Consider the following 144179-nt stretch of genomic DNA (forward strand, 5'->3'; position numbering starts at 1 on the left):
TGGTGATCCTAAATAAATAAATTACATTACACAATTACGTATTCTTAATAAAAATTTGACATAGCCGGTTGGCGTGGTTGGTAGATACCTGCCTTTCATACCGAAGGTTGTGGGTTCGATTCCCACCCAGGACAGACATTTGTGTGCATGAACATGTCTGTTTGTCCTGAGTCTGAGTGTAATTATCTATATAAGTATGCATTTACAAAAGAAATATAGTATATGTAGTATATACTTGTCTGGTTTCCATAGCACAAGCTCTGCTTAGTTTGGGATTAGATGGCCGTGTGTGAATAATGTCCCAAGATATTATTACTATTATTAAACTTATTCTGGTTCGTTGATTTCCAGCAACTGTATGTCATCTTCAACAGGCTTTTACAACGAAGTGAAGAGACTTTACTGTATCGAAATAACCTTTCATTTTTCGTCCTTGTAGTAATTATTTCAAATGCAAAATCATTCATCACTCATCGGATCATCGAGCCATAATCGCTGAGCTAGTGATTAACAAATAATACTATCAGATAACAGAATAATAGACGAGGACGAAGTACAAACAATATAACATTGCATATAAATTTTAGCTATTTTACTACCGAAAAATTGAAGACAAGCAAAATTTGAATTCATAGTCAAATATTTCGACTTAAAAACGGTATTGTATTAACAGACATCGGCTCAAATAGTTCTGTTCAATATATTTAAACAAAGCGAACAATATTTCCATTGAACCTTATCATTAAAAGTCAGGCCCCATAGCCGTCTTTGTAAACTGCTATGTAACAAATACAATTTAGTCGCAATCTTGTCAAAATCGTTTTCTAAACGCATTACGTAGGCAAAGGCAATAGGGTTCCGATTCAATCGCGCCCGTTTCTGAACGTGCGTTGAATGTCAAACGCGCGCTTTGAGCAAAACGTAATGTATTGTATACTCTGTGCTTGAATTATTTTTCTAAATATTTTAGTATGTCGGAATAAAGTGGGTCTACACTCTGGTTCGCTTGAATGGCGCAATAGAATTACGCTAAATTACCAATTTCAAGACGTGTATATTTGATCTTTGGAGCAAAAATAGGGTTTTGGAAAGCAAACAAATTTAGAAAGTACTTATCCTTTACAAATAACGTATTATACTAAGATATATGTATGTTTATTGAATCAAGCGTCACTATATTTAATTATAAATATTGTATACTTTTTTATAAGGACCAACGGATTTTATTTATTTATTTATTTGTTAATACTGTATTTTATTATACCTTTATATTAATGATTACATTATAACAATTAAAAAGTTGAGAGAAATTCATAAATATATCTTCATTTTAACATGTTCAAATATATTTATTTAGAAATAATCTGCTAAAATCATATACCACTTTCACCTTTGCCGTAGTCGGAAAATTATTGTTAAGTATTCTGATAGCGCTCGGACTGTAATAAGAAACATTTCCTCAAGAATCAATAAAAACTCTATAGTTTTAAGTCAATCAAATGAATAGTACAAAATCAAGTAAGAACAAAATAACATTATTTTTTATATTTATATATGTATATATAGATGTAATTTAGTCATTATTTTAATTGAGAATTTAATAAATAAAATTTAAACTGTTTTTGCTGTCCATACGATCTGTCATTTAAAAATATTTTATCTGTTGACGCGTCATAATGAAATATTATTAAAACAATGTATATGGTATTTTAATAATAATTAAAATAATTACAATCGATCCATTTGCAATAAGAACCAGCCAAGGTAACAAGCCAATAACTCATGAAAGGACTTTAATAATTATTATATTATGTAAATGATATTAATTATATTGTGAACCAGTCTTTGCCCGCAAGTTAGCCTGCCTATGAGAGGATTGTGGTAAAATTATCGGTTTAGTTGTTGAGCCGTGAAATTTGTATTTTTCATTAATTTTTTAATGATTTTCTTCTTGTATTGTTTACAAAAATAATTAAAATATCGCCTTAGTTACAGAGTGCAACAAATAACGCACTATACGTAACTATGTATACTTTTTGAATAGAAACTTCTTTGGGTGTAATGTAAGAAAAATGGTAAGGTTGAATGTAATGTTTTTAATTTAATACAAAGAATTACATGGGTTTTATTAATAACAAAAATATATGTTTGTTATTGTTTTAAGCCTTTTAAAAATAATACACGTTTAAAAAAATCAGATTAGTTTTTATTCGAGAAAATTACAATAAAAAATACAAAATATAAATATTAGTTACTGTGGAAAAATAATTACAAAAGACTTAACTTAATGGCACTAATAATTAAAACACAACAAAAGAAATACATTCAAGACATATTTTTCTAAAATGATTCATTATTTTTTTTAATCGAATTCATTTTTTTTTTAATCTAATACAATAAAAAAAGACCCAACGCTTTAAAGTAAAATTAAAATTATTTAGTAGATTTTCAAAGTTCATTATAAATGATTTAAATAAACAATTATCTGATTCAGGTTAATACTACAAGACATTCGTTACGAGCCACGTTTTAATCAACTCCATAAAAATAACGTTTTACATAAATGTATTTAACTTTTTATATATTTACCGCTAAAGTTCAGCCTTATCACTTAACTAAGACTTAGCAACTATAAATAAAACATTCTACAGCCCATTCCAACCACAAGAAAAGTAAAGACAAATAAACGACTTTGACATTTAATTGACGCGACATTGGTCGAGATCTTGAATAGTCTATGATATTGACTATGGATTCGCGGGAAAATGGCGTTTCTAATATCCGCGAAGTTGTTATCTTTGGAAGTTAAATAAAAGTGGTTATAACTAGTTAAGTGGAATGATATTGTATAAATATATGTAAATTAATCAAGAACTGTTCGTAGTGCATAACACAGCAGAACAATTAGCAAATCGCATTGTATTGTAAATCTAATTTGTTTATCTTTACTCCTTCGATTGGAATAGGGTTACAGTTCTCAACTACAATTTTCCCACGTAATGGACGGACATTTGAGTTCATTTTATTTGAGCATTTATTTATCACTTAATTTTTGAATAAATGTGAGCAATAAAGTTATTATAAATACATTTATAAATGGAAGTCAGTTTGTAAACTTTAAACGGTACGCGTACTATCTACAATACACAATTATCGTCATACCTTTTTTTGTGACACCTTTAACATGTGTGTTTGTGTTGGTAACATAGTGTGTTCGCAGTATTATAGTAGAAATTAGCAATAAAAATGGAGAATCAGAATGTATGTAAAGAAACACACGTACACGTAAAAAAGTGCAGTTGATTATGAAGCGCAGGCGCAGATAACTCGACATTGCACAACACGTTACACAGAGTTGCAATGTCGTGGTCATATCAGTGGTCACGGCCTTCATTAAATAAATGTAGATATTTGTTATCAGTAGCTTTATTCTTTAAGAACAAACTCGAAACTCGCCGCAGAAATGTCAGAAGGTGATATGCGACATTGACCATAATTATTATATGATTTCAAGTATACACGCATCAAAATAGTATATCACGATAAGTCGGTTGCGACCATTTTGCGGGTGAACAATAAAGTGAGTTCTTACAGGATATCACTGCTGTGCTCGGCTGTCATAAATCATTTATGCCATGACAGCTATAATATTCCACATGAACACCTAAAGACAAAATATGTTAGGACGTATTGTCTGTTGTTTTATTCAACGTTATTTATAATTTTGCAAATATAAATAGTATTTGGAATAAGTTTGTCTTCGGACGGTACGAGGAAAATTTCCAGATCAAATTAGATTGCAACGTGCTATCCATTTTATACATAATAGGTTACACATCGGTCACTTATACTCATCAAATTAAAGTACATTGTGTTAATAAGTATTTTTAAACATTGTGCTCATTTAATTTATAATTTACTAAATTGTAAAATTTGTTTTTTAATACTTGTATAATACTATTTTTCAACATAACTCTTACTGAACAATATTAACAACAAAATGTACTAATATGACATGACTTGCCAACCTTTAGTTTCGCGCGTACATTACTTGGTCGGACTCGGTCGGTTGTTATTGGTTTGTTAAAATTTGTAAATACAACTAACCAAAAAAAATATTTAGAAAAATTTCGAAGCTTCTAGATATTTTTAAGGGTTTTGATCTTCCCAAACTTTAATTGCATAACTCGACATGGTAAACGGAAAAAATTAAGAAGTTATGTATGTCTAAATAACAATTATTAAACAAAGTATTAATTAATTTTGATTGGTTAACGCGCAGTACGCAAACGTCACTAATAATGGCGTAACAAAATAAGCGAAGACTGATAAGGAGATCGACAATGTCAGTTGTGCTGCAGAAAATTGCAGATTGTTAAATATTTCTTATACATCATTATATTTAGATAAATCACTTTGTGATTAAGCTATTTGTATGAGTTGTTATATTATCTTAAAAGTCATTTTTCACAGCGCTGACGTTCGACAGTAAAAAGGCGCGAAAAGAAAATTGGCGGTTTTTTTTCAGTCCAAGGTTATTTGAAGATAAGAATATTTTTAATTCAACCATAATTTAGTTTAGAGATTGCTTACAATACATTCCGAACTAACATCGAGTGCAGTTAAATGCATTATATTTTGTAAATTACTCATAAGTACGTTCAGAACTAACTCACTTTTTAATTAACCGTCGTATTTTTCCATTGAATTATTCCCGTTTATTCGTATTACGAACTATAAAAACATCTAGTGTTTAGTTTATACTTCCAGGTCCAAAATACTGCATAGATTACAATAATTCATACTTATCGAGTTAAAAATGTACACTATTTTTAATTATTTGTGTTCAAACGATTCTCATTTTCAACAATCGATTTGTCGATAGTTAAACTACATCACTAGTTAACGTTTGATGACGTAAGTGGACGGTGTCATTAAAAAAAATATGATTAAAAAATGACATTCTTTTATACGATTATAGCTCTTAAAGCTTAAATATGTAAGCTGAAGCGTGTACTATACACATCATGGCAGCTTCAGCTTCAGACTTGAAATTGTCATTTATTGCCACAAATTCATAGTTTAGAAACGCGACACAACACCTTTATCCACTTAGGTTTCCACTTCATCCACTTACTCTATTAATACAACATGATCGCCCCATTCACCTTCTCTTCTAAGGCTGGCGCGATGGTATCTACGTCTCGTCCATCTGAAGCAGCTATGAGGATACATACATTATTTATAAATGCTGTTATTGTCGCCGCTACTATGAGCCTGAAATAAAAAGAAAGTATTTCGTTTCAATTATCCAAGTAGTTCAAACAACAACAGTAAGAAACAGTATGCATTCTCAGGGTGCGTGATATTAGGGAAGGATGCCGACCGATGCACCGAGGGGAGCGATACTTCCTCTTTCACTTTGCATTTTGGTATGACATATTGAAGTGGCTTCGAATCTCAATACCAACACAGACTGACACGCATCTTCGACAGAGTCTCGGTACGAAAGGCTGTCAATGAGAATAGCCGTGACAGATACGAGTCAAGAGAACACCATTACATATATACCTTTAATTGTTTGTTTTATGAAATACAATTCTAGAATATTGTACATTTAAAATAACTAGTGTTCGCTCAGCGGTCGATATTTGACCAAAATCATTATTGAAAATATTAGAAAAACATATTATGTTATTTCCAATAATCCATCCCTAATTCCAATTTTTGCCCATTGATAAAACTAAAGCTAGTCAATGATTATCAAACATATCAAATCGATTAACAAACAGAGAATAAAATTGCGTACTTTATGAATGTGACATTTTAATAATATTACCAAAAAGAGAGTCCCAAGTCAGCTGTCATGTCCGACGTCCACGTGTTCGCTAGATCTTCATCTGACATGACATTGTGCTGCAATCTGAGGAAGAACTCCGTTAACCATACTGCTATTGCGCCCAACGTGAAAAGAACTGAAAAAACAACGTCATTTTTCATTATAAATATTAGATTATCGATACGGAGCTCTATGTATTTCGAGTATTTTTGGCTACATCACTGATCATCACCATCGAATTTTTGCACAGTGAATGCTATATAAGGATTTTTACGGGCAGCCTAGTGACGTCACATCTTTTCAACCAAAAATATTCTTATAGGAATGGTCAATTTCCTAACTCATAATCAGAGACAACATTAAGAAAAGATATGTCAGAAACAAGATGAATTTTATTCAAAGATACTTCAAAAACTACAGAATATAATTGCTATTGCTATTATTTGCAGACGAGTATACGAGCCAAGTGGGCACTTCCACCCTTAGATATTGACACTGTTAGTAGTAAAACCCCTTCCGTTATCAATGCTCCACTATGGAAGCTATTACATGTCATGTCCTTTACGCCTGTAATGACGCTCACAAGTACACGTGCAACCAGAACATCTAGAAGAAAAAGAAAAGCAAGAAGGGTGAGTGAGCCAGTGTAATTACAGGCACAAGGGACATAAAATCTTAGTTCCCAAGGTTGGTGGCGCATTGGCTATAAGCGAAGGTTGACATTTCTTAGAATGCCAATGTCTAAGGGCGTTTGGTGACCACTTACCATCAGGTGGCCCATATGCTCGTCCACCTTCATCAAATAAAAAAAAATCTATCTATTCTAATAAATGAGGAGACGTTTGTTAGTAACTGAAAAAACTTACTAAACCAATTTACACAAAACCAGGCTATTAAATTATACAACAATATGCATCGCGATTGTGAGAAGATTTTAGAATATAATATTAAATATTATATATAGAATCCGGTGAGGAGGCCTATGTCCAGCAGTGGAACAATATGGGCTGCATATGATGATGATGATGATGATTAAGTAGCTGCGCTATTAACTATTCACACTACACCAGATGGGCTTACACATATTAAAGAAAATCAAATGCTACATATATTTAATATATAATAAATTAGAAAGAGGTTTAATATGATTTCATCTAATTTTATTTTTCAAGTCATAAATAAAAAAAAATAAAAAAAAAAACGTTTAGAAACTCACCAATAGCACTATTACATAAAAGCAAAGGTCGTGGCGAGCAACGACTCCTTGCTGCGGATCCCAATGCAGCCAAGATACAGGCTCCAGCGGAGGCAGCCAATGCTACCGCCAACTGTGCCGCGGTCCCGCACCACGCCCAACGTCGAGCTGGATGATTACCAGCTTTTACTGAAACGATAAAACATAATTAATAGTAATAATTTATTTATTTAAAAAAATATTTATTTATTTGTAAAGAAAAACAGCAATGCCCGTTTTAAGGTATTACTAATCTATTTACACCTCCAATTAAGTGTTATGCTTGGGTTAGGAGTGATGACGTGACTATAGCCGAAGGGTCAGGATCTCACCTGCGACTTTTACATCTCTCAATGGCCCATAATCATGTAAAATTTTGCGTGAGACTGCAAACACATATGCACTCCCTAATCCCTTACTTCCATAAACCTTTGGGCCAGCAATCCGACGGAAAAAACTTGTTTTTCGAGACATCGAATTTTAAACAATGGCAATTCCCTGAACCGTAGTATGGCTGCTAGTGAGAATTTCTTGACAGAAAAACCCTTGGCACTACCCGGGTTTAAAATTAGGACCACATGGTCTACTGTCTTTTTGACGAGCCGGTTGGCGCGGTTAGTAGATACTTGCCTTTCACGCCGAAGGTTGTGGGTTCGATTCTCACCAAGGACAGACATTTGTTTGCATGAACATGTCTGTTTGTCCTTAGTCTGGGTGTAATTATCTATATGAGTATGTATTTATAAAAGAAAAGTAGTATATCAGTTGTCTGGTTTCCATAGCACAAGCTTTGTACAAGCTTAATTTGGGATGAGATGCCCGTGTGTGAAAAATGTCCCAGGATATTATTATTATTATTATTGTCTTATAAGCTAGCCACTAGTCAGGTCAGTCAGTTCGTATGAATGGGTGAGTCAGTGATGTAATGGTTGCAGTCCTATGTGTTTTGTTTGTTATAACTCATAAGAATCGCCTAACCAACAAGTCTATTTCGCTCATCATTTGAAACGAACGATAAAAAAATAATAAATATGTTAAAATACTTACAGCTAAAATCATGATTCCTCCAGCCATAGCCGAAATTCAATGCCTTGTGACCTTCAAACAGTCCAAAACTGATTCTTCCCTCGGATTCCGTTGGATTCGACAATCTTCTAGCTCTCGCGTCCACCCAATGTATCGTCCCCAAAGACGCCACAATCAGCGCTATACACAGGCACGACCCGAAGAAAGTCGCGAAAATCATCGACCGCTTAAATAAATTTAGCTTCATCGTTATCGTTTCGAGCCACTTTCTTTCTAATACAAGCGGTTACCCCTAGATGGCGTTATGTCACATTTCTTCAAACGCAGTTTTTGTCTCGTTTTCTCGTTATCGTATTTACGAGACAGCGATTAACATTGTTGCTTTTCATAATAGTGTTTTCATTCCCATGGTGAAAAAGAAAATCTGAAACAATCAAAGAAAATTATTTGTACTATTACGTTATTGCTATTCTGAGTCAAGGTATTGTTTTCGTACGATTAGACTTGAAAGAAAGACATATATTAATATTCAATAAAATATTTATTATATTTTATTGCGAGTATTTGAAAATTAATACGATTTTTGCAATTGTTTTTTTACCGAACCGAATTGGTTGACTGATGATTGTAAACTTCTTTAAAATTTATATTATGCTCATCGTCAGCAAAGAAAGGTTGGAGCTTATACCAACCACGCTGCTTCATTGCAGGTTGGTGAAATACACGTGGCAAAATTTCAGTGGAATTAGACAAACGCTGGTTTCTTTACGATGTTCTCTTTTAATGTTAACCGGTGGTACGGCTTTGTGCAAACTCGTCTATGTAACCATCTATAATCAGATATTCTACCGCAAAACAGCAGTACTTCGTATTGTTGTGTTCCCTCAAGGATTTGTGACTCAGTGTACAGGCACAAGGGACATAACATCTTAGTTCCCAAGGTTAGTTGCGCATAGGGGATGAGAGAAAAAAAAAGAAAAAAAAAAAATGTCGAACCAAAACGAATAATAAAATCTAATAAAGCACGTGATAAATCAGTGGTGTTTGTTCAGGTTTGAACCCGCAATTTTCGTGTAAGTCACGTGCTCAAATTACTGGTCGATTTAAGAATTAATATAAATGAAATATAAAACTGTATAGGATATATAACTATGAACAATTTTGTACACTTTTTTTTTATAAATTCCTTCAAGGCGTGTCTTCGTCACTGACAAATCACGTACTGTAGAAATTGTTAATTTTATGATTAATTATAATATAAAATGTTGATAAAGAAGATTTCGCAAGACAAGATAAGTAAATCGAAGACATGTCGCTTTTTAAAATGTTTTCGTTATAAAATTATTATTACTAAACGTATTAAGTTAAGTACTATTCAACTGAAAATACATTCCAAGATCATTCAATACAAAGTATTCCAACACATACACACACATTTATATTTATTAATTAAACACAAATATAATTCCATCTATATAGTAATACTAAAATTTGGAGACGTGTTACTTTTTAAAATGGTTTCGTAATACAACATTTTTTGAACGTATTCCAATTTGACTGAAGATATAATACAACATTCAAAGGGTTCTGTAAACACAGTACTTTAGTCCAAAGCTATCCAACACACACATTCATATTTAATAAATAAATACAAACGTAATTCTCTGTACACATATGTAGATGTACATAAACATAAATAAAAACATTAGGTAACAGATGTGTTTAAGAGAAAGCAAAAGTATTATTTAAAGATTAACTTACAAATAAACAAAACTGTAGCGAAAAAAAAACTTAGAACACAAAATGTTACCGAGTGTAACGATATTTTAATTATGTAACATATATAAGAATTCGTGGATAAATAAATCTATATTAATACGATAAAGCTGTAAAATTATAGAGTTTGTTAATTTGTAAACGCTTACTTCAATCTGCCAGTCTGATTTAAAAACAAAATGCTTACCCATACATTGAGAATATTTATAGACTGCTAATAATAATAATGTCCTCCGGACCGATTTCGGCCATGGTGGCTAATCTCAGGAGAGATTAGACAACTGCGCAGGAGATATTATCAGACCTCCGTGTACGCGACCTTACATCAAGCCACTAGATCAACGAGGCAGTTATAGACTACTAGTTTATGTGCGAAGAGTTGGTCCTTTATAGTACCACTGACAAATTTTATGCAAAAAAAATTCTTAATGTTGGGATCTGAGTAATTTAGATATGAAAGCGTAAAAACAAACTCACTTACGCATTTATTATATTAGTTACAGTAATAGCCTGTGAATGTCCTACTGTGGGGCTAAGGTCTCTTCTTCCTTTTTGAGAGAAGGTTTTGGAGCTTATTTCACCACGCTGCTCCAATGTGGGTTGGTGGAAAACACGTGGCAGAATTTCAGTGAAATTGACACATGCAGGATTCCTCACGATGTTTTCCTTCACCGTCAAGCACGAGAACAATTATAATCACAAATTAAGCACATGAATATTCAGTGGTGCTTGCCCGGGTTTGAACCCACGATCATCGGTTAAGATTCACGCACTCTTACCATATATATATTAGTTACGATATTATTTATTAAAAAAAACCCTTAGCTTTCCATATTCCATAAGATTTACTCTGCCATAGTATGCACTACAAATACTTGATTAATTATCTATTTGTATAATACAGCACTATACCACTTAACTACTTAATCCTCCTTACAGTAACAGCCTGTTAATGTCCCACTGCTGGGCTAAGGCCTCCTCTCCCTTTTGAGGAGAAGGTTTGGAGCTTATTCCACCACGCTGCTCCAATGCGGGTTGGTAGAATACACATGTGGCAGAATTTCAATGAAATTAGACACATGCAGGTTTCCTCACGATGTTTTCCTTCACCGTTAAGCACGAGATGAATTATAAACACAAATTAAGCACATGAAAATTCAGTGGTGCTTGCCCGGGTTTGAACCCACGATCATCGGTTAAGATTCACGCGTTCTTACCACTAGGCCATCTCGTCAATCCTCCTTAATCGTTCCAAACTTCCGACAACAATCCGACATACAAAATATCTTCAAGAATCCATAATGAATACCGTAGATTGATACCTTCATTTATAATACAACACTATTCCAGTTAACTAGTTATTACCACTTTAATTTAACTTCCCAAGATTACTCGGACATTAAAACGCCATTTTTTCGCGAATCCATAGTCAATATCATAGATTATTCAAGATCTCGACCAATGTCGCGTCAATTTGATGTCAACGTTGTTTATTCCTCTTTACTCCCCGTGTGATTGGAATTTGTAAAACATCACGTTAAAACCAACGGGGAAGAAGCAGTAACGCTCAGTAGTGAAATCGCACTAAAGTGCTATTAAAAAACTATTTTTTTTAATAATACATGTTGAAGAATAGTAGTAATAATCATTTTTACTTAATTACAAACATTTTCATCTCATCATCATCAGCTCTCGTCCCATCCCATCAGTTATTATAATAATATGAGCTGTAACTAACAATCATGTATACTATTATTATAAATACGAAAGTAACTATGTTTGTCTTTCTGTGTGTAAGGCTTTCAAAGAAAAATATTGTATGACAGAAAATTGAAGCTCAAGTTCAACTCAACATCTGCAGCTCACACCTAACACACAGGGAAGCCACGAGCGAAGAATAGTACAATAAATTTGATCACCTTCAACTAAATATACTGAATCTCCTACACCAGTTTGAATTATTGAACTCGGAGAAGTTCTTTCCATTCATGCCTAGATTCAAAAAATAAATTATAATGTACTGATATATTAATGACAATAAAAAATAATATAATAATAGAAAATAATATAATAATAAAAAATAAATAGTGGATAAATAATTTCATCAGCATTTAACGAGCCGGTTGACGTGGTTGGTGGATGCTTGCCTATGGATAAAAATATCGTTACACTCGGTAACATTTTGTGTTATAAGTTTTTTGTTCGCTACAGTTTTGTTTATTTGTAAGATAATCTTTCAATAACACTTTTGCTTTCTCTTAAACACATCCGTTACCTAATGTTTTTATTTATTTTTATGTACATCTACATATGAGTACAGATAATTACGTTTGTGTTTATTTATTAAATATGAATGTGTGTGTTGGATTGCTTGTGTGAAAAAAAAATGTCACAGGATGTTCCAGAATTATTTATACAACATATGTTGTACATATACATATATACAACAATTGTACAACAGTAGTTGATACAATGAGCATGTGTGCGTGAGCGTGTAGATACTTGTGTGCCCGCATTTAATTTACATTATTATCTGTGAACTAAATTGATCTGAAAAAAAAATTGTTTTCACAGCGACGAAAACATTGAAGTCTTTTTCTGTTTTTAAGTAACTTATTAAAGCTTATTATATAATACAGTATTTGACTCTATAAGAGTCGAAATTCATAGTCTCTATGTTCTAAATTACTTAAAGAAAAGTTCCGAAGAGTTCAGTGGGGCTATTCTGTAAGATCAAACTCGAAACTCACCGCAGAAAAAGGTCGTGAAATGTCAGAAAGTGATATGCGACATTGGCCTTAATAATTATTTGTACGGTAACATTTCAAGAATACACACATCAAAATAGTATATCACTATAAGAAGGTTGTCAACATTTCACGGGTGAGTAATGAAATGAATTCCTACAGAATAGCACTAACTAACAAAGATATCATAGACCTAAAGCCTGTTCCAATCGAAGAGCGAGTTAAAATAAACAAACCATAGATTTACGTATTTCATGTGATTTGCCAACAGTTCCGCTATATTATGCACTATAAACAGTTCTTGATTTATAATACTAAACTAATAATACAAAACTATTCCACTTAACGACTTATAAACACTTCAATTTCACTTCCAAATATCCAACAACAACTTCGCTGACATTCAAATAGTATTTCTTTCGCGAAACCATAATGCATATCACATTAATTCTTGTTTATTTGTCTTAACTCCTTCCGTTGGAAAAGGCTATATATACTATTTGTTTTTTGTTGTCTATAAATAAGGCAAGAGTATAATAATACATAACGTGATCTGTTGAAGCACGTATGTACATTACGTAGGAAGCACGTTTTTGATCACATTAAGATAAAGTTGTTCATTTGATAGAGATTGTAATAAATTAATTCTTATTTGGAAAACAGTTTATAATTTTTATTTTATCATTAATACTGTCTAGTAAAAAAAAACATCTTAACCGATGATCGTGGGTTCAAACCCGGGCGAGCACCACTGAATTTTCATGTGCTTAATTTGTGATTATAATGCATCTCGTGCTTGACGGTGAAGGAAAACATCGTGAGGAAACCTGCATGTGTTCAATATCATTGAAATAATGTCACATGTCTATTCTACCAACCCGCATTGGAGCAGCGTAGTGGAAAAAGCTCTAAACCTTCTCCTCAAAAAGGGAGAGGAGGCTTTAGCCCAGCAGTGGGACATTAACAGACTGTTACTGTACTGTCTAGTTAATTTGTTCAAAAGTTTAGTTTCGGCTGACTGACCGGGTTTATTTACCAAGAATTTTCATCAGTTCCACCCACTATAAATGAGAGAATTGTTCAACAGGCTTAATTTAGTAAAAACATTGAAACATATTTCAATTCCTAAACAATTATGTTACAATGTAAACTGATAAGAAGGTCTTACAATGTTTTATGTAGTAACTTTCCATAATAACATAATATGTGTTGATTACATATATACAATATATTATGAGGTTGTTTTCTGTATCCGCCTGTTAATGTGCCACTGCTGAACTAAGGAATCCTATCTCTTCGAGGAGCTGCTTCCACCAAGCTGCTCCAACGTACGATGGAGGATACACGTGAGGTAAAATTTCAGTGAAATTAAACAAGTGAAGGATTCCTCACGCTGTTTTCGACGAGATCAATTATAAGCACATGAAAATTCAGTGGTGCAGTGAAACTTACCTGGGTTTGCACTATACGATTAAGATTCACGAGTTCTAACCATTGGGTCATCGCGGCTCTATTTTCTGATTCTGCTATCAGTTATTTACTGCATTTGCATTGATTTAGTAACAAAAAAAACTTAGCAACGATGAAATTTGGAAAATTTCGTAGTTATTTACAATTTTCAATAAGAAGTAGTTCGGGGTGTATCATTTTAATCTGAAGGCGTTCTATCTATAAACGTACTGACTGTATAATAAAATTGACTACACAAACGTCCTTGGTTACATTTTTTAAATCCATTAACAAAGTCAAAGTCCATCAATCCACTGCGTATGTGATTCATGAGGAAAATAAACACAATTATAAGACTAGAAAGAATAGATCACTTCTAACTCTATTTATTTAATTATAATGACGATAATAATAATTCTGGTATTATTATTCACAAAACAAAAATATAAATTGCTTTAAATGAGTCATTATGATGATTATGTCCTCCTGACAAAGTTCGGCCACGATGGCCAAGAAGATCACAACTTCGCAGGATATATTAAAGTGCACAAGACTGTGCGCGAACACACGTGCACTCTCTATGCCCATGGGACAGCAAATCTGATATGACCGGAAAGAGTTCAGGCGCAGTACGAAGGGCTTTACGTGCTTTCCGAGGCATGGGAGTGCACACACTTATAACTTTCAGACACCGTACTTTAGAGAAAGAGAATCGGCCCGACTTGGGGTTTGAACTCAGGACCTTGGGGTCTGCGGTCTTATATCAATTTTTTTTTTATAGAATAGGAAGTCGGGCGAGCATATGGGCCACCTGATGGTAAGTGGTCACCAACGCCCATAGACATTGGCATTGTAAGAAATGTTAACCAACGCTTACATCACCAATGCGCCACCAACCTTGGGAACTAAGATGTTATGTCCCTTGTGCCTGTAATTACCGGAACACAACAATACTAGGTCCTGCTGTTTTGCGGTAGAATATCTGATAAGTGGGTGGTACCTACCCAGACGACCTTACATAAAGATCTACCACCAGCAAACCGCATGGAACCTTTACTGGTGGTATTATTAACAATAGACAACGAGACAGTCAAAAAAGGACATGAGTAATTACACTGCATGTACACGATATATTTTTAATGTTTCTGAATAAGGTTTAATATAATTGACTAATTATTATTATAATGGACAGAGAAACCGTATGAAAGAGTTCTTATTACGATTCACTAATCGAAGGTCAAAAATATTCATGTTCGAATTTTAAATATTGAATTTAACGCCACTACGGTCGTGACATTAGTAAAATTTAAAATAAGATCTTTCGTATCGTCTGTGCATCCTACGTGACATTCGGTACATAATCTGTTGCCATTTTAGCCACAACTGAAAGTCTTTGTGACATTAAAAAAATATGATAAGCATTTGACAATCACCAATCGAAATATTTAAGGTTATGTCATTGTATTGTCATTATATGTCGGAGTTATTGTGAAGTAGTTATTTAAAAGTACCTTTAATTTTTTTTTACTCCATTATCATTTATATATAGAAGATAATAAAGACAAATAAACAACTGTGACTAGATGTGTCGAAAACTTGCATTTTGAATGTCGGCAGTTGTTACCGAGATTTCGGAAGTAGAATTAATGGGTAATATTTTTAGTAGAATTAAAATATAATAAGTAGTTAAGTGGAATATTGTTGTATTATAATAATAATAATATCCTAGGACATTATTCACACATGGCCATCTGATCCCAAACTAAGCAAAGCTGGTACTATGGAAACCAGACAACTGATATACTTTTATCTCTGGTTTATTTGTCTTTATTATCTTCTATATATAAATGATAATGGAGTAACATATACTACTTTTCTTTTGTAAATACATACTTATATAGATAATTACACCCAGACTCAGGACACACAGACATGTTCATGTAAACAAATGTCTCTCCTGGGTGGGAATCGAACCCACAGCCCTCGGCGTGAAAGGCAAGTGTCTACCAACCGCGCCAACCGGCTCGTCAAATTATTTATCCACTTATAATCATTAATATATTAGTAAATTATAATTCATTTTTTGGAATCTAGGAATGAATGGAAAGAACTTCTCTGAGTTTAATAATTCAAATTTAATACTTCAGGAAGTATAGTATATGAACTTTATAGGCACACGAAACAGAAGAACACATGCAACTCACCCGTGACAAAACTCTTCGTCGAATCAGAAATGTCTCACTCAAACGTTACATTAAAATTCAACCGCGTCATTACGATTTTAAATATGACGTTTAATCTTTCATGGACTGTTACAGAAGCGAATTAAGTAAACCAATTGACTAAGTCTAGATAAAATGTAGGCTCTAGGAAAAGGAAAAGGCAACACCAGATATAGACGTAAAACTTATGCAAGTTTTTTTCTGACGTAAGTGGTACAAGTGCCGTGTTAAATTACGAATACATAGTTGAATTATAAATTACTCCGTTATATTAAAAAAAAAACTTTACGTTAACATACTTTTTTTTTATGCGCCGGGATGGCAAATGACTCTACTCCACCTGATGGTAAGTGGTAGTAGAGTCCAAACGCGACGACGGCCAGTACAGTCGGGAAGAATGTTCTGTACTAGCCGTCCCCGCCTTGCCGGCCCGCAAGATGCCTCTTCACGCCTCTTTTGAAGGAACCCGGGTTGTAAGAGGAGGGGAACACGTGAGCTGGTAAGGAATTACATTTTTTGGAAGTCCGAAAAAGAAAGGACTTGCCAAATTTCTTTGTGCGCGATGGAATTGATGTCACAGTTAGGCGGTGACATCGAGAACCAGCTCGCGTGGACTTAAGAAGGAAGGGGGAAGCAGGATACTCTAAACTACATCTTAAGTGTAGTTATATTTTTTATTATTTTTAAATGAGATATTAACCTATTCAATGCGGTAGACAATTAAACGAAACTTAAATGCGGCCCGTATTTCATACATACGTCCATTAAAGTTTTCTGCACTTGAATTAGAATTAGCGTAATTTCTAAAAGGCACATTTCACGAAACGATGAACACTGCAATGGTCGATTCCAATATATATTTGCAAGTTTTAAACAATAGCTTACATTTCGCGAAGGTGTAAACAATTTTACGCCAGACGGCGTAGTCCGTATTTGGATTTGAATAAAAAATACGTCGATCGGCGTGCAAAAGAAATGCGTTCTTTTAAAATAGATAGGCGGAAGGGCAATTGGTCACGTGATGGTAAACGATCACCACATTACATTAACTATTCCTTACGACGTTAATGCGACATCAACCTTGGGATATTTCCCAATATTTATTCAGAGATGTTATGACCTTTGTGACAGGCTCGCAACAATACTAAATATAGGTTTTTGGCGATAAAATACGTGAGGAGTGACAACAGAACAGACGGGCCCGCACAAAGCCCTACCAAAGTTAATTAATGATAACATTTAATTTAAATCAGTGTATCGAAATAGCATATCACCTATTAGTTTCCAAAATTTCACGAGTGATACGAATTGATTTCTTAATACTCGCAGAACACAAAAGCAAAATATTTCGTGCAGATATTAATAATATTAATTCATATGTAAATTTATATGCACTCATAAATTATATATATGAGTAAGCTGTTTTGAATTGCTAATGACTGTTTTATTAAATATCGCTCTAATGACACGGTGACTTTGAATACGATCGCGTTTTTTTGTTCATGACGATTAATTTAACTTAAATCCGTAACCGTAACAGCATGTGAATGTCCCACTGCTGGGCTAAAGGCCGCCTCTCCTCTTATCGAGGAGAAGGTTTGGAGCTTATTCCACCACGCTGCTCCAATGCGGGTTGGTGGAACCGCAAATACCGATGGTTAACATTTCTTACAATGCCAATGTCTAAGGGCGTTTGGTGCCCACTTAGCATCAGGTGGCCCATATGCTCGTCCACCTTCCTATTCTATATATAAAAAAAAAGTAGTGTAAGCGTCAACCAAACAAATCCAAGATACGTAATTAAAATGAAAACTTGCTTAATTATAGTGACCGGGTTTAAAACATTAATATCAAGTTCATTGTATTTGAAATTGAAGTCTTTGCCCAGTGGTCTTGAGCTTTTCTATTCGCTTTTTTTCGCACATGTCATGTAGGATAAAGAAATAATTTTATTGATTGATAAAATACATAAAATGATGTTATGCTGATCGATTTCGCCAACTACGTAGGCCATGTTTAGCGCACAAGTGTGTGCGCCCACAATATATAAAATACCGTACATACACTGATCATTATTACATTTATATCTACCCTTAAAGATATTCCTATCGAAATTCCAGAGGAATTGTATACGCGTACACCCAAACTTTTAGGGACGTAACCTTAACAAATGGTGAGTACATTATACGCATATACCCTCGAATGAGTTCATATATAAATCCCCTCGTAACGGCCAAGTCACGGCACGATGAGCACCGCTGGCCACCTGGCTTGTACTACGTTCACACTACATAAGGCAGCTGTGAAGGTCATTACTAACTAATTATGTATCCAAAAATTTTAAGCTGACTATTTGACAAAAACAAATTTCCTTCCTTCATTTTTAAATGGGACATAATATCCTCGTTCGTAAAGTTGGTGGCGTATTGGCGATGTAAGGAATGGTTAATATTTCTTTCCGCCACCACTTACCATCAGGTAGCTCATTTGCCTGTCCAAACGATAAAATAAAAATTAATTACTGAAAGAAAAATATATACAAAAAAAAAGGTTTGTTGTTTAATATAGTAACTGGGCATTTGGCGTAACCCTTCATATTTACATAGAAGCTATCTTTACTTCAATTAACCCAAATATTTTTTACCATTTAAGAGTCCAACTTTTTATTATAGGCAATTTAGTATCAATCGGTAATTAACAAACAACCATGATTATTTACAGTTAAGGGCAATACGATAAAGAGACTTCAACACGAAGTTTAAACTAATAAACATTAATCGCATCGTAAAATATTACAACCTCGAGCTTTTGTAAGATGATTGCGTAAAAGAAAACCACTAGCGAATTCATTCTAAACTATTATGGGACGAGTTTTTGTGTATATATATATATATATATATATATATATATATATATTTCATTACATGTATCAAATTTATAACAAATTAAACCGAGGGCGCCGAGTGAAACTCGGTAGCCTAGGTATTAAAATTTGACATAATTATGTCAAAATCATTAAAAAAAGAAATCAATTAAGACTATTGGATACAATTCAATCTTAGCATAAACATTCAAGCATTCAGTTCAAGGTGTTAATAGATTTTAGTATGCTCACGTTTTATATGTTTTGCATAACCTTCCACTTTAATTGAGTTAAAATGTTGGGGTTTTCTGTTAAGAAATTTTCAATCACAACTTGTAGTTGGCAGTGTTTTTCTCCTTCGTCTCAAATAATAAATCTATTTTTATTTATTTATTCACCAACGCGTTGGAAGACGTTTTCAAAACGCTGGATTGGACTAGGTATGGAGTCAATGTAAACGGCGAGTACATCTCACACCTTCGATTTGCCGACGATATCGTCATCATAGCAGAGTCGCTGGAACAACTCACCGAAATGCTGCGTAGCCTAGGCGAGTCTTCCCGGTGTGTCGGTCTCGGTATGAACTTGGACAAGACCAAGGTCATGTTCAATAGGCATGTCGTGCCGGGACCGATATACGTCGAGGGGAAACCTCTCGAAGTTGTTAGTGAATATACCTACCTAGGACAGATAATACAAGTCGGTAGGAACAACTTCGAGAAGGAAGCCGATCGAAGAATTCGCTTAGGATGGGCAGCATTTGGCAACCTTCGTCAAGTCCTCAAGTCGTCTATACCGCAATGTTTGAAGACGAAAGTCTTCAACCAATGCGTCTTACCTGCCATGACATACGGTGCCGAAACGTGGACACTAACTGCGGGACTAGTCCACAAATTCAAAGTCGCTCAGCGTGCTATGGAGCGAGCTATGCTTGGAGTATTTTTGAAGGATAAGATCAGAAATGAGATTATCCGGAAAAGAACCGGAGTCACCGACATAGCTTGCAAAATTAGCAGGCTGAAGTGGCAGTGGGCTGGTCACGTATGTCGTAGGACCGATGGCCGTTGGAGCAGACGAGTCCTAGAGTGGAGACCGCGAATCGGCAAGCGCAGCGTAGGGCGCCCTCCAGCCAGGTGGACCGACAACCTTAAGAAGGTGGCGGGCACCAACTGGATGCGGAAGGCGGAGGACAGGGAGCTTTGGCGCACCTTGGGAGAGGCCTATGTTCAGCAGTGGACAACGATTGGCTGTTGATGATGATGATGATTTATTTATTCGGACATATATAGTTAACATTTACAAATATGATTGTTAACAGCTACAGAGGTTAAAGACTGTGTCACAAATCAAATCACTTGTTCTATGACCGACCCCTCCGGTCGTGAAGTATGCCGTCCCGTAGAACTTTGATAGTGAGGCATAGGAGTACCCACGAAAACTTACGTACATTGTTAAGGCCGCGCGTTGCAGCATTCAATATATATAAGAAAGACTTATGCAACTTGGCAGTTTTTATAAATAGAGGACGAATTGCTAAGTGACATTGACAATGTCAACAACAGTGTAATTACAGGCACAAGGGATATAAAATCTTAGTTCCCAAGGTTAGTGGCGCATTGGCAATGTAAGCGATGGTTAACATTTCTTACAATGCCAATGTCTAAAGGCGTTTGGTGACCACTTACCATCAGGTGGCCTAATTGCTCGTCCGCCTTCCTATTCTATATATATATATTAAAAAAATAAAAAAATAACTGACAACTTTTCAAGAAACCAAGAAAGGCAGAATGAAAAAATGTGTTCCATTCCATTCTGACACCACAAAAGCTCAAACTTAATGGGGATAATGTTGAAACGTATGAACTTAAAAAAGTAAACGAAATTAATAAAATAAAGGTCCAAATAAATACTCATCTAGTTAAGGAAAACGTCTGCGTTTATTCCAATACATAACTCCACTATTGCTATCTCAGATCTCTTCCGACATGTGCAGGTTTATAGCTAAATAGCACGAATTTATTTCCATTTTAGAAATAGAGTAATCGACAGGCATTTTATAGATTTAGACGCTGATTAACAACGGTTATAACTAAATCATATAATTCGTTAACTGTTATGTTAACCATAAAATATTACCAAGCGTATGTAATCGGTCATGCGTGAGCGTCTTAGTAGTCAAGTTAAAACTTTTTTTTTTAATTTTATAATTCGAAGTCTGTGTGTTTTTTTAGTGAATTAGACAGGCAATTTTTAATTTACCAAAAAATAATATTAAGGGTCATTTTAAACAGTATTAATAATTAAGACATATTATACAAGATTAAATAGACGATAAATGAGCTTGTAGTAAGTATCCGTAATTTCCGTTGATTGCTGAATAAGTATTGAGCTTCTTGTCATTTCTTCTCGGTAAAATCAATATTCCGAACCGGTGGTGCCTAACATTAAAATAATCCATAAAGTTTATTTTGATTTGTTTGTTTTTATGTTTGTGTGTGTTTAGGTGTGTGTGTGCACTTTCTTTCGCTTCGCATATCTTCAGAACACATCATAATCAACTCGTGACAAATATTATTCGAAGCATAAACACAATTTTGCATAATATATCAGATTAAATATTCGTTGCATTGATTTCTAATACAAATTGCTATTTTATTAAAAAATACCTTCATAAAAAGTAGATATTAATCACAATAAATTGAATGTTAGTAAAGGTGTCGAATTGGAAGTTATAATTGCGCCAAGACTGATTTTTTAATTGATATTCGTAATTGCATACAAGTTAATTGGTCGTGTATAAATAACCAGCTCTACGTAATTACAGTGTAAAAAATCATTTGTATGAGCAGAATCGCGTGGAAATCAGTTGATTGATATTAATTGAGATCTAAAATTTAATATTTTACTTTTGAATGAATTAAATAAATTGTCATAACTTTCTTTTCGCGGTAAAAATTACATTTCAATTGAACTAAGGTTTTGTTTTCATTTTACACTAGTCACCTCAGAAACTTGGTTATTTACTGTCAAATATATATTTCGTATAATATATTACGTAATAGAGTACAAATATATAATTAAAGTAAACAAGACCAATGTCATATATATTAACATATTTAACACATTACTTAAGACATCGAATGTTCTTATGTAAAATAATACCAGTTATAGAGATTATATATTAAGATTATGATAAATTTCAATTTCTTTTGGATCTACGAGTATATCTAAATATCGCTGTCGGGTTTCGGATCCGCCAAATCGGTAACTTCAAAGGCGCGGTGCGAGCTCGTGCGTTGCGCTCCGAGGTCGTCCTTAATATCTTAATATTACGACAGAATATCATCAATTGGAATCCAACACCGCTATTACATGAGACAACAGCTTCAGAAATCTCTTACATCATAGTGTTGGTTGCAATCTTCATTTATAGATCATAAAAGTTAAGATTATTTTTATCGGTACAATTGATTGAAATAGGTACTTATCGTATAAACGAAGGATGATTTTGATGTTTCAAATATTTCTTTATATTTCTTGGTTATATTTATATATTTTATAGATGCTATCACGTTATTAGAAAGAAAATTGTTGTTTCGAACCATTTCGTGATAAACAGTAACAATATGTATAATGGATAGCCCAAAAACTTGAGGATTATTTTTTTTATCCATAATAAGACGGGCTGGTAAATAAGCGGTCACCACATAGACGCTGGCACTTTCAGAAATGTTAACCATTAATTACCTTGACGTTGAGAACTAAGAAGATACGTTCCTTGTGCTCACTCACCCTTCAAACCGAAACACACCAATGCAGGAGCGCTGTTTAGCGATAGCATAAGTGATGAGTGGGTTCTACCGAGCCGAGGTGGCCCAGTGGTTAGAACGCGTGAATCTTAACCGATGATCGTGGGTTCAAGCCCCGGCAAGCACCACAACCACCATGGTGAAGGAAGACATCGCGAGAAAACCTGCATGTGCCTAATTTCACCGAAATTCTGCCACATTTGCCACAACCAACCCGCATTGGAACGGCGTGGTGGAATAAGCTCCAAGCCTTCCCTAGCCCAGCAGTGGGACATTCACAAACTGTTACTGGTACTAGGTTATCACCGAAGGAAGCAGAAGACAATATATATAATATTGATGTTGAAGCGTCTAACTAAAATGTTTTAAAAAATAATACTTCTTAATTAAAAATGTTTTCAAAACATATTCTATTTTAAACAATAAACATTTTTTTTTATCTTAATAAAAAGTTTGAATTCATAGTTACGTATCTCATTATTTTAATAAAATTATAATTAACAAGGGTGGGAAATAGGTTTTAAATAATCTAATAAAACATAATATCTTTAAAAAAACACACAAAGAAAGAAAGCATGTCGTTAAGGAATATAAAAATTATCTAACGCAGTTTTCGTAACGTATATATAATACCAGCGATTCGTTTTAACTTCACACGGGTAAGAATTAGCAATTAAAATTTCACCTTGAGTTATATAAATTGAATGAAATAAAATATTTATTAAGCCTAATCGTTTACTATCACTGGCTTATTAAAACCTTTTTATGCAAAACAATACTGCTATTTCTTAACAGAAATACAGACCTAATATCTATCGTCTGTCTTATTAAAACCTTTTTAAGAAAAACTATATTGAGGTTTTTTAACAGAAATACAGACCCAATAACGTTTATTGTTGATCCGTCATCTGATCTCTCTCCGGGCATATCGAATTGTTTTCGCGTCGAACAATGAAATTATCTAAATGAAATTCGTGCACAAGTGAATTATTTCTCTTGCTCAGATGGCTTATGATTGGTCAGAATTCGATATGTAATAAGTTTTTGGGCTTTTTTTGTTAGATACCGCACTCAATAGCAGACCGACGTTTGGAATTTCGTTTGTCAACACTCCCGTGCCCCGGAAAACGCGTAGAGCTATTAGTCCTGCGCTAAACTTTGTTCGGTCGTGTTGGATTGCCATCCCATTGAATTACGAGTGACGAATAGAGTGTACTCGTATTCGTCCGCACAATCGAGTTTCATAATGTTGTTTGTTTAGTTTTATTTTTATTTTATAAAGTAGGTAGACGGGCAAATCGCGTCGAGTGGTCGCCCATAGACATAAACGCTGTAAGAAATAATAACCGTTCCTTACATCGCCCATGCGCCACAAACCTAAACCTTGGGAACTAAGATGTTATATCCCTTGGGCCTGTAGTAACACTGGCTCACACTTCAAACCAGAACACAATAATACCGATTGCTGATTGGCGGTAGATTATAGGTATATTATATGAGTGGATTGAACCTATGCAGACGGGCTTGCAAGCTTGTTTATGTATAAAGGCCTACCACCAGTAAATGGTAGTTAATTATAATCCGTTGATAATGACCACTATGCCCGAAATCTACCAGGAAAACATGAATCAACAATATTGTTCATTAAATAGCGTCATTACTCATCATCTCTATATTTACTACGTCATACCGATATTTCGACAGCGACTAACATTACGAAAAGAATTGCCTTACTAACGGTTAAGTTATTTGATAACTTCGCAGTGATTTGACTTATGTTAAACGACACGGTTTGATTTTAGTTATTTGATTGTGACTTATATATCTAATGCAATCACAATCATGTCGTTTTACGAAATTAAAATTACTTTTTAAATATTTAAACTACTGTTTTTGGAACGCTCCGGATTGTAGATTCGGCTGAAGCAACTTAGCATTTTTTGGTATTATATTCAACTGAGTATGCTATATACCTTTGAGCTCAAGTAGGTACCTTTTAAGCGTTGATCCTTTCAGATATCTTCATGTATTTTCCTGATTTTAGCTCAAAACTATTTAGTTTCCATTTAAGCAATTCCTTAACAAATTGCTGGAGATTATTATTATTAATGATCAATAGTCAATATTGTATGGAAAAAAGCCAATACTGGGATACTAATATGTAGAGCCTAATAACTTTAATTTCCATTTTTAATCAACTACAAAAAGGTTAAAGGAGGTTCTTTATATATTTTTTGATTGATTTTTATTGAATTGCTTGCGACTACGTTTTATATATAAACAATTTTTATATCGAACATGGTAGTGTACAATCTCCTGACCCATTTGTTACAGTTTTACCAACATTCTCTATTTATGCGGTCCAATGATTTTCTCTCCACCTACGTTGACATCATTAGCCATATACAGATAGGTACATTGCTAATGTATCTAATTAAATATACCTAAAAAAAGAAATATGTATGTTAACCTACTCATCTTAAAACTAACAACGATAAAGTTCAATTTCATTTTGCACTTTAATATGCAGGTTAAGAAAAAAAAAAAACGCTTTCATATTAGCACGATTAAATTTTAATCTAGTTAAGTTATTTATATATGATTTTAAATGATAATATTAATAAAACCTTTAAATATTAAGCACTAACATTGTAGGAAGTAATTAGTATGATATCCGATAGTAATAATATATATTTTGGCTGCGTTGTTCAAAATTATTATGTTACTATGATAAGGTTGACTTAGTAGAAATGTTTGTTAGGCTCTTAGGCTGAAAAATTTAAAGAAACTAGGGTCCCTTTTACAGGATTAAAGTTTTATTTCGGTTGAAATAATTCACAAGATAAATTCAATTAGACACTCTAAAACATACACGCGAAAATGAAACGAAAATGCAAATGAAAATAGAAATTATTATAACAATAAAGATTTAAATAAATATTCATAAATCGTAGTCCAGCGTTCGTCACGAAATGAAATTAAATCAATTGTGGTCGGCGAAATTTTACCGCTTTCATACTTAATAGAAGCGTAGTGGTCGTTATAAATCGTTCGAAACGTTATGATTACGATTTTCACTTTTAATTTTCGTGTCAGTGATTACGTAGAGGTCAAAGCGAATAATGAGATAATGTCTACCTTAGGAAGTGTTTACGAGAATTACTTTGTAACGGTTCTTTAAGTGATTCGAATCAGAACGAAATATTCTTATTTACATAGCGTATTTGAATTACGTCTATGGTCATTGAGAACCGAAATGACTCGACGACCGGTTTTTTTTTGTACCGCATTGGTGGTATTTTCATCTTTTTGTCAATTGATGCGCGGAAGTGAAGGTAACAGTGATGATAACAGTTTATGCTCAAATCGGTAGTTAAGTTAATAAGCTCCAAACCCCTCTACAAAAAGGCTCTATTTAGAGGCTGGTATGTTTGTGAAAGCTCCATATTCTTTTTTTTTATAGAATAGGTAGGCGGACGAGCATATGGGCCACCTGATGGTAAGTGGTCACCATCGTCCATAGACATTGGCATTGTAAGAAATGATAACTATCGCTTACATCGCCAATACGGCACCAACCTCAGAAACTAAAATGTTAAGTCCCTTGTGCCCGTAATTACACTGGGTCACTCACCCTTCAAACCGGAATACAACAATATCAAGTACATCTGTTTTGCGGTAGAATATCTAATGAGTGGGTGGTACGTACCCAGACGCTTGCACAAAGCCCTACCACTAGTCTCATCGTTAATAGGTGAATCCTGTGTCCAGAAGTGGGACATAAACAAACATGAACTAAAACTATCATATAACACATAGTTGTCCTTTATATATATATATATATATATATATATATATATATATATATATATATATATATATAAGTTAACAAAATCAGTCTCATTATATTTAGTTTAAGTTATATATTATATCGAAGACATAGTATTTATATTTGAAAGCCTTTACCTTTCTATATAATTAAAAAAAAAATAACACATTCAGTTTTACTTTTTAATTCCTATAGATATATAATATTGCTTCTAACCAGTTATACACTCGAAAGTAACCTACTTAAAGTATTTTCCAATGAAATTTCATAATATCAACATTTAAAAGGATGTAGGAAACTTAAATGCATCTAATTTACATAAGGTATTAAATAACAAGTATATTCTCAATGCTTTCGACGTTTCGCGTTTATAAACGCGTTATAAACGTTATAGTAAGGCAAGTGTGTCAGACTCCAGTCACGGCGCTTTTGTGCCAGTTATTATCAACCAATTGACTGTTCGCAGCTAGAACCGACATCAATCATAATATAATGTTTATCGCTTTACCGGAACGTACTATTATTATTTATTGCAGGCTACATACATATTAAGATGCAACAACATCAATACTAATAATAAAAATGCGAAAGTAACTTTGTCTATTCCGCGTTCATTGCTAAACCACTCAACCGATTTTGATGAAATTTACTATGAAGCTTGAACCCCAAGGAAGGACATAGATTTATACCAAACATAAACTAAGCAAAAGTCTTATTGATTACAGCGATCGATATTAGAAAACCTCGGTTGTCTAGCAAAGGGAGAATGAAAAGGCGCAAATAATTTAACTTAAATAATTTAGATAATTATATAATCATATAAATCATCAGTTGTGTGCTGCTGAAGATAGGCGTCTCCCAAAGTGCATTAATGCTCTCGGTTCTCGGTCTTTTCGACATATGAGACCAGCCCTATGTCACTCTAGTATGCCAATATTGCAATTTATATCGAACATGCAGTTCCTTCTTTGGATAATCTCATTTTAATTGAACATAACTAGCTTCATAGCTTTGTCCCCTTCGTGGACTAATCTAGTAGTTAACGTCCACGTTTCGACACCGTATGACATGGCAGCAGTGAAGTGTTGACAACCGACTTGTGGCAATATACTATTTTGATGCGTAATGTTATAATTATTATGATCAATATCGCATAGCACTTCCTGACATTTCACCGATTCTGCGGCAAGACTTGAGTTTGTTCTTACAGAATAGCCCTACAGGTGAGACGCATTTGTTCAATAGTTTCGTCTTCAAACATTGCGATATAGGCAACGTAAACTTGAAGGAGGTCGACTTATTATAACTTACCTTACTCTCTCTTTGCGATATCATAAATCCGCTAATCGTTTATCCATGTTCTATGCGTTTTCAATGGTACAGTATTTTCTTTTTTGATTTCGGTTAAGCTAACTAAAATGACGAGATAATTTCGTTTTATTTTGATTACCGTTATACTAAACTAGTTGGCACCCGATACGTAAAAGAGGGGGAGGAGTTGGGGTACCTAATTCTTACGTGTATGCGAAATTTCGTTATGATCAATGATGATGTACAAACGAACTCGCATATAATATTAGTAAGCATTATGCGTAATTCCAAAATGTACAATACGACAATGATTAAATAGTTTGAAGTATTTACTGTTGTTTTGTTTCAATTGTTATTTCATATGTTAGGCCTCTGCCTCGAATCTCGCGGGCAGCGGGGCGGCGGCGGCGGCGGCGCGGGAGCGGCAGGATCTTACGCGTATAATCAAATGGACCGACCCTCGAATACAGCGGTGCAGGAGCGGCGCGGGGGCGGGCAACGAGCGGTGCACTCCAGTCAAGCGGTGACCGCCCGCGTTGCGCGTCTGCATTGTAGGTATAGTGTTGTACATTTTTTTTGTGACGTATCAAAATGTCTTCGGACGTGCAAGAGCTAATTATTTCGGCAATCTTTGAGAGGACACCCATATGGAACAGCAAAGATGTGAACCATAAAAATAGAAGAATAATTAACCAATTATTAGTCGTAGAATTTGTCGGGATTTTGTCTCTGTTCTTCATAATTTCGATAAAACTCGCCATTTATTTTCCTTGCCCTATAGTAGGGATCCACTTCTTCTTTTGCCCACAATAAATCGAGCGTTAGGAATAAATTTGAATCAAAAAGATGTCGCCGTTTTTCAGACATTTCGTTCGCGAATAAAAACAAATATCTCGACAACACAACCACGAACACAACACTACACCGCTATAGTGCCGCGCGATCTGCCCGCTAGTTTGGAGAACAGGTATGCGTTGCCCGCTCCGCTGCCGCGCCGCCGCCGCCGCCGCCCCGCTGCCCGCAAAATTCGAGGCAGAGGCCTTATAGGTAGGCGCCAGGCGGACGGGCAAATGGACCACCTGATGTTAAATGGTCACCATCACCCATAGACATTGACGATATAAGAAATATTAACATTCCTTACATCGCCAATGCACTACCAACCTTAAAAACGAAGATGTTATATCCCTTGAGTCGATAGTTACACTGGCTCACACACCCTTCAAATCGGAACGCAACAATATTAAATAATGCTGTTTAGCGGTAGAATATCTCATAAGTGGATGGTACCTACCCAAACGCTCTACCATCTAGAAAATACTTTTTTATATATAGAATAGGACGAGCATATGGCCACCTGATGGTAAGTGGTCACCAACGCCCATAGACATTGGCATTGTAAGAAATGTTAACCATCGCAAGATGTTATGTCCCTTGTGTGGTACCTACCCAGACGAGCTTGCACAAAGCCCTACCACCAGTAATATACCTAGCGTTATAGAATGAATATTAATAAAATATTCGATATACTAGAAGTAGTATTTTAATTCAGTAGAAGCTTCCAAATGATAATAGGTGATTTCTTAGTCTTCTATATTCTCTTTCAATTACTTTACAATATTGTACATAATTATTTTGTTATATACAAAAAGGGAACCGGACTGATACTCCTCGATACAGATTATTTTATAGCCTAGCGAGGAGTATAGTACTACAGCCACCAGATTGGAATTAAATTCATTATTATATCCAATCTCTATTATGAATAAATATTTTATGTTATATAACATCCCATCAAAAACATAAATGCGAGTGCCAAGTTCAATATTATGATATATGCCTTGGTTGTTTTTTTTTTTACAATTAACTTGTCGTTGCCTTCAACGACAAAAGAAGTGTAATAAATGTAAAGAATAATAAAATGATAAAAATTTACTAGTTTCAGTATTGTATTCAACCAACTATCTATCTGGATGCCAAATTTGAACTTTCTAGGTCATCTGGAACTGGGTTAGAGTTTTGATCTATAGGTCAGTCAGATATAAAAATGACGATTTTTGAACGTTAATATCTAAATAACCGTTTAACGTGTGTTAATGAAATTTAGATTTAAGATCTAAATTCAGGTCTTAATATATGAGCTAAATTTGACATTTTTATGTGAAATAGTTTTTGAGTTACGAGGGGGTCAAGTGTCTTCAAATGGTTCGTGTAATATAACACAAGATTCTGCTCGCCAGTTCTGTTAGCTTGGCTCGCTACCTACGTATCTAGATATTACTTTATATTTAAAAGCAGTGTTATTCTGACAAATTACGTCGTTAATCGTGAAATGTTGACAGCCGATTTACGGTGTTACGCTATTTTGATCCGTGTAACCTTTAAACATTATAATTATTATAGTCAATGTCGCATATCACTCTCAGACATTCCGCAATCGTGTCCATAAATAATAAATCTATTGAATGCGGTCTCTTATCATTAATTTCAGTTTTTTGATGATTTGAGAATAGTAAATAATTCATATATTTATATTTATATTTACATTTACATACAAAAAATAAAATATTATAAGCTACTTAAGTAAACAACACGAAATATTATTGTAAATGTACAAAACTATGTTAGGAATGAGAAAAGTACTACATTATTTTACAAGAAGTTTACTCTTGCGATACGCGCCTTGATAATTTCGTATTCATTTTATCCCTCTTTGTGATTTGACGCCCCAAATACGTTCTGTCACTTGTAATAATATTAGAACGATTATTAATATATTATTTTATGCTAAAATGAGAGCAGTATTTTCACGTAGACTAACAAGTAATCTACCGAAAGTCGATCTTATGATTGCGGATTCTTTCACAAATTTGCGAAATATATTAGTGAGCTTATTACGATGGAAAGTGATTGCCACTGTCCAAGGACAGAAAGGTGGCGGGCACCAACTGGATGCGGAAGGCGGAGGACAGGGAGCTTTGGCGCACCTTGGGAGAGGCCTATTTTCAGCAGTGGACAACGGAGTGCTTGCAGGTGCGATGTCGGCCTTAAAGGAATGAGTAGGCTTAGGCTTTTCTTGAAGGTTTTGATGTCATAACGGTTCGGAAAAGTCGCCGGGTAATATGGTTCCGCAGAAATGGCAGGAAATGCTTTAAAAATAGACATCGAGATGAAATTTAGAATATAGACGCGATGTACGGTGGTGAAATTCAGCGCATGGGATTAATCTAAACAGTTCCTCAAAGCATTGCAGATTTACCTTGTTGAGCACACAAAGCTTTTAGGCTAATTTGGCTTCACCTTCCAATAGACCGCGGAACCTAACGCCCTGATACTGGATTTGGTAGCGAGGCGGTATTCTCAAAACGAGGGGATGGTCATTTTAGAAGTCATCGCGGTCAAAAGGTGACATTTTAGAAATCATCGCGCTGACTTGTGTCGTATTGGGGTCGAGTTGTACTAAGTTTGGTTGGCCCGAAACTCAGGATTTGTTTAATAATTTTTTTTTATTTCAGACACAAGTTTATACTCATCGACGTGTTCCCGACAAATATTAGCGCGGTCAGTATATAAGGCGTCTACAGTGCTGTCGTCTGCCAAAATTGAATGATGCTAATTTGCACATGTCATTAAAATACAGAAGAAGCAGAGTAGGTGGCAGCTTTACGTTTAATTATGTACTGTAACATGGCGATTCAAAAGTCCCCTTATAAGCCTATTTAAATGTCTTTTGTATCATGTTTACTTTCAAAGAAACATAATTTGGTAAACATCAATTTCAATGGGTCACAGTCAATAATGATTTTTTCTACTTATATCATTGCCGGCATAACGGCGTTGTTCACAAATCTTTTTCAAGATTAACAATAAACCTAAGATTAACATTGAAATGCATTTTTCATCGATACTCTTATGGCAACACTATCGGTACTCAACGTATCGAGGCCGTTATTACGAACATTCGGAAATTCTGAATTATGTTTACATTAAACGAACACCTATACGTAGCCTGTAAAAATCAAATGTTTAATCCGAAAACCAAAAACTTATAAATACGACAAATTTCACTACTAATGTACATTAAAAATGTATATTAAAATCCTCATCACGAAAATATCTACTTGTTCTTGTTGATAATATATATATATGGAAAAATATTTTTCCCGAGTTCTATTTGTTAAATTATTATGCTACCGTAACAGCCTGTGAATGTCCCACTGGAGCTTATTCCACCACGCTGCTCCAATGCGGTTTGGTAGAATTCACATGTGGCAGAACTTCAGTGAAATTAGACACATGCAGGTTTCCTCACGATGTTTTCCTTCACCGTAAAGCACGAGATGAATTATAATCACAAATTAAGCACATGAAAATTCAGTGGTGCTTGCCCGGGTTTGAACCCACGATCATCGGTTAAGATTCACGCGTTCTTACCACAGGGCCATCTCGGCTATATGCTATGGTACTGTATAATAAATATATGGAAATTTTTTTATACTACCCGCAATATAAATAAAATCAAGAATAACGCGAAAATTTAGGCGAAATTGTATGGGCGAGCGAGCGACGTTGGGCGATGTGACGTCACGCGTCGATCGGTCGCTCCAGAAAAGAATTAAAGAACTTGTAACTTTAAAAATTTGTAAAAAAATCATTTACGTAAATATCGTAAACACTTTTAGCCAGTGTTTTTTTTATATTTTAAATATGATTTTTGAGATCATAAAAAAATAAGCTCATCTTCCTAATTATTATTAATAATTGTTAATCATTAAAGGCTTAATTACGATAAAGAAATCATGAATTATTAATTCATCTAAATTATACGTTAATAACCACAATTATACCATTATGTTAATTACATAACTTGTACATACGACCTTTTGTCCTAACAATATCGATATATATTTTTAGCTATACTATTAGTATATGAGAATTACTTAACCAATATATATTATGTAAATCATATAAGTGTATTTCCGTAACAAATACGAGAGAATTGTAAGTTTAACCACTGGTTTTACTGAACAATAGTGACGACGAACAAAGGCGACGATGTAATGTAACCGCTGTTATGAAATCAAATGCGGAAAGGCTACTGGAGGAGACATTTTGCAAAACAATAATGTATCGATATTTACGAAATAATGATAGTTCTCTTGTTACCTATCAAATTCAAAAAATAGAATACTACTTTTTTTTTTTGTTTTTGACTGTTACAACTTAGCCGCTTTTCAAATGTTATAATATTAATGAACCAAAGAGTTTTCAAGTAGTTAGTTTATTTTTGTAAATTGTTCAAGAAATAAGACGCGAGGAAACTTGCTTATTGGGTCTGATGAAATTCAGCCATATCTTCACCAACTGGGAAAAGAGAAGCGTGGTTGAATAAGTTTCAAATTATCTTTGCCCACTATTTTTAAAATAATCATTGTGTTATAAAAAAAAAAAAAAACGTTAATTTATAATATTTATATTTTGACTATTGTGATAAATGATAATAAAAATAGTACCACACATTAAATTAGTAACAGTCACGTTTACGTAAGACAAAAATTAAATAACCAAATGCTTCAAGAACTTTACAAAATATTATTATGATCATATTATGATACAGTTCTTTGCTATGGGAAAAAAAGTACCGTACACATACTCCCATAACGAGTACAATCGAGCAATTAACTCGAGATGTTAATTTCTTAACGTGTTTTCATTTAATATTGCATTCCGTGAACAATTTCTCTCTTCACTTTCTAACACCCAAGTCCGTGACTCGATTATAATTTACTGGTAATACTCGGTATTCGTCCTCGCTTGATAGCCTACTTGTCCAACAATGGGGTATATCGTGATTCAAATTTTAATTAAACATCATAAATTAATATCAGCTAAACCATATCAGTGAGCTAAGAATTTTAGAAAGATCTCGAAATATGTTTAGATTATTTTGAATTTCAAACATGCGATAAGCCGATTTAATGTATTGTCTATTTGGAATATTTTTTTTTTAATTTGTCTATATCAAGACCACGCATAGACTGCCACTGTAATAAATATTAACAATTCATTAGGTTTCTAAATAAGTATTTACATATCTTTCGAACTTACACTATAAACTCGCTTAGTTTTTTCGGACGCTTTTCACAGGTCTAAGGTATTTTTTTTTCGAAACGGTTGTAGATTCTTCTATATTTAATGAAGATTTTTACTATAATTGTGACCCGTAACCCTGTTTGATCATGACACCCCACGAAAAATACCACCACTAGTGAAATAAATATTAGTGTGACGTCTTATTTATAATATTAGAGCTTAAGCCACAGTTGTTTCGCGATATATTAATAACCGCTTTACGTACGATTATTATTTATTAACAGTTTACAATACACGATAAATTTCGCCAACTTTGATAACTCCAGACATTCAAAGTTCCTGAGACAGATGATTGGACTTTTATAAAATCTTTAAGCGCAAATTCCACCCTTACGATAAATCTTTAGTAGCAACAACAGCAAACATATGTATATATAACAAATGGTTGTATCTTGTAAATTCACCTTTTTAGAAACTATTCAATTATAAAAAAAAAAAAACAAGAAATGAAGAATTCATTTTAATAACAAGCTTGGTAACAAGAGGTATACAATGTGAGAACAATAGTATTTTTTTTTAATTATAAAGTTTCCTATAGAAGCACAAAACAAAAACTATGAATATTAAATAAATGACATCATGACGTCTTATTTATATAGTTTTGTATATATATATATATATATATATATATATACAATTATATGTATATACAAATATATATATATATATATATATATATATATATATATATATATATATATATATATACTTTTTGTATTCGGTTTTAGCCTTTAAATTTAAACAACATTGCCATAGACAATCTTAATAAATAGCAGGTACAAAATTACACATTTACTAATTAGCCTCAACTCTAGCGGCCTTTGAACTTACTGACTTTTGTTTCTAAATTTAAACAATAGTCCTACCGTTACATTTCAAAAACCTATGTATGATACTCATAATGAAAATATGTTGTTTAAATTTGATTTTGTACTATTAACTTTAATAAAATCTTTATGAATGATCATATATTAATGTTCTTTTATTATTTACTTTATAGATATAATCACGATTTTATTGTTTTCTAAATTATTTAGTCCATTTGTTCTTTTTTTTATTATTCTAGTTTTTGGTAATTTTAATCTGACTAAGACTGAATAAGTCAAAAGTAATAAGATAATGTCAATCACATTATATACATAGCTTTTGCAAGTGTTTCTATAATATCCTATTCAAATCAAATAAGGAGCAAAGATAAACATTCAAGATGCCCAGGTTTATATGCCCAGGTTATACTTTTTTTTCAGAAATTAATTTGATTTGAATTCAGGAATCAAATATTTGAATATATTATAGTAATAACAGAAAGTAAAGTTACTAGTTATTCTTCAGAAATCAAATTAATATATATAACATAAAATTTTAAAAAAGCAGTATTGTTACAAATGATGTTTTATGATTGATCATATATTATATTAAATATAAATCATATTGGTTTAAATAATAATTTAATAAATAAAAATATATTAATATGATGATGATGATGATGAAATAAATATAAATTGAAATTGCAGGTATTTTTCATCTCATTACTAGCTCATGAGGGATAATTATTTAAAATACAATTCAATATTTAGCTTTATTTATTTGAAATTAAAATATATGTTATTTACTGTATATATCTTAACTGTAAGAAACTGTTTCAAATTTTATCTTGATAATAGATGATTGCACCTTAGCTACTGTGGGATACTGTGCAATGATGGAGCAATGAAGACATTGTTTTTGTTCAAGATGTATTTACAACACCAATCATTTTATTATTTTGTAACTTTAGTTGATAAAAACTTAAATTACAAGTTAACATTTACAATAAATTATTGTTGTGTAACTAAGTAGGGAATTTAATTAAATATTAAAGATAGATAGGCTATTTCTCTGAGACCCTATTTTCGTTAGATAAATTTGGTTATTTTTAAAAGGAAACAGTTGCTAGCATTTTGGGATCTGGATGAGGCTTTATAAATGCTTACATTTTTTATAATCATAGTTAAAGATAACAGTTTCTATGTACTTTAACATTATTGTCGTTTTTTTTTTACGCATTTTAATTTTAAATTTTTAATTGAGTTTAAAAATTTTAATTATTTATTAGTTTTTTTTTTTCAAATCAGCACAATAACTAGATGTAAATTTAAATAGCATTAATTAGTTATAGGACTACAAAAACTGCTTATTGATGTGTGAAAAATGATAATAATTATTATTGTTATGTAGCCTTGTTTGCGATAAAGAAAAAGAATGGGTGACATTCAAATAAAAACAAATAAAAGAAGTGGTTATCCTTCCCACTTACCTGTTAAATTAAGCGCTAATGATTCACGGCCTTGTTTCAAACTTCGAACAGGATATAAAACTTTTTAATTTTTAATCACAGGAACACAACTTAACTTGAATGTCAAAGCACCACTAAATATATTTAAGTCAAAATAATATATTTTTTAATTTAAAATTCAATGTTTAGCTCGTAATAAACGATTTGCAAAAGTAATTTCACTTATCCAGAAAACACCTTGCGTTTACAATATATACAACCGACACGAACTTTCGTGGCGCATGCCATCACAGAATACAAATGTTGAAATGACACACAGCTGTCAAATTGACATCGTCAGAGTGACCTTCCTTTTTCATCTGTTTGTCACAGATTATAATTGCCATAAAACAGATATTTGAAATGAATGTTCTTTTCATAGTGCTAAAGGTTATGAAAACAAATAAAGGTTATGGAAACAAATAAAATAACTTAATATGATTATTTATTAATCATAATAACTTAAAGTAACATGAGATAATTATATTTTTCGCCGACTTCCAAAACTTTAAGAGCCCCATTGAAAATATTGATCAGATTACTTATTTTTAGGTGGTCTTACACCAAATATATTTGTACCAACTCGAACAGTTGTAGCTCCTAATTCTATCTGAAATTTTAACAAATAACAACATTAATTATGTTATTACGTAAAAATGGAGGAACAAAATTAATTAATATAAATAAATAAAAAATGTTTTGGTAGGTATAGTTTAGATATTTCGCATTAGTATTACCTAACTCCTGACACCTTAAAACATATGTACAAACTACTCTGTAACAGCCTGTGAATGTTCCACTGCTGGGCTAAAAGCCTCCTCTCCCTTTTTTGAGAAGGTTTGGAGCTTATTCTACCATGCTGCACCAGTGCGGGTTGGTGGAATACACATGTGGCAGAATTTCAGTAAAATAAGACACATGCAGGTTTCCTCACCATGTTTTCCTTCACCGTAAAGCACGAGATGAATTATAATCACAAATTATGCATACAAAAATTCAGTGGTGCTTGCCCGGGTTTGAACCCACGATCATCGGTTAAGATTCACGAGTGTTTACCACTGGGCCATCTCGGCTTATGTACAAACTAGTATTTAATATAATATTTCCTATCCAATACCTGACCCCATGTGATACTTACAGCATGTTCAAAATCTGATGACATTCCCATAGATAATTCAACATTATTAATATCCAATCCCAATTTCTCGCACACTTCCTGCCTACATTTGACAAGAGTCAGGAAATCTGGGTTAGGGCCCTGAGACATGTCATAATCGTACTGACCAATTGTCATAAGGCCTTTGAAGTCTAAATCAGGACAATTATTACGAACATGCTCAACAAGTTTGGTTACTTGTGATGGTTCCACTCCATTTTTAGCTGAAAATAGACAACAGATAAATAAAAAACAAATTAGTTCATAAGGAAAGTTTTTCGATATTATTTTAATACATAGGAATTTTCTTAGGCCAAGATTTTTTTTTAAAAAGTCATAAATATAAAATACCTAAATAGCACTAGCAGAAATAATACAAAAATAGATTTGTGACATAAAGCTCAATTCGTTACCTTCTTCTCCACTAGTATTAACTTGTACCATAACATTCAACTTGCTCTCATCTTTTCTAATCTTCACCCATTGTTTATTAATATTATCAGCCAATTTCTCTGAATCAACAGTCTCCACTATATATAATCTAGGTGAGTTAAGTAATTTATTTATTTTATTTGTTTGTAAGTGGCCTATGAAATGCCACTTGATTTCTTTGCACTTTTCAAGTATCTGTGGATCACTAGCTTTTTCAGCTAGTTCATTGACATAATTTTCACCAAAATGACGCTGGCCAGCTTCATATGCTTGTATGATTAGTGGGACTGGTTTTATTTTTGAAACTGCAACTAATTTTGGCGGGATTTGAGGTATATCCTGAAATGTAAATAAAGGTATGTAAATTAAAAAAAAAAAAAAAAACAAAATAATAAAAATAATGAAAAATAAATACTCAATATATCCCTTGGTTCTATGTTTAGTATACCGAATTTATTACATATTTATTTGTAAAGATTTTTGTACAGTAAGTGTAAATAATATAACGAAATAGCTTCGTCAACATTTATTCAGACCGTAGTAAACTTAAAACTTACTTTACTCCTTCTAATCACCGCAGCCTCTATTTGAGCTAAAACTGTTTTCAGACCGTACATAATGTCAACTTCGTCAGATTTTTCATCACTCATTATTTTTAACTTTTAGCTATTCTTAAATGAAACGATGACGATTTGTTATCAATTCGTATTTTCTTATCACAATCTAGTCAAAATCATAATTCATATTTATTGTCATTTGTCAACCTATTTTGACAATTGACATTAAATAATTTTCTCTAATTTTATGAAACATGTTTCAAGTTCCCTTTACATGAATTAATCTTATAATCAATAGATATTTATTAAGGTTTCATATTTATACAGGATGTAACATAATTAATATTTTAATTTCTAAAATTTTATAATGTTGCAATAATTTTATCTGTTTCTGAACATAAGAATACATAACTCTTTGTTAATTAATTACGTAGACAGAGAAATTATTTCTCAAAAAATCTAAATTTATTTGGAAATTTGTTAGAATAGTATTTTATTTGATAAGTAAGTATAAAAATATTGGGAAAAATAGCCTTTCCCATTAACATACAACAAATGAAAAGAAAAGAAGCTAGCTTCATTTTTTATATTTTTTTAAATATAACTCTAATAAGTTTAATAAACCGCAAATTATCTTCAATGTGAATTGAAAACTAAAAATTTAATTTTTATTATTCTGCAATAATTTCATACTTTTTTTAAGGAAATTGTGATTTTTAGTAGATATCACTATTTGTAAACGTCAAGTTGATTGATTTTCCCGTTTGTTTTGTTGCGTTTTTCTATCACGGAAATTCTAATTTTTAGCTTACCAAGTTATACCTTCAATTATGACTAATTCGCCTTTCTCCTCTATTTAGTGACGAAAAAGCAGTCATGAACGTATTAGAAAAGGCGGAGAAGGCGTTGGAATATTTAAAAAACACTGAAGGGCTTGTAAGGTAAGTAAGGCTTAATGGGGCAGTATTTTTATAATTGCAAAAAATAAACCGACGACCTTAAGAAGGTGGCGAGCACCAACTGGATGCGGAAGGCGGAGGACAGGGAGCTTTGGCGCACCTTGGGAGAGGCCTATGTTCAGCAGTGGACAACGATTGGCTGTTGATTGATTGATTAATTGATTTGATTTGCAAAAAATAATTAAGAACGATAGATTATCAATTGCTTGCGTAATATTTTTTGGAGCAGTGTCTTCACGGATTTATATAGAGGAATTTTAAGTCCTTTTAATATATTTTGATATATTTTTTTTGTCATGTTAGTTCAACTTGGAATACACTTGTTGTTTTGAGGTATAAATATTACATTTTTTCACAGAGGTCATGAGCTACAGGCCGCAGCCGGAACATTGGGGCGATGCTTAGGGGCACTAGGAAGCCGGCAAAACTGTGCTCGGCATTATGCTAATTTGCTGCATACAGCAATACCCACATTACTAACTTTAGCTAGTAATGAGAGTGTATGTATATAATAATATATAGTACACATATATTTTTTTTAATATTTACCATAGACAACAGTTTCTTAATATTTTCAAAATAGGCTGTGGAAAATCTAAATAAACTTATACATATATTATTTCAGCAAGAGAAATATATATTAAATATATTGGGACACAAAAAACTTACCAGAAGACCAAATGATCTCAACAATTTTATTTAAATATTTCCATTATTAAAATATGATAAAACTAATGTTCTTGTTAAATACTTAGCTAATTTTTCACACTAAATTGTAGATATGAAATATCTAATATTTATTTATATAATATTTGTGGCTAATGTATTAGTACTTTTTCTATTGTAAATTGCAACTTGCCCACTTGATGGTAAGTGGATGCCACCACGTATAGACTTTGGCACCGTAAGAAATTTTGACCATTCTATACATCGCTAATATGCCACCAACCTTGGGAACTAAGATTTTATGTCCCTTGTGTTACACTGGCTCACTCACCATTCTAATTGGAACATAACAAAACTAAGTGAATCATATTTGAGTATTAACTACACTCATATCATTATTGTATTTGACATTTAGAAATAAGATAGAATTAAAATAATTTAGAAGGTTGGTGGAATACTTATCATTTCTTAAATCACCAATTTAAGGGCGCTGGTGACCACTTACCATCAGGTGTCCTATTTGCTCGTCCGACTGCCCATAACATAAATAAAAAGTAGCTGCCATGATAGAATTAACATAATGTTAGATTTCGACAAATTTATTTTGCAAAGATAGGTATGTCTCTGATTTTTTTTCGCACATTAAAATCTTTGTGTTGCAAGTTTCATTGAATATTTAAATATGTAAATGCATTTGTATGTAAGCTTGAATATTTGAGTTGTAAGGCTTAAAGAATAATTATTAATAAAATTATATCTTTTGAATACAGGCTGAATTGCGATTGCTTGGAGATGAGGCATTAAACAGGGCAGTAGCAGGTGGATTTGCATTTCATTCATACAAAACGAACATTGTTTTGCAAAACCAAATAGATACTAATAAAAATGCAAGGTAAGTGTTTTTGTATTTGCCAATAAATTTAAAAAAAATTTACTATAGAGAGAGGAGGAAAAATATTATAATATTTTTGTTAGTAGACTTGCGCAAAAAAGTAAAAAAACAGCCTATTTCCTCATAATATTTTCCTTCACCGTCGAGCACTAGTCATTTATTAATAAAAATTAAGCACATGAGAATTGAGTGGTGCATGTCTAATTTGAAGGTTCAATGTCCATTCAGCATTACTGACATAGCAGATTCTTTATAATGTATATATAATTTATTTTAAGCTTGGACCCATGATATTTCCTTGACGATTCTGTACCTTTATACTTATAAATAAAAAACATGCACACACTGCGAATAGATTATTATCACGCATGACATTGTTGAGTTGTTTTTCTAGATGGATAAGAGCAGCCCTATCACGAATATGTCTCGGCGAATGCTGGCTTCGACCAGGCGTTGGCAAGATTCGTTCACAAGCTCAGACACTGTTCCCTAAACTCAGCCAAATTGTGAGACAGACGACGGAAATACAACTCATTGTGGAGGCATTAGAGAATAATTTACCTCGAATACTGAATGGCTTGGCTGAATATACTACAGATGAGGAAATATCAGGTGGGTTTATTTTTTATTTCATATATTTACTAAAACCCATACTTTTGTTTCTTTGAAGGAATTTTATTTTAATACTAAGAAGTTTATTGTTTGATTAAATACTATATAACAAGTTCATTTTGTATATATATTTGTTTTATTTATAAAAGAGATGCTAAACTTAGAACAATTTTTTTTTTTAAATAATTATTCAATTTATTTAGATTTATTATATAATTACAGTAACAGCCTGTATATGTCCCACTGCTGGGCTAAGGCCTCTTCTCTCTCTTTGAGGAGAAGGTTTGGAGCTTATTCCACCACGCTGCTCTAATGCGGGTTGGTGGAATACACATGTGGCAGAATTTCGATGAAATTAGACACATGCAGGTTTCCTCACGATGTTTTCCTTTACCGAAAAGCACGAGATGAATTATAACAGAAATGAAGCACATGAAAATTCAGAGGTGCTTGCCCGGGTTTGAACCCACTTTCATCGGTTAAGATTCACGCGTTCTTACCATTGGGCCATCTCGACTTTTTTATTGGACTGCATTATATATTATTAAATTATATTATGCATATAATGAATAATGATTTTTAATCAATATATATGAATGTATTGAGATGATTAAAAATCATTTTTCATCATTATTAAAATACCAGTCAACTTTGTTTTAAAAAAAAACATACATACACAAACACCAGTGGATAACTTTCATACTCAACCTAAACTTAATTTTTTATTAAAATTTTATTAACAAACCTATTTTTATATTTAAGAAAATATTTGAAGATTATTTTTTGTCATTACTCGAATATGTATCCTCTATGAGATATTAATGATAATAACAGATTTTCTGTTTGTTATTACAAGATTATAATTTACCTTAGCGCGAAATGCAAGATGATTTATAAGAAACAAAGATATAGTTCAATTTTAATTACAAATAAAAAAAATAATATTTTAATTAAAAATTTATATTTCTTTGCAGAATTGTCTAAGGCCCTGCTGACGCACGTGGAGAGCTCAGAGCCAGCTGTGCGTCGTGGTATCGCAAACTGTATCGCACAGTTGTGTTCGCACAGAGAGCCTTTACTCACTAACATACTGTCTAAAACTTTTGGTAAGTTTCTTATATTAACATTTTGGGAAAATATATAAAGCCATATTTAGCTATCACCTTATCAGATATTGCCAGCAAACAGCAATAAGTATGCGTTCCTTGCTTGGTTGCTTGAAGGGTGAGTGAGCCAGTGTAATTACTGCCAATAGGGACACAACATCTTAGTCCCCTTAGACGGAGGGATTGAAAATGGGGGAAATAACAATAGAAGTCACACTATACTTAAAACATAAGTTACAAAGACTTAAAAAGTAGTTAGTTTGATTTGAGAACAATAAATTAAAATAAGTGTAAATATACTCTATCTGATATGTGATAAGGTTCAAATTTGCTTAACAGAAACGCTGTGGCCGTTGGCGCAAGATGACTCAGTGGTTATCGGATGGTTTTGCGTCATCAAAGCTATATTTCAGATAAACGATATAACGAAGTTTCGAGAAAATGATCTTTTCAGTGTTCAGGATTTTTTGGAGGTATAAACAATATTTTATGTATTTTTATTTGATATTTCAATAGTACTACTTCATTAATATTCTTTCATTTCTTCATTTTGTGCTCATGATTAAAACAAAACACATGCTTCTAAACTATAAAATGTTGCAATTTGGGGATCAATAGGATTTTTTAAAAATAATTACATAATTTTGTGGTTCGGAAAATCCCACGTCAATCAGGCCCCGCTATAAATGTTTCATCGTTGGGGAAATGCACCCTCTCCTCTTAAGAAAATTTGGAGCTTATTTTAATACAGGGCTCAGTGTGGTAGAACATTATTCGATATATGGAAATTTTACTGGTGGTAGAGCTTTGTGCAAGCTCGTCCAGAAGAGGTGGTACCTACCCAGGTAAGTACCACCCACTCATCAGATATTCTACCGCAAAACAGCAGTACTTGGTATTGTTGTGTTCCTGTTTGAAGGGTGAGTGAGCCGGTGTAATTACAGGCACAAGGGACATAACATCTTAGTTTCCAACGTTGGTGGCGCATTGGTGATGTAAGCGATGGTTAATATGTCTTACAATGCCAATGTCTATGGGCATTGGTGACCATATGCTATGAGGACATTTGAAAATAGAACAGAAATCCAATTCTTTGTTATTTATATATATATATATATATATATATAAAAATTATTAACAACCTTGAGTTATATTATATATTATTATCACACTCACAAAATTTCATTTTTTCAGCTCTATCAGCTCTGCATCCACTACATCGAGCAGTCGACAACTGAACACAACATACAAAACACAGTGATAGAGTGTCTCTCTGTGTTGCTGTCGCAGGCCAGGGATGAATACAGACGGGCCTTGTTGGAAAGACATCCCAGGCCAGTGTGTCTCGATGATAGACAGACAGAGAAAGGGCACCGAAGGAATATTAGTCAGTATAATTGAATATTTGCACGTTTCAATTTGTTTAGATGTCGTCTATTGTCTATTGTACGTGATATTTATGGTGCTAGATACCATAAATATCATAAATTGACTCTTTGATCTCGTACGTAATAGAAGATTACTTCTTAAGTTGAAATCCCAATGGAAAAGATACGTGCTTTTGTTCAGAAATTCTAAACATATCCCCCCCCCCGCAGGCTACAGCAGCGCGCGCTCGGCCCGCTCGGCGGCGCCACTGGACTGCAAGGACACGGAGCTGTGCTTCAGCGGCGCGCTGCAGCTGGGCAGCGTGCTGCAGCTGCACCGCCCCAGCGCCAGCACCGACGACCTCGCTATACAGGTCTGGACGCTTATATATGTTTTCTTAATAATTTAAATAAGAAAACGATAAATAGTAATTAATTAAAAATTTCAAAAATTAAGTTGAATAATAATAATAACTTTAAATACATTTTTTCATTAATTTCTTAAACTAACATGCTTGCAACATATGTTTTTTGTAGTTAGAATTCTACTAATAACTCCAGAATTATTTTTTTTGTATTTATTAATGGAGTCCTCAAATATGTTAAGTGACATGAGTATTTATTATAGTTTAGTGTTAGATGGTCTAATGTAAAATACACTTATTGGATAATGTGGACATACTTTCCTATTTTGTATATTGTTGTCTCAATTCCTCAATAGACACACGCTCTGTATATGTGCCGCTAACCATAGAATCTAAATTATTATGCCCATAGTGCCAGTAACTACACTGACTCCTTAAAATCAAACACACTTTGTATGCCGGTAGAATGAAAGATAAGTGGGTCGAACCCACCCACAAAATATATTATTTTAAATCGACTTCGAAAATGGAAGAGGCTCGCAATTCAATATTTTTGTCATGTTGTTTGATATATAAGGCGGTTATGAAAGAGTGGGTAAGCGAATGAGCATATGGACCTGAAGGTAAGTGGTCACCAACGCCCATAGACATTGGCATTGTAAGAAATGTTAACCATCGCTTATCTTACCTTGGTAACTAAGATGTTATGTCCCTTGTGCCTGTAATTACACTGGCTCACTTACCCTTCAAAAAGGTACATTTTTTTTTTTTTTATAGAATAGGAAGGCGGACGAGCATATGGGCCACCTGATGGTAAGTGGTCACCAACGCTCTTAGACATTAGCATTGTAAGAAATGTCAACCATCGCTTACATATCCAATGCGCCACCAACCTTGGGAACTAAGATTTTATGTCCCTTGTGCCTGTAATTACACTGGCTCACTCACCCTTCAAACCGGAACACAACAATATCAAGTATTGCTGTTTTGCGGTAGAATATCTGATGAGTGGGTGGTACCTACCCAGACGAGCTTGCACAAAGCCCTACCACCATACATAACGATACTAAGTTCTTTAAAGCTCTTCTTTCTAATATGATCCTTCAAAGTAAACAAGAAGTCATAACTACTTACTTTTTAGTTAATACACAGCACGATTTTATAATATCAGTTGGAACATAAAGGTTTCAAACAAAAAAAATCTATGCACTATAATATTAAGCTTATAATTATTTTATAGACTCCGGATTCACCAGAAAGCGAGTCCGATATCCAAATGCCGGACACAGAACAGCTATCCAAGGAGTTGTCAGAGAAGTTACAAGATTACGAGGATGATGGGATTGATGATGATGTGATCATAACCCGTGACGGTGGTATAAAGGTATGTCATTTTAATGAATAATATTTACTTTAAACTTTTTGACTTGATATTTAATTTTAACATTTTTTGTTATTATTTTTGTCAATTTTCAAATCTTTTGTATTGCATATACACTCAACAAAGTCACACTTGAGTAAACCTCAAGTGTGACTTTGTTGAGTGCGAGTAAATTCCAAGGTCAAATTCGTGGGCAACGTTTGTGTAACGTTTGTGTGAAACTTTTCTACTGTACGTACTGTAATTTCTTTACCCTCAGAGCTTAACAAGCCTTTCAATCCTAATGATGTAGTAACTCATACACATAGGTGAATGTACTGTGAACTAATTGAGAATGAAAAGTTTTATACATCTGGAAAATTTTGCTTAGTCTATGGCAATTTTCAAATACCGTAATTGTCTACTATAGCCGAGATGGCCCAGTGGTTAGAACGCGTGAATCTTAACCGATGATCGCGGGATCAAACCTGGGCAAGCACCACTGAATTTTCATGTGCTAAATTTGTATTTATAATTCATCTCGTGCTTGACAGTGAAGAAAAACATCGTGAGGAAACCTGCATGTGTCTAATTACACTGAAATTCTGCGACATGTGTATTTCACCAACCCGCAATCGAGCAGCGTGGTGGAATAAGCTCCATACCTTCTCTAAAAGGGAGAGGAGGCCTTAGCCCAGCAGTTGGACATTCACAGGCTGTTACTGTAATTGTCTACAGTTTGTGTCATTTAAAAGTACTAATTAATTTAATTTAGTACCTACTTGAGGCCTTGGACGTACGTTGCAGCGACGTGTCGTACGCATTATTGGCGACGTAAAGGTCACAAACACCCTTGAACCTTTACAATTGCGTCGTGAGATAGCAGCACTGAGCGCTTTCTATCGACTGTATCACGGCGAGTGCTCTGAGGAATTATTCTCTCTAATTCCTGCTTCCCCCTTAATTCTTAAGTCCACGCGAGCTGGTTCTCTATGTCACCGCCTAACTGTGATATCAATTCCATCGCGAACAAAGAAATTTGGCAACTCCTTTCTTTGTCGCACTTCCAAAAAATGGAATTCCTTACCAGCTCACGTGTTCCCCTCCACTTACAACCCGGGTTCCTTCAAACGAGGCGTGAAGAGGCATCTTGCGGGCCGGCAATGCGAAGGCGGCTAGTGCAGAACGTTTTTCCCGTCTTTACTGGCCGTCGTCGCGTTTGGACTCTACTACCACTTACCATCAGGTGGAGTAGAGTCATTTGCCATCCCGGCGAATATAAAAAAAAAAAAAGTGTACCCACTATATATTGTTATGTGGAGCCGATTAAGGATTTCAGAATTTACAGCCTTACATGTGAATAATGTTTAAGATGTGTCTAGTTAAACAATGCTGCGTCTCCTCCTTTCAAATGTCAAATCTATGATGGCAGAAAGAGAAACAAAATTTATAATTAATGTTCTTAATGTTTACTAAAGTAATGACTATTTAAAAATAAAAAATATCTTCAAAAGATAACATTTAAAAGTCAAGAAACAAATGACTTTTCAATTTTAGTTTACATCTTAAGTCTTATTTTTTATTTCAGATAAATATTGGTTCATCAACGGATGACGAGGTCCGGCTTAAATATTGCGCAAGACTTCTAACATCCAAGTTTCTGCTCACTGGGAATAAAGGAGGAATTATATCTGATAGGTAAGTGAGATAAAATGCACTAAGTTAACCTAACACCACTTCTATACCATTCAATTATAATTATACAAATAGAATGATACAATAAGATGTATATTTGTGTAGGAAAAAAGGTATTATTTGAATATAAGAAAATTGGAGGATCAATAAATATTCTCCAGAGGATAGTGGAGTGAAATGAGTTTCTGCTTATAACAGTAACAGCCTGTTAATGTCCCACTGCTGGGCTAAGGCTTCCTCTCCCTTGTGAGGAGAAGGTTTGGAGCTTATTCCACCACGCTGCTCCATTGCGGTTTGGTGGATTATACATGTGGCATAATTTCAATGAAATTAGACACATGCAAGTTTCCTCACGATGTTTCCCTTCACTGTCAAGCACGTGATGAATTATAAACACAAATTATGCACATGAAAATTCAGTGGTGCTTGCCCGGGTTTGAACTCACGATCATCGGTTAAGATTCACGCGTTCTGACAACACAGAACAGGCCATCTCGGCTCAAAGATTAGATTCAAAGCTAATCAAAATTTGCCCATGTCCAACAGACACATGTACAAATTTTGAATATTTAGCTAACGTTATATATATATATATATATATATATATATATATATATATATATATATATATATATATATATATATAATATTAGATATAATGGTTTTGTTTTCAGATTAGTCCGCGTGTCGGTGAAGTCTTCAGCACTAACCTGCCTCTCCGCGATAGTGCAAGTGTACCCGCAAGCTATCACAATGTATGTCGATAAGGATGCGGATATCAAGTTTCAGAACTACTCTGGTATGTGTTTTTGTAATATTGTAAAGATTATTTTCTAATAAACTATTTGGAATGTTAACTAATAAGATCTCCTTGATGATTTGTGTAATGTTTTAGCTTAGCTTGAAGGGTAAGTGAGCCAGTGTAACTACAGGCAAAAGGGACATAATATTTTAGTTCTCAAGGTGACGGATTGGTGACATATCGGATGGTTAATATTTCTTTCAGTACTTATAGGTGGTGACCACTTACCACCAGGCAGCCCATTTGCATGTCTGCCTTCCTAATTTCAATAAAAAAATATGCAGTAGCAATTCTCCTCCCGTTAAGACTAGTGAGATTTTACTTAGAATAGATGGTTACTAAATATGTCAAAATCAAGATATTCTTATTCAAGCAGGTTCTTGCTAGCACATTTGAATCTTCACTTTTTATATTCATTATACCGAAAAGAATTTTTTTTTGTTATTAATTGCCTGAATTTAACTAAAAGTTAAAAATATGAGATCTCTCTTTATAGAAATGAATGTCTTTCCCCCGGGAAGGGTTTTTGACTTTACAGAGTCGATAAATATATTATGTATATTTTATAGTAACGAATGCTTCATAACAATTAGTATTCAATGTTACACAACTGTTATTAAAAATATAAATCAATTGAATTGTCTTAGTTAAGAAATTATAAAAAAAAATATATTTTTTTTTTATTTTAATTTTTGTTTCTATTTAAAGGATATATATATATATATATATATACTTTATATATATATACTTTTTATCTATAGATTCACTATAATGCTATTTACTCGTTCATCTTAATGTCAAAATTCAGTTATTTATTTTATTATTTAAGTTTAAAATGTTTGTTTGTTTTTCGTCAATTAAAGAACTTTTTATTTAAATGTTAAGTTAGCCTATAATTGATATATATTTTGTTGCAATATTTTTATATGAGCAATAAAACAATGTTTTTCTAAATATATAACGTTTGCTTCTTAATAAAAAAAAAAGTATATTTGTATTCCAATATTATTGTTCTAGGTTCTTCAGAAGGAACAGATTCGAATCCGGATCACATAAATGAATTTATAATCGAAAGAAATGTTTGTTACCAGGATTCCATAACGGAATCGTTGAGTCAGGAACTCTTGAACTGCAGCACAGAGAGCCCTTCCCAGCTCATATTCAAAAAAGACAAATCCCTTGAGAAGTCTACGGACAGTGAACTGAAGAGTTCCAAAGATGTTCAGAGCGCTACACTCGATAGTAAAGTCTTCGCCAAAGACTTAGTTGCTAGCGGTCTGAGCGCAGACAGCACCAATCCCAATATGACAAACAGCAATTTCACCACGAACTCAAATATGACGGGAAGTATTGATCATATATCCACAGGATACCCAATGTCCAGCAGTGGGGATGTATTGTCTTCAAGCATAGACTTGGACATGAAATTTGACCATTTCGGTGAATCGACTACGAATTTAGACTCAATAGAATTAAAAGAGAGACGAGAGAAAAAAGAACTGAAACGTATGGAAGAAGTCGATAGTAGAGATGTTCCGGATATCGATAATGGTATCGATAAAAGTGATTTCGAATTCCAGCACATGTCCGATGTGTTCTTGTTACTGGAGAGTCATAATGATCCCCAAATAAGGGGCTTAGTGAGGGTCTGTATCGGGAACTACTTGGTGGCTGCGCTGGACCTCGCCCACGGTGATTACAAAAGGTGGAGAGTTTATAGTCTACTATGTAAGGAAGTCAGTGAATTTATTAGTGTGGAAAAATTGATGGATATTGTTTTGAAAGTAAGTAAATAATTATTTATTTATTTAATCAAGGAAGACAAACAGTTATAACATGTACAAATAAGTACCAATTAAGTCTTTACAAATAATTAAATCAAAATACATAACAGAATTATAACAAATATTATTTATTATAACAAATAATATTTTTTTGGTATATTATGTAAATTGAAAGATGATAACTTAAATTCATATCAATATTTTTTATTGAATCACATCGATATTTTAAATAAATATTAAAGACGATATCATATGTTAATAAATAACAAATATATTTTTATCAACGCAACACAGTATAACCTCACTTGGTGGTAGGGTTTTGTGCAAGCACATGTGGTAGGTGACACCCACTCATTATGTGGACATCTTACACTAAAAAATCGCTCAACGCTCTTCGTGTTCAATATAATAATGGGTTTAGGATACTGTTCTGCCTCGATTCTGTAGTGCTTCAGAAATGTTTGCACAAGCACGCACAGATGATTTCTATGCGATCATGAGAAAAAGATCTGCATCTCTGATACGTAGAATCAGAGACAGTACCAACACTATCCTAATGATGATTGCAAATGACGTTAATGGCTATATGATGAGGCGGATGATCAAGAAGTCATTGTAATCATCTGGTTTATGCGCCTCGTACATAAACAATTATTTTTGCTTAATTTCTAGTCGTATATATATATATAAAATTGTATTTGTTATGTGTTTAATTAATCTTTAATTCTTATATATTTTAATTGTAATTTTTATGATTCTAATTTTAATTTTAATTATTAATGAATGTTCTGTAATTATAAATATGTAATCTGTAGACAGTTATGGGCCTGAATAATAAAGTTATTATTATTATTATTATTATTATTATTATATATTCTACCATCTAACAGCAATATTTAGTATTGTTGTGTTCCGTTTGAAGGGTGAGCCAGTGTAACAAAACGCACAAAGTACATAATATCATAGTTCCTGAGTGGCTTATTGGCGATGTAAGGAACGGTTATATTTCTTATAGTGACAATGTCTATGAGTGGTATCAATTTTATTTTTAGTATTTAATTTTATAATTTTTTTTTAAATGTTATTAGGGACTATCGGATGAGATTCACTCGACGGTGAACCACACACTCTCGTCGCTGATTGGCCTGTCGGCGGCTCTAAGCGAGAGTGTTCACTGGTGCCTGCTGAGCGATGCGTTGAATTCCCTCATCAGCGTCCAATACAACGGCTACTGGCTGTGTCGAGTCAATCTAGCTAAGTTGTATGAAGCGCTTCCGTATCAAAAGTAAGTTGCAATTTGAGTTACAAAAATAGTTTTAGTTTTTTGATCTTGAACTTCGAACATCTTAACTAAGACATCACATAAGGTTTGTTTATTGTAAGTGCGTTAATGTGTGCGTGAGGTCATATGTTTACACATTAATCCTCGTGTTTACTTTGGCACTCACACAACTTAATTATAAATATTATTATTTAATTATAAATATATATATATATTAGTAGAGGGGAGGATGAAAGTGGTCAGTACACTGCAAATTTATATATATATACAATACAATGGTAATCTTAAGTTTTTTGTGTTTATGAATATTTATTATATTTCAGACTTTTCACATTACATCCAGATTATTTATCTAGAAGTAAACTCGTAATGGACGCCTTACTACATTTGCTAGCTGATCAGGATCAGAAGGTTCGAACTGCAGCGGCACAGGCGATATCGAGGTACGATATTTTACATAAAAGTTTCTAGTTTTGAGGAGAAGGATTTTTTGTGTGTTTGTCATGTTTTTAATAACAAATAGTTTTAAATAAGTCTATGTACTAAGTCTAAGTAACTAATAACTTATTTTATGAGGGAAAAAAATATTAATGATTTTCTGAAAAAATGTGTTACTCATAAATTTGGAATAAGGAAAAAGCATACTAATTACTTCAATAACTCGTATTCAAAATGAATCTGTAGTCAAATTAAAAAAAAAAAAGTAAAGGTTTTTTTTTTTATTTAATCCACAAAACTGACAACAATTATACAATCAACAATGACGTACAGTAAAATATTTAATCGAAAATATTTACAATTGAGTCATATACAGTCACCATGGATACTGAAATAATTTAGAGGACAAATTAAAATTATTATTATTTCTCAGATGGCCTAGTGGTAAGAACGCGTGAATCTTAACCGATTATCGTGGGTTCAAACCCGGGCAAGCACCACTGAATTTTCATGTGCTTAATTTGTGGTTATAATTCATCTCGTGCTTAAAGATTGAAGGAAAACATCGTGAGGAAACCTGCATGTGTCTAATTTCATTGAAATTCTGCCACATGTGTATTCTACCAATCCGCATTGGAGCTGCGTGGTGGAATAAGCTCCAAACCTTCTCCTCAAAAGGGTGAGGAGGCCTTAGCCCAGCAGTGGGACATTAACAGGCTGTTACTGTACTGTACTGAGTCTTCTCGATGTGGACATTACATGCTTATATGAAGGCAAAAAAAAAAAAAATTAAATAAGTTAGTAGCTAAATGGTAACATAAGAACAAACATAAAAAACAGAAATCAATCTATCAAATCAATGCTTCAATGGTTGTTATATAATTAGTGAGTTCATGAATAATGTTACACCTTTGTAATGAAATAATCGCCACCTTGGCTTATTATTAAAAAAAAATACAACAGTTCTCCTCAGGTTTAGTTTTTAATTTGACAGTCGATAAGTAAGGTACTGCATTGAATAAATGACTTTGATTTCATTTGATTTTAACTACAATATCAAAATTGCAACGTTTCGTACAACATCGGTAATGCACCCGTAATAAATACCAAATAATGTTAATGAATAATATTTACTCTTAAAATTCCAGTATTGTACCAAAAATTTATCCACCAAGGCGCTCCACACCCGTCACAATGATGGCTCAAATGTCTAAAGAAAACAGTAAAATATTCACATTCGACTCACACAGACTAGCTTTGGACTTAGTCAGGGATATATATTTCTACAATGATCTACCCGAACAGTTGAAGGTTGGGAAAATTCTAGAAAATAATGACAGCTTGATGACGATCGTCGGCGAGTTGGTCTCGAGATTGATGGCGTCGAATTGTAAGAGTTATTCAGTAAGTATGTCAGTTTAAGATTTATTTGAGACGTTATAAACCACAGATAAAATACAATAATTACATAAATACTTTATACTTAGCATTTTGCATTAATACAACAACAAAACAAAATTACAATTCACATTTAATCTTTAATTATTAAAGTACGTATATACGTACGTAAGTAAGTAAAACATTTAATCTTTAATTATTAAAGTACAATATTTATACAATCAAATCAATTATTTAATAAATAGATTATTGACTCCTAAAATAATTTGATAGTTACATTTTACATTATACACAAAATTACGGTAAAAATATAATATACATTATCACTGGTGGTAGGGCTTTGTGCAAGCTCGTCTGGGTAGGTACCACCCACTCATCAGATATTCTACCGCAAAATAGCAGTACTTGGTATTGTTGTGTTTCGGTTTAAAGGGTGAGTGAGTCAGTGTAATTACAGGCACAATGGACATAACATATTAGTTCCGATGGTTAACATTTCTTACAATGCTAATGTCTATGGTCGTTGGTGATCACTTACCATCAGCTGGCCCATATATGCTCGTCCACCTACGTTTCTATAAAAATAATAATAAAATAAGTACAAATAAAAGCAACGATTATACTTTCCTAGACCTAACGATAAGAATCGATAATAGAAAATAATCGAAGTGATTGATGCCAAATTTAACTGTTTATCCCTTCAGCAAGGATTACTAGAGGCATTGAAATTGATATGCCGTATCTGGTCGCCCTGGAAGAACACGGAGGCATATTCAAGTCAGGGCATATTGGGCTACTGTCTTGACAGCCTGGACTATTGCAATGGTAACGTCAACGTGAGGACAATGCTGCTCGATATATGTCGCTTGGTCTATCCAGGTATGTCGCTATGATTTATATTCTTTTCTAGAATATTCCAGGAATGCATCCATAATATGCATACTATTTTTAATTTGCTTTTATAAAGACCTTGCTTTGTTCTCAACTACTCAGGTTATTATATTAATAATCGCTAATATATGAATATTAAAAAGAAATGCCAATTATGCCATTTCATTTTTATTTAAGATGCTTAGTGTCATTTTTGCATGTCGCGGTTACCTATAAGCATGGTAACTTTTACCCTTAGACCTATTAGCTTGTAAACTTTTAATTTGTAATTATAACTGTGTGTCATGTTGGTGATCCTAAATAAATAAATAAATAATTATTTGATATAACTATAGAAATTAATTTGTTTCGAAATAGTTTGTCTTTATTGGTATATTGCATATTTAAATGTTAATTTATTTATATGTAATTAATTCTAATTTCAGTTGAAATCCACAATATAATGCGTAACAGGACGACAAATAGAGATATATTCGAACGCGATACACAGGAAACGAAGGAGAAATGGCAACATTTGGAAAATCAGAAAGTCGCCAATTTAGCCGAGAAGTTCCTTCAAGTTACATTGAAAATGTTGAACGTGCTCGTTCATTTGATAGAGGAAGTTAATCCTAATGTACATTTGAATAAGAGTGGGATTGCCTTACCCGGGAGCCCGGTTAGAAGGAAAACTCAAGGTCTGTACATTTTTCATCTAATAATATAAAACAGTAGAAATTTTAGTATGTTTGAAAATTTAAATTTAAGCGGTGTTATTATATATACATTATATAACTACATAGCAATATAATAATACGTTAAACTTATAATAAATACGATTTATATGGTAAATTATACCTATCCGTAACTGCCTGTGAATGTCCTAAAGGGCTAAAGGACTCCTCTCCATTTTTTTGAGGAGAAGGTTTGGAGCTTATTCTATCACGCTGCTTCAGTGCGGGTTGGTGGAATAGACATGTGGCGGAATTTCAGTGAAATTACACATGTAGGTTTCCACACGATGTTTTCCTTCACCGTAAAGCACGAGATGAATTATAATTACAAATTAAGTACGTGAATATTCAGTGGTGCTTGCCCGAGTTTGAACCCGCGATCATCAGTAAACATTCACGCGCTCTTACCACTGGACAATCTCGGCTTTTACATTTCGGTGGCATATCGTCTGTTCGCCTACCATTAACATAAAAAAGTAAAGTAAAAGCCTATAGTCCCACAGCTGGAATAAGGCCTATTCTCGTTTAGAGGATAATGTTTGGAGCTTATTCCACCAAGCTGCTTTAATACTCCAAGCCGTATAATACCACGTAAATATACGGCTTTTTAATCCATGTATCAAAAATGTAAAAGTGAGTTCATATTCAACAGCTTTGAAAAACCCATTCAAACTATTTGCAACGGTGAAAACTTTGTTGTGTACATGAATATTTAGTGGTGCTCGGTCGGGCTTGAACCCACGATAATCGGTTAAGATTCACGCGTTCTTTCTTACCACAGATAATAAATAGATATTGAAGCTTTAAAAAATATTATTCATTCGCATTTGAGTTGAAGGGTAATAATGCAAAGAATATTTGTCATATAAAGCTTTTTGTAGTTTACATTAAGACTTTGATACTTGTTCTTTTAGAATCAATCCCCAGAAAGAATAGTATGCCATCTGAGTCAGATGATAAAGGATCTCTAAGAAAAAAGCCGCACACGGCCGCGACGAGTCTCAAAGCGAACTTCGCTGGACATTTCTTCAATGATCCCTTCTACATGAAGCTGTATGAGAATCTGAGGGCTACGTACTCTAATCATAAGGTTTGTTTTTACTTATTTATATAAATATACAAACAGATTATCGTCAGGATATATATTGCAATTACGAAATTATACAATTTTAAGCTAGATTACATTCCTAAGTATGAGAACACGGGATGCTCATTAAAATAATATAAATACAGTCAGTTGTTTTTTATGTATTAATCAATAAAATTCAGAAATTAAGGTAATTTATAAATTAAAATCATGTAACAATAATGATTAAAAATAATTAAGAATGACAATAATTTTTAATTATTATTAATGTTTGTTTAGCACTATAATTGTTTATTTATTTGTATTTAATGAAAACAAACAGTATCTTAATAAATTTTATTAATATCAAATATTGACAAATCATTACCATCAAAGGTTTGCAATGATTGATTAACACAACACGTGAAGATGAGAGTAATAACGGAGAAAATTATCACAGTAACTTAACAGCCTGTTAATGTCCCACTGCTGGGCTAAGGCCTCCTCTACCTTTTTTTTTGAGGAGAAGGTTTAGAGCTTATTCCATCACGCTGCTCCAATGCGCGTTGGTAGAATACACATGTGACATAATTTCAATGAAATTAGACATATGCAGGTTTCCTCACGTTATCAAAATTATCAATTAATTAAAAATTAGGTCCAAAAGAGTGTAAAAGAGAGAGAGAGAGAGAGAGAAATGACAATTTCATTCAATGACAATTAAATCAGTACTGCCATTAGACCAAATATTTTTGATATAACGATTAAATTATTTATTTATTTATATATACATTATATGCGTGAGAGGGGAGCTATATCCTTGATATAGACAAGGATATAGCTACCAAAAAAAAAACCGTAAAAACGTGTATGTTTTGTCCTTGTCTGTATTCTTAATACACGTTATATAAAATTTCATGATGATCGGTTGAGTAGTATGAAGATTTGAAAGCGTAACAAACAAATGAATAAACGATTTCGCTGTTATAATATTAGTAAGAAATAAATATTATATATAGAAATTAAACGACCATTTTTGTTGATGACTCATGTTTTGAGATATCAGTGGTGGGGTAGCAGGTGCTATTGGTTTTAGTAAGGATTTCTCATTCAATTTGCTGTCTCTCTCATGGCTGGATATCGATTCGTAAAAAAAAGAGATAGATAATAGAAGTAGGTAGAAATGTATGTGTATATTCTGTTATATATATAAAAGATTAATTTTCAGATAAATCTAGAACCAAAGAGCAGCATATTTTACGAATTTCTATCAACGACGCTCAACTGCTTAGCGATACAGCTGGAACTGTCGACAGAGAAGGAATTCGGTCCAGTCACCGAAGAGGTCTTATATTACCTAAAAGTCTTAATGCCCCTTTGCCCAGAACAAACGGTCTACTGTGTGACTCAGCTTTTAAAGTGTCTGTTCGGTACGAACATGATAAACCAATACTCAGATTTCATGAATGTCGCAACTAAGAACTTCACCGATGAAAGCCCGAACTTCTTCCAAGATGTAATGTTGGTGAACTCCTTGAAGTTAATCGAGGATGATAAGAGTAGTATCAGCTCGAGTTCCAGCCAGAAACTGTCGCTGGACAGCAAGAATCCGAGGATGATGGATGAGAGACACCTCCTGATTATGTTGGAGAATTTTTCAAAGAACCGCACGGACAGGAAGTGGAGTACTAATAAGAAGGAGCTGGAAAGGTACATTCGCTTGTTCGAACCTGTTGTCATTCAGTCTTTAAAGGTGAGCTTCGTTTTTATACATATATGACTTATATTCTTAATAAATTATTTTAATTCAGCTAAACATACCTGGATTTGAACCCGTGACTTTAACTTATATATTTCGTACACATATTTTAGTTTTTTAAAACAATTTTAATTATTTATTTACATAGTAGACGAGCCGGTTGGCGTGGTTGGCGGATGCTTGCCTTTCACGCCGAAGGTTGTGGGTTCGATTCCCACCCAGGACAGATATTTGTGTGCATGTCTGTTTGTCCTGAGTCTGGTTATAATTATCTATATAAGAATGTATTTACAAAAAGAAAAATAGTATATGTAGTATATCAGTTGTCTGGTTTCCATAGTACAAGCTTTGTACGAGCTTAATTTGCGATCAGATGGCCGTGTGTGAAAAATGTCCCAAGATATTATTTATATTACAAGAAAAATGAACCATTTTTGACTTATCAAGAGGTCTCTTGTAGTGGCAATAAGACAGTTGTTTATATCAAATTAATTTTCCGCATATCAAATTAATCGCCCGCGATTTGATGCGCGTTGTAGGGGATTGGGTATTTTTTTTATAGAATAGGAAGGCGGATGGGCATATGGGCCACCTGATGGTAAGTGGTTACCAACGCCCATAGACATTTGCGTTGTAAGAAATGTTAACCATCACCAATGCGCCAACAACCTTGGGAACTAAGATGTTATGTCCTTTGTGCCTGTAATTACACTGGCTCACTCACCCTTCAAACCGGAACACAACAATACCAAGTACTGCTGTTTTGCAGTAGAACATCTGGTGAGTGGGTGGTACCTACCCAGACGAGCTTTCAAAAAGCTCTACCACCAGTAAAAGCTATTAGGTAGAAAAAAAAACGTGTCCTACGTGTCGGGTTCAATCTTGCTTCATAATAAAATTCATTAATCATTCAACGGCTTAGCCATTAAACGTAACAGAGGTGGCAGAGTTCGTTTCGCATTTATAATATTAGTATATATTATACATTCCGTTTACTTGATTTGTTTCGCAGAGTTACACAATGCAGAATGACATTCCACTGCAGTGCGCGGTACTACGCCTGCTGTGTCAGCTGCTCGCTTTACGGGTGAACTACTGCATGCTGGACAGTGATCAAGTTTTCATCGGATTTCTAATGAAGCAACTCGATCTTGTCGAGCAGCATGAAATACCGTATGTATCGTTTTTTTTTTTAAATATGTATACCGTATAGGCAGGCGGATGGTCGAATGGACCACCTGATGGTGAGTGCTTACCACCACTTATTGGCAATGTAAGAAATATTAATAACTTCTTATATTACGGGAACTAAGATGTTATATGGCTGTAATTACAGTGGCTCATGTATTGGAGGACAACAGTACTTATTGCTGTTTGGCGTTAGAATATCCGATTGGGTGGTATTTTACTTGTGGTAGGGCTTTGTGCAAGCTCGTCTGGGTATGTACCACCCACTCATCAGATATTCTACCGCAAAACATTGATATTGTTGTGTTCCGGTTTGAAGGGTGAGTGAGCCAGTGTAATTACAGGCACAAGGGACATAACATCTTAGTTCCCAAGGTTGGTGGCGCATTGTTGATGTAAGCGATGGTTAACATTTCTTACAATATCAATGTCTATGGGCGTTGGTGACCACTTACCATCAGGTGGCCCATATACCGGTCCGCCTTCCTATTCTATAAAAAAAATCAACCCAGACGGGCACTATTCATTTATCAACTATTTATGTCGATGTATAATCAAAGTCTAGATGAAGTGCATTCGAAAATGTCGAAGCGATTTCGAACATCGCTTTCGTCTAAATTATTCAACACAATTGTTGATCGCGTGGTAAAACGAATACAAACAAGCAACCACAATCGTCTTAATTTAAGAAAAAAAATATATTTCAAGATAAGTGGAAATTTTAAAGCGTTATCGTTTTAATTTTTCATTTCAGGCACTGCTGTGAGCTCGTTAACAGTATTCTATTGTTTTTGGTGCAACTATCTTCGTCGAAACATCACTCAAAACAAATAATTGAAATACCAAAGGTAATTTTTATTTTACCTTACAACTGAAACTCATATAATTTTCACGTTTATTTATGCGATTTATCTTATATGATCAAAGTCTAGATAGACAGATCCTATATAGTGTGTATGCTCTCTGATGGTAAGTGCTTCTGTTGTGCAGAAAAATATGTTTTAAGAGGTGGGGTGACGTCATATATATATATAAATATTTTTTTTTTTTTTTTTTTTTTTTTTTTTTTTTTTTTTTTTTTTTTTTTTTTTTTTTTTTTTTATAGAATATGAAGGTGGACGAGCATATGGGCCACCTGATGGTAAGTGGTCACCAAACGCCCTTAGACATTGGCATTGTAAGAAATGTCAACCATCGCTTCTAGCCAATGCGCCACCAACCTTGGGAACTAAGATTTTATGTCCCTTGTGCCTGTAATTACACTGGCTCACTCACCCTTCAAACCGGAACACAACAATATCAAGTATTGCTGTTTTGCGGTAGAATATCTGATGAGTGGGTGGTACCTACCCAGACGAGCTTGCACAAAGCCCTACCACCAGTTTCCTTATATTGCACTGCTAAGACTGTATATAAGTTATGCTCGTAACTAATCTAGCTAATTACATAAAGACTGGTAAGAATTGTTTATTATTTAGCATTAGCTCAATAAATTTTACAGTAGTTTCTTCGTTCGCGTGTAAGGGTGGTTTTAGAAAACCTATGTACTTTTATGTACCCCCGATAATGTGTACGTATATATAATTTCGTGATTATATGAAAAGCGTAAAAAACTTGAAAATAAACAAACTCATTTTCTCATATATATTACTGGTATTTGCAAGTGGCTTCGCCAGCGTTTTAGGGTAAGAGGGCACAGGTATGTATTAAGGAAAATCTAATATAAGTTAGGTCTACTAACTCGGGGTTCTTCGTACCGATTTTTTATCAAAATCGCTTTAATGGTTTAACCGTAAAAGCGTAACGGACATACAGGCACTTTTACATTTATAATGGTATAAATAAGTTGGTGTTAGTGAACACGAAAGAGAACTTGAAATTGCATTTCCAACTGACTGCATTCCTCCGTACATAACGTAAGTGAAATCGATGTAGTTAATAGTTATATAGCGTTGCTATTACAGTTGATACAACTGTGCGACGGTCTGATGGCGTCCGGGGCTCAAGACGAATGTATCGCTGGCCTGGAACCGGTTGCGGTCCGAGTGTTCAGCAACATGGGGGGTGAGTTTATTCACCTTACTTCACAATTTGACAGTATTATAATTAGAAGTACTATTTTAAGTAATTTACTGGTGGTAGAGCTTTGTGCAAGCTCGTCTGGGTAGGTACCACCCACTCATCAGATATTCTACCGCAAAACAACAGTACTTGGTATTGATGTGTTCCGGTTTGAAGGGTGAGTGAGCCAGTGTAATTACAGGCACAAGGGACATAACATCTTAGTTCCCAAGGTTGGTGCCGCATTTGTGATGTAAGCCATGGTTAACATTTCTTACAATGCCAATTTCTATGGGCGTTGGTGACCACTTACCATCAGGTGGCCCGTATGCTCGTCCGCCTTCCTATTATATATAAAAAAAAAATTATATACTATTTATATACAATGTTTTATACATAATGTATTGGCAGATAGCTTCCCGTTAAAGTAGAAGGGTTTAGTATTTATCGCATTACGCAGTTCTAATACGGTTTGGTTTATACGCCAGTGTAAATTTAATTACAGTTTATCTTATCGTTGGTAAGCATTAGGTTAGCGTGGTGGAATAAGCTCCGAACCTTCTGCTCAAAAAGAGGCCTTAGCCCAGCAGTGAGACTTATGCGAGTAAATTAATTATAATGAAATATTTTGTAAATTATTAAATCAAGTTGTAGTCATCTAAGCCGAGATGGCCTAGTGGTTAGAACGCGTGAATCTTAACCGACGATCGTGGGTTCAAACCCGGGCAAGTACCGGTGGAATAAGCTTCAAACCTTCTCCTCAAAAGGGAGAGGAGGCCTCAACCCAACAGTGGGACATTCAGAGGCTGTTACTTTACTGTACTGTACTGTATGTCATCTAGGTGTGTGTCATATGCAATATCAAAATGATCATATTAAATGCAGATATCATGCGATGTCTGATGATATAATCTATGACTATTTTTTTTATCTGTGAAGGTGCTAGCACGTTGGGGAGGGCCCAGCAACAAGAAGCGCAGGCAACGAGAGAAGTTTTGTTTTATATGCTGCAGAAAACTATGCACCAGCCTAAGGTATGTCATAGCATTTACTTGTTTAGTTGTGCTTGGCCTATACATCCCACATAACCCAGTTCCCCCCCATGGGAGCTGGGTACCTTTCTGAAGGTTTCCACTGCGTGAAAAAAAAATGACATAGAAAGATTAACGAAGTAGCCTGCCGCTTGTAATTTTGTGCTTAGGAATGTCTAAACTCAAAATCATTCATTCAACATAGAAGCATTGCACTTGATTATTGATAGTCAAACCAGAAACTACCATCGGTTCGGAAAAGAAACACCCAGCCCTGAGAAGAACCGGCGAAAGAAACTCAGCGGTTTTTTTTATTTTCATATGTATCACGTTTCGTTTATAAAAAAATAATTAATCTAAAATTAATAGGTAATCCGATACGACCGGAATGAGTTCAGGTGCAGAACGAACGGCTTTACGTGCTTAAATAATTATTGTAACATTTAAAACTTGATTGCGTAATTTAAAAACGGCTACTTTGATTTAAAATTAACATTTTACGGTCATATATGTTTTTTTATCATTATATTTTAATATTTCTATTATGATTTTGATAAATAAAATAATGTCAATTTTAATTATTATTATGTTTTTCGTACCAGGTATTGAATCTAGTGTCATGTGTGCTCTCGCTATCCCAAGAGCACCCAGAGAGTTACTACCGCTGGTCCGAGTTGGCCAGCGATACGTTACTCAACTTGCTCAGCGAGAGAAGTGTGGAGTGCGATTCTATTCACGCGGTGGAGTCGTTGGAAACTCTGCTACAGTCTCTGTATAGAGATGTATTGCTGGAACAGACACGGGTTGAGATAATCTTGAAGATATTGTTCAAAGCGCCACTGGATCAAGTAAGTCTAATTACTGATCCCGTCATTGTTAATTTTTATTTTTTATTTTTAGAATAGGAAGGCGGACGAGCATATGGGCCACCTGATGGTAAGTGGTCAACAACGCCCTTAGACACTGGCATGTAAGAAATGTTAACCATCGCTCACATCACCAATGCGCCACTAACCCTTTGATGTTATGTCCTTTGTGCCTGTAATAACACTGGCTCACTCACCCTTCGAACCGGAACACAACAATACCAATTTTTTTTAATGATATTTTTTTAAATAGGTGGTTAGTCTGCCCTATGGTCACCCGTTAGTAAGTCAGTACCACCCATAGAAATAGGCAATGTAAGAAATATTAACCATTCTTTACATTTTCAATGCGCCAACTATATTCATATTTCTAATTACTAATTATTTCTATTTTGTAATTCTTAAATATATAGAGATATGTAATTATAGAAATACTATTTTTCGCCCGCGGCTTCTCCCGTGTGCATGTAGAGAGGAAAGGAGTTATGTACCCTATGTACGTAAAATTTCATACCGATTGGTTGAGTAGTGAAGACGTGAAAGCGTAACAAACAAACAAATAAATAAACAAACGAACTCACTTTCACATTTATAAAAATAGTAAAGATTAATGGATTACAATAATTGTGTTATTAAAAAATTACAATTTTTTTTTTTTCAGGAAACAACACCGAGGAAACTAAAACTTCGCTACTTAACAATAATAATGGTGTTGTTACGCAAAGTCCTCGTTCTCATACCGGAAAGCGAGATATTGCTATCTATTAATTATTTAAAATCGACTTGCATTTCGCCTCAATCGATATTCTTCAACGTAAAACCAAACGTCGACCCGTTAAACGTTCAAAATGTTAATGAAAACTGCGCAAACCTGTCCCCGGATGTGATCCTAGTACGATTCCTTTTTAAAACGTTGACATTTGCGATCATTGAAATGGAAGACTTTCAAGCGAATATCAACCTTGAGGATGATGATGATAAAGCTCAAAATCGATTGATGTACTCTGTATGTGTGAACATCATTATACAGGCTAAACATATGCTTCATTTGACGAGTGAGTTAAAATCTTGATAAAATATTATTATTATTTTTTTAATATTTCTTTTGAAGAAAACTTTTTGGTTAATTCAATTAATTATTTAAATATATATATATATATTGCTATAATACCGCAACAATGACTCAATATAAATATTTTCAGATGGCTGCCTGTTCCCTCTCACAGCTAAAACGGCTCAAACGATCCTACACAATGAGCAAAGCGGTCTGAACACGGGACTTTACAGTCCTGAGGAAAATATTCCTTTGGATACGTTGAATTTGATATGTTTGAGATCTGCTCACCGACTGCCGCTGATAACTGTACACTGGTCACATCTGTTGATAAGGTAAGTGCTACATATCTTAATACGATCTTAGTTTTTTTTAATCTCACCTGATGGTAAGTGGTCACCACCTCTATGTGCGCTGTAAACAATATTAACCACTCCTTACATCACAAGATTATGTCCCTTGTACTGTAGTTAAAAAAAAAAAAAAGTTACACTGGCTCACTCACCCTTTAAACCAATAATGTTATTGCTGTTTAGCGGTAGAATATCTAATGCGTGGGTAGTGCCCAGACGAGTAAACCTCTCTGTAACCTATTCTAGTCACAAATCCAAATAAACAGCTCAAGGTCCGTGGGGTTGCTCCATAGCAAATTTTATCGAAATCGATTCATACCCTTGAAAGTGTAAAAGAAAGTTATTTTTGCATTTATAATATTAGGCTCTTACTTTATTAATCGTACACGATTTATGTTTCAGACTAAACTTCCTGTCTCATAAGTACTGGCACAAGCTGATCGGCTTCGCTCGCAACTTGCCGCTCAGTGCGGACAGCGGGGACACCGCGCTGCTGAGGGTCGACGTACTCCAGACGGCCTGCGTCATGGCTTATTGTGAATACTTTGTAAGTATATTCCTTTCAATTTTTTTTAACTACATTCTCTCGAATATACTCTTAACCCTCTTATTGGGAGGAGATGAATTCTCTTGCCCACATGTGGGATATTTGTCATCTCCTTTTTTATCTTAAAAAAACATTAAAATTAGTCTTTAATTTATAAATAAAAAAATGTATATTTAAAGCGTCACTAGCGCAATGTTTTACGAGCCGACTAGCGATGTAAAAGGCGCAAGTTCGAACCTGACCCGTTAGGTTACCATCGTCCCCACTCCTAATACGAGCTGGAAGATGAATTGGAGGGGTAATCAAGGATATCAGTTAATCTTTAAGAATTAGCACTGCTAGTATTCTTTAAAAAAATAATAACAAAGTGAATGTTAATGTAAATATTTTTTATATAAGTATAATCTTCCCATTCCCAGATAGACAACGGTCTGTCGGAAGCGGTCCACCTGACGTGGCTGCTGGTGAACCGCGTGCACGTCCTGGTGTCGCAGCTGGGCGAGCCGGCCGTGCGCGGGCTGCTGGCGCGCGTGCAGCGGGCGGCCGGCGCGTCGGCGCTGCTGCTGCAGGCCGTCGCCGCGAGGTGCCAGGCCTGCCTGAAGGTACTGGCCACGTCTGGCGTCTCCACTTGCCCGGGTTACACTTCAATTGTGACTTAGAAATAAACGCTTATAAAGAGAACGTCCAGCGGTACTGTTGTGTTCCGGCTAAAAAGGTGAGTGAGCCAGCCTTCCTGCAAGCAAAAGGGTATGTCGCTTACATCTTAGTTCCCGAGGTAGGTGGCGCATTGGCGATATAAGGGATGAATATTTCTTGCAATGCCAAAGTCTATGGGCGGTGACTTACCATAAGGATTGCTCACTTAGCAAGTCAGCCTACCTAATAGCATAAAAAATAGATAGTTCTCCTGTGTTTGTATTTTGCGCAGTTGGTCAGTTTCCCTTGAAAATGCCCGCCATATATAAAAGCGAATTGATAACGTCTTTGCTTCCGACGGCTTTAATTTAAAAAGTAAGGGTACAAATAAAAGTAAGTAATGTGAGAGAAGCACGCAACAAATGAATGGTGGACGTGATGTTGAGTGATCACATCGGGTAATTAAAATTGACAATTGAGTTTTCATCATTCTAAGCAATAGTAGGTAAGATGACATTATGAGTCGTTTTCATAATGGCTTCGTAATTATATTGGTGAATAATCAAAAACAATATTTAATTTTCAGGATGAATTTGCACTGAACACACACAAAATATTGTCCCAGTGTCATGAGAGTCAGTCGGGAGCATTGGTCTTTTTAATATGTCGAATTATCGGTAAACTGGAACCAGCTATCGGTGCTCGGTGAGTTGTTTTATATTATTTAAAGAATTATTTCATATTAAAAAAAATCCACCAACCCGCAATGGAGCAGCATGGTGGAATAAGCTCCAAACCTACTCTTTAAAAAGAGGGAGAGGAGGCCTTTAACCCAGCAGTGGGATATTCACAGGCTGTTACGGTAAAAAAAAAGTGTTTGTGCCAAGAGCTCGTGTACCGAAATGAGAATTTGATATAGTTTGCGCGTGCAAAAGAAAAATTGCATAAGTTTTGTTCACAAGTCATTTTATAAAAAGAACATATTTAAGAAAGAAAACTGCATTCGTCTACTTATACCAGTTACTATATTTTAGAAAATATGCGGTTAGCTTACGGCTAGTAGAAAAGTCTACGAGTCGTAATTCAATATATATCATTGGCTTGCTACTTACGGATCAGAAAGTTATGAATAACGGACAGAAGTTTAAATATATGAAGATGACAAAAATATTGTTTTGTTAATATATAGCAACTGGGATTAAATATCTGATGACAATTTATATTTTTTTTATTGTACCATTAATAATAATAATATCTTGGGACATTATTCACACACGGCCATCTGATCCCAAACTTAGCAGAGCTTGTGCTATGGAAGTTTTAAAAAAAAATTCATACACTATTTGAGCAAAAAATATTTCGGTACCTACCATAGATTATAATATTTTACAGATTCGCAAAACTGGCAATAGACAGATGTAAGTCATTGAAGAGTATGTCGCCAGAGATAATAAACTCTCAGCTTTCGAAAGAAGATGTTCAAGTTGCGCTTGAATTGTTGCAAAGGGACAAGGTTCATATCCGGTGAGTGCTCTATAAAATTAATAGTAAATGGTGCGTTCTGCGTCAAGAGTGCGCAGAATATGCGTGCGTGAATATGTGGATTATTTTGTTTCATTCGTATACTTGATTAGAAATCCAATCGTATATTTCTCGAATAGACAAAAGATATTCCTTAGACAGAAGGATGATGAATCAATAACAATAACTAAAAAGATATATCACGTTTTTGATCATCATTCTTAAATATATATTTTTAATAATTATGACTATAAAGCCAGGATGGCCCAGTGGTAAGAACGCGTGAATCTTAACCGATGATCGTGGGTTCAAACCCGGGCAAGCACCACTGAATTTTCATGTGCTTAATTTGTGATTACATTTCATCTCATGCTTGACGGTGAAGGAAAACATCGTGAGAAAACCGGCATGTGTTTAATTTCACTGAAATTCTGTCAAATGTGTATTCCACCAAGCCGAATTAGAGCAGCGTGGTGAAATAAGCTCTGAACCTTCTCCTCAAAAAGGGAGACGAGGCCTTAACAGGCTGTTACTGTAATAATTATGACGATTAAATAAAAATACCCAACACAAGCCATTAATTTTTATATCGTACCAATGTCTTGTTAAAATATTTTTCAGTTATTCAAATTTGGTAGTGGAATTAAACGGACTGGCATCCAGCGTGTTTGATCTGTCACCGTTGGATCTCTCTCAGGACAGGGCGATCAATCCCCATTACATCATCACGAGCAACGTAGACAGCTGCTGGTTACTTAACCAGGTCAAAAGCAGGTGAGGCATTATTCCGATTCAAATATACATACAGTTTAGGTGAATTGATGAATATGTTCTCCTGGCCGATTTCGGTCACGGCGGCCAGTATCAAGATAGGTTAGCCAACTACGCAGGATAGACTATAATATTATAGTGCACAAGTTAGTGCACAAACATAGGTGCACTCTCTATTCCCTCACTCTCATAATCCGATGGAACGGCAATCCGACACGACAGGATAGTACGGCACAAGAGTGTACACTTTCTTTATTTATTTATTTTTTGAGGTTGAACTGAAAACGTTGGAATAGTTTATTAATACAGTTTGTATGTATTCCGCTGCCGTTTTTCGATCTTTCAAACTTTTTGCAAACTTTCAACTGCTACTGAGAATTTTGGACTGAAAAAGTCAATAATATTTTAATGGCACAACGTGGGCCTTGAACCCAGGACCTCGGGATAGTCATTAGACCAACGAGGCAGCAAGTCAGCTGAACTAAAATGTAATTGATAAAACTTTCATATTCTGTGTAATATGACGCATACACAAGTCTTACAGAAAATATTTTCCGTGAAAGTTTTGCATGTTTTTTTTAATATTTGGGATACAATATTTTTTTAAATGTTATCTTGTTTGTTTTTCATTTTTCTTACAACATAAGTAAATAAAGGGTAACCTTGACGGTCTATATTTCATTCATTTTAAATGGACAATTAATGTAACAATACAATAGGACAATAACCCATGGTGCCGTTTATTTTTATTTTTTTATAGAATGGGAAGGCGGACGAGCGTATGGGCCACCTGATGGTAATTGGTCACCAACGCCCATAGACATTGGCATTGTAAGAAATGTTAACCATCGCTTACATCACAAATGCGCCACCAATCTTTAGAACTAAGATGTTATGTCCCTTGTGCCTGTAATTACACTGGCTCACTCACCCTTCAAACCGGAACACAACAATACCGAGTACTGCTGTTTTGCGGTAGAATATCTGATGAGTGGGTGGTACCTACCTAGACAAGCTTGCACAAAGCTCTACCACCAGTATTATTATTAATATATATATCGTTTTTTGGTTTATAGATGCTGTCAAACGGATTGTAACATTCCGAAAGTACCGAAGTATAACGATTTGGCGCTACTGCTATTAAACCTTTCCCAAGAAGATCTAAAAGCCATAATGTCCTATCCGGAGTTTGACAGGAAAATATTAAGCTCGTGTTTCAAAGTAGCGTGTGAAACATTCACAAGAGACTTCTTCAATGCAATTTCAGAGCAAGAACTGAGAGAGTCAGAGATAGACTTGATAAGAGAACAGAGAGAGATGGAGATAGCTAAGGAGGAAATGTCTTCTTCCGTCGATAGCAATAAATTATACGTAGTCAATACTTTACAGGTGTTCAAGAAGGGCGATGCTAAAGAGTCCAAATCCCAATTCTTCATACCGATTATGGATAACGATGTCAAAGAAAAGTTTGGGAACTTGCAAATATCGGAAGAGGAATCTGATATTACGATACCAGAATTGTCTAAATTGTATCAAGTGTCCTTGATGACGTTAGACAAGTCGTTGGCCGATGTTCTTAAACTTTTCCCAAAACAAAATCGACCATTGAGCCAATCGGAAAACTTTAGTTTGAATGTCGAACAAACTATAGACAGATACACGAGGCGATGTCACCAAGTTTTCCAAGATAAATTATTCTATCAGGAATTTATAACTATACATACTGTATTGACAGGATTTTTGAAATCTGCTGACGCGATTTTGACTCTTATAGACGAAACTGACTGTGATTTAGTAGAAAAATGCGTTGATAATATAATTCCAAATTCACTATCTAGAAATATAGCTGTGTTTTCCGTTGTATCGCTACAATATATGTCTTTCTTGATAAAGAATAAGAAAATAGTTGAGGCTCCGATAAACGCTGATGTTTCATTCCGTGTGACGAACGTATCCAAGGATAATGTAAGCGTGGATCACGTTATATTGGTCACTCTAGAGAATGTATCAAAAGCTCTGACTTTTAAAGAAATTTGGTCCGAGTTGAACACCGAGAACAATTCTAACAGGAATCAATCGGCGATCAGTTGCCTGTATGCGATCGTTAAATATTTAGTTAAGGTAATATATTTTCTTTTTTATTTCAATTACTATTAATAATTTCAATATCTCGTAGTAATATTTGCTACCCGTGTTATTATAATACTGTTAGCAACTGTTAATAAAACACTCCAAATATTCACACACAAACTATATACCGTAACGGTCTGTGAATGTCCCACTGCTGGGCTAAGGCCTCCTCTCCTCTTTTAAGGAAAGGCTTATTAAAAAAGCTTATTCCACCACGCTGCTCTAATGCGGGTTGGTGGAATATACATGTGGCAGATTTTCATTTAAATTAGACACATGCAGGTTTCCTCGTGATGTTTTCCTTCACCGTCAAGCACGAGATGAATTATAATCACAAATCAAGCACATGAAAATTCAGTGGTGCTTTCCCGGGTTTGAACCCACGATTATCGGTTACACACTATATAATAACATAAAATGTTTCACAGATACCCTTTTCGTGACTGTATTTTTCTTTCTTTATTAATAATATGCTTCATAAATGTTTCTTTTTTACGCCGCTAGGCAATTATTGTATTTATCTTATGTTATCATGTAAGTGAATACTATTCTTAATGAGAAATAAAGTTTATATAATCCGAAATATATTCAATATAATTATATAATAAATGGATACAGATAACACATAAGATAGTAACGGAGTGAAAAAAGTCTGTGTAGTTTTTTGTTTCATTTAATGAAATAATAATAAAAAATATACAAATTTTTAGCATATTCTATTAGAAATCTAAATTGTTATGTAGTTTTTAACATGTCCGATACTTAAAATACTGAGATATAAAGGCTTTTGTCCGCATAATGCTGTCACTGTCCGCAAAACAATCAATTAAAACGCACGTAATTCTACCAAAACCTAGTGTTGCTACTATTTATTAAATTTTACCATGATAATATTTATTTATGATGTTAAAAAATATGATATAATATAAAATATAATATTCATCAAATGGAATGTCCTTTTCCTGTATAGAGGAGAAATTTTGCCCAGTTATAAGACATTTAATTATTTTAATTTTTTAAATTAATTTTGATTTTATATACATACAGGACAAAAAACCATTGATTCTAAAATCATATATGAAATTTCAAGACGAAGGTCCACAACCCGATATAATAATCACAGGTAATAAGCTGGCAACATTGATTGAATATTGGGAAGAGAATTTGTATACAAAAACAAATAAAGGTATATTAGGGACGAGATATAAAATGGCGATCGAGAGTCTCCTTATAAGCTTGTCAAGGTTCGTGTTACTTTTTTTTTTTTTTTATAGAATAGGAAGGCGGACGAGCATATGGGCCACCTGATGGTAAGTGGTCACCAACGCTCTTAGACGTTGGCATTGTAAGAAATGTCAACCATCGCTTACATATCCAATGCGCCACCAACCTTGGGAACTAAGATTTTATGTCCCTTGTGCCTGTAATTACACTGGCTCACTCACCCTTCAAACCGGAACACAACAATATCAAGTATTGCTGTTTTGCGGTAGAATATCTGATGAGTGGGTGGTACCTACCCAGACGAGCTTGCACAAAGCCCTACCACCAGTCTTACTTAGTACTTGTATTATTATAAATTGTATATAAAAATTTTTAATTATCTAAATTTTGTCACCACTACCAAAATGTGGGTAAAAAGTGTTTGAGTGAAACTGGATTAATTATTCAATAGTATAAAGTAAATTGACGAGCCGGTTGGCGTGGTTGGTAGATACCTGCCTTTCACGTCGAACGTTGTTGGTTCGATTCCCACCCAGGATAGACATTTGTGTGCATGAACATGTCTGTTTGTCCTGAGTCTGGGTGTTTATCTATATAAGTATGTATTTACAAAAGAAAGGTAGTATGTTTAGTATATCAGTTGTGTGGTTTCCATAGTACAAGCTCTGCTTAATTTGGGATCAGATGACCGTGTGTGAATAACGTCGCAAGATATTATTATTATTATGTAAATATCCCAATTTGGGCTATGGACATTTTTTTCGAGGAGCCGGTTTGAAGCTTAAGGTCACATGTTGCAGGTTTCCTTAAAATGTTTCCCTATACGACAATTGAGCACTTACTCCGTAAAAAACACAAATCAATTGATCATCGGTAAATATTTACGTGTTCTAGCCACTGGAGTATATATAATGACACTTGAATTATTAATAAAAAATAAATTTTCAGGCTGGAGTTGGTTACTAATATAGCTCTTATACCACCAATAGCGTGGTCAGACGTTGAGGTGAGGACGAAGAAGGAACATCTTGAAAAGATAGATATACCGTTGCAGCCCTTACAGGACATGGATATTTTGGAAGCGTTTTTGTTTAGGTAAGTTACGGGCAGCACCACTCGGTGGCGATCTTCGCTTTAGATTTATTTGTTGCTTTCAATATTCAAAGTTTTTTTGTACGAATATTATTTATTAATTTTATTTATTTATTTAAAATACTTTTTTAACCACCATAGAAGGACAAAAGGCGGACTTAATGCCTAAAGGCAATCTCTACCAGTCAACCTTTAGGCTAAGCAGAAATTCTTGAAGGCGGTAATTCATAATAAAAAATTTACATAATATAGTTTAGTTTTAGTAGTTTTAAATATACATATTATAGTTTACAAAACGATTTAAGTTTGAGATATTAGCAGTCTGATATATATGTTTGTATTAAATACACAGCGTTGATTTTATACATGGCATAAGGACAATTGAATGATTTCTATAAAAGTATTATTATTGTGATTCAAAGTTTTTCCAAACTCGCCGGTCTAGTTGCTAGCATATAAGCGCAGATTTCGAAGTCTGGGTATGGAAATCTTCCTACCGGAGGTTGGGCCTAAACACTCCCGTTGTGGCACGTTTACGTGCCTCCGAAAGTTGTCGATTCTGGACCCGAGGGCTACGGTTGCGCCCAGCTCGTTGTTCCGATGACTCATGATAATAAGAGATCACCGGCCCGGCGGAATGTTGCAGGGTGAACCTGGTGGGCTGGGCCACGAAGAAGCAGTTCGAGGAGGTGTGGGTGGCGCTGCTGGGCGCGCTGCAGGGGAACGGCCCGCACTGGGCCGTCAGCGGCCTCGGACAGCTGCTGCTGGGCGCCGCGCGCGCGCGCAGCCGCCTGCCGCACGTGCCGCGCCGACACCTGCCGCTGTCGCCCGGGTGCGGTACCGCCTCGTACTTTGTTCTAGCCGTTATGTGCGTTATACCACCTTGGTGGTAGGGCTTTGTGCGAGCCCGGCTGGGATTTTTGCGCAAAAATTTGCTCCCGCCAATCGGCAATGCTTAACTTCAGACGCAAGGAGTATAACATTTTAGTTTTCAAGGTCGATGGCGTATTGGCGATGTAAGGGATGGTCAATATTTCTTACAGCGTCAACTGGTGACCACTTCCCATCAGGTGCCTCTGTTTGTATTGTTACATATACTTAGGAAGTTTAATTTAAATTACCTTTTTTCTATATATTAGAATGCAACGGCTACGAAACATTCTCATCGGTACATCAGCGTACTGTATATTCGAAGATGTGAACCTCGAACGAATACCGCTGATGAAGGACGGTGTCTGTGAATTTCACTATGGGCAATTTAGTACGGATTATTTGAAATACGCTGCAGGTGAATTTAATATTTATTTTCTAAGTGATATGGTTGAGATTTGTGTAATCGGTTTCGGTTATTAAAGTTAGAATTTTCTTTGGATCTTCTCAAAGGGTAAAACGATTTTCTATCTTTTACTGCAATTACCTTGTTAAGTTTTCTTTAAAAAATTTTTTTTAATATTTATAATATATTTTTGATTAATTTAAATAAAGGAATACTGGAGTTAAGTATATAATGGTGAATGGTGTGTTCTCATGTAATCGCTTGTGCATAGTTAGTTTTTGAGTTAATGTAAAAAGTGATTTGAATGTGTGTTATGTACAACCGCTGGGGATCCAAATAAATGAATATAATAATCATTATATGCTTTGTAGTACTTTTGATTTGTTATTTAACAAAATTTAAATTGTACTCAGAAAAATCGACACGAAACTCTCTATCATGTCTGTCACGTCTCTTGAGTTTAACAAATTTCATTTAATATTTGTTGAATTTTAAAGGTAAAACAAGTGTAAAAATCCTTTCAATTGTATTTTAAACATTGAAATAATCTTCTCATACTTTAGGTTTATCTATCACTGATTGTTCGTGTAATTTTTTAAAGATATGACGGACGACGTATCGTACAAGGTTCGCAGAGAAGTTAAGCGTATGAGGAAGAACACGGGAATCGATGTGAACAGCTGCCTCCAGCTGTTGATGGACGTCGCCACTGATATGCTGGATCCGAAGGTAAATAACTCATATTTTAGTATCACTGGATATCGTTAAAAAAGAAAATAATAAAAGTAACTCATAATATTATTTATTTTTTATAAATAGTCGACGTACTATATACAATCGGTTCTCGCGTTTAGACGCCGATCTGCGTTCGCATAGTACGATTGGGTGCGTACTAACGACAGGCAGAGATTCAAATGAATTAGAACGATTTATAATAATAATTATAGCATTTAAGTTCAGACTTAAATACTTAAAATAGTTTTCTTTTTTTCTTTGGTATTTTTTGGCAAAGGCCTCCTCCAATGCTTTACCATTCTTTCCCGCGCTGAGTGCCTAGTTCGTCCACGTTTCTCTGCAACCGCAACGATTTCAATACGAGCGGTCGCCGGTGTGCGCAGGCGGCGACGGGCGTGGCGGCGCGCGTGGCGCTGACGAAGAGCCTGTGCGGCGCGGCGGCGCTGCTGTCGGGCGGCGCGCAGTGGGCGCGGCTGGGCGCGCTGCTGGACGCGCCGGCGCACTGGCCCGCCGCCGCCGCCGCCGCGCTGCACGCGCTCGCGCAGGCGCTGCCCGTGCTGCACGACCTGCGCCAGCGCCGGGTGCGTGCCGCCTCCGCCGTCCGCTTCGGGACGAGCGCCCTCGGGCTCTTTTTATAGAATAGGAGGTGGTCACCGACGCCCATAGACGTTGGCGTTGTAAGAAATGTTAACCGTTGCTCACATCGCCAATGCGCCACCGACCTCGGAAACTAAGATGTTATGTCCCCTGTGCCTGTAATTACACTGGCTCACTCGCCCTTCAAACCGGAACACAGCAGTATCGAGTACTGCTGTTTTGCGGTAGAATATCTGGTGAGTGGACGGTACCTACCCAGACGAGCTTGCACAAAGCTCTACCACCAGTAGCTGCGAGTTGACAGCGGCTTAGCGCAGAAAAACGAAGTCGTGAGTACGTTTTTAAGGAAGGCGAACCAATGCGTTCTCACTGTAGCCGACGTTGAACTTGTTGAGGATGTTATGGTGCAATGTCTGCCATATACGAAAAGTAAGTGGTAGTAGGTACGCATAAATAAAATTAATAAGAATATGCCCATAAAATATATGTCCATAGTTACAGTCATATATGCATGTCAAATTTATAATGATTTATAATATTTCAATTAAAAAAAAATACATTATTAAGTGTATGATAATTGTTCTAAAGATTAGAATTTACATTACATATAAATTTAACGTTAACGTTGGATAGAGCTTGTGACATAGTATTTTTTAGTAGTGTAGGAGGGCGGACGAGCATATGGGTCACTTGATGATAAGTGGTCATCAACGCCCATAGACATCGGCATTCGAAGAAATATTAACCCTCACCCACATCGCCAATACGATGTACAATTTACAGCAACCAGTTAGTAATTACAAAAATTGCAACCAGGTTGTATTTCTTGCACTCTCGTTCACTTTCACTCCTAGAAATACTATTTCTCGTGTTAGTTAAGAGTGAATGTAAGGTCGATTCTCCTCGGAGACGCTGACGGTAACGTGCGTGCGCAGGAGTCGTCGTCGGCGCACGAGAAGCTGCTGCGCTCGCTGGGCGCGTCGCACGCGGCGCTGCGGCAGGCGGCGCTGCGCGGCTGGCTGCTGCAGCTGGGCGCCGCGCCGCCCGCCGCCTGCGTGGCCGCGCTGCGCCGCGCCGCCTGCGCGCACCTCGCCGCCGACGACAGGCAAGCCGCCGCACGCACTCCCGCACGCACGCACTCACGCACGCACGCACTCACGCACGCACGCTAGCGGCGTTGCTCACGAGCGGGTGACGTCAGTCGGTAGTAGCTAGACCGTGGCAGAGGTCCCGGGTTCGAATCTCAGATATAAAGTTATGAGGTTCTGCTCTCCAAAATTCTCAGTAGACGGTCCTGCGCCTGAATTTTTTCCGGTCGTGTCGGATTGTCATCCCGTCGGATTATGAGAGCGAAGGAATAGAGAGCGCACCTGTGCTTACACACACTTATGTACTATAATATTATGTCCTGCGCGGTTAAGATTAATCTCCCTTAAGGTTGATCGCCGTAACCGAAATCGGTCCGGAGGACGTTATTATTAATGCAGGAGTCGAAATATACAGGCTGTCGTGTGATATGTGTTACACACTATTACGGCCCGTATGTGTCCTTTTGGAAGTAGAAGAAGAATAGAACTCTGGTTACGAAAACGGATTTGTAGCTAAGTAAAATCAAATAATTTATTCAAATAGGCTTATTGGGACGTTTTTGAATAGTCATATTACAGGATTGAATTAAATGTTAAGCTACCGCCAGTTCGAAATGTACATTCTAAAATAGGGTGACTCTTTTTGTGAGGATTAAAAAAAATCTCATTTTATGATCGAGGCTCACGTGTTTTAAGCACTCAGCTATATACATATTTAACCATAAGTGTAAGGATGTATCATAAACCAAAAATATGATTAAAAAAAAATGCCAGTTATATGTTTTTGAGTTTTCGAATAAGTTATCAACAACGCCATTTACACATTACGTTATATATAAATAAGTTTTAAAATTCGACATGACATAGTTAATTTTTATCGTTTAAATTTATATTTTATATATATGTCGCAAAATCAAAGATGGGACGCCATAATTTAAGTACAACGCCGTCTATAAGCGGTTCTAGGAAACGTCAAGTAGTACGCTTGAGTGAGGTCGATATAGAAATTCAGAGTGCCCACTTGACAGTCAATGAATAATGAGTTGTTAATTTAACATCGAACTTGAGGTTTGCTGAACGTTCTCTAGGGGACTGGGCAACGGGACTCCGGGGCGAACGGTCGTCTTCTTGTATCGAACTTGCTGCGTTTCCAACCACTTTAATCGGCGTGGTTAATTGTTATTTTGTGATTATCGATTGTAAGCGAACAATTAAACAACAGTTGTACGAGACTGAACTTTTACTTTGCGCCTACAACATGTCTGATAACGGTTCCGACAACGAATTGTCCCTCGTCATCAATACAACCTCGTTATATAATATATAAAAACCTTATATATAATATATAATACAGATTTGTCTGGAAGAGATCTGTACATCAATGATAAGACCGCCCATTTCATGCTTTTATTTTATATTTAAATATTCTTCTGAAGTTATTCATATATGTTTGAGTGTGCAATAAAGATAATAATAATTAATATTATTCTTTCTCAGAATATCTCTCCATGAAAAAAGTCTATATTGGGCGGTGCTGTTCTCTTTGGTGGAAATCGGACATCCGGAGCTGATGAATATACCAGTTGACTTCGTACTGTCAAATCCGAGACATTATTGTGCCGATTTAGTTGTTAAAGTAAGACTTGTAAATATTCAATAGTTCCCTCCCACCCACTCATCAGATATTCTACCGCTAAACAGCAGTACTTGGTATTGTTGTGTTCCGGTTTGAAGGGTGAGTGAGCCAGAGTAACTGCAGGCACAAGGGATATAACATCTTCGTTCCTAAGCTTGTTGGCGCATTTTCCCGTCCGTCTACAAAAACATTCTCTGTACTTTATTTTTTAAATTAATATTTTACAAATAATTTAAATTTTTAAGTTAAATCCTACCGAGTAATTATTTTGTAAAATATTAAATAAGAATTCATTACTTTTAATAAAATTCAAATAGTAATACGATGTCCTTTCATCTTATAACTTTGTTTGCCATAACATTACTTGTTTGACGAGCCGGTTGACGTGGTTGGTGGATGCTTACCTTTCACGCCGAAGGTTGTGGGTTCGATTCCCACCCAGGACAGATATTTGTGTGCATGAACATGTCTGTTTGTCCTCTATATGAGTATGTATTTACAAAAGAAAAATAGTATATGTAGTATACCAGTTGTCTGGTTTCCATAGTACAAGCTCTGCTTAGTTTGTGATCAGATGGCCGTGTGTGAAAAAAATGTCCCAGGATATTATTATTATTATTATTACGTATCTTAAAAATATTTTCTCAATACAATCTTTGAAATTATTAATGACAATTTTTAATTTAATTTTTCAGGGTATCACGTCAATACTTCGTCAACAAGTGCTGCCTAAAGACTTGAAGAATAATATAATAGAAAAATTATTAGAGAACATGAACAAATGTTCAGAAAATCATGCGGTACAAATCGTAATGGTGCATTTGTTTTCAGGTACTGTGTTTTAATTACTTATGTTAATGCGAAAATGAATATGTTTGTTACGCTTTCACGATTTAACCATTCAAGCGGTTATCGTGAAAGTTTGCAGATAATTTTCAGTTGTTTATATTTATTTCGAATTTAAAAGTCGAGATGGCCCTGTGGTAAGAACGCGTGAATCTTAACCGATGATCGTGGGTTCAAACCCGGGCAAGCACCACTGAATTTTCATGTGCTTAATTTGTGGTTATAATTCATTTCGTGCTTGACGGTGGAGGAAAACATCGTGAGGAAACTTGCATGTGTCTAATTTCACTGAAATTCTGCCACATGTGAATTCTACCAACCCGCATTGGAGCAGCGTGGTGGAATAAGCTCCAAACCTTCTCCTCAAAAAAGAGGAGAGGAGGCCTTTAGCCCAGCAGTGGGACATTCACAGGCTGTTACGGATATTTATTTCTCAGACCAGAAGTATTTACATAGAAATGTCACAGTGCCATCAAGTGACTAACCAAAACAAAGTGAATATTATAAACCCATAAAACACATATATTTGGATATATACATATTCCCCTATTCCAATTCGAGTAAGAGTAAAGGTAAACAAAACGTAGATTTACAAATTGCATGCGATTTTCTAATTATTTTGCTGTATAACGCACTATAAACAGTTCTTGAATAATTTACTTTTATTTATAATACGACACTATTCCACTTAACTAGTTATAACCACATTAATTCAACTTTCGAAGTTCCGATTACAACTTCGCGGACATTGAAAATGCTAAAAATGGTGGAATTGATGGAATACACATGTGGCAGAATTTCGATGAAATTAGACACATGCAGGTTTCCTCACGATGTTTTCCTTCACCTTCAAGCACGAGATGAATTATAAACATAAAATTAAGTACATGAAAATTTAGTGGCACTCGCCCGGGTTTGAACCCACGATCATCGGTTGAGATTCACGCGTTCTAGCCACTAGGCCATCTCGGCTCGAAAGTTGAGTGAGCCAGTGTAATTACAGGCACAAGGGACGTAACATCTTAGTTCCCAAGGTTGGTGGCGCATTGGTGATGTAAGCGATGGTTAACATTTCTTACAACGCCAAAGTCTATGGGCGTTAGTGACCACTTACCATCAGGTGGCCCATATGCTCGTCAGCCTTCCTATTCTATAAAAAAAAAACTCCGGACTAGGAAAAAATGGCACTCTTAATGTCCGCGAAGTTTTAATCGGAACTTCGAAAGTTGAATTAATGTGGTTATAACTAGTTAAGTGGAATAGTGTCGTATTATAAATAAAAGTAAATTATTAAAGAACTGTTTATAGTGCGTTATACAGCAAAATAATTAGAAAATCGCATGCAATTTGTAAATCTACGTTTTGTTTACCTTTACTCTTACTCGAATTGGAATAGGGGAATATGTATATATCCAAATATATGTGTTTTAGGGTTTTATAATATTCACTTTGTTTTGGTAAGTCACTTGATGGCACTGCAGCACATTTCTATGTAAATACTTCTGGTCTGATAAAGAAAAATAAACAAATGAAAATTATCTGCTATATTTTGATATGCACTAATAAGTAAAATGAAATAACTCACTTTGATTTTTCATTTTACGTTTATATGAACTAATAACATAAAGTCCGGTTTAGCACCGGCTAAGCCTAAGAAATTCCGCCCGCACTACACCTTGCCTATTATTAGTAAAAAACTGTTTTTGCGCAGGAATTGGAAAACTCACTGATTTTATTATCTTACTATTATTATATACAATTTTTCTATAACTAATTACAGCAGACAGCAAGCTCTTAAGTCCAAAGCTCGAACCGCATGTCTCGAACATGGATCCAGACATTCTAATGAACTCGATGGAGCGAATAACATTACTCTATAAAGTGTTAAGGCAGTGCAAGCGTAGAGAAAATAAACAAATCATATCGTCAGCGTTGAAGTACTTCCTGAGGGAGACTCTACCGCCCGCGGCGACTCTGAGCAGAGTCGTGATAGAGTACTTGGAGTGCTGCAAGGAGACCGAGAGGAAATGTATGGGGATGATGACCGATAGGGACAGGTGGATCGAGTGTTCCGTGCTTAATTCGGAAGTCGTTTTCGAGGTGAGTCTGTTCGAACTAAATTTTTAGCCAATTTGTTAAAATTGACGTTGCTTATTATTTGGCCAATATCTAATCAAACTGTTGTAAAGTTCTTCAATAAATGGTAGGTTATATATAAAGATAATTTGAACAGTAATTCAAGCGCCTTTCTCTCCTCGTGACCATAAATCGCTAATTGGGCCTCCATATGTATATCACTAGGCAATAGTTTATTTTGATTTACATATCATGACCACATGGAATATAATAATAATAAGCCACAAATGTATCGGTTTCCTGTATTATTGGCAAAAACATATTAGCTTAATGATTTGAAACATCTGTTGGCGCGCCTTGGGGGCAAGTCCGACTTGTATACCAGTAAACGGCATGATGCCATCGTCTGCACCCTCTCCGCTGCCGCTGATCTTACATTCCTATATATGTAGATTGAGTCGAGATGAATCTTAACCGATGATCGTGGGTTCATCAAACCCGGGCAAGCATTACTGAATTTCATGTGCTAAATTTGTGATTATAATTCATCTCGTGCTTTACGGTGAAGGAAAACATCGTAAGGAAACCTGCGTGTGTCTAATTTCATTGAAATTCTGCCACATGTGTATTCTACCAACCCGCACTGGAGCAGCGTGATGGAATAAGCTTTGGAGCTTATTCCATCACGCTGCTCCAGTGCGGGTTGGTTTGCGGGCAGGAGAAGGTTTGGACCTTCTCCTCAAAAGGGAGAGGAGGCCTTAGCCCAGCCGTAGGACATTAACAGGCTATTACTGTATATATTATTATGTAGATTAATCTTAACTAATATTATCAATGCTTTTCGCAATTATAAATCCGTCTGTCACGCTTTCACGGCTAAACCACCTAACCGATTTTGATGAAATTTGGCATGAAGCAAGCTTAAACATCAAGTTCGGACATATTTTTCATACCTAACAGGTCCAACTTCTCCCTCCTTCCTTAACACGCTCTTACAACCAATTTTATATAATATAAACATAATATACCTCACTATTACCATATTATAGGTACCACCCACTCATCAGATATTCCATCAGGTGGCCCATATGCTCGTCCACCTTCCTATTCGATAAAAAAAAAAGAAAAAAAGAAATGATATATAAACAAGTCTTTAAATATTTCTACCTGAGTGTGAATCAACGGACTTTCGAATAGTCATATGTTAGAAAATACTACTAACGGTTCAGTATATAAGTACCCAGTAGATAATTTTGAGTTTTACTTTATTATACTCTATGATTTATACACAATAAATTAAATGACAAATTACCTATAAAAATAAACATATTTAAAAGAATGTAATTAATCCCATAATTGCTGTAACGCTTACTTCAAGTATCATTCACAATTTTAATCTTTTCGTTAAGTTAAACATAAAAGTAAAATTTGTATAATTAAGTTCCAAGGACGAATTTCAGTGCAAAGTTTCTATATATATAATGTTTCCATAATTTTTTTGACAAAAAAAGTTTTCTAATTATCATTTTCAAATTGAAGCAATCATTTAACAAATTTACTTTAGATAAGTGATGGTAATAAATTAATTCCCTTTCAGGTATTCGAGACATCAGTTGCCCAAGACCAGCTACCGGTGCTAAGCGGATGGATCTTCGAAGCGCTTTGTCACTTGCTAACTGGAAAAATATCACCTAAACTATTGCCATATTGCCTTCTAACGTTACTAGTTTCGGCCGGTTCGAACCAGTTTATAAGATCAACGAGTGCCCTGTCATCATACATACTTCGATCTGGTTTCTATAAATCACCGGATAGTGTCCAAAATTGGGGTATTTTTGAGGATTTCGTCGTGCATAGAGCGAAGATGTCGTTTTCGGATCGCAGACTTCTTTGTATAGTTGCGTTACATTCGAATTTTAATGCGAACCAATTGGAACGTTTGAAAGAGCTGTGTGAAGGGAACGAATGTCTGAACGATTTATTAGAATGTTTGATGGCAACTAATTGAATTAATCAAGTCGATCAAAGTGATATAGATTTAACTTTTTTAAAACTCATTGAAAGATATTTTAAGAATGAGGATATTATTGGTTCTAATTCTTGATTTTAATTACAATATAAAATTATATAAGCGATAGAATATGTTGAAGCAAATAACATATAATGACATCATACATCAAGAATTAATAAACCTTCCAAGATTCCAAAGTCATAGATTCGTTGGTCTATTTGTGATTAAGCATAGATATATATATATAATAAATATATGTTAAAAATTAAAAAAATATTGTGAGTGACAAGTTACTCACGAGAATTGATATGTTAATAACAAATCTTACGATGACGTCATCTGACGCTCGAAATCTTACGCTTCATCGTTTGACGCTCGAAGTCTCAGTTAGCTACAGTGTATCGAGCGTTAAGATGTTTACACATCAAATATGTAAGCGGTTAAATAACTTATTTATTGTGAAACGTGTGCTTTTAACTTAAGCATTAAGTATAATGTATTCTTATAAAATATTATACACGTAATTTATTTCCAATTTTCAAAAATTTTCGTAAACATTTATCGTATAAGTTTTCGTCTAATTAATTGCTACGTATTTATATATTTTAATATTAATCACATTTCTTTAATTCGATTATAGTAATATATACACGACGTGTAATGCTATTGCTTCATCTACGCTAATGTCATAATCTTCACATAAGGAAATGCCTATCTAATTAGTCAATTTCTACATTTAGTAGTGGATTACCTCCTTAAAATAGACCTCCGTTTCGGTGCTGATAATGAAACCGCGTCAAAGCTTCCAGCCTCCACTTTCTGCCATTCTTTTTTCTCTTTCTGACGTTTCTTGTCAACGCTAGTCAGTCATGTGGCCTAATAATAATAATAGGAAGATGGACGAGCATATGGGCCACCTGATGGTAAGTGGTCACCAAACGCCCTTAGACATTGGCATTGTAAGAAATGTCAACCATCGCTTACATATCCAATGCGCCACCAACCTTGGGAACTAAGATTTTATGTCCCTTGTGCCTGTTATTACACTGGCTCACTCACCCTTCAAACCGGAACACAACAATATCGAGTACTGCTGTTTTGCGGTAGAATATCTGATGAGTGGGTGGTACCTACCCAGACGAGCTTGCACAAAGCCCTACCACCAGTAAAGTATATATGTATATAAAAGAATTTGGGATTAATTGATTTTACTTTTATAAGGTTTTCAGAAATTATATTGAACGTACTTTATTTCAATGTTATGAAGAGTAAATATAAACAAAATTTAAATTTTGATATTCTACGTAATTTGATAATAGCTCTGCAATATTATGCATTACAAAGAGTTATTAAGTAATTGATTAAATTTTTTTAATACACCCCTTCATTACATCACTTCACTTATGTACACTTTAATGTTTCTTTCAAAGTTCCGATAACAATATCGTCTACATAAGTAAGTAACAACCTGTAAATGCCCCACTGCTAGGCTAAGGTCTCATCTCTCTTTTGTCGTCTACATACAAAACTATATTTTCTCCAAGTACCGAATACCATTTAGATCGCGACCAATAATGTTATGTCAAGATCATTTATCTTAATTTTTTTCTTGCCATTGGAATCAACTACAGTTCGTATGTAATAATATGGAATAAGCTCCAAACCTTCTCCTCAAAAGGGAGAGGAGGCCTTAGCCCAGCAGTGGGACATTAGCTGTTACTGTAGTATTTAATGAACACGCTAAATCCCTTTAACGAAAAATCCATGTATGAGTGAAAGGTGCAGCTAATTATTGTCGAATGTTTAATATCGTTATTAATGTTAAAGCTCATTATAATAATAATAATAATATCCTGGGACATTTTTCACACACGGCCATCTGATCCCAAATTAAGCTTGTACAAAGCTTGTGCTATGGAAACCAGACAACTGATATACTACATATACTACTTTTTTTTTGTAAATACATACTTATATAGATAATTACACCCAGACTCAGGACAAACATTCATGTTCATGCACACAAATGTCTGTCCTGGGTGGGAATCGAACCCACAACCTTCGGCGTGAAAGGCAAGTGTTCTACCAACCACGCCAACCGACTAACATTAGTATGAATAGCACAAAAAATGTTTTATATGTTTTTTTTAATATTAATTTTTCTTTAAAGAACAAATCTTCGTTATTTTTTACGTAGTTTTGGTGTATCTCTATTATTTCGATTCAGTTATTTTTTTTATTCGCCTGAACTTTTTTATTTAGTGAGACGTCGCGTCACCTCGTTTCTCTTTCTATCATATGTAGTCTATAAAATTGACAGTAGTCGCAGAGGTGCACTGCTGGGTGGACGTGTCTTTATTTGCTCCGTAAAGCTATATAAAATATTTGAAAAATGTGCAACAAACAACAATTTTTTTTATAACTGTAGAAATATTTGTGACTCGAGTTAAATTTTGGATAAACTAATATTCCTTGTACATATTTATTTATCTATATCATATTTAAGCCACGCCCAACATCATTGTTGGGTGTGGCTTAAATATCGAAATTTCGAAGTTCAATGGTGCTGTCAGCGTTTAAAAAGTTGACTAATCTGCTAAGTTGCATTATTAACTCAATAAATACTCGTTAACGCAGATGGAGTAGTAGCATTATAGATAATAGCAATACTTATTACTAAATTATATATAAACACAGATTAAATAAGGTTCAAATAATAGAAACGAATATTTTTCAATAATATTTTATAAATGTAGTACAAAATGATTGTAATCTTGGAGGCCTTTGCCGTTGTTAGTACTGTAGAAATATTAGTAGTTCAATATGGAGGATCGTCGTAGTCGAAAATTTAGTCTATTAAATGAATGTAGTATGTGGATTTTTAATATTTATGTAAATTAAGTATAAGTATAAGACATAGAGTCCAAGTCTATAATTTATGATACCAATATGGGATTAAAAGTTGGGCAGCTTCTATAGGAAGTTTTTAAGTCATATTATATTAGTATTTTTAAGATGTGACAGCCGAGCCGGACAGCCGAGATGGCCCAGTGGTTATAGAACGCGGGAATCTTAACCGATGATCCTGGGTTCAAACCCGGGCAAGCACCACTGATTTTCATGTGTTTAATTTGTGTTTATAATTCATCTCGCGCTTGTCGGCGAAGGAAAACATCGTGAGGAAACCTGCATGTGTCTAATTTCACTGAAATTCTGCGACATGTGTATTTCACCAATCCGCATTGGAGCAGCATGGCGGAATAAGCTCCAAAACCTTCTCCTCAAAAAGGAGAGGAGGCTTTAGCCCAGCAGTGGGACATTCACGGGCTGTTACTGTACTGTAAGATGTTGACTTTTTGCACTTTAGATAAATGTTTGTTGGTTCATGCTATTTTCGGCTAGTTTTAACATAAGTTTCATATTTATTAACAGGATAAATAAATAAAAAAAAACTAATAATACTATTGAGCATTGTATTCATACATTAATTACTCGCTAATGTAACCAAAGGTAACTCAAATGTGACCAAATAAATTTCGAAACACATTTTTAAGCTTTTTGCTTCAAATATATATCTTAAACTTTTTTTTCCATTCCTTGCTTATGGTTAAGTGTTACAAAAACATTGTATTTTTAAATGTCATAAGTGACTTGGCTGTTTATATTAGGACGTAAGTGATCAGAAATGTATTTCATTTAAAACAAAATTCGTAGAGCTCCTTTTCTCAATTTTAAAGAAAGTCTTATTTATAACAATATTTAAAATAAAAATCAGATAAAAAAATTGCAATTCAATTCTGGATCATAAATATATTTGTATCTTTAGGAAACATTTGTTTCCTTTATAAGTAATTCTAAAAGGTGTGGGATAGGAGACGTCGACCCAGTGGCTTATTGTTTTGGTAGTGGATTGCTAGAGTCATTCTTGGTGTTGTGTGTTGCCAGTACGGTATAAGATATAATACTGGTATTGTCCAGACACCTTATTTAACTTTTAGCTTAACGCTTCGCGGTAGAAAGTAAATAAAAAAATAAAAAATTAAGAAAATTATCGGTAAATTTCTAAATGAATGCGAAACGCTTTACCAACTTTTTAGAGGTTGTGATATTTTTTTCTACTATTTGAGATGTTGGAAGATTTGATAAAATATGAAGTCAATATGTTTTATTATCTATTATAAAATTAATATATTTTTTTTTGTAATTTATTACATACAGTATAATTTATATGTTTTATCAATGATTATAATTTTAGTTTTATATAAAATCAACCCATGATTGGCGCTTAAATTATTAACCACCAAAAACATACATTGGTGATGTAAGAAATATTAATCATTATTTGTACGGAATTCCAATGTGCCACCAACCATGGAAACTAAGATGTTACATCCCCGATTTCCGTGGTGGCACTGGCTCACTCACCCTACAAATCGGACAACGATAATAAGTATTGCGGTTTTGGGGTAGACTATCAGATGAGTGGGTAGTACCTACACAGACGAGCTTGCACAAAATCAAATCAAATATTTATTCAAGTAAGCTATACAATGAAACGTTTTTGAATTGTCTATTTCAACTCTACCGCTGTTTCGAAAAGCAGTCTCTATAGAGATGTACCTGTAAGAATCTCGCGTAGTTGCAAAGCTAATATAAAGTTATTGGGTTTTTCTATCAGAAAATTCTCAGTAGCAGCCCGAAGTCTGGAAGTTGGAAGTGTGTACATCTCCGTGCCTCGGAAAGCACGTAAATCCGTTGGTCCTGCGCCTAAACTCTTTCCGATCGTGTCGGATTGCCGTCCCATCGGATTATGAGAGTTATGGAATAGAGAAGTGCACCTGTGTAGCTGCGTGTACCTGCGTAGTTGGCTAATCTCTCTTGAGATTGACCGCCGTGGCCGAAATCGGTCTGGAGGACATTATTATGTCTTATATACTCGATAAGTTATGAGAACAGGATAATATATTGAAACAGAATTTGTGAAATTTATCAATGAGTCAACCCATATGATCAAAGTGGTTACATTCGCTGCCAACTATCTGCAAATCTTAATGATTGCAAGTCATGGATTAGCATAAATAATTTTTTAAACATTTTTAATGCTATATGTATATTGCTTTTTATATACAAACTGTAATATATATACAATAAAGTTATTGTATAATTTATTAACAAGATTAGTTTCATAGTGATCTCTCATTTAATGGATTATAATTAAAATAGATTAGCGTTTTTAGTAGCGATTTTGAACTTTAATAATATAAAAATAGATTTAGTTTTTGATTGTCAATAGTATAATGAGTAACGATAATTCAGAACAATACCCGTCGTGGATTTTTAATCTGTTAATTATAAAATTCACCAAAAAAATATATATATTTTAAAAAAATATCGGCTGAACGTTGAATTTATACAATATCTTGGGGTAGCTTAATTTTTTATTAAGGTACATATTTCGCTACAGATGTTAAACTGTCATAAATAGATGTCGCATTAAAAAAATAAATAATCCGGCAACTTGTCAAGAATAACAATTTCGTTGATGTAATCATTTTATTGGTGTTTTTCTATGATTTTAAATTTAAGTAATTTTATAAATTTCAATAATATTCAATATATAAATGATATCAAATAAATAGAGTTAAAATAACGGTAAGGGTAAATGGATGTTTTTGTGTGTATGGCTCGTAGTCAAAAAAAGTGAAGGTGCATATTTTTCTCTACATAATTTTCACGTGAAAAGTTGTATATTTTTTTGTGGAATCAAATACAATACATATATTTATAAAGAAGCTTCCGCAATAAACAGATAATGAAAAAAACAAGTGTTTTATTTTTACAACCTGCATTTTCAGAAGTCAACAAAAAACCCTCTACAGATAAAATATTGAAAGAGATCACCACATCTACATGACAGAAATGACCAGAAGGGCTTTTTTATATAGAATAGATAGGCGGACGAGCATATGGGCCACCTGATGGTAAGTGGTCACCAACGCCCATAGACATTAGCATTGTAAGAAATGTTAACATCATATGTACATCGCCAATGCGCCACCGACCTTGGGGTCTAAGATGTTATGTCCCTTGTGCCTGTAATTACACTGGCTCACTCACCCTTCAAACCGGAAAACAAAAATACCAAGCGCTGCTGTTTTGCGGTAGAATATCTGATGAGTTCTACCAGCAGTAAAGTGTTTGCTATTTTGTAAGAACGAACTCGAAACTCACCGCAGAAAACAGTCGTGAAATGTCAAAAAGTGATATGCGATTTTGACCTTAATAATTCTTATATTTTTAGAATTCACACATCAAAATAGTATACCATCATAAGTCGATTGTCAGATCTTTCTTTCATATGGTATATCTATTTAAAACAAGTTAACTAATGTTAACACTTGTGGGCTTTATGAAATGAAAAACAGTCCAATTATTACACTTAATTTATAATAGCCAGCGTAACGTGGTGCCAGGAATTCTTAACACGAATGTGCTCCTATGGCGTGTCCTACCCACTTTATACAAAAATAATCGAAAGTCAGTTTGTGAACTAATAAATTATGGTTTACAACGTAATTTAATAATATGATGATGAACGAAATTATTAATAATGAATTATAGACATAATAAGGTATAGGTAAATAAATCACAGAGATAAATATCATTGGGGGTAGTTATTATATGTCACAACAGCTGGGCGCCTATGTAGTACTTGTACACTAAATACCATTACTTACTTTTTATTTTTCCATTATATCCTATAAATCCCTAACCATTCCTTTTAATTATACATTTTAATTTAAACCGTTACATCTAAATACGTTTCATATAGAAACGTTTCTATACGAGCTTGATATTTTATTCAAAGTTTCACTTACACGAATAAATATGATTGAAATAATTTATAGGATTGTTCGTATTTGCAATAGTATTCATCTGACTATCCATTGTATGCACGTAAACGGATTACGTTGCACTGCTCAAAGCACAAAAGCAGATCATTATCCTTTGTCCAAGTATGGCGGTTATCGGAATAAGAACATTTGAACCTCTTTATTGAAGTGATTGTTTTTAGTTTACTTATAATTGTCTGATAGTTGTCTGATAAATTCACTTTGGTTATTTATTAAGTCTACAGTATGTATAATAAATAATAATAATTTAACGCAGAGGAAATGGTTAATGAATTTGCACATCGTGTTTTTATAAAGTCGCATACAAAAAATTATCAATATATACTGTGATCAAGATACAAGAAAATTAATTAAAAAAAAAATGTGCTAAGCCAAGTGCAAAAAGTAAAAATCTTGGATATTCTTATTTATTTATACTATGTGTGTTGTTTTGTATCAAGATTTCAACAAAATGATTCAGAACGTTGACGTACTTTAATTATTGTATCAAATGATAATCCGTTTTTATCAATGATAATTTGTTATCATGATAATTATTAATCGAATGTTTCGAACACTGATATTATCAGTCTTGTTACAAAATGGCGGCAACCCGTCGCGGCTACATATTCGGCGCGTTTGTGTCGAGTGTTCTCTGTGTAATTTTAATAATTGTGTCAATATCTAGTGACAGTTGGGTTAGTATATTGAATAAAAAATATTTATAAAATGTTTTGATAGCAAAAATAAATGTCAGTAAGTTAAAACAGCCAAAATTATGTTAAATTCCATTTAAGAAAATATTAATCTGAGTTTTCTGTCAATGCAACACTTTGATTGGAATATAAATTACGTCTTGACCGATATTTCGGCCACGGCGTCCAATCTCAAGAGAGATTAGCATACTGCGCAGGATATATATTATAGTGCATAAGTTTGTGCGCGAACACAGGTGGATTATGAGAGTAAGAGCATAGAGAGTGCTCTCTATGCTCTTACTCTCATAATCCAAAGAGACGACAATAAGACACGACCGGAAAGAATTCCAGCGCTGGACTAAGGTCTTACGTGCTTTCTGAGGCACGGGAGTGTACATAAACACACCTCCAGACCCCGGACTGCTATTGAGAGCCTTCGACAGAAAAAATCTCAATAACTTTTTATTGGTCCGACCTGGTGATTGCACCCAGGAATTTGGGATCTGCGGTCTTATATCTAACGACTAACGAGCCAGATAATATAAATATTGCAAAACTAATAAATAATTGAGTTTTAACTTTTTTGTTTCTTCAATCTGAAGAATTGTTAGTTAAAATCATATATAAATTTCCATACAATTTATCGTGCTTGATTATATAGTTATTTTAAATATATTTAAAGAAGGTATCGACTTAAATTTATTTATTACATATAATATATAGTGAACGTTATTAGAAATCTTTACTTCTCATTAAGAATAGTAATTCACATACCCACATGAGAAAACAATAATTATAACATTCACTTAAAGCGAGTAAGTATATAAAAGTTTCATTCCTTACATAACATCTTTAAAAATCACATTAAAAGTGACAAACAAATTAACGAAACAATACAAAGCAAAGAAGGAATAATACTTCACTCTGTGACGTAGTCTCTGAAGTGGCAAAGATTTAAATGTATATACTATTAAGATTCAACTATATAATGACATTTACCTTGTGGTAGGACTTTGTGCAGGTCAGTCTGGGTGGGTACCACCCACTCATCAGATAAGCCGCTAAGCAGCAATATTTAGTATTGTAGCGTTCCAGTTTGAAGGTTGAGTGAGCCAGTGTAACTACAGGCACAAGGGACATAACATATCAGTTCGCAAGGTTGGTAGCACATTGGCGAGGTAAGGAATGGTTATTATTTCTTACCTCGCCAATAGCTATGGGCGGTGGTGATCATTTACCATCAGTTGGCCCATTTGCCCGTCCGCCTGACTATATGATAAAAAAATAATAATAATCTGTGTCATTGTTAGGTACTTGGCGTTTATCTCTGGTGTTATAAAAACTAACAAATAAAAATTAAATTGCATCAAATAAAATACTCACGCCACGACGATAATCAGCAAATAAACTGTGCAAAAACAAATATAAATGAAGATTTGACGGGCCGGTTGGCGTGGTTGGTAGACATTTGCCTCTTACGCCGAAGGTTGTGGGTTCGATTCCCACATAGGACAGACATTTCTGTGGATGAACATGTCTGTTTGTCCTGAGTCTGGGTGTTTATCTATATAAGTATGTATTTACAAAAGAAAAGTAGTATGTTTAGTATATCAGTTGTCTGGATTCCATAGTACAAGCTCTGCTTAATTTGGGATCAGATGGACGTGTGTGAATAATGTCCCTGGATATTATTTTTTATTTTAAATGACATCTATAACACTATTCTAATATTCTTAATTTAAACTTTAAGAGTCTACACACGTTGTCTACATTACAATTGCAAGCCAGCTGCAAAATTACAGTTTTGAAGCAACCGGAGTGCGGTTGGCTGCAAGCTAGTCAGTCGCAGTCCTGTCTTTTTTTTACAATTAACAGGCCAGCGTTTGACCGTTGACTTGCCTGATGTTAAGCATCGACATAGTCTAAAATGTAGCACGCTTGCCTATAAGAAACCTGTTTACTCTGGATTTGAAGATACCAACATTGTACCTATCAGGAAATACGGACTTAGGCAAAGCATTCCATAGTTTCGCAGTGGGAATGATGAATGTAGACTCAAATCAAATTCGGGTTCTAACAACTGCTCACCGTTGTAATGCAGACTGTGTCTGTGGACTCTTAGAAAATCTGTCCCTTATAACTTATATAATATAAGTCTGTTTTTTTTAATTATATCGTCGAGGGACGAGCAAATTGACTACCTGGTGGTTAGTGGTCACCAACGCCCACAGACATTAGCATTGTAAGAAATGTTAACCATCGCTTACATCGCTAATGCGCCACCTTGGGAACTAAAATGTTATGTTCCATGTGTCTGTAATTACACTGGCTCACTCTTTCTTCAAACCGGAACACAACAATACCAAGTACTGCTGCTTTGCTGTAGAATATCTGATGAGTGGGTGGTACCTATGCAGACGAGCTTGCACAAACAGTAAAGTCTGTGAATTATAATGGTAGATAGATTGGTTTTATATTTATAATAAAAAATAAATCATTGTGTCTGATCTTAAATATTTTTTTTAATAGTACATTTTAATGATTTCTGTCTTAAAATAAGTGGCGAGCGTTACGTAGCGGTGGTGACCACTTACCATCAGGAGGAACGTTTGCCATCCACCAAAATTATATTGTAAAATTATATAATTAATATAATTTAGGAGAACCTTGTGTTTTCCTAATGTATTTCAAGGTTTAAGACGTCACATAATAGATGAAAGTGACTGTTTCACCTCAATATACGTGCGTGCTCCCCTTGGGAAATTACCGTATAACCCGTTTTTAAAGAACGCGTATGTAAAATATATAGGGCGTGCGTAACATACATAATACAGTATTGAGTTAGCGTACAGTACTGGTACAGATTATAAATGACTGGAATATTTAATAAATTAATGGTCGTAGGACTTTGATCAAGCACTTGTGGATCAAGTTTGGTATCAAGGACGCATTGCGTATTCTACCCCCAAACAGCAATATTTTGTACCTGTTGTTGTCCGGTTTGAAAGGTGAACGAGGCAGCGTTAGGACACGAGGGATTTTTTCTTGATTCCCATGATTGGTGGTCCATTGGCAATGTATGGAATTGTTATTTCTCACAGCGCTAATGTCTATGAGCGGTGGTGACCACATAACATCAAGTTTCATTAAAATCGCTTCAGTAGCTTAAATAAATTTGGTTGAAAGCGTAACAGACAAACAGAGGAACGGCTTTCGCATTTGTAACATATGTATACATGAGTCAAATTTATCTGTTATCATTAATATTAATATAAGCTATCGCAGTAATGCATTTATGACTTAAATACTATTGAAATTCGTAATAGCAATTAATATGAAATATTTTATCTATAAATTTTAACTTAATATCTTAGTTTATTCTGGCTGCTAGCCGGCATGCTTTGTTCACTACTTTTGAAAATAAAGAACCGAATACAAAAGTCAATAATCTTTATTCAATATAGAAGCGTTACATATACTTATTGATTATGATAAATCTACCAACGGTTCGGAAATAAACACCTCAGACCTGAGAAAAACCGGCGAAAGAAGCTCAGCGAGATTTTATTTATATGTTACATTTTAAAATATACAATATACAATAGTATACTTGTATTTTTTATTTAAAATGGCCTGAATGCGATCTTTTCATTCCCAAGGTTTTCAGCGTGCCATTAAGTTTTCCATGAAAAAATATATTAAATTTAAAAATATGTATATGCGGTAATCGGTAAAACTGTGTATTGATCACAAACAGATATATAAAAATTCATTACTATATCTGAGATAAGTTTTATAAATATGTTTATAACTATTATTAACAACTTATAAGTATTTATGTTTAGGAAATTACAGTAGCCCCGTGATAAGGTGGATTTTATTTCAAGTTTTCATAGATTTCGAGAATCTCACTGACTGTTTGGAGGGTCCAAAAAACCTTGTTGCTTAATTTAAAGTGGTTACGAGGCGCGGGTTTCTCGTCTATCATATGATGCAAAATTATTCGAAATTAAAGAATCAAAATGTTATTTAATTACCAAAAAATGTGCCGGAACGGCTGACGTTTATTCTGCTTAATTTGCATTTGATAGTATACCACTGTTGGTCAAAGTAACAAATTTTTATCTTAATTTGTAATTTCTATAAATTATTAAAATTGGAATTATAAAATTATTATTTTCATAAGGAAATCAGAATAACACTGTTATAAATACACAAAACTAAAACTGCCGTTTATTCTCCTATAATGGCTTCATGCCCAGATGACAAAATATCACATGCAATAATAAAAAATGTAAACTATACAATAAACGTAAATTTACAATATCCTTAACGATCGTTTCACCTTATTTAGTGTTTTTATACAAAGCTTAGTATATAGTTTACTGGTGGTAGGGCTTTGTGCAAGCTCGTCTGGGTAGGTACCACCCACTCATCAGATATTCTACCGCAAAACAGCAATACTTGATATTGTTGTGTTCCGGTTTGAAGGGTGAGTGAGCCAGTGTAATTACAGGCACAAGGGACATAACATTTTAGTTCCCAAGGTTAGTGGCCCATTGACGATGTAAGCGTTAACATTTCTTACCGTGTCAATGTCTATGGGCATTAGTGACCATACCATCTTACCATCAAGTGGCCCATATGCTCCTATACCTATGCCACCTACTTATACTATATACTGTTATATATATATATATATGTATATATATACTGTTATATATATGTATATATATATATAGCTTTTAAAACAGTATACATATATACTGTTTTAAAAGTTTCCGCCCGCGTCTTCATCTACATGTGATGGGGAAGTTGTTACATACCTGACAACGAGTATGCAAAATATAATTTGTATTTATTAATCCATTTCATGCTCGGCGGTGAAGGATAACATCGTGAGGAAACCTGCGTGTGATGTTTGAAAATCTGTCATGTGTATCCAGCAACCTGCTTTCGCGCAGCTTAGTGGAGTAAGCTCCAAACAATATCTTCAAAATGAGAGGAGGCCTTAGCACAATAGTGTAGCAATAACAGGCTGTTATTAAGGCTGCTTATAGGATCTGCAGCCTTATAAACTAGCTAGTTAAATTCATTGTAAAATACCCTGACTTGTTTCAGATAGTATCAACTACGTATGCCGATAAAGAAAATCAAGACAGCAGTGTCAACTATGGACTATTTGTGGGTCAATTCGTTCTATATATATTTGCGACACCTTCATACAACAATCTTCATTGTAAGTTTTACAACAACGGTAGCTGACTATGAAACAGGCTGAATTTTTAACCGAGCTCTTCGTTTTTGTCATCATGTCCAAGAATTACACCAAAGAAGCGTGATGGTCTTTCCTGTTAATGTCTTGTACACATGAATAAAACATAAGTTTAGGGGTTTAACTAACTGCACTGACTTTTGTGTTAATTTGTTTTTTTTATTCTTGTTGCGCAGTGCAGGAAAACATCCTGAAGAATTCTGCATATGTCGGATGGTATCTCATTGGAGTAGCGTGTTGGAATAGCCCCTAATAGCATTGGAATATACACATACTTACATTGACGGGCCCGTTGGCGTGGTTGGTAGATACTTGCCTTTCACGCCGAAGGTTGTGATATATTAACTACTACTAATATATGGTGTAAATAAATCTAGGTGCACTTAATAACCACTGTGGTGTAGAGTTGTGGAATAAACTTCGAAATCTTTTTCAAAAAATCCAATGCTTCACTAATATTTTATTCCCTTATTATATGACAAATATGATATTTAATTGTCAATTGTATATTTACAGTGACATGCATACCGGACATGAACGCATGTGCAGTGAGCTGCAAAACTGAACCAGAGGCGAGGGTTGAAGAGGTATTATTTACTATTGCATACCAATTAACAATATCATAACCTTCTACATAATTTTTTTCAAGGTTACCATATTTTGCCCGCCATTTAAAGTCTGCACAATGGGTAAGCTGCACGTAAAAGATTTTTGTTAGAAATATTTGATTACACAAATGGTATTACAAGAACAATGATAATGATTTATTTATTTATTTAATCTTAGGAAGACAAACCATTATGACATATACAAAAAATTTTATCACATTAAAAAAAAGTCATCAAGTCTTCACAAATAATTAGATCAAAAATACATAGCAGAATAATAACAAATCAAAATAAAAATTAAAGATTATTTAAAATTTTACGGAGAATGACGAAAGTTTTTTTTTATAGAATAGGAAGGCGGACGAGCATATGGGCCACCTGATGGTAAGTGGTCACCAAACGCCCTTAGCCAATGGCATTGTAAGAAATGTCAACGATCGCTTACATAGCCAATGCGCCACCAACCTTGGGAACTAAGATTTTATGTCCCTTGTGCCTGTAATTACACTCACTCACCCTTCAAACCAGAACACAACAATATCAAGTATTGCTGTTTTGCGGTAGAATATCTGATGAGTGGGTGGTACCTACCCAGGCGAGCTTGCACAAAGCCCTACCACCAGTAATTAAGTAATAAATAATTTTGTAAAAAATAATAAATATACAAATTCTATTCAAGGTGACAATTTATTTCACATTTTATTTCATTCAATGACATAAAAATACATCAACAGCATTGAATTTATTATTATGGTTTATGCATGATTCGTAAAGGAAGCTGTTGCGTCCGTACTTAGATTTAGATTTAGGAACATCGAACAAAAATTTATTTCGTGTTTGCATGCGAGAACATCTAATGAATATATTACTAAGTAAGAAAGGGCAATTCAATATAGCTATTTAACAATTTAAATAAAAAGAGTTCATCTTTTTTCTTACGACGTTCTTTTAACGTTAAGATATGAACATTTTTGATGTTTTTATTTGCCAAATTGTGGGTAATAAAAAGATTATAGTATTCATTATTTGCTTCCTTATACAAACTGCCACCGACAGTGCTAATGTGAATTAAAAACAAAAAAATACTGTATTTAGTAGACGTATAAAGTGGTTGGACCAGTAGCTCTAGCACATTAATGTTTCCCGAAGATTATCAGACAATTTAAAAGTGACGTTGAGTAAATATTTTTTTAATGAATATTGGTAGATAGATTAGCAAATGAGCTGTACGGAAGTCGTCACCCCTACCCATTGACTTAAGCACCGAAGAAATCTTAACCACTCAAACTTTGAGAATTAAAATGTTTTGTCCGTTGTGCTAGCTCATTCACCCTTTAACTGGTACACAACAATACAAAATTATTTATTTGGTGGTAGAATATATGTCTCAATAAATATTTGTCGCAAAGATCTTTAGAAAACAACATTTCATTCTGCATAGCTTTGGTCTTCTTGGTAAAATTTTGCTGATATAATTGCTTAAGGTCGAATATGATTATTCAAATATTATGTGTGTTTGTTATTTTCTAGGTGCGCGCTCTAGCCCAGGGCTATAGACCTAACCAAGCCTGTGTTTCAGTAACGACCGTCAACACAACAGACCCTTGTAAGATAACTCATATTAATATAATCTTAATTATTTATTAACTGTCTCGTTTGCCACTAAGGCTACGGATTGCGAGGTCCTGGGTTCAAATATCAGGACGATAAATGTATTTTTTATGAAATTTAAATATGAAAATATAACAAACAGTATAAAATAAAAAAAATACTTTACAGAGTACAAACTTTGCTTAGTTTAGGATCGGTGTGCGAATAATGTCCCAGGATATTATTATTATTACTTTACAATGTAATAAATAACACAATGTTTTCGAATGACTGAAACATTCATATTAAATACAGAAATCAGCCGAGATGGCCCAGTGGTAAGAACATGTGAATCTTAACCGATGATCGTGGGTTCAAACCCGGGCAAGCACCACTGAATTTTCATGTGCTTAATTTGTGATTATAATTCATCTCGTGCTTTACGGTGAAGGAAAACATCGTGAGGAAACCTGCATGTGTCTAATTTCACTGAAATTCTGCCACATGTGTATTCCACCAACCCGCATTGGAGCAGCGTGGTGGAATAAGCTTCAAAACCTTCTCCTCAAAAAAGAGGAGAGGAGGCCTTTAGCCCAGCAGTGGGATATTCACAGGCTGTTACGGCTTACGACAGAAATCAGAACTCTTATTATAAGGCGTTTAAATCCGATTTTTCCACTTTTCTAGTGCAAGATCCGCCAGTAATGTCATTCGGTATATACGCTAGCACGCTCGTGCTGTTGTTCCTGCAGCTAGTATTGTCTGTGGTAGCAGCCTGGCTGGCGCTACTTAACGCTTTGAAAAATCCTACAGAACCCATCTTTGGATTACCTGGTGAGTTAATTTCTTTTAGGCTTTTTTTATTAATGTTCGTAAATAAGCTGTAATGTCATTTACATTTTAAGAGCCACATGCTTGCCTCATTATAAAATTAAAATATTTTTATTTAAATAGACTTTTAGAAGAATCGTCAAGCGTTCTGGTTCGGAATGTGGATTGTGGATGATGAACCTACAAGAAACTCAGAGGTCTTTCTTTTTAATTACAAATTTGTATGATTTACGTATACTTAGTTCCTAAACGAGATCCAACTGTCATTCAATTGATGCATTTTTGTCAAAAATAGAGTAACAGGCTTTACTAATAAGACCGTTTGGCGTGGTTGGTAGATACTTAACTTTTACGCCGAAGGTTGTGGGTTCGATTCCCACCCAGGACACATATTTGTGTACATATGTGTGACTATATCTGTTTGTCTTGAGTCTGGGTGTAGTTATCTACATAAGTATGTAGTTACAAAATGAAAGTAGTATATATAGTATATCAGTTGTCTAATTTTCATAGTATAAGCTCTGCTCAGTTTGGAATCAGATGGCCGTGTGTGAATAATGTGGTAGGATTGTTTTTAATAACTTATTGAAGCCTGGTTATTGGAAACATAGTGGCTGCAGATTTCGAGGTCTTAGGTTCAAGCCCCAGGACGAGAAAGGCTATTTCTTATTTAAAGGGTTTTCTGTCAAGTAATTATCAGTAGTGGAGTAACACTGTGTTCACGGTGCGCTCTGCACTGGGGGATTCATTTAGAATGGTTACGATACGTTCCTGATTCTATTCCTACCCACCCAACGCTGTTTAGGTGCAGGGTTTTGTATTCACTACACAGAGTTTCAAGTAACACATGCCGGATTCCTCTTGATATTTTCCTTCACCATCAAGCACGAATGAATTACATGAAATATAAAAACTTAGTCGTTCTGTTCAAATTTGGATCCCATATTATCATCTACGTGTTCTAGTAGTAGTAGTCATCCCAACGGACAATCTCACCTACAAAAAAATCTTGAAACCAGAAAAGTAATATTTTCTCATTTTATTTCTCAATAAAATCATACGTATTTTTGATGACGAATAATATAATTATTTATATTTAATAGAATAGATAGATAGATAGAATATACTTTATTGTACACCATAAAAATATATAAAAACAAATGGATACAACTTAACCAGCATGTAACTTTGGCGGCCTTATCGCTACATAGCGATCTATTCTACAGGCAACCAACGGTACATTAAGCCTTACTTATACTTATTTAAAGTATTTTACCAAACTTGTCGATCACTTTATCCGCTTAAAATTATATCAACATGTAATGTATTAGCTTGCCAGCTGCTGGGCAAAGATCCCCTTCTCTTTTTGAGTCAAAAATTTGGAGTTTGTTCCACCCGCTAACCCACTGTGTAATGACAGATACACATATGGCAGAAATACAATCGATACATGAAATAAGCCGTAGCTTGCCCGTGAACCCACAATCTTAGGTTGAGATTTACGTTTTGTAAACACTGCCCAATTTTGATTAAACTCTTATGTAGTAATAAGCTATTAATTACTCATATAAATTTCTTCCAGGTTGTGTATGGACGAATGTAATGACCGCCGTTGTTGGTCTCATAGTGATGATGATGTTTGGAATATACTGGGCCACGTCCGGTCTGAATGAACATCTAGCCTTCTCCTACATAGCTTTCGGAGTCCTGGAACCTAGTCGAGGTCTAGGTTTTTCGTACTGGTATGTATTTTATAATCGTTTTTAGTTTAACTTTTATTATTATAATATGTTCTTGCAAACAAAACTAAATTCGATAAAAAATATTCCAAATAGAAGTTGTACTAAGTAAAACCAGATGCCCTTAGATTGTGATATATTTTACATCTCTTGTCAAATTTAATTTTTTATAAGAAAAATGTTTTGACTAATGGTAATAATGATTAATTTTTTTTATAATTTTGAATTAATTGATTTTATTAATTTGTCATTTCTCCTTCACTCTTTTAAACCTTATTGGTTATATGTTAGTCAATCATTACAGTACAGTAACAGCTTGTTAATGTCCCACTGCTGGGCTAAGGCCTCCTCTCCATTTTGAGGAGAAGGTTTGGAGCTTATTCCACCACGCTGCTCCAATGCGGGTTGGTAGAATACACATGTGGCAGAATTTCAATGAAATTAGGCACATGCAGGTTTACTCACGATGTTTTCCTTCACCGCCAAGCACTAGATGAATACATACAAATTTCAGTAGTGCTTGACTGGGACCTTGAACCCACGATTATTGGTTAAGATTCACGCTTTATAAGAACTAGGCCATCTCGGCTCTTCATTCATTCAATCATTGAAAACTGTTATTGGTAATGGTTTGTTAATATTTGTTATTTATAAAAAATATTATTTACTGTTTGTTCCCATAAAAAGTCATCGGCTTTGTATGTGTGAATCTTAAATTTCATTCGTGATGTGAATTATAATTCCCCTACCACACATTACGACTTGAAAGGAGGAAATCGTGTGAATGAACACGTAGAATATTCTATGAGTCTTTCAAGGAAACGATATAGCGACGTGACGTGATGTTTTACACTTCACATTTGGGTATTAAAATCTTAACTACACTAATAAATGTGAAGACGTTTTTTTTTATAATGCCTACCTGAAAAATCTACTAAGTAATATTTGTACTAAAGCTCCCCCTCTAGCTGTACTTTAAGGTGACTTTTATGATATATCATAATGCGTATCGTTATTGTTATACAAAAAGGTCTGCTTATACAATATTTTTCTTTGAAATAGTTTTCATTTTTTAACTTAATTTTCGCGCAGCTCTTGAAGTTTTTTGCAGATCACACGCTGGGCTACGTATAATTTTAGCTTTTATGTTTAATATATTTTTTCATTCCAGGTTACTCATAGGATCAATTTTATGTTCAATAGTAAATGTTGAATTGATTCAATTAAGGCGTTACTTACTCGAAAGGGATCCTCCGCCACCTACCATCAAAGTAGAAAACCATTCGGATGGCACCATATTCCTGTATTAAGATGTCACGGGAGTAAGATTTTATTCATCATCATCATTATCACCCTTTCGCGTCTACTGCTGTACATAGGTCTCTCCAATGGCACGCCGCTGAGCTCTGAGGTTTTATGAAAAGCTGTTAATTATTTTAACATTTCACGGATCCTGGGGAGTAATTCTACTAATTTATGACGGTTACAATACGTTCCCGATTCAATTCAGATCGAAACCTAAGCGATATGATAGTAAGATATACCGTAATGTCAAAACTAACTAAATTATTAAATGTAACAGCCTGAGAATGTCCCACTGCTGGGCCAAGGCCTCACCTTTCTTGAGGAGAAGGTTTGGAAATTTTAATTAGACACATGCTGGTTTCGTCACGATGTTTTCCTTTTCACGGTAATATTTTGTATAGTATTGTAAATTTTATATGTTATTTTTTTAAGATCGATAATTTATTAATAAGAGTATTTTTAATAAATTATTTTGAACGAAAATATTTGTATTATTTTTGAAATTGAAAATATTGCTGTTAAGAAGACAATCAGATAAAAGTATGCTGTTTATTTGGTGGTAGGGTTTTGTGTTACTGTTGTCTACTAATGTATACCACATGTATTAGAATACTCTAGATTGTATTTAGGAGATATTTATTTAAGATAAAATGCTTGTATACTTTGTTCTCTTTTGTCACTTTTTTTCTTTTTTATCATTTATGGGCCAACGTTTGACCGTTGACTTGTCTGATGTAAGCCATCGACACGGTCTAGGATAATGTTTCAGAAAATACAGACTCAGGCAATTATCAACTTTGATAAAATGTTTTTTTTTTTTCCTGTATGAATGTGTGCTGTTGGCCCTATTGAATTTCGAGCCGTCTCGGGCTCTACATGACGTCCATCCTGAGGATGTCTCCTACGAGATCGCACCTCGGAGTCATATCATAGTCGGAGGGGTGGGGGATAAAATGTATTTATGTATTGTCTTTGTTGTTGCCTGAATTACGTTTACGATAGCCGGAGGATTTGAGGAAAACCAAAGTTTCTATTACAGTAACAGCCTGTTAATGTCCCACTGCTGGGCTAAGGCCTCCTCTCCCTTTTGAGGAGAAGGTTTGGAGCTTATTCCACCACGCTGCTCCAATGCGGGTTGGTAGAATACACATGTGGCAGAATTTCAATGAAATTAGACACATGCAGGTTTCCTCACGATGTTTTCCTTCACCGTTAAGCACGAGATGAATTATAAACACAAATTAAGCACATGAAATTTCAGTGGTGCTTGCCCGGGTTTGAACCCACTATCATCGGTCAGTAAGTAAGTTTCTATTAACACTTTAATTAATTACTAAATATTATATATAACTTAATCCTAAGACACAATACTGATCGTTACTGGATCACATATTGAATGATACATATAATTATTCTATCCTAATATATAGTGCTAAAATGCTGATCTATTAGATTAATTTATGTAGGTGGTAAGTGCAGAGTTGACTCGCGGCGGCGACTTCGCGGCTTCGTGCTTTTAGGCGCTGTACGTGACACATGTGTAAATTATTAAAGTACTGATCTATTAACTAGGTCGCGGCGGTGACTTCGCGGCTATGTGCTGCGTTAGCGATCCTCCCTAAGGTGCTGTACGTAACACCTGTCTTCTTTACTAACAACACCCTTAAAATTTTGTTGTTCATAAATAAAGAGTAAAATTTCATATAACTGTTAACAAAACGAATAAGGAATAATATTTAAGGCGAATACATTCAGCTGTGATGTGATGGATGTAAGACGATTATGGGTAGAATACGAAATGAAAATGTAGGGGGAAGCTTATAGGCAGCATACGTATCAGACATGCTTTGAAGGAGAGAGATGATCCAGTGGTTAGAACACGTGAATTTTAACCGAAGATTATAGGTTCAAACTCAGGCAAGCAACATTGAATATATGTAATGATCAGTAACATCCTGTGAATGATCCAATGCTGGGCTAAGGCCTCCTCTTCCTTTTTTTGAGGAGAAGGTATGGAGCTTATTCCACCACGCTGCTCCAATTCGGGTTGGTGGAATACACATGTGCCAGAATATCAGTGACATTAGACACATGCCTCACGATGTTTTCCTTTACCATATAGCACGAGATGAATTATAATCACAAATCAAGCACATGAAAATTCAGTGATGCTTGCTTTGATGCCCGGGTTTGAACCCACGATCATCGGTTAAGATTCACGCGTTCTTACAACTGGACGATCTCGGCTCGTAATTATCAAGGAATACTAAATTCTCGTTTTTTAATAAATTATTTTTAACGGATATTAATTGTTGTTTGTTATTTATTTATTAAACGGTTTAGTTTTATGAACATGCATAATGTAAATATTCTTAATTTTCTTTTAATCTTTTATATAAAAAGGCTCATAAAAATACCTTTGAATTGTCATGGTATAATATTGAATTAAATATAAGATACGTAGTACCACTACTACGTAGGTACGCTACGTAATCTTATATTCAAGAAGACAATAATCAAATTAACGAAATCCTGTAAAAATACTATAAACTAAAATCGATTCGTTTCCCTTACGGATAGAAGAATTGTCTAATTATCGTTTGCAATTTTTATACAAATACTGGTAACTGTCATATTCATACATTTATCCTACCATTATTCGTACCATTATGGTACGTTAGTAGCCAATGGTGACGTTTTAATGACGCCTCGTAGTTTAGCATTAAAATAAAATAAAAATACTAACAATAGAAATACAGCAATACAAGTATTGTCTGTCATTTCTATTTCGAATAGATCTGATTTAAAATATAAAAAGTATATATTAAAGCAACACTCCAATTAAAGCCACAACGAAGGCTCTTAAATTATTGAAAACGTTGGAACTAAAAGAACTGAGCCACGATTTGAACCTACGAATAAAAAAAAATGTACAGATAGCAAATTAAAATTAAATATATAATATATATAAGGTACAATGTTAAATGGGTATTGGACATCTCTGCCCTCTGGCCGTCAAAATTGATAGTAAACCTTGTAGTATTCTTACTATTAGTCTTTTGCTTGTTGTGTTTGTAATATCCTGGGACATTATTCACACGTGGCCATCAGATCCCAAATTAAGCAGAGCTTGTACTTTTGTTTTTCACGCAGTAGAAACCGAAGAAAGGTACCCAGCTCCCATGGGGGGGGGGAACTGGGTTATGTGGGATTCTTACCCACTAAAATCACTGCGATGGCCGTCCTCAGCACGGATCGGAGAGGCTGCGGGATCGTGTTGATATAACGCATCCGCGGCCTCTCCCGAAGCAGAGCTTGTACTATGCCAACCAGACAACTGATATACTATATATACTACTTTTCTTTTATAAATACATAGTTATATAGATAATTGCACCCAGACTCAGGACAAACAGATATGTTCATACACACAAATGTCTGTCCTGGTGGGAATCTAAACCACGACCTTCGGCGAGGTAGGTAAGTATCTACCAAACACGCCAACCAGCTTGTCGATTTATTTAACAATACACTACGTGTTAATTACTATCACTCAGTTATACTGAGTCACACTCAGTTATATTCATCTTAACTTGACCATAGACAATTTAATACTTTTTAATTATTTGATATATTTCTAAGGTGATCATGATCTTTTATAATATTGATATTATATCCATTTGTATCTGTTAATAATATATACCGGCTTTTAGAGATCTATCGATATAGAAGTATAAATTTGAGGAAAATGCATTATAATCTGTATTATCTATGATAATGTTTAAGAGAAAGCGCCAATTTTGTGAGTTCGTCTATATGTGGAAAGTAAAGTAATTTCACAAATGTTTTTTCATTATTTTGAAGGTACATTCACATACTATGCAATCGAATCAGTTATATTAGAAATTTTAAGATATATTTGAATTAATGCATTAAATAATATGCTTGGTGCGTTTTACGACGCCTAAGCCTTTAAGTACTGTACGAATAGAAAAGTTGGCAAATGTTTATTTTTGGTTGTTGTTTGTGGAATAAAGCCAAAATATAAAAAGCCAGTGTTAAGGCCCAGTGGTAAGAACGCGTGAATCTTAACAGATGATCGTGGGTTCAAACCCGGGCAAGCACCATTGAATTTTTATGTGCTTAATTTGTGATTATAATTCATCTCGTGCTTTACGGTGAAGGAAAACATCGTTAGGCAAACCTGCATTTGTCTAATTCCACTGAAATTCTGCCACCTGTGTATTCCATCAACCCGCATTGGAACAGCGTGGTGGAATAAGCTCCAATCCTTCTTCTCAAAAAGGGAAAGGAGGCTCTTAGCCCAGCAGTGGGGCATTCATAGGCTGTTACGGTTGTGGAATGTAATATACGGGATATAATCCTGATTTTACATACAAAAATTTTGTTTTAAATTTAAAACCTAGCTTGGCCTAAAAACTAAAATAAATAGTAATTTTGTTTTTGTTATAGTATGAAATAACTTATAAATTGAAATAATATCGTCTTTTGATCAATCTCGTTTTTGTTTATATTTATTTATGCATCAGAATAATTGATAAATTGAGTTGAATACTGATTTATTTTGTGTCATGTTATACAGTTCACACACATGTACGACTTTATGTTTATAATTATATATTTTTTTTATAATTTTCACTAATTAATGTTTCTGTTGTCTGTATCGACTGCGAAATCATTTCATTACATTAATGCTATTAGTCCGTTCTTATCCGGATCACAGAGAGTACTTATAATTTGTGATAGCAATTGAGTTTTTTAGGGGCGTCGTTTTTTAAAACTTTTAATAAGTAAGTACTAGCCATTCTAGTAATTTATAGTAACGTGGAGATCATGAGCAGAGATTGACTTGAATACGATCTAAATCACGTATTAAATGGTAGTTTGTTATTAAGTAAATTAACAGACTGTAAATCCCATTGCTGGGCTAAGGCGAGCTTTAGCCTCCCTTCCCTTTTGAGGGTTTAAAGCCTATTCCACCACGCTGCTACGATATGGGTAAGTGGATAAACATGTTGCAGAATTTCGTTGTAATAAGACACTTGAAGGTTTCTTCACGATTTTTGAAACAAAAATTATGCAGATGATTAAAAAACATTAGCGCTTGCCTGGGTTTGAACCCGCAATCATCGGTTAAGATTCCGGTGTTCTAACCAATGGACCATCCCGGCTTTGTTTGTTATAATGTTATAAAAAATGTGATGATATTTACATATCTTACATGAAAATCCACTATTTTTCATACTTACATCTATGTTTCCTTTGTAATAAATGTTGCGCACAAGAACTATTTTAAAAGATTTTTTTTATTATTTTAAAAGTCAACGTCAGGTTTCTCGCCGAATCAAATTAGCTAAGCAAATATTGTCATATGGTTACGCTTGCAGCGCTGCTACGCGCTACAACTAATATTCTACTGATTAAACTGTCTAACGCTATAAAATCTAGCGTTAAACCTAGCTAATAAAATTAAAATGTAGAATTCGTTCTTTTTATATACTTACTTTACTTTATACTTCATTATATAGAGTAGCATACAACTTTGGTGATTTCATATATCTTTTTGGATATCAACAAAAAAATATATGATTGACATATTATCACCAAATAATATCATATGTAATATTTAATTTAAAAAAAAGTAAAAGCTGTAAAAGTATCACGTATTTTCTCTTTTGAGAATACGAATAGAGCTTAATCCACCACGCCGCTCCAATGTAGATTGGTGCACATAAACATGAACATGCCTGATTTCCATCCGACACATACAGGTGTTTGTGTCACAACATTCTCAACGCACGAGATAAATTATAAACACAAATTAAATGAAAATTAAGTATTTCAATATATTTGTATATTTTATATATAATGATTAGCATAAAGCCCATGTAAAAACTTTAATAGTTGTGCGATTGTGTTTCTGTTTAAAACGTTTAAGCCGTAATACATATGATTCTATTAACAGAGCGAAGCGGCGGGAGCACTTTGTTTAAGAATATGTAGATATTTTTTGCACGGTACACAGTACAGTACAGTAACAGCCTTGTTAATGTCCAACTGCTGGGCTAAGGCCTCCTCTCCGTTTTGAGGAGATGGTTTGAAGCTTATTCCACCACGCTGCTTCGGTGCGGGTTGGTAGAATACACATGTGGCATAATTTCAATGAAATTAGAGACATGCAGGTTTCCTCACGATGTTTTCCTTCACCGTCAAGCACGAGATGAATTATAAACACAAATTAAGGACATGAAAATTCAGAGATGCTTGCCCGGGTTTGAACCCACGATCATCGGTTAAGATTCACGCGTTCTAACGTTTTTTGCACATACTATTAAAATGATAATAAGCGATTTTAGTTGACTATATTTCGAATGATTATTATGATAAGAAACTTCCTTTCTGTTACTTTAACTTGATTAGAAGTATATTCCGGCTCAATTCTCTTTAACTGAACAGTTGATCAATTAAATAAAAAATCCTAAATCAGAACTTGACCCAACCCAACTTCGTTGCAAATTGTAAAATTTGTAAAACTATTCGTCTCTTATTCTAAATTAAATTTTTGCCGAGTTTGCAGTTCAAAATTGGATTTTAGAAAAATAATTCAAAAAAATTTAAAAGATTTAATGCTCCATCTTATTACGTCAACTAGTGACAGGAGAGCGTATTTCATTGAAACGGAATTGCAATTTGACGGGGAAATACCGTAAGCATTATTGCTACTATTCTATCATCTTTTTTTTTTCAAACTATATGAACAAAGGGATATGATTAAAAAGTCTAAACTACTACTAACTGTATTCCCCAAAAAACTACTTTTGAATTTTACTTATATACTAATATTAGGTCCTTACATATGAAATACTCGGCTCAGATGCGGCAGTCCAAACCGCCTTTAAAGAGTTTATTGATTCTCGCCCCCATGGTTTTTTTAGTTAAGGGATCAATGAACTACCTATGAGAGGGCAAAAGTGCATAGATAACAACGGTGCATACTTTGATTAATTAAAAATATCTTACAAAAAAAAAAGACTATATATTTCTCCCGTACAAAACGCCAATTTCATATGTAAGGACCTAATATTAATTTAGTTAAATCATTTGTAAATAAAAAAATATTTGATCTTTTTAAGATTCGATAAAGTTTTACAATAAGAATATATCCGTAATAATTTTAATGATAGAGCACTTTGGACATATACAAGGATTGGTTTGAGATTTGTTGTTTTTTGTTTAAACAATGTCACAATTTTGTTCAATTTAAGTTAAGTAACCAATATTAACAATGTCAAAGCATATGTGGTTGAAGAATTGAACACTATTTCTCTTGATATATCATCTTATTCAGCAGTCTGTTAAACAAGCGCATACAACGTAGCAAAATCAAATTATTGTCATTGATGAGATTAGATAAAAGCAGTAGTCAACTATTGGCTTCTTATTAGCTAATTCATAGGCCTTTCTATGAGCAATTTTCTCACAAATATGACTTGGTATATTTTTATGATTCAAAACATCAAATGACAAAGCCTTATTTATCTATAGACTGAACCATGAATCAACAAACTATCTGGAATTCTGTAAATTTACCAAAGATATTACAACGTCATCTTATAGATCGATAATTCATACAAATAATTTGAAAAAGCTTAGACGATGTAACCCATCCATTGTTAAGATTCAAAGATATTTATCATTTGTAAGTTTTTCAATTTGAAATTCTAGAAGTTCTCCATTGAAGTTAGTATCTTATGAAAGCCTTATCTCTTATAGATACCAACCGATGCTGAGTACATTTTAAGGACGTATAACTCTTGTTTAATCTACGAGAGATTACGTAAAATTAAAAGGTGTTAAATGACCGAGATTAATTCGTCTTCGTCTGACATTTCGAAGTTAAGTCGCTTTGTGTTCTGTATTTATCTGTTATAAGTGATTTATTATTGTAAGTAATTTGGGATGAGTCGTGTTGTCATAGATAATAAAAAAGTTGATCATAATCCTTAGATTGATTTGATTCTTACTGGTGGTAGAGCTTTGTGCAAACTCGTCTGGGTAGGTACCACCCACTCATCAGGTATTCTACCGCAAAACAGCAGTACTTGTTATAGTAGTGTTCCGGTTTGATGGGTGAGTGAGCCAGTGTAATTACAGGCACAAGGGACATAAAATCTTAGTTCCCAAGGTTGGTGGCGCATTGGCTTTGTAAGCGATCGTTGACATTTCTTACAGTGCCAATGTCTAAGGGCGTTTGGTGATCACTTACCATCAGGTGGCCCATATGCTCGTCCGCCTTCCATTTCTATAAAAAAAATATTTGATCCTTAAGTCGAATTCCAAGAGTTGCATAAAATGTTTAATCTAATTGTTTACACAATAATGTATGGCGTGGCGATTTCGTATTGGCTATAAATGTCTGAACGTGGCTATTTGTGTGGTTTAACTCTCTGAACACGTCAATTTGTATTGCTATTTGTTTTATTAGCACACATACAGAAAATAACGAAAGTAGCTCATTTGTGTTTTCATTTCTAAGTTTATAATGACACGTTAAGTGAGTCAAATAACGTAAATATTATTTGCATTGATCGCCCAAACGCGGTTCGCTTATTAGCATCGTATCATAACGGAAGACCGTTATTTATGTTTTTTAAATAAACAAAAGTTACTACTTATTTTAGCTAACCGTTTTGCCCATGTTTGGATGTTCATTAGTTAAACAGAACAATATCGACACGTGAAAACGCTACCAAACTAAGATGCCAAGTGAACATAATTAGTAACAGTAAATAAGAACGCAATGTATTTCAAGATTTGTTGCTTGCATTCTTCATAGCCTGCTGGTTTATAAATAATGACTAAGCAAACAGAATGAAGTGACTGAAATATGTATGTAAACTTTATCTATACTAATATTATAAATTCGAAAGTAATGTTTGTTACTTTCACGGCTAGAACACTAAACCGATTTTGATGAAATTCGGTATATAATAATAATATCCTGGGACATTATTCACACACGGCCATCTGATCCCAAACTAGGCAGAGCTTGTGTAATGGAAACCAGACAGCTGATACACATACTACTTTTATTTTGTAAATACATACTTATATAGAATTACAAACAGACTCAGGACAAACAGACATGTTCATGCAAACAAATGTCTGTCCTGGGTGAGAATCGAACCCACAACTTTCGGCCTGAAAGGCAAGTATCTATCGACCAGGCCAGGCAGCCCGTCAAATGATATGTATGTATGAAGCAAGCTTACTTTTTATAACAAACCCGGTGAAACCGCGGGGGAACTAGTATACTATATTTTTCTAAAAATATATTTATCTGTGATAAAATAAAATACAATCTTCATAATGCTTATCAACATGAAAATTTGAAATGTATCCGCGATCCATTGGGATGATTACATGCAAAATAGGCTGTCGGATATGACTTCTGGCTATGGTTCAAGTTAAATTTTACGAAGCCATGCCATAAATTCAAAATAAATAATGATGTATACAATTATTAATTAATGTTAAAAATTCATCTCGTGCTTGGCGGTGAAGGAAAACATCGTCAGGAAACCTGCATGTGTCTAATGGAATAAGCTACAAACCTTCTCCTCAAAATGGAGAGGAGGCCTTAGCCCAGCAGTGGGACATTAACAGGCTGTTACTGTTACTGTTAATGAAATATTATAAATAAATACTCATTCTCCCCATTATATCTATGTCATAAATTTGTTTATTTACATTAATTGTCATTTTTTATAATGACGTTTTCTTTTTTTTTATTATAATTTTTTGCATGTTTTGTAGTTATAAAAAGTTCCTCTTTTTTTGCTTACGTATTGAGTATTCTTTTTTTAAGATTTCTTACAATGAATGTACTGTTTTATTCCTAAGCATTTTAAGTTATCCTATAAATGTTTTACGCAATTTTTATATTTAAGTTATTTAAGATTGTAGTCTAGAATAAGAAACAAAATTGTATACAGCGTTGCCTTCTTATTTAATAAAATAAAAATAAAGTAAATAAAATAGAGAGATCATGCATAGTTATTATACATTGGAATCGCTATTGAAGCTAAGAATAGGAAAATTGAAACAGTAAGTTTCTTATATGATCAGCCTTGATTAAATAACATATGTGATTAAATTAATTATAAAAATCATAAGCTGTGTTTTTCAGTGCAATACGCTCGCTTGGTCAATTACCAAACTCATATATTTCGTTGAGTTAATATATTAAATAAATTTACATTTTTATTGTATTGAATATGATTGTTACAGTTTAATATTTAATAGTTTATTTATTTTCAAAAGGACAAATTTCACTTCAATCAAATCAATCAACAGCCAATCGTTGTCCACTGCTGAACATAGGCCTCTCCCAAGGTGCGCCAAAGCTCCCTGTCCTCCGCCTTCCGCATCCAGTTGGTGCCCGCCACCTTCGTAAGGTCGTCGGTCCACCTGGCTGGAGGGCGCCCTACGCTGCGCTTGCCGATTCGCGGTCTCCACTCTAGGACTCGTCTGCTCCAACGGCCATCGGTCCTACGACATACGTGACCAGCCCACTGCCACTTCAGCCTGCTAATTTTGCAAGCTATGTCGGTGACTCCGGTTCTTTTCCGGATAATCTCATTTCTGATCTTATACTTCAAAGATACTCCGAGCATAGCTCGCTCCATAGCACGCTGAGCGACTTTGAATTTGTGGACTAGTCCCTTAAATTCCACTTACATAAGATAAATATATTAATAGAATACAATCATGTTATAGTGATTTATAAAATAAGATTAGGTAAGTAATTAATCAAAGGGAATTTTGTATTTATATGTATATATCTTAGTTGCTCAAGAAATTTTAAATGTTAAAATGAATCAAAATTTCTTGTAAAAGATTATTTGTATAAAGTATGTTTTTTGTTTTGATTGCCTTTTATAATTTGCATAATAGAATATATTTTAAGATACTTTGCTTTCTCTCTGTTTGTATCTTGTACCACACGACGAGACGATGTGACAAAATTCACCCACTTCCAAACTTAGTCCATGTAATTCGGTCCGTCATCAATCATCTCGGATGTAAATGTCGTCCGGTCTTAGTGACGTGACGTCGACAAAATTACTTGACGCCCGTCTACTTTGATATAATAGGTTTATTGAGTAATTAAAGTTCATTATGTTTAATGAACAAGGGCTAGGTGATCCTTTAGAAATACTTTTATGTACGTCATCTTAGGCGTCATATGGCAAGTGAACACTTTTTATTTTATTAAATAGGAAGCCAACGCTGTACAAAATTTTGTTTCTTATTCTAGACTACAATCGTAAATAATTTAAATATAAAAATTGCATACCTTACTTATAGGCTAACTTAACATGCGTAGGAATAAAAAATACATTCTTTGTTATAAAACTTAAATAAGAACTAAATTACTTAAGCAAAAAAAAAGAAAGGGGAACTATTTATAAAAAAAAACAAAACATGCAAAAATTATAACAAAAAAAAGAAGTAAACGTCGTTATAAAAAATTGACAATTAAATTAATTAATGTAAATAAACAAATTTATGAACTTACTATGACATACATATTAAAAGTATTGTCTTGCATCTTAGAATTAAATAAACGAAGGGTAACGCTAAATGGTTAGATACTTTTTAATTTGTCTTTTAAAGCGTAAAGTATATTGTTGAAAAATATCTAAGCTAGCTGTTTTGAAAATATTATTATATGCAATAACCATTCTGTTAATAGGTGCAGCCCAGGTTACTTTTCGCAAACCCTTGACTAAAGGTCTTATTTTTAATGAAACTTCTAGCGTTATAACTTGGTACTGCCAATTTTATTTCGCTTAACAAATTTGGAGAATCAATACCTCCATTTACAATACTGTTCAAAAAACATGAATCAATTAAGTCTCTACGATTAGATAGTGAAAGAGCTATCTTTATGTAATGGATAGTTAGGACTCCATGCGACCGAACAATATTCAAGTCTGCTTCTTATCATTGTGTTAAAAAATGTTATTTTGGTTGACGACCTTTTAAATACTTTTGAAGCTCTTAAAATAAATCCTAATAATTTAAATGATTTTTAATTATATTATCTACATAAGATATAAAACTTAATTTATTATCTAGAATAATCCCAAGATCGCGTATTTGATTGACTTTCTTTAAGACTGTAATCAAAATTTAAGATCTTTCTACTGAAGGTTAAACTGTAACATTTTAAATAATTTAATTTTATAACTTTGGCTGATCTTTGTAACGCTCAGTCTGTTTGAAAAAATTGTTGTGTCTTTGTAAGCCAGATGATGTATTTTTTTTTTGTATTCTTTCAATTCTATCTTTATGTAATGGATAGTTAGGACTCCATGCGACCGAACAATATTCAAGTCTGCTTCTTATCATTGTGTTAAAAAATGTTATTTTGGTTGACGACCTTTTAAATACTTTTGAAGCTCTTAAAATAAATCCTAATAATTTAAATGATTTTTAATTATATTATCTACATAAGATATAAAACTTAATTTATTATCTAGAATAATCCCAAGATCGCGTATTTGATTGACTTTCTTTAAGACTGTAATCAAAATTTAAGATCTTTCTACTGAAGGTTAAACTGTAACATTTTAAATAATTTAATTTTAAATGATTATGATCACACTATACCAAAAGCCTGTCCAGATCACTTTGGATATTCTTACAGTCATTGACATCATTTATCCTATTGTATATTTTAAGACCGTCAGCATATAATTGAAATTGACAGTGCTTGAAACACTCCACTATGTCATTCACAAAAATACCAATATTGGCCCAAGAATAGAACCCTGTGGTACTCCTGAAGTCGCAGTAAATATGTGCTACTGGTACCCTCTGATAACCACGTTCATTTTACGGCCCATAAAATATGATTCAAACCATCTTATAAGGTTACCATCGATAACGTAGCCGCTAAGTTTTTCCAGCAAAATGTAACGATCGACAACGTCAAACGCTTTGGTCAAATCAGTATAAATGCAGTCTATTTGTTCTGAATCGTCCATTGCCATTGATAAATGATCAACAATTAATTAGTCAAATTTGATATGGTGGAACGTTTTTTAAAAAAACCATGTCGATTTTCTATCATTGCTGATTTCATGTGCCATGTAATTACCGGACAAATCAAAGATTCAAACAATTTTGAAAAAACTGACATATACATTAGTAGTAAGTAGTAATAGTAGTAACAGCCTGTAAATGTCCCACTGCTGGGCTAAGGCCTCCTCTCCCTATTTGAGGAGAAGGTTTGGAGCTTATTCCACCACGCTGCTCCAATGCGGGTTGGTGGAATACACATGTGGCAGAATTTCGATGAAATTAGACACATGCAGGTTTCCTCACGATGTTTTCCTTCACCGAAAAGCACGAGATGAATTATAAACAGAAATTAAGCACAAGACAATTCAGAGGTGCTTGCCCGGGTTTGAACCCACGTTCATCGGTTAAGATTCACGCGTTCTTACCACTGGGCCATCTCGACATATACATATTGGCCTGTAATTTTTAATGTCTTTTATATCGCTGCTTTTGAAAATAGGAACTACTCTTGCATTTTTCCATACACTTGGATATTCGCCAACACACAGCGACTTATTAAATATTAAAAACAAAGGCTTTGCCAGTAAATAAGCACAATGTTTAACAAAAAAGGGTGGTATATAATCTGGGCCTGTCCCTTTATTTACATCAAGACATTTTAATTTTTTAATAATATTCTTTTCCAGAATATGTATACTACCTAAATCGGAAATGGATATTTATTTTAAGGTTTTTAGTGACAGTGTGGTTGTTAGGTTGGCTGAAATGTACATATTAGAGAAATGTGTTGCAAATTGATTACAAATATCAGAACCGCTGTTAAACGAATAAAACATTAAGTGTCATTACTGCAGGATGATCCCTTTTATTACTACGCAGATTTTTTAAGTATGAGTAAAAGTATTTTGGATTTTTTTTTATATTATACTCCACCCTATCTAAATAATAATATCTGTATTAATCAAAATTTCATATCTGTTTCTTAATAGCTTAAATTTAATTTCATCCATAGGATTATGATATTTTTTAAACAATATTCTATATTTATTTTTCTCCGTTAGTCTTTTTGTTAGGTTTTTCGAATACCACATTGGATATGGTGCATTATTTTTTACCTTTTTTTTGGAACACACTTCTGGATTATATTATGCAGTACAGTGTAAAATACCTCCGCCATATCATCTACGTTATTACACTCACTAAATAGAGTCTCCCACTTTAAGCATGCAAGAAGCTCATTGATTATTTAGTAGTCAGCATTTCTAAAGTTGTATTTAATTATTGAATTATTGACTAGTAACGATTTATTATGTTCTATATCAAAATTAATCTCCAGAGCTGGATGAAATTTGTCGACCAAGCACGCGGAAAAGTCGCTTTGTTTTACTTTTTTATTTATTTAACATTGTTAGTCTTACTAAAAATGAGATCCAGTATGTTACCATATGCATTATTTATGCAATTATACTGAGATAGAGTTATTAACGCCATGAAATCTTTAATAAGAGGTACTACTGAACCATTATTGTGTGGAATCATTTTACTAATGTTATGATCTTCACGCTGCCATTTTATTGAAGGAATATTAAAATCCCCAACTACCATAGTAGGTAATTGCTCGTTAATTATTATTCGTTCAACTTTCCGCTTAAAACGTTCAAGAGTGTCGTATTTAAGCGGTGATGGTATATATACTGCACATAGCGAAATAGTTTCTGAATCTAAAATTATATTAACCCAAATATCTTAACAGTTCGTTTCCCATGAATTAACCCTGTAACACTTATACATTTTTGAGACCGCTTTCAAAACTTTTCCACCATCCTGTTTTTTAGAAGCACTTGATTCACGATCTCGACGAAATACGTAATACCGATCATCAAATAGCTTATTATCTGATATTCCGTCGTTAAGCCACGTCTCTGTGTATTTTACATCAAAATATGAACTAAGCAGGGCAAAGTAAACGCTGTTTGTTTTGGTTCGTAACCTAACATTCTGATAAAATAGTTTAAAATTATTAACCATTAAACAGTAATTGTTATCACACAATAAAATAAATGTAAAAATAATTTGAAAATTTAAAACAATGTATATACAAACAATAATAATACAAACAAAAATATATATATACGTTAAATTTTGTTATATCAATGTAAGCAAGTGGTCCTTTGATTTCACCAACATAGCGTCACTGGATATTGTTTTTCGTATGAATATGTTGCCGTTACGCGACCAGACAAAACGATACTGTTTTTGCTTGGCAAACATACGAGACGCAGCGTAGATATCTTTAGCTGTAGAAGATAAATGCTCTGAAATGTACACTGGTTTCTTCTCTCCAGCTATTCCGAGATGTGCTGTACTTAACTTGTCGTCTTTATTCGCTTTATTAAAATTAATGACTCCTGCCAAAAACTTGTCTCTTAGTAAAGAAGAGCTAAATTTCACAATAACATATTGAGGGCGTGGAGAGTTTTTATTAAATTTTGCTACGCGTGTGCACTTAACTACACTCCCTGCAGGTATATTTTTGCTTATTACTCTTCCAATTTGTTCTACAGATTTGTGTAAGTTTTCGCCCCTATGCTCCGGAATACAATGCAATTCAGTATTGCTTACTCTAGCCTCTTTATCTAATATATTGATTGTATTTGCGTGACTGTTTACGATTTCTCTGAGTTCACTATTGGCTTTCTTCAATGATTGAACTTCCTTCGTCGCTTCTTCCAACTCTTGTTTTACTGTGTCGAAGAGACCCGATAAATATTCTATAGATGATTGTATGTTTTGTAAACCGCTCAGTTTCTCACGATTTTGCAATTCAACACTAACAGTTTCAGTGATAATTTCCTGCACTTCGTTCCTTATTTCTGACAGCCAATCACTGTTAGAAGCAACAGTTTCTTCGGTATTTTTAGTCGTATAAGCGATACTACTTTCCAGTAATGTAGGGCGGTACTTATTCTTACAGATCGCGCAAATCCACTGTCCTCGTACAACGGGTGACTTGGTCCCAGGCTGAACGATACAATCGAAGTGGTACTTGGTCTGGCATTTAACGCAGTTAATTCTTTTTTGTGTAATTAGTACATTTAACTTGCAAACATTACATGTATTTGATATTTTAAGAAATATTTAAACTTTATTATAAACTAAAAAAGGACACGGTGCTGAGGTTTGAACCACGACCACAATGTTGAGTTCTAACGTGATTCCGATATCCGCTCCACTAGACCATTGAATAACTTGTAGGATCATGTAAATATTTGAAAGTGTATCTTAAGGAGACCAATATTTTGTACGAACTTTAGCTGCAGTTATAAGTTATGTGGGTAGTTTTATTTCTACTACTTGCGCCTTGGTATATTTGGCAATAAAGTATTTCAACACAGTTTTTAGACACTTTTCGTCCACAAACTTCACAATATTGAAGAAATACAAAATGTTTTTTCAATATAAACTTAGTTAAAAGAACATTACCGCTGTCGAGTTGTCGTAGGGCATAAGCACATTGAATGTTAGAATTATTTGATAATATTTTTGTTTATAACATTTGAATTCTTGAGAGTTTCGTTATAATTTTACACAGTTAGTTTACACTTTCCATAGGTGATAAGTTAATGTAACTTTTAAAGCCAGAATCGAAATTAAACCACAAAAATAACTAAAAAAAACAACGCAGCGCAATGTTATGCGTATCAATTGAATTATACACCTTAGTATATTATTTAAGATAAGATATTATGTCCCTAGTGCCTGTAATAAAACAGGCTCACTCACAAACTGGAACACAACAATACCAAGTACTGTTGTTTTGCGGTAGGATATCTGATGGTGGTAGGTACGACGACCAGACGAGTTTGCACAAAGATACCTACCGCCTGTGAAATTATCTATTTAAAGCCATATATGTTCATCGATTAAACGCTCATTCTTGTCAAATAAAACGTTTGAGTTCAAAGTTATAAAAAAATCCAAACAACGAAATGCTATTTAGGGAAATGAAAAATGGAAAAAAAATTCTTTTCATCTGCATCGTAGAACAGAACGAAATTGAACAAGACCTTGGAACATTACTTTCTTTTGTGAATTTCTCATTAAAATGTTTCAAAATAAAGACTTATTTACGTTTAAGTTGTATTTGAACTATACTCCATGAATAATTTTATTGATTACAATATAAATTTACAACTAATTAAGAAATTATACTATATTTATACAACTATACAACTCTTTTATATGAGCTTATATGATTTTTTTTATGTTATAGCGGAAATTAATCTAATTGTTATAAGATTTTTATTATATCTATGTCATAGCGTAGTTTGTTTCCTTAAATAAAAATAAATCTACATTATAAAATATATTTATAAGTAGTAATAAGTATAGCTATAGTAGGAAGACTGTCTGGTAAGTTGAAACCACCGCCCTTAGACATTTATTTATTTGATTTAGATTTGCTAGTAGTTTTTCATAATAAATTTAATATAAATGTTTCATAATAATTAGTTGTTTAATGCACCACTATATTATAGCAAACATGGAATGCTGATACTGGCACTGTAAGAAATATTAACGATCCCTTACTTCGTAAATACGCCATCAACTAAGGGAACTAATTTAGACAATAGTAACAGCCTGTAAATGTCCCACTGCTAGACTAAGGCGTCCTCTCCCTTTTTGAGGAGAAGGTATGGAGCTTATTCCACCACGCTGCTCCAATGCGGGTTGATGGATTACACATGTAGCAGAATTTCAGTGAAAACCAGGTTTCCTCACGATGTTTTCCTTTACCGTCAAGCACAAGCCACGACGATCACTCAAACTCCATAGTAGCAAATAGTTCCTACCTGAAATGGGAGCAAGGACTGTGAAAATATCAGCTTTTATAAAATAAGAAAAGTCTGGTGTTCACAGGCTTATTCAATAAGAAGTTATGTCATATTATACACATGGTATTACATTGGCTTACAACAATAACGCAACTCAGCACACGAGCTTGCACAAAGCTTCATCACATTATAAGTATGATAGAATATTTTCTATGTTTAAAAACTTTTCAAAACGAATTGTCAGTCCTACTCTAAATATTCCTACCGGGGCACGAGAACACAAATTGCCTGACATTTACATATCTTTAACCGTTCGTACCCAGACTTTATGTAAATTGGACATTAGACTTATTTTGTGATTTTATTAAGCCATTTAAAAACAATATTATTTAATTCCGTTAAAACAAAGTTATATTACGTATTTAATTTTAATATTTCACTTAAATAATTATTAATAGAAGTATATAAAGAAATCTTAAGGTAAGTGATTTTTTTATGATCGCACCTTAAATAATTAAGAAATATAAGTTGCAACAACGCGATCAGAATTTGAAAAGGACTTAAGTTGGTCCAAATTGTTTTCCTTTAAAGGTAAAACAAAAGTTTTTTTTTACTGGTGGTAGAGCTTTGTGTAAGCTCGTCTGGGTAGGTACCACACACTCATCAGATATTATATCGTAACACAGCAGTACTTGGTGTTGTTGTGTTCCGGTTTGAAGGGTGAGTGAGCCAGTGTAACTACAGGCACAAGGGACATAATATCTTAGTTGCCAAGGTTGGTGGCATATTGGCGATGTAAGTAATGGTTAAAATTTCTTGCAATGCCAATGTCAATGGGCGTTGGTAACCACTTACCATCAGGTGGCCCATATGATCGTCCGCCTTCCTATTCTATAAAAAAAAAGTCTGATGGTCATAGAGATGTTACGGATGGAATATTTATTTATTTTTATTTTATGGATACAGACAGTACAATTAATTAATTAGAAATTATATATAATATAATAGTACTGGAAGTTGGAACTAGTAATATATATTAGTAGAAAGGCAGGCAAAATTGTCATTTTTATTTAAAGAAAACATTGAGAGAGGCAACTATATAAAGTTAGCTTACGATGTTTTTCAATAAACGTTTAAAAATGTGCGTGTGCGGTAATAGGGCCGATAGAACGCTTAATAACAATATCGTGGGACATTATTCACACAAGTTCATCTGATCTCAAACTAAGCAGAGCTCGTCCTATGGAAACCAGACAACTATGTTAAACTACATATACTAGTTTACTTTTGTAAATACATACTTATATAGATAATTACAGGACAAACTGACATGTTTATACACACAAATATCTGTCCTAGGTGGGAATCTGGACCTGCGGCGCGAAAGGCAATCTACCAACCAATCCAATCGGCTCGTCGTCGTTTGGTTCGATGCAAATGATGTCATATTATCTGTAAATATTATGCCACTATTTTAAAAGAATATCACTACGGGATGAACCCCTAATTTTATGCAAACAAAGCCGGGGTCGGATAGTTATTATACAAAGCAAACCCCTTTGTATTTTTAAGCATGGTCTATTGTAGTTTTTGATCCTGTAGTGTCAGTTTTCAAGATAGTGTGCGTGTGTGTCATCACTATGTGGTGAGGTGTTTATATGTTTGTTCTCTTTCCTTAATCTTACGGCTCTTTTTTATATTTAACATCGATCTCTTATATCTAGGTATACTGATAATGTAATTTATGCGAAAGTTGCTCGGCCTGTCAGTTACGCTTTCACGATTAAACGACTGAACCGGATTCGATGAAATTTTTTTATGAAGCCAGTTTGAACCCCAAATGAGGATATAGGATTCTGTTCCTAACACCTCACCACTAACGCAAGATCAGCCGAAACGACGAAAACTACGAATGGTATTATGTAATTTTGATATTAATCATTGTCATTTTATTGGAAGTTGCTTACATCGCGCAAAGTAATATTATAAAGCAACGTACACAGCTTATCAAAAACCACGATTTCTCTGTTCTTTAAGGTCCACCCATCGTTTGAAATACACACGGCTTGATAGTTTGCGTTTCATTTGCACTAAGCTAGCAGATCGATACGTGCAAAATAGAGACGTTGTCGTCTAGTTACAGAATGTTTTGAGTACAAGGGACATTAATTTGTCCAATGAATGCAGAATGTATACGTAGCTGTCCCGCTCGACCCACAAAGGGTTATATACGATGAATTATTCTGTAATTCTACTAAAAAGAGTTCTATATTTTGGAAATGAAATTATAAAGTTAAGGCAATTATTATTATACGGTTATTTACACATATTTTTACTGAGACCCGGAGGTCCTGGGTTCAATTCCCAGGTTGGACCTAAAAAGTTATTGGGTATTTCTGTCAGAAAATTCTCAGTAGCAGCCCGGAATATGGAAGTTGGAAGTGCTACTACCGTGCCTTGGAAAGTACGTAAAACCGTTGGTCCTGCGCCTGATCTCTTTCCGGTCGCGTTGGATTGCCGCGTAGTTGGCTAATCTCTCTCGAGATTGGCCGCCGTGGCCGAAATCGTCCTGGAAGACATTATTATTATTACATATATTATAATAGTGCATGTTGGTATATATATGTAATATATATATGCAATATATATATTTCTTATTTATTAGGAAGCCAAGGGTAAGGGTAAGAAATACATCGTCTTAATGCGTGTATAAAATTAGTGTTACGAAATATATTAACAATTATTATTAGTTAATATTTGACTATCTCGCTATATCTAACACCACTTTTGTAGAAGATTACTGAATTGCTTTCAAACCTTTCTTCGCATAATCACGTTCAGACAAGACATTTCATCTTTTGCTTTGGATTTTCAGAAAAATGCCTTAAAGAGTAATATTTCATGTATAGACTTCATCTTGTTACAGTTTTATAACATGTATAGAAAATTGGTTCTCAACTGAAGAGGGTTCTTGGTGTGGGTAATGCATCTTGTCATAGCGTAGATATATGCCTTTGGAATTCTATTATAGCGGGATGTGGGAGCTGATAGAGTGTATATTACAATTCCAATGGAGTTCCGTAATAGATTTTAGGGATCCGTTGTCGAATTATTGTTTGAAAAATGAAACTTGTATTATGATTTAAATTAAATTTTTTAATAAAATTAATATAGTGCAAAAGGGTGTGCGCATACAGAGGAATTATATTTTCCCTAACTCTCATATCCAATGGGACGGCAATCCAATATTAAAGTATAAGGAATATTTTTTACCATTTATCTGACTCAAAGTAAATTAATAGAAACAAAATTACGATAAGTATAGCTTAGATTTCTGGCAGACTTTTTCTAGAACAGATCTCATCACACGTAACAGCAGCTATTAAATTAATGTTGCTATTTCATCTTTTACAATTGGTTGAAAAGACAAAGTTTAATTTGTGTTTTTTAAATCTCCAATTTAATAAAAAACTAAAAAAGAGCACTCATTGCATTAAAATCTACATAAAGCGAGTTCTTTGCCAATGCGACAAGGCTTTATCAAATTCCAGACCTGTTTATGGTCTGATTTGTCAATAGTATCATGGATGTATCGTCGCTTCGCATCGTGTCACAACGAGTACGAAGCAGCTTAAAACGGTACAAGTTTATCTGTTAGAATTTTTTATGCATGAACTTTGCCTTGACGGGTGTAACCATTTTTATAACCATAACCGAAGCGATCGAAGGCGTTGAGAAGAAATTTATCTTTTTGAGAGGATTATTTTTTATTTTTTTTATTATAATTGGGAAACATACAGTACAAACCACATACATTATACAACAATTAACCCGTTCACACACCAATCAAGTTTTCACTTTTCAACAAGCAATTTTGTAAATTATAAATAATAATTATGAAGATTCAAACAGTTGACAAACAGCAAAACAATAATATATATATATAATAAAAAATAAATAAAATAAAAACATTGACTAAGTTGACAAATGCACACAAACTCTTTTTTTTTAAAAGTATTGAGCGTACAAGAAAACATGTCCAAGTCTTTAAACTTCCTATTGTAACTCTTACAAGAGCGATATATAAATTCGTTTTGAGCATAATTGGTTCGAGTGGAGGGTAAGAGGAATAAAGCACTATTGCGTGTGGTCACTTTTTTACATCTAAAGTGAATTTTGCTTAAAAGATAAGGACTATCGTTCAAGTTATGTATTAGTTTAAATAAAAAAACTTTGATCTCACGCCTTTTAGCGGTTTTTTGTATTGCACATTAATAATTCTTAGTGAAGAATGCCGAAGGACTCAGTCTTATTTATCGTTTAAATATTCCCGTACTTTCTATTTGTTTCTCCAATAATCAAATTGAAATATATATTAAAAAATCTTCATATAGACTTAAAAGTACTTATGAATCATAAAGCGTTACCGCCGGTTCAAAATCTGGAATCCACAAAAAACAACTGACAAGAAACTAGGTGGCTTCTCTTTTTTAAAAGAAATACATTTTTTTATAAAATACATACACTTGTTAGTTCCTGTACGAGATCCAGTAATCATAAATTCCATGAAAAAGCCTTTTGAAGCCTGCGTAGCAACTCGAGTAAGTAATAAAGAAAATAAATAAATAATTAAATATTTGTGTCGTGCAAATACTTAGTTACAAAACATAAATCTTTATATGATAAAAGTTCAATCACTAACGCTTAAAATTATTTAATAAATACCTTTATAGGAACACACACAAAGGCAGGCTTATCGCTAAAAGACCAATCTCTTCCATATAAATTCCTTTGGGAATATAATATGACATAGTAACGGATGTTGAAACTTCATACACACAAAGCTAATCTAGGTTCCTTTGTCTGTGTCATAGTTGTGAAAAAATCCACTTTTATAGCGTACCTAAAATATTAGCAAGTAGGTACGGGATGTTTGTTTGTATAGTGACAGATTTATACATTCTCTCTCTCTCGCCTGAGGCAAACTTAACAGAGACGAGATGAAAGGTAGCTGAATATCTGAAAATGTTCATGTGCTATATATATATTTTTTTATTTTATAGAATAGTCGGACGAATCATGGACCAACTGATGGTAAGTGGACCAACGCCTATAGACATTGGCATTGTACAAATTGAACGTTTCAGAGAGTTAAACCACACAAATAGCCACGTTCTGACGTTTATAGCCAATACGAAATCGCCACGTCATATTAAATGCCATTATTGTGTAAACAATTAGATTAAACATTTTATGCAACTCTCCAAGAGTTTTTCGACTTAAGAATCAAAATATTTTTTTTTTAAACAAATGGAAGGCGGACGAGCATATGGGGCCACTTGATGGTAAGTGGTCACCAAACGCCCTTAGAAATTGGCATTGTAAGAAATGTCAACCATCGCTTACATCGCCAATGTGTTACCAACCTCGGGAACTAAGATGTTATGTTCCTTGTGCCTATTATTACACTGGCTCACTCACCCTTCAAACTTTTTTTTTTTTTTATAGAATAGGAAGGCGGACGAGCATATGGGCCACCTGATGGTAAGTGGTCACCAACGCTCTTAGACATTGGCATTGTAAGAAATGTCAACCATCGCTTACATATCCAATGCGCCACCAACCTTGGGAACTAAGATTTTATGTCCCTTGTGCCTGTAATTACACTGGCTCACTCACCCTTCAAACCGGAACACAACAATATCAAGTATTGCTGTTTTGCGGTAGAATATCTGATGAGTGGGTGGTACCTACCCAGACGAGCTTGCACAAAGCCCTACCACCAGTACCAGTACTGGAACACAACAATACCAAGTACTACTGTTTTGTGTTAGTAATGCTGTTTTGCGGTAGAATATCTGATGAGTGAGTGATACCTACTCAGACGAGCTTGTACAAAGCCCTAGTAAGACATATATGTATGTAGGACGGCCATCTTACAGCTTTTATTAGATGATATATTATAATTATATATCTGGTTCACTGCTTTACAGTCAAAGCTTGATATTAATTGGTATATTGTATCTTATTTTTTTACTTATTTAGGTAAGTTTACTCCTTATGTGTAATAACGACAAAAACTTCATTCATCAAACAGTAACAGTAACAACCTGTTAGTATCCCACAGTTGGGCTAAGGCCTCCTCTCTCTTTTGAGGAGAAGGTTTGGAGCTTTTTCCACCACGCCACTCTAATGCATGTTTGTAGAATACACATGTGGCATAATTTCAATGAAATTAGATACATGCAGGTTTCCTTCACCGACAAGCACGAGATGAATTATAAACACAATTTAAGCAAATGAAAATTCAGTGGTGCCTGCCTGGGATTGAACCCTCGATCATCGGTTAAGATTCATCGTTTACGGTTCCAATCACTAGGCCATCTCGGACCTCATTATCAAAAGACGATTAATAAGCCTGCACCTTCATTTCATTGTCATGTTTACACGACGGCAGGCCTTTGTGCGCGTTCGTTATTTGCGCCATTCATCACATACTACTGCATATACATAAACGGCAATATATAGTTGTGTTACGATTCGACCCTAGTGAGCCTGTGTAATATTGGTGTCGCATTGACGATATAAGGATTTAATATTTCTTTCATTGCCCATATCTATGGGCGGTTGTGACCACTGACCATTAGGTGGTCCATATAATAAAAAACCATACACATAAAATAAAAAAAGTCGACGTGAACAAAGTCGCATCATGCAGGTTGTGTTAAGAATAATGAAATATAATCGTTATTTATGTTAGTACATAAAACAGTGAATGACGTACAAAACCAACATAATTTTCTTTTGTCTCCAGTTTTCTAAAGTATTTTCATTTTCAATTTAATACACAAAGGAAAAAGAAGCTGGATTTTTTTAATACATTTGCAAAAGTAGAACAATAGTGTGAAGATTTTTTCTAGGAACTGTTGTCTTCAGTGATCGGCTAGATCTAGGGGTAGAAGTTGGGGTGACCAAGTAAGAGTGGAGAGCTGGGAGGGGTATTACAATAGTTATGTGTTAATCAGGAATTACACCATCAAAGTGGCAATACGTACTAGACAGTACTTGTTGTTGTTTACTTAAGCACTAAGTTTTAAGTTTTCATGTACTTAATTTGTGTTTATAATTCATCTCGCGCTTAACGGTGAAGGAAAACGTCGTGAGGAAACTTGCATGTGTCTAATTTCACTGAAATTCTGCCACATGTGTTTTTCACCAACCAGCATTGGAGCAGCGTGGTGGAATAAGCTCCAAACCAAACCTTCCAAACCTTCTCCTCAAAAGGAGGCGTTAGCCCAGCAGTGGGACATTCACAGGCTGTAACTGTACTGTATTGTACTGTCCAGTTGAATGACATATTTAATGAGGTATAATTTTTTTCAAAAAAAGTAACTAATGTGTTATAATTCAGTTTACTTAAAAAAATGTTTAAGGCTGTATTGTATGAAAGAAATACAACGTTAAACTTTTATGTATCCTAATAATGAATAAATCGTACAAAGTAGGATTTGTCCTTAGGAAATAGAACATGTGGTCACTCAGCCAGATAAATCGCTGGGGGTACAAGTATTTACAATAATATTGTTCGTTATTATTTCCTTGTGACAATCTTTTTCTATGAGTGAAAAGTCCATAACATACTAGCTTTGCCATCCTGTTTCATTTGCGTTATATTTGGTTTATACAAATATAAACGCCAGCACCATTTATAGCGCAATAGCTTGTGTTTAGCGATGTAAACTTAAAACTAACACAAGTGCACAGCTTGTGTCAGCTTAATTAAAAAGTTAAATAGGAATATTAGTTTCCTAGTATTCTTTTTTTTTTAAATATCTTCATATATTTATCAAAATTAAACATAAGCAAGATATAGATATTAAAATTACTATTAAATATATGAATGCTATAAAGGTTAAAACTAAAATTTATTTTGAATATTAACAAAAATGTACATAATAATATAATTAGTACGGCGGCTATTTTTTTTGAACTGACGAGCCGGTTGGCGTGATTGATAATTGCTTGCCTTTCACGCCGAAGGTTGTGGGTTCCATTCCCACCCAGGACAGACATTTGTGTGCATGAACATGTCTGTTTGTCTTGAGTCTGGTTGTAATTATCTATATATGTACAAAAGAAAAGTAGTATAGGATATCAGTTGTCTGGTTTCAATAGTACAAGCTCTGCTTAATTTTGGGATCAGATGGCCGTGTGTGAATAATGTCCCAGGATATTATTATTATTAATTAAAGGAAAGAACAACATATTTCAAGTGGTAACTTTCTCACTACCACTATATAATTAAGCCATTACTTACCACGTCATCAAGTTGCTAATCATGGTATCTAAGGTGGTATGTTATCTGTACCTAATAACATTGTTTGACTCATACTTAAATCAAAACACTGCAATGCAAAGTAATACTGTTTGGCGGTTGAATAATTGATGAGCTGGTACCCACTCAGGCAACAAGGCCCTACAACTTTACAAATCAAAGAAGTGCTTCGAAAATTCAGAGAAACGAAGTGAATTCTAATCAAAGCAAATGAATCTTAAATAATGCAATATTCTGTTTTCGCTATTGAAATAACGCGGTGCCATCGATCGCTGTTTTAAATCTATTATTTTAAGAATTTTCCTATTCGATTTCGTGGTATTCCGCGATCTTAAAACAGACAGATTGATAATAATCAATGGAATAAAAAGACGAATATGTTAATTTCACACAATAATAATATTTCAATCAAATCATCAAATCTTGTACACACATATATAGTGTGTATCTCAGAAAATTTTCTAAAGATTTTCTTAAATTTTGTACTTGGATAAGGTTTTACTTTTAAAGTTTATTTACATGGCGTCAGCGTCTTTCTTGAAAAAAAAAGAAAATTTTTACAAAAAAACTACCTCACCCAACTAAACATGGGCACAAAATATTTTTCTAAAAATGAAGGTATTAACCCAACAGTGAGACAGATTTACAGGCTTACTTATCGAAAAAGGTTCGACAAAGACATCACTTCCAGTCCACGTGTGCAAAACAAGTGCTCGATTGTTACTAGTTTATTTTACACTTGTAACAATTGAGCACTACATCGTATTGTTATATGTGAAACAATTGAGCTCTTGTTTCAATTGAAGACTTGGTGCTTAATTACTGTTATCCATTTCCAATGCTTAGTCCTATATAGTGGTCAATATTTATTAATTATTTTTTTTTTTTCAAATTATTTTTATTAATTATTATTTAGTGAGTGGAATTGACTAAGAAGTACTTAAAAAACAGCTGATTCCATGCTGCTCCAATGTGGTATGGTGGATGCATAATATGTGGCAGAATTTCATCTAAAACATGCAGGTTTCTTTACGATGTTTTCATTCCTCGTCGTACACAAGATTTATAAACACAAATTGAGCACATGAAAGTTCAATGCTTATCCGGTTCTTAACATGCAGTCTTCGATCGATGAATGAAAATTGACTACGAAATGCCTGAATGTACTTTTCAAATACGAAAACGTGCTATACCAATGAAACACTTGATGGCTTTGTCCAAGCCAGTCTGGGTAGATACCACCAACTCATCAGAAAATCTACTGCAAAACAGGTGTAAATACTTAGTACTTACTCGTGTCTTTTGGAATATTCTCTCATATTCAATATTATTATTCTTTACAATATTACTTTTTCTTATTCTATAAGAATTCTATTATATAAGAATGTCTTCCAGACCGATTTCACCCATGGCGGCTAATCTCAAGATTGGCCTCAAGAGATTAGCCAACTACAGGAGACACTTGGTGCACAAAAGTGTGCGCAAACACAGGTGCACTCTCTCTCTCTCATAGTCCGATGGGACGACAATCCGACACGTCCGGAAAGAGTTCAGGCGCAGGACCAACGCCTTTATGTGATTTCCGAGGCACGGGAGTGTACACACTCCCAACTTCCAGACTCCGGACTGCTACTGAGAATTTTCTGAGAGAAAAATCCAATAACTTTTTAGTAGCCTCACCTGGGAATTGAACCCAGGACCTCCGGATCTGCGACCTTACATCAAGCCACTAGACCAACGAGGCATTCAATTCATTATATATATATACATATAAATTCAATCTCTTTACTTTGTGGGAAGGATCTGAAAATTCAATCCTCTCGGTAATAAAGCTTTAACATGATACATATGCTAATTTTTGTCCCAGAATACCCTAAAACTGTATGTCTATTCCAACCTCACGGCTGTACCTCCATTATTTGGCGCGTGAAACCATCCCTTATCCGTTAAAGGACCCTTCTATTTGCCATGTTCCACTTACGACCGGCATGAAATATAATGCCATTAAAGGTTTATTTTTATTTTTGTCGTGATATATATAAATATATTTCCGAATTATTATATGAAGTTGATATTATAGATAGACGGACAGGCACCTTATGGTAAGTGACCACCACCACCATAGACATTAGCGATGCTAGAAATATCAACCATTCCTTACATCGGAAACTACCTGCTTTGGGAAATACGATTATTTTATTTGTTTAATTTTTGAGTTTTATTTTATTTTCATATTATATAGTATCTCTATATAGTGATTAAATGATAATATATAGATTAAGATTCCGATGTAAGTGAACTATTTTTCTTTATTGGAAGCAGCAATAGGAGAAGGAAGTGGAAGGACCAATATTTTTTTAATATAATCTTCGGCTGGTGTTAAGTGAATCGTAACTGTTTGGATAGTCTGAGTGTTGGAGTGTCCACTTGTGGTTTTGTCGTGCGAAAGTATAACATTTGTAACAGACGAATAAACGAGAGGTAATTTTTGTTTGTTATCTCTTTATAATGTCAAATATTGTCTGTAATTAACAACACACACATACATAGACGTTTACACGATCCACACATACCAGTTGCACGATCCGAATTAATTTAATATATTATTCCATTCTTTGCTTAAGAATAGTTTGTAGTTAAACCAATAGATTTTAATGTGGATGAGCGGGGACTCCCTCCACATAACTTTATAACTTAAAAGGGACATCCATATTTCATATATTGTAACGTAAGTGTAATTAAAAGATTTTTTTAATGAAAAGAAGTCATAATGACAAATCTATCTACTTAACAATGTATTGAAATTAATTACAATTGAATTTCATACCATATTAATCTCTAACACGGTCATATGATAAGGGACTTTGATATTATAAAAAAATATACAATTAAGGACGTACAGTTTAATAAAAATAGAAAACTTTTGCTTATTTATCCAAACTATTTATCCTTATAAAATATATATAATATGTCTTTATAAAATATTCCTTCGCCGGTTCCTTTTAGATATTTTCTTTTTCAAGCTGTTGGTAGTTTTCATACTATCAGTAAGTAAGAGTAATTTTTCAATATTGCATAAATAAATTGGAATTTCAATAATCGAACATTACAATTTATCGAGATGGATGAAGCGTCAATAACGCAATGTTTAACGGGCTGAATTGCGGTGTAAAAAGTCGCAAGTTTATCCTGAACCCTCGGACAATTGTTGACCCCACGTCTAATACAAGCTTTAATCTTTTAATTGGATGTGGTTCGTAGGTATATTAGTAATTCAATTAATGGGCATATTCATAAAAAATGTGGAATGGCACTGACTTTGGGCTTTATCACAATCTTTAATTAAGTCTCAGTGGTTATATTACAGTAGGCATGATAACAGTATTAAAGAATTAAAAAATAAATGATTTTAGAGAAGAAATTATTTTAAAAGGATTCTAAAAAAATATCCCATTTTAATATACACATTGAGATTAATAAGATTTTCAATAAAACAAAAGTATAAAATTGTACAATGGGCCATTTTATTTGAAACACCAATCACAGCGAATGAGGTCATGCATCAGTATCTATAACCCTTACTCTTAAACAGTTGTTGAGTTTAAGCGTTTCAAAATTAATTTCGCATCATTTAATTAGTTGAATCGTTTTTATTTGGGGTTTTGTGAAGAAAATAAAACATCCAAGATCAGTCAATGATGGAACAAGATTTTGTTAAGGCAAATTCCTCTAATTTGCCCAGGATTGATTTGTTGATGTTAGGAAAGTGTCTTTCATCAAATAAAGACTTTTGTTCATCTGAATTTCGAAATGTGAAAACTTCCTTGTAAGTACATTTTTATTTATCTTTAGTGTTATCATAGGTTTTTTTTCTGTTAGCTATAAAGTATTACTCGCAGATAAAGAGCCCTAATATTGCTACCAGTAAGAACTTTTAAGACAATATTTCATTTAGCTCCACTAGTACTGAATTTGTGAATTTACCTATTTAGGAATACTTCTATAAATCTAAATATATAATAAATCTTTATGAATCTCTGCCCCTATATATTTAAATGAAACATCTAATCTTAGGTGATTATTTTAAACTTAAACGCAAAGGGAAAATTCGCACTGTGAAATGCAAAATTTGCCCAGAACACAAAGCCCATGCTAAGTTATATGCAGTCACATTGACAGTTGATAAAGATAAGGAAAAAGTAACATCCATTGAATGCTCAAGGAGGCTGCAAGCATGCCATAGCACTCCTTATGTGCGTCCATCGCAGAAGCGAAGAACCATCTTGTACTGAAGTACAATGCTATTGGCTAAAATAACTGCCCAGAGAGAAACAAAACTGTCCAGAGTTGGTACTACACTGAAATTTATTACAACAAAGGGTAGGGCCCTATCATTCCATCTAATCCCACAGTGCTGGAAAAATTTTTGGAAGAAGCTAAAAAAAGAAAACTTAGTGATTGTGAGTTACTGAGGTATCAACTAGACTATGTTAGTAATGAAATACTTAGTGCATCAATGCATCAACTTATACTGAAGTATAAAGTGTAAAGCTGTGAGACATTTTATAGATAAAATAAATTTTACTGATGACATCATAAATAAAATTGAAAATGAGACACGAGACCAGTACAAAAATAGCCTTTCGTTCGAATTGAGATATGGCCGGATTACAGCATCTATGCTTATGAAGTCAGTTGGTGCCAAAAACGTGATGGCACACTGAATTCACTCATCATGGGGGGGAAAATCCCAGACACACAAGCTATGAATCAAGGTAGGAGTTTAGAAGATAAAGTGCGGGTAACAGTGAGTAAGTAACTGGGAAAAAAATAAGGAGTTGCTGACTAATAATATCCAAAAATTATCCAATGACAGCTGGTTCACCTGATGGCATTTATCAAGATATAATTCTTGGAGCGAAAAAACCTTTCGTAACTATATAAAAAATGGGAAACCCACTAGCAAATGTTATGCCCAGGTGCAAATGCAAATGTATTTGAGTGGACTAAAAAAATGTTATTTTTGCGTGGCAGATCTAATAACATAATTTTGTTATATTTATGCTTTATCAGATCATAATAGCCATGAGTAAATTTCTTTTAATCATGTTATTTTTTAATTTTACCATGAATAGTCGTAATGCACTTGCTATATTTATAGGTATATATTTAAAAAATATTTTGCTTGCATAAGTTGTATCTATGGCAAAGTCATCAGCAAGTTCAAGGAATGAATTGTTTAATCTATTTTTTTTCAATCAATCAATCAACAGCCAATCGTTGTCCACTGCTGAACATAGGCCTCTCCCAAGGTGCGCCAAAGCTCCCTGTCCTCCGCCTTCCGCATCCAGTTGGTGCCCGCCACCTTCTTAAGGTCGTCGGTCCACCTGGCTGGAGGGCGCCCTACGCTGCGCTTGCCGATTCGCGGTCTCCACTCTAGGACTCGTCTGCTCCAACGGCCATCGGTCCTACGACATACGTGACCAGCCCACTGCCACTTCAGCCTGCTAATTTTGCAAGCTATGTCGGTGACTCCGGTTCTTTTCCGGATAATCTCATTTCTGATCTTATCCTTCAAAGATACTCCGAGCATAGCTCGCTCCATAGCACGCTGAGCGACTTTGAATTTGTGGACTAGTCCCGCAGTTAGTGTCCACGTTTCGGCACCGTATGTCATGGCAGGTAAGACGCATTGGTTGAAGACTTTCGTCTTCAAACATTGCGGTATAGACGACTTGAGGACTTGACGAAGGTTGCCAAATGCTGCCCATCCCAAGCGAATTCTTCGATCGGTTTCCTTCTCGAAGTTGTTCCTACCGACTTGTATTATCTGTCCTAGGTAGGTATATTCACTAACAACTTCGAGAGGTTTCCCCTCGACGTATATCGGTCCCGGCACGACATGCCTATTGAACATGACCTTGGTCTTGTCCAAGTTCATACCGAGACCGACACACCGGGAAGACTCGCCTAGGCTACGCAGCATTTCGGTGAGTTGTTCCAGCGACTCTGCTATGATGACGATATCGTCGGCAAATCGAAGGTGTGAGATGTACTCGCCGTTTACATTGACTCCATACCTAGTCCAATCCAGCGTTTTGAAAACGTCTTCCAACGCGTTGGTGAACAGTTTCGGGGATATTACATCCCCCTGTCTCACCCCTCTGCGCAGTTGGATCGCCTTCGTCTTACAGTCCTGGATGTGAACAGTCATTGTAGCGGCGTTGTACAGACATCTCAGTACCTCGATATATCTCCAATCGATATGACATCTCTGCAATGAGTCGAGCACTGCCCAGGTTTCGATGGAGTCGAAGGCTTTCTCGTAGTCCACAAATGCCATACACAGCGGCTGATTGTACTCTTCGGTCTTCTGCACAATCTGCCGAACAGTATGGATGTGGTCCACGGTGCTGTAGCCTGATCGAAAGCCGGCTTGCTCTGGGGGCTGGAACTCGTCAAGTCGTCTGGCGAGACGGTTCGTGACGACTCTTGAGAACAGCTTATACACGTGACTCAGGAGGGAGATTGGTCTGTAGTTTTTCAAGAGGGTTTTATCACCTTTCTTGAAAAACAGTATCACCTCACTCCCGCTTCACGTTTCCGGGGTCTTGCCATGTTGGATGACGGAATTAAAGAGGCTTGCTAGCTCTTTCAGGACCGGAGTCCCGCCTGCCTTAAGCAACTCCGTTGTGATTCCGTCATCTCCCGGAGCTTTGTTGTTTTTAAGTTGTTCTAGAGCCGCCCTAATCTCGCCTTGGTCAACGACCGGGAGCTCCTCGGAGTAATGGCGCATAAGAGGGGCGCGCTGGTCATCAATACTGATTCTCATGGGTTTATCCGAACTTGAAGAGAACAACTGCCCATAAAACCTCTCTACTTCTCCGACAATCTCAGGCCTAGAGGTAACGATCCCACCATTTTCAGTTTTAAGTTTTATCAGACGCGGCCTCCCAAACTTGCGAGCGAAAACTTTCGATCCCCGATTTTGCTCAATCGCAGCCTTGATGGCACGGGTATTGGAGCGTCGGAGATCGCGTCGCGTCAGCGTTTTTATTATTCGATTTAAGGCCTTATCTGACAAAAACGATGGTAGTTCTCGTCGTTTTCCCATGAGCTCGAGTGTCTCAGCAGAGAGTTTTGGTGCGTTGTCTCTTCTCTGTGGCGGAAAACACTTGCGGGATGTGTTTTGCAGTATTTTGACCAGCGTGTCGGTTCTCTCATCAATGCTGCTTATGGTTTCCAACGCGGTGAATTGATTTTGAAGTTCCATTTGGAACTTTTCGGAGCCTTGAGCAGCTTGGAGCATGGTAGGTCGGAGAGTAGACCTCATCATTCTCGATCTTTCGGCTTTTAAGTTGATATTTAGAGTGCCTCGAACCAAGCGGTGATCACTTCCGGTATTAAACCTGTTGATCACTGAAACATCTCTAAATATGTGCCTTTTATTCGAAATGATAAAGTCTATCTCGTTCCTTGTCACGTTATCGGGGCTTCGCCAGGTCCACCTCCTCTGAGGCTTCTTTTGAAAGAAGGAATTCATCAAAAAAAGCCCCTGCGCTTCGAGAAAGTTTACCAGCATTTGCCCCCTGTGATTTCTGCAGCCCAAGCCGTAAGGTCCGACTTTCGATTCACCGCTATCTTGTACTCCCACTTTAACATTAAAGTCTCCCATAACAACATTGTAGTGGGCCTTCGAGGTGTCGTTGAGGGCCTTTGCGATGTCCTCGTACATCGCTTCGACCACATTATCAGAGTATGTCGAAGTTGGCGCATATACCTGTACGACCTGTCGGAAAGTTTTAGGACAAGGTACGCTACCCGGTTCGACACACTACTGATTTCCACAATGCTGCTAATGAGAACCTTTTTGACTAGAAAACCGACACCACCCTGGGAGAGGTTATCACCTTCGCGGAAGTAGAGTAAGTTACCGGACTCTAGAGTTATCGTGTCCTCCCCCTGTCTTCGGACTTCAGATAACCCCAGTATATGCCAGTTTATATGACTTAACTCTACTTCTAATTCGGCGAGGTGATGGTCCAGCCTCATCGAGCGTCCATTGTACGTTGCCATGTGTAGTCGTTTTATACGGTAGCCTGCCGTGAACCGGTGATTCTTAGCACCTCCTGCCCTGCCGATACCGCGACCGCTACCTTGGTCGGGCCTAGCGGGCTTGCCGGTAACTGGGGGCCTTTTTTTGGGCGCATCTGCCATTAAGGGGGGGGTTTGCCCATACTCGCCGCGCTGGGCAGGCGTGTTGGCGAGCGCAGTAGGGGGGTAAGATGTTTATGGGGGGGACGCTGCTGCCCATCCCCCCTTTTCCCCGTCCCTCTTACGACACCCACGGGATGAGATTGGGGGAGTACTATTCTAAGCCGGTACTCCACGGCTATTTTTTTAGACGCAGTAAAATATAGTTAGAGGGGATATTTGTCTGCTCTTGATTCGAATTAATTAAATAGTAACAGCTTTTGGGAATGCCAATATAAGAACGTGGATTCTTTGTAATTTTCTTCAATGTACATTCTATAATTGTTAAAGCCTCTCGTTTTTTATCAAATTCTATCTCACTGTAGTCAGAAGCAGATTCCATTTCAAGAGATTTTGTTGACGATGATCATTCAGGGTGAGTTATAGAGGAAGTATAAGAAGTATTACTATCCGATTGTTCTTCTTTACTTAAATTTCTTCTTAAAACATTTACACTGGGTCTTGATTGGTTATTATTAACACAATGTTTTATTTTAAAAGGAGATGTAGAAACCGAATGCAGGTGCGGCTTCAAAGGCGATGTCATCTGATTTACCAATTTGATTTCTGTTTGGTTAGCTTTACTTCTGTACGGTTTTGACATATTTACTTGTATAGATTTAGTTATCATTTTTTATATTACTTTTTGAGCTTCTTCAACATTGTGCTGGACTGTAAAAAATGTTTTATTATTAGTATTAAATTATGTATTTCCTTACCTAGTAGAATAAAGTAAAACAATAAAGAGATGATATTAAACCTCTTTTCAACCTGATACATACAGCATAAGTTATAAAACTTTATATTAAGTATGAAAGGTAACAAACATTGAAATAAAACACCAACTTGTGTCAATAAGTTGTTAATTACACACATATAAAAATTTTAAACTTTCTTGTTTCATTAAAATATGAAATTACATAATTATTGAAAATATGTACCTGAACTTGAGGATGCAATTTCTTCAAAATGTTCTGTAACCATACTTTCTTTTAATTACTTTTCACTTTCATCAAGAACCATCATCTTTCGTTTCTTACTTATATATGGTCGTTCTGCTTCTGTAGATATTCAGTGTTTCAATGAAATTGATAACTAAGAACAAAACAAACATAACCTCAATAATTTACTTATTATCAAACACTTATATTTAATTTTTAACAAAGATTTTGAGCTACGCAAAAATCAATCTATAGTAAATACTAACATCATTTTAAGATACGTCACGTCTTCGATAGCAACGTACTGTACTCGCTCCTCACTTAAGTTAAATTATTTTCCGTAAAAAGTTCGCGTTAAGTTAAAAATTATATACTATTTAAATTACTAAAGGACAATTTTAATAAAGAAAACTCAAAGATGATTTCGAATGTTGTAGCTGAAAACAATACTCTGCGAGCAAAACTACATGAAATAACAGCGGATCTCGCGGAAATAGAGCAGAGATCCCGAGACTCCAACTTCAATGCGTACCAGAAAGCAAATCTGAAAATTTGTTTACCCACATTAAGCAACTTGCAAGCACTGTGTCGTACCAATTATCAGATAAAGATGTGTTAAATTGCCACAGGGTTGCTAAATACAACTCGGGGAGCAAAAGACCTCGCAGCATTATTATAAAAATGATTAGCCCAAGAGTTCGTGACAATTTTCTAGCAGCTGTCAAATTATACAACCTTAAGAATAAAGATAATAAGCTCAATTCAACACACCTTGGATTTGAAGTCAATCGACCCATTTATGCGATGGAACATCTTTCGCCTGTGAATAAACAATTGCATGCAGCTACCAGGATAGTCGCAAAAGAGAAGAATTACGAGTTTGTTTGGATACGCAATGGGAAAATCTTCGTGCGCAAGAATATTAAGTCGGAGGCTAAATTAGTTAACGATAAAGGCTTTTTACAAAATCTATAAACTTTATTCATTTAATCAATGTAAAACATGCGTATTTATGTTTTAATTCATTATGAAATTCAATTTAAGTATTTATTACCAAAATGTGAGAGGCTTAAGAACGAAGGTAGAAAATTTTCATTTATCCGTATTGGCTAATGATTATGATATGATAATTTTGACCGAAACGTGGCTAAACGATACTGTTTATGATTACGAAGTAATTGATCAGAGATATAACATATTTAGGCGTGATAGATATTCCTCCTCATTTTCTTCTCACAAAAAAGATGGGGGCGGCGTAATGATTGCTGTCTCATAGGAGCAATTGTAGTAAAAAAGTAGCATGTACTAATTTAATCTACTCACCCATAGCATATACACACACATACATACACATACACACACCCATATACACACCCATACACATGCGCTCACACGCACATATTCACAAGCATATATTATCTTTTTATTTCTATCAGCATAAGTACTTATTACTAGATAATATATGGTAAAAACTTTAGTGTTTCTCCTGTTTTCTATAAAATTAAATAAATAAATAGTTCCTTATCAAAGAGGGGGAGCCAGGAGACCCTTAGTACAGGGCAACCTAGTTTGGGCTCCTATCTCCCACATACAACTGTATGTATTTATATATATATTAAAAAAATGTAAACATTATTGTCTGTGGGGGCGAATAATTAAATTTATTATTATTATTATTACGTATTGCTATTATTATGAAAGTCTTTCTTAAGACACGCTGAGGGTTAACATTTATCGCAACGTTTGACTGGAACGTTCCATATTTAAAATATTTTCGTTCTGTCACGTATCCGTTTTTAATTTAAAAAATAATTTCGGGAAATATTGCGCAACGAAAAATAATGTAAAATATAATTAAATTACAGATATATAGTGATTGAGAATTTTTGTCAAATAAAATCGCTATGAAAAAACGAAACCTTGATCATTGACGCGTGTAGTACAAATTCAGATAGCTCTTTGAAATCTCGAATAGAATCGTTTTGGATGGTTAAGCATCACGCACAGAGTATTGACTCTCTTGGAAGTTCTTGATATTTTATTTTTAAAGAGTACTAACTTTATTATAAATTCCTCGCACCATGGTATTGTTTGAAGAATTTTTAATCAAGTAAGTAGAAAGGAAAGAAAAATGTTTGCTTTATTTTATTTGATTGCTATGCTTTTACGTTTTATTTACTCAACCAATTATTACGAAATTTTGTGAAATGTCTGCAGGGTTACATAAATATACATAGTGTACCTCGCACGCGGGCGAGGTCGCGGGTGGAGATTAGTCTCTTGTGATTAGTCGAGATAATCCAGTAGATAAAGCACGTGGAGCTTAACGAAAATTTCAGGTTCAAATTCAGGCTTTAATGTGTTAATTGTATCACATGCACCAATCAGTGAAAAATAAAATTAGAAACAAATCTGTATGACAGTTATATGAAGAAGTTAAACTAAGTATAGATGTAATATTGATAATGATATGTAGCTAACATAATATTGGTAAAAAATATACAAATTTAACTCAATATTTTTTTCAAAGCAATTTTCTTTTCTATTTGATTAACATAACGAACTATTATTACCAGCTAGCAACCTATTACTCAGCACTCCTGTTCATGTACTCAGTTTTTCATTTGACTCATTCGCTGTCAGTTATTCGCTTTTGGAACAAATTTTGATCCATTAGGAAAACTCTTTTTTAATAAGTATTTTTATGTATTATTTTTTGGACATAATATATATAACGGCGCATGGCATTATTAAATAAGGAAAATCAGTTAATTTCGAGAGTTATAGTTTATTTTGTTATTTTTTTATCATCGGTAAATTATTCTGTTTAGTTTATTAGAGCGGATAACACCGAATGGCGTTGCGTTTGTCACGGCGGACGAACGATGTGTCAATCATAGACTGGTTGACAGATATGGTACACAGTGATCATTCGCAAACCCAATTGCTCTAAATCGGTAATTACTAGTGTAATCTGTCGTTGCATAAGAAATAGAAGTGTCTGTAATTAAAATAGTAACAAAAGTCAACGTTGCAGTCCACTTATTTTAACGTAAAAAATGGAATTTCTTAGATACCAAAAAATTGGAATTCCTTACCAGCTCACGTGTTCCCCTCCTCTCACAACCCGGGTTCCTTCAAGCAAGGCGTGAAGAGACATCTTGCGGGCCGGCAAGGCGAAGGCGGCTAGTGCAGAACGTTCTTCCCGACTGTACTGGCCGTCGTCGCGCTTGGACTCTACTACCACTTGCCATCAGGTTAGAGTCATTTTCCCTGCGTGCGAATATATAAAAAAAAATAAAAAAAGTTTCCTGAGCATAACGGCCACCATGGATTCCTGTGCTAACGAATTCACGAATTAACAATCAGATGCAATAGCCCGGCTTTCCGATATCCCGTTATATATAGCTCACTGAACTCATCCTACATGGCTCGACCAATTTTGACAATAGTGAAAAAGTTGAAAACGTGTCGGCTATGCTTATATCATTTGTATGATTGTACTGATCTGTGCTCGTTAAATGATTGGAACAAAAATTACGCTTTAAGCGTATATGTATATATGTATGTTTGTATATGAACATGTATAGATCCGAATATGTTGGCTAAAAATTTTGCATTTTCGATTAACAGGAATATTATTTTTATTACGTTTGAAAACTTTATTTTTATTGTTATATATCCAAAGCTAAATCAGTAAGATACAATTAAATGTTCAAGAAGTTATTTTTCATCAAACGAATCTATTTGTCTGTCCGTTGACAGAACTTAACCGAGAATCTTTCAATTATTAAAGAAAGCGGAAAATATTCATATAGTGAATATACATTCGAAATATAATAATTAATTTCAATTGAAACGAAACAAGTTAATATTGGCGATGAGACGTAAAAAGTAACTTTAAAAAAGCTAACTTTTAACTGTTAGGAATATGTCAAATCTATAAAAAGTATCAAATTTTCTATGATCCTAGTCTTTGATAACAATATCAAAATCACTATGTAAGGTATAAACACAAATTATAATTATAAGGTATAAATACAAATTATAAAAATATCATATGCAACACATAAAACGTCCTCGATTAATATTTACACGAGACTTGTAAAAATTTACTCAATTTAAGTCGTGTTGATTCAATCTCTCTCTAAATTTATTTTCCAATCCTTGATCCTATAAATGATTTCATACATTAATTATATAAACATTCGTTTTTTTTATTTTTGTGTCAATAAATTCTGTATGTATATATGTAAAAATGGTTACATTATAAAGTACTCTTAAGTAGAGTGAAGGTGTTTTTTGATTAAGGATGTATCAGACTGATTATATATTTTATCATATCAGTTCAGAAAAACTAGGTATTATTCCTATAGCTAATTGTGTGGTAGTCTTTTTTTTTATAGAATAAGAAGACGGACGAGCATATGGGCCACCTAATGGTAAGTGGTCACCAAACGCCCTTAGACATTGGCATTGTAAGCAATTTCAACCATCGCTTACATAGCCAATGCGCCACCAACCTTGGGAACTAAGATTTAATGTCCCGTGTGCCTGTAATTACACTAGCTCACTCACCCTTCCGGAACACAACAATAACAAGTACTGCTGTTTTGCGGTAGAATATCTGATGAGTGGGTGGTACCTACCCAGACGAGCTTGCACAAAGCTCTACCACCAGTCTTATTATTTTATATCAATATATATTTAAACTGAAAAAAAATTAGTAAATTATCATATCGTGCTATTACAAGGTCAAATCTAATATTTTTTTATACATGAAGTAATTGCCATTAAGATTATTAAATTTAAAAAAAAACAACCCTATCACAGCGATCATGATTATATTCCTTATAAGTCTAAATTACTTGTTATATCGTGTGTCTAGTGGCGAATACAGAATACAGAACCATGGTTGCAAATCGTGGGTCGAGACAGTAAAAAGTTCCTGAGTTGTTATTATAATCAATTCTCAATAGCAGGCTGGTGCGAACATGATGTGGCTGTTACATTCCCGTGCAATATCTGTATATTTTTGTATGTACAAAGCACGAAAACTCGTCCGCGTCATTTGCAACTGATCGCTGTCTAATCAGGTTATTAGAGTGAGAGAATAGAATGCGCAGTCATTTAATCACCAAAACTATTTGTATAATATATAATTACGTTAAGAATCAATTTCGAAATACTTTTACAAATTTAGATACTCGTATTATACATAAAATATTGTCAACGCAAGCATCGAATGGTGTAAATATTACATAATTTTTTGATACTATATAGTTTAATAATAATAACGTCCTCCAGACCGATTTCGGTCACAGCGGCCGATATCAAGAGAGATTAAAAAACTGCGCAACATATATTATAGTGCACAAGTGTGTGAAACATAGGTTCACTCTCTATTCCCTAACTCTCATAATCCGATGGGACGGCAATCCGACACGACCGGAATGAGTTCAGGCGCAGGACCAACGGCTTTATGTGCTTTCCGAGGAGTGTAGACACTTCCAACTTCCAGGCTGCTGCTGAGAATTCTTTGACAGAAAAACCCAATAACTTTTTATTGGCCCGACCTAGGAACTGAACCCAAAGTCTGCGGCCTTACATCAAGCCACTAGACCAACGAAGCAGTCAGAACTGTATAATTTATAGGTTATATAAAACATTAACTTAAAAATAAACAATAATTATGTTCTATTTCACATTCGTTGTATAATATTTTAAGGTTAAATAGTTTAATAGTAATTAATTCGCTGCGATTCAAAAGTTTCAGTATGAAGGTGTCTCTATCTGCTACACGTACGCCGAAATTTACATCAAAACAATTGTTTCAATTAAATGGGATTTCTGAACACACTTGTTATTCATGCAAGAGATTACAACGTTTGTTTTTTAATAAAACACTTACAATTTAATTTTATACCTTTTTTTATTTATACTTATGTTAATATATAAAGAAAAATCTTCTCGGCTGTACGAAGATCATCTCACTAAAGTTACTATCCGATGAATGGTTTAAGAAAGCAAAAAGGACCATCCAAAGTTGAAGATGAAGTGCTTTTGGGGCAGCTATCACCATTTCAAGTTACACTAAAATCTGTCCAGTAGCAGTTGAAACAGATAAGCAATTTTTGTTATAAAATAATGTACTTTTATCTCCGTAACAGCCTGTGAATGTCCCACTGCTGGGCTAAAGGCCTCCTCTCCGTTTTTGAGGAGAAGGTTTGGAGCTTATTCCACCACGCTGCTCCAGTGCGGTTTGGTGGAATACACATGAGGCAGATTTCACTGAAATTGTACACATGCAAGTAACAGGTAAAGCACGAGATGAATTATACTCACAATTAAGCACATGAAAATTCAGTGATGCTTGCCCGGGTTTGAACCCACGATCATCGGTTAAGATTTACGCGTTCTTACCATTGGGCCATCTCGGCTTTTATCTCCAAAACGACTAAAATGGAACTATTTAATATTTTCAGATCATATTTCATTTACTTACAACCCATTACATTTTTATTATTACATTATGTAAATGTATCTTCATACGATTTTAGTCTTTATTGTTTGGTTAGAGAATCTATTTTACAATGGACGTCACGAAGTCCGATTTCCCAAAGCCTATAATTCAAAATGATTTACAACATCACCAAGACGCTTGAATCGAGCGAAAGCGATGCAATTAATATTGCTTACAGCGGACGACACCTTCCGTAATATTCTGTTAATTATCGCTTTTGAATTTTAATTGATAGCATAAATTATTATATTTTCATTTTATATATCTTAATAGACATAGACGCTCCAGTGACTAAGTCGTTTTCCGTTAAAATGTTTCGGATGTTTTTTTATTGCGTTTCATTCTTTCACAAAGCTATAACACCAATTTACTGGTGATAGGGCTTTGTGCAAGCTCGTCTGGGTAGATACCACTCATCAGATATTCTACCGCAAAACAGCAGTATTTAATATTGTTATGTTGCGGTTTGAAAGGTGAGTGAGCCAGTGTAATTACAGTCACATGGGACATAACATCTTAGTTCCCAAGGTTGGTGGCGCATTGACAATGTAAGCGGTGGTTAACATTTCATACATCACATACTTATCATCAGGTGGCCCATATGCTCGTCCGCCTACCTATTCTATAAA

The 144179-nt window shown here is 34.5% G+C and overlaps 4 protein-coding genes and 1 pseudogene across 5 annotated transcripts; 3 read left to right on the forward strand and 2 right to left on the reverse strand.

The window, feature by feature from the left end:
- Positions 1-2217: 2217 nt before the first annotated feature.
- LOC126778285 (uncharacterized) lies at positions 2218-36819 on the reverse strand. The gene is made up of 5 exons (XM_050501779.1): positions 36555-36819; positions 8121-8523; positions 7056-7223; positions 5840-5975; positions 2218-5277 (listed from the first exon to the last, which is right to left on the reverse strand). The coding sequence occupies exons 2-5, from the start codon at positions 8344-8346 to the stop codon at positions 5142-5144; spliced, it is 666 nt and encodes a 221-aa protein (XP_050357736.1). The 5' UTR covers positions 8347-8523; positions 36555-36819; the 3' UTR covers positions 2218-5141.
- Positions 36820-37000: 181 nt separating this feature from the next.
- LOC126778269 (pyridoxal phosphate homeostasis protein) lies at positions 37001-38888 on the reverse strand. The gene is made up of 4 exons (XM_050501761.1): positions 38718-38888; positions 38142-38499; positions 37711-37952; positions 37001-37182 (listed from the first exon to the last, which is right to left on the reverse strand). The coding sequence occupies exons 1-4, from the start codon at positions 38808-38810 to the stop codon at positions 37111-37113; spliced, it is 765 nt and encodes a 254-aa protein (XP_050357718.1). The 5' UTR covers positions 38811-38888; the 3' UTR covers positions 37001-37110.
- A 588-nt stretch (positions 38889-39476) lies between these two features.
- LOC126778070 (huntingtin) lies at positions 39477-88393 on the forward strand. Of its 2 annotated transcripts, none has more exons than XM_050501415.1 (43): positions 39477-39658; positions 40035-40176; positions 41113-41234; positions 41629-41846; positions 42821-42952; positions 43292-43425; positions 44147-44339; positions 44551-44693; positions 45925-46068; positions 47633-47742; positions 48414-48538; positions 49559-50325; positions 51414-51610; positions 51931-52050; positions 53194-53449; positions 54148-54322; positions 54760-55011; positions 55962-56137; positions 57342-57866; positions 58885-59045; positions 59815-59908; positions 61025-61124; positions 62061-62155; positions 62755-63000; positions 63680-64073; positions 64221-64407; positions 64828-64972; positions 65392-65574; positions 66195-66313; positions 67001-67132; positions 67751-67903; positions 68977-70021; positions 71078-71274; positions 72203-72349; positions 72993-73178; positions 73486-73634; positions 74224-74351; positions 74741-74938; positions 75890-76059; positions 77540-77678; positions 78374-78509; positions 80305-80624; positions 82198-88393. In XM_050501415.1, exons 1-43 carry the CDS (start codon positions 39594-39596, stop codon positions 82606-82608), a joined length of 9231 nt encoding a protein of 3076 aa, XP_050357372.1. In that variant the 5' UTR covers positions 39477-39593; the 3' UTR covers positions 82609-88393. The 2 variants fall into 2 exon arrangements, with proteins under 2 accessions (XP_050357372.1, XP_050357373.1); XM_050501416.1 differs by having other exon boundaries at positions 80308-80624.
- A 1682-nt stretch (positions 88394-90075) lies between these two features.
- LOC126778262 (uncharacterized) lies at positions 90076-102027 on the forward strand. The gene is made up of 7 exons (XM_050501752.1): positions 90076-90202; positions 95324-95441; positions 95994-96064; positions 97616-97691; positions 98363-98509; positions 100089-100248; positions 101417-102027. The coding sequence occupies exons 1-7, from the start codon at positions 90107-90109 to the stop codon at positions 101553-101555; spliced, it is 807 nt and encodes a 268-aa protein (XP_050357709.1). The 5' UTR covers positions 90076-90106; the 3' UTR covers positions 101556-102027.
- A 29504-nt stretch (positions 102028-131531) lies between these two features.
- On the forward strand, positions 131532-132881 carry LOC126778065 (uncharacterized; annotated as a pseudogene).
- The last annotated feature ends 11298 nt before the right edge of the window (positions 132882-144179 follow it).

This window comes from Nymphalis io, chromosome 25, assembly GCF_905147045.1.
Source record: "Nymphalis io chromosome 25, ilAglIoxx1.1, whole genome shotgun sequence".
Classification (NCBI taxonomy): domain Eukaryota; kingdom Metazoa; phylum Arthropoda; class Insecta; order Lepidoptera; family Nymphalidae; genus Nymphalis; species Nymphalis io.

Bases quoted from the DNA above. Each gene is read 5' to 3' on its own strand.
- LOC126778262 (XM_050501752.1), top strand. From the start codon at position 90,107: ATGGCGGCAACCCGTCGCGGCTACATATTCGGCGCGTTTGTGTCGAGT. The intron at 95,442-95,993 runs GTAAGTTTTACA...GTATATTTACAG, and splicing joins TTCATACAACAATCTTCATT to TGACATGCATACCGGACATG. The intron at 96,065-97,615 runs GTATTATTTACT...GTTATTTTCTAG, and splicing joins CAGAGGCGAGGGTTGAAGAG to GTGCGCGCTCTAGCCCAGGG.
- LOC126778285 (XM_050501779.1), bottom strand. From the start codon at position 8,346: ATGAAGCTAAATTTATTTAAGCGGTCGATGATTTTCGCGACTTTCTTC. The intron at 5,976-7,055 runs GTGAGTTTCTAA...TTGTTTTTTCAG, and splicing joins TTTATGTAATAGTGCTATTG to TTCTTTTCACGTTGGGCGCA. The intron at 5,278-5,839 runs GTAATATTATTA...TTTTTATTTCAG, and splicing joins GACTTGGGACTCTCTTTTTG to GCTCATAGTAGCGGCGACAA.
- LOC126778269 (XM_050501761.1), bottom strand. From the start codon at position 38,810: ATGAGTGATGAAAAATCTGACGAAGTTGACATTATGTACGGTCTGAAA. The intron at 37,953-38,141 runs GTAACGAATTGA...GTCTATTTTCAG, and splicing joins TAATACTAGTGGAGAAGAAG to CTAAAAATGGAGTGGAACCA. The intron at 37,183-37,710 runs GTAAGTATCACA...TTAAAATTTCAG, and splicing joins CATCAGATTTTGAACATGCT to ATAGAATTAGGAGCTACAAC.
- LOC126778070 (XM_050501415.1), top strand. From the start codon at position 39,594: ATGAACGTATTAGAAAAGGCGGAGAAGGCGTTGGAATATTTAAAAAAC. The intron at 44,694-45,924 runs GTCTGGACGCTT...ATTATTTTATAG, and splicing joins CCGACGACCTCGCTATACAG to ACTCCGGATTCACCAGAAAG. The intron at 59,046-59,814 runs GTATGTATCGTT...TTTTCATTTCAG, and splicing joins GTCGAGCAGCATGAAATACC to GCACTGCTGTGAGCTCGTTA.